At 43.9% G+C, this 143,123-nt stretch overlaps 5 protein-coding genes and 1 pseudogene across 7 annotated transcripts; 3 read left to right on the plus strand and 3 right to left on the minus strand.

Moving 5' to 3' along the window:
- The first annotated feature begins 2,107 nt into the window (after positions 1-2,107).
- Positions 2,108-9,954, plus strand: LOC123926544 (high mobility group protein B3-like). The gene is given in 3 exon segments (XM_045980511.1): positions 2,108-2,323; positions 9,099-9,704; positions 9,707-9,954. Coding segments are annotated over 3 exon segments (873 nt in total). The 3' UTR covers positions 9,758-9,954.
- A 786-nt stretch (positions 9,955-10,740) lies between these two features.
- On the minus strand, positions 10,741-20,183 carry CRIPT (CXXC repeat containing interactor of PDZ3 domain). The gene is made up of 5 exons (XM_045981649.1): positions 20,073-20,183; positions 15,870-15,935; positions 15,072-15,126; positions 11,223-11,326; positions 10,741-10,907 (listed from the first exon to the last, which is right to left on the minus strand). The coding sequence occupies exons 1-5, from the start codon at positions 20,086-20,088 to the stop codon at positions 10,843-10,845; spliced, it is 306 nt and encodes a 101-aa protein (XP_045837605.1). The 5' UTR covers positions 20,089-20,183; the 3' UTR covers positions 10,741-10,842.
- Positions 20,184-20,298: 115 nt separating this feature from the next.
- On the plus strand, positions 20,299-56,411 carry PIGF (phosphatidylinositol glycan anchor biosynthesis class F). Of its 2 annotated transcripts, none has more exons than XM_045980726.1 (6): positions 20,299-20,427; positions 22,231-22,479; positions 23,689-23,780; positions 25,472-25,588; positions 40,944-41,052; positions 56,101-56,411. In XM_045980726.1, the coding sequence occupies exons 2-6, from the start codon at positions 22,252-22,254 to the stop codon at positions 56,212-56,214; spliced, it is 660 nt and encodes a 219-aa protein (XP_045836682.1). In that variant the 5' UTR covers positions 20,299-20,427; positions 22,231-22,251; the 3' UTR covers positions 56,215-56,411. The 2 variants fall into 2 exon arrangements, with proteins under 2 accessions (XP_045836682.1, XP_045836683.1); XM_045980727.1 differs by having other exon boundaries at positions 20,339-20,427; positions 22,235-22,479.
- RHOQ (ras homolog family member Q) lies at positions 49,147-93,246 on the minus strand. 2 transcript variants are annotated; one of them, XM_045980729.1, is made up of 5 exons: positions 93,087-93,246; positions 92,458-92,516; positions 60,511-60,675; positions 60,091-60,186; positions 49,147-50,406 (listed from the first exon to the last, which is right to left on the minus strand). In XM_045980729.1, exons 1-5 carry the CDS (start codon positions 93,226-93,228, stop codon positions 50,371-50,373), a joined length of 498 nt encoding a protein of 165 aa, XP_045836685.1. In that variant the 5' UTR covers positions 93,229-93,246; the 3' UTR covers positions 49,147-50,370. The 2 variants fall into 2 exon arrangements, with proteins under 2 accessions (XP_045836685.1, XP_045836684.1); XM_045980728.1 differs by lacking the exon at positions 49,147-50,406 and adding an exon at positions 52,342-56,752.
- A 12,890-nt stretch (positions 93,247-106,136) lies between these two features.
- Positions 106,137-119,399, plus strand: ATP6V1E2 (ATPase H+ transporting V1 subunit E2). Its single transcript, XM_045981617.1, has 2 exons — positions 106,137-106,215; positions 118,510-119,399. Exon 2 carries the CDS (start codon positions 118,613-118,615, stop codon positions 119,291-119,293), a length of 681 nt encoding a protein of 226 aa, XP_045837573.1. The 5' UTR covers positions 106,137-106,215; positions 118,510-118,612; the 3' UTR covers positions 119,294-119,399.
- Positions 119,400-127,627: 8,228 nt separating this feature from the next.
- Positions 127,628-127,907, minus strand: LOC123927004 (annotated as a pseudogene).
- Positions 127,908-143,123: the final 15,216 nt, after the last annotated feature.

The raw sequence follows: 143,123 nt of genomic DNA on the forward strand, positions 1-143,123 counted from the left end.
TGGGCCCGAATGAAATCAGATACTGAGCAAAATGTGAACTGCGGTAGAATACTCAAAATAAGACCTCCAGCACCAGAGCAGTTTTTCTACAGGCTCTTCGCATCTCCTGAAGTGTGGCACCCAGAGCTTAGTGACTTTTAGACATGACACTAAAATATGAAGGAATCTTCTTTAAGGATGGCGTGAACGATGAGCTCCACAGTGGCACATGGAGGCCTTTTCGGCCAGTTAGACGTAGGTGTTGGGAGAGGAAGTGTAGGCTGGGAAGAAAGGGGCCGCAGCTGCACACCTCGAGGCACCCTTACTCACACACCCTGTCAAGAACTTTCCTGCTTCTGGAGCTGTTGGCAAGGCAGCTAGCTGCCTCTAACTCAGTGGTCCTTCTCCAAGCAGATCTGACATCCCTTCATTCACTCAAAAGCACTGACTTCCTACTCTCAACTGCATGCTGGGGAACAAGTAATCCTATTTGGGTCTTGGCGAACTTATCGAAGTCTCTTATTGAACAACAACAACAAAAGACCTGGCCTCTGGACTTCAAGATCTCATAGTTTAGTTGGGGGAAGGAGTTGCCCAGGGAAAGACAAGTGAAGGGGCGGTCTCTTGTTGAGGTGTCCGAGCAGGCTTCAGAGTAGGGTGGCAGGGTAGAACTTGGGAGGAGCCCCAGGGCTCTGGGGTGGAGGGCAAGATGGGACAGGTCGGGCTGAGCGGCTGGCTAGCCGCCACTTACTGGGGAGGAGGCCACGGGAGCCTCTGGTGTGGCTCAGACACAGCCCCAAGTTTCCAGGAGCAGTGATGGCTATACATTTCAAATGTGGTAATTAGGAACACACATTTTCCTCATTCAAAAAAGCTAACTCCTACATGACTAGGCAGGAAGATTCTATTTGCCTGTTTCTCAGCGTGTGCTGTTTTGAGTCAGGAGACCAGGGGAGGAACACGGGGGTGGAGGTTCCTTCACAGCGCAAAAGCAACAAAGGGCTCTCCCCCTCTCCCCTTGGAGAGAGAGTGGCAGCTGACTCTAAAGATCCTATATTTCAGGCAAAGAAGAGTCTGTTGGCAAACCATGTAGGAGGCCCCAGAGTGATCAAGCAGAGCTTTAGCAGCGATGTATTTTTATCGCTGACTGCTTAGCTACAGCTCGCTTGTTCCAAGTGGGCGGCCTCAGCTAACTATGCGTCAGAGCATGGAGTGAGCGCCTTAAAAATACAGGTTTTGTTGCAAATGATTCATACGGATACTGGGTTCACATTTACTTTATAAAAGGAGGATAGTGTGAGAAGGTAGGAGGCTCTTTGGCCCACTAACTCATGAGATAGGATTCTGTTTCTCCAGCTGTGAAGAATGAAAATTAATACCCTGTTTGAGGAACCTCAGCCACGTCATCTACAGGGTAACTCCTTGTTATGGTAACAAACGAAAGGCTGCATTTGGAGAAAGGGCCCGGTATTCCAGATCACACAGGAAATAATTATACAGTATTATTTTTGAGTGTGTGTAGCAAGAAAATATAATCCTTGGGTAAATAACCAGAACAAGTTAAAGACGTGTGTGTTGAACTGTAAACAATGATCTAAATCAAATTACTTAATTGTTTAGTTCATAAATGTACAATAATATGTGCTTTTGCTCATGCCAACAAGATAATCTTTAGAGACGTCTCAGTGACTTCTGGCCTGAGATTTAGTCCACAAAGTGATTATGGAATTAAGGGACGATAGAAATGGCCTGGGAAAGCATGGTCTGATTACTGTGTAGCCACTAATCTTCAACATCAACCCAAGGTTTTCAAAAAAAACGCCGATCATTTCTAGAGCTATCCAGAACAGGGGTCAGCAGACTTTCTCTTCAAGGGACAAACAGTAAATATTTGAGGCTGGCCACTCTGCCATTGTGCCCCAAAGCGACCACAGGTGATCTGTTCATGAACGATGGTGATTGTAGTCCAATAAAATTTCCTGTGCAAAAATAGGTGACCAGCCGGAGGGCCATGGTTTGCTGACCTTTCATCTTGAAGAATCGCAGAGATGTCGAAAAATCGTGAGTTTATTTGGGAAAGCTAGGAGTTCTGTGGAGCAGACCAATTCCTGGGGGTGTGTGGGGTGAGATGGGCAAACTGTGCCCTTTACCCATAAACACTGCATCCGGAGGCCTGGAGGAGGACTGTCTGGCACTATCAGAGAGGCCAGCTGACTCGCAGGCAGCAGCCTTGGTGCTGGATTCAGGAAGAGCTGCTAGTCCGAGGCACCAACTCCTTGCACGGATGGAGCAAGCACACTCGGCCAACCCCGCTGGCTTCACTTTCGCCTCCCTTGGCGGCTTTGTGAGGTAGCCAGGGGATTCGGGATCTGACCACATCTTCAAAAGGTAAGGTTAGACGCCAAAAAGTTCCAGCTTCCCTTCCAATTCGGACTCTTTAAAACAATTGTTTCATCTGGGCAGGTCAATTCTCCTGCCATATTCCTCCTTGCTGCTGAACCAACATCACCGAGAAAGCATTCTGTCCTCGGCCTGCCTCTGTCACAGCTGGTGGCTCGGGGATGTGCAACTTACACCCTGACTTGCAAGGTGGGGCTGGGTCCTAATTCTCTTTCATGCCTTTGAACGCAGACCAGAGAGACGATGCCCTTGGTGGCAGAGATGTAGCCAGAAAGGTTATATGGGGCTCAGGGCCTGGAAGGGCCCCAGGTGGGCCTTGTACAGGACAGAGAGAGGGTTTCAGCTTCTTTCCAAGTTCTGTGATCCATGAGGGCTGTCTGTTCGTCAGGAATCCTTCTATTCCAGTGAGGCCACTCTATCGATTTATAATGACCTCCCTTTCCTTGAGTTGTGTTCATTGGATCTTTTCTCAATAAATCACACAGTGCTCTAGGAGGCGCATTTCCTGCCACAACTAAAGTTGTACATAACACATTCGAGGTCTGCCACTCCTGATTGTTAGAGTCTGCGGGTTCGACTGTAATCTATTTAACTTTTATACGGCTGCTGGTAACAAACACAATCAAATTCTCCTTATCAAGGACTTTTCAGTCTGTCCTTTCCATTCCCATCTCTCCACTGTGGCCTCATACTTATCACTCCGATCTGGATTTCAGCCCTGGTCTCCTAGAAAGCGCCTTTGCCTCTACTCATTCCCTATTCTTGTCTGTCTGTTATCAGAGCTGTTAGATTAATTTTTATAAACCTACTTTCATCAATCATGTCTCAGATGAAAAGTCTAAAGTGCTTCCTACTGCCTTCTGGATATGGTCTGATCTCTTCAAACCAATATTTTAGGCTTCATAATCTGGTCCCACTTTATCTATTATACTAATATCTCTCGTGCCCTTCAACATGAACTTCAATTTCAGCCAGGTCAATCTTCCACCTCCTCCGCCAATCTCTCTCTTTCTTCCCACTTCTGTGACTTTGCTTATTTTCGTCCCCACCACTTCCCCTATTAATTAGAATATCTCCTCCCTGTATGAAAATCTAATGTTATCTCCTAAAAATAGAAATCTAATATTATCTGTACGAACGAGAAGGGGGGGGAAGGAAATGAGGCTGCATCTGCCCCCTTCCACCTGACAGCACATTCCAAAGTCATAGTTAATGTCTGGGGACCATTAGAAACATGACAAAACTATCAGAAGTATATGAAACTGTAGCTTCTAGATAAGGATGACAGAATGAAACACACATCTAATTTTCATAGTTTTCAACCTCTCCATGAAAAACTACATTAATAGTATTTTGGGGGGTGGCATAAATCCGAAGGATAAAGAGTGAAAGAGGATACCAAAGGAACTCAACTTTGGAGGGTAGAAAGCAGACAGATGGTAATGGACTTGGCAGACTTGAAAGACCAAACTGTCAACTGACATTAAGTAAAGATAAAAACAAATTCAATATGCACTCCAGAATCCTCCAAAGACTCAGGGATCACTGGCACCTGTGAAAGGGGCATGAACTGGGATGTTAAATTAAGGAAGACTGTTGAATGAAGGCTGAGGATCAGGAGGAGTCTCGGCTCTCCCCTCTCCCCACTCCACATCACTGGCTGATTGTTCCTCCCACATGCTGGCCAAAGTCTAGAGGTTTAGGCTCCAGAGATGGGAAAACAGATGGTTTCTAAATGAAGGAACACCAGCACAGCTGAGGGTGGGTGTGAAGTGTTTCAAACAGGAGAATAAGTGAATGCGTGTGTATCGAAGGCTCCCTGCTCTCTTCCTCCACTTTATCCTTCAGGCCAGAGAAACTGAAGGGCAATTCTGTGGAGAATATAACCATCTCAAAAGGAAATATCTAAAGATATTGACTTTAGATGACAAGCTAGATAAGTCATCTCACATTAGAGATTCTCAACTAGAGACGTAGGCAATGTCTGGAAATAGTTTTGATTGTCACAAACCTGGTGGCATGGGTGCTATTGGCATCTCGTGGGTAGAGACAGGGATGTTGCTAAGTATCCTGCAAGGCACAGAAAAGCCTCCCACGCCAGAGTATAACCCAGGGCACCATGTCAGTGGTGTCACTGCTGATAAATTCTGCCCTACATGAAATTTCTGGTCAACTTGCCCATCAACAAAAGCAATGTTTCCAAAATTCTCCTACTCAATTATGACAGCAGAAAACAAAAACAATGGCCAGACAACTGGGGAGGACTTCTAACAAGGAGGATGGGGATGTAAACAAACAGATAAAATCAACTGGAAAAAGGGGTTCCATGGGTGGCTTTGTTGGTTGTGTCTGACTCTTGATCTCAGCTCAGGTCTTGATGTCAGGGTTGTGAGTTCAAGCCCCTTGTTGGGCTCCATGCTGGGCGCAGAGCCTACTTAAAACAAAAAAAACAACTGGGAAAAGAGACTCTGTAGGAGGAAGAAAACCCTTAAAAAACTATATTTGACTTCCACTTATGAACATGATTAGTGGGGGCCAGATTTACCTTCCTGCTCTAAACAACTAGAGAACTGGACAAGATTTAGAAAACTGTTTTCCAATATTGGATAACATGGAACTCAGGACTTCCTTTCACATCTAAGTTCTGGATTTGACTTTTTTTAATTAAATTTTTTATTTTAAATCGAGTATAGTTAACAATGTTTTATTAGTTTCGGGTGTACACTATAGTGATTCAACAGTTCTATACATTACTCAGTGCTCATCATGGTAAGTGTACTCTTTCTGGATTTGACTTGTGTGTGTAGGGTCCAGTTTGAATTTACCGAACAATTTCCCCACTGATTTACAAATGCCACGTTTCCATACAGGGATTCATCTACTCCTGTGTCTCTGTTTCAGTCTTTGTGCTGCTACCATACTGTATTCTTCACATTGTTGTTGGAAACTCAAATCCATCTGTTTGATCTTGAAGTTGCTAAAACTACAAATCTATGAGCATGACGAAAAACCAAAAACCAAGAACACTATTGCCATCTGGCGGAGAGACCTACTATTACATCTGAACAAGACCTGCTGTGTCTCACCTCCTCACTCCCCCATTTAGTCAAAGAGTCCTGGAAAATCTTCCTTTATCGGTTCTCTCTCATCTGTCCCCTCACTTCTATTCTCCTGGTACTTACACCTTAGTCTACTTCCTACTTTGCTAGGACTGTTGCCTTTGAACCAGCCCCTCTCTTTAGTTACTATTCTTTCAGTATCTTCTTTGTTGCTATTGTCACACTTTACAATTTCACACTTTACAATTTGCTGGGTCACTTACAAAGTTCTTGCTCATGAGAAAACATTTTGGAGCTAGTAACAGCAGTCTGACTAGGGACAAACAGAGAGCACAAAGTAGAGTCTTGATAAATGTTAGCTGAATTGAAAAAAGTTATTTAGTACCATTTGTTCATTTGCCAAATTTATCTGGGAGGAGGCATAGGCACACGTTTCCAAACTTTTTTTTTTAATTCTGTAATACCAGACTGATGAAGAATTCACGTGTAATTCTGCTGTGGGCTTTCCTAAAAAATTATTTTTAATTGCAAAATACATGACCAATATAAATAAAAGTTCAGAGTTCTGCAAATGAGTGACTCTATGGATGATGTTGGGAGCCAGGGTTCTCCCTGAGGAAGAAGATACAGTATGGAATGGGAGAAGACAAGGAAGAACCCAGTGAGGCTGAATTGGAGGTGGAGGTATTAGTAAACTTGTGGTTTCTAGTATCTGTTTTTTAGCTCTTTCTTGAAAAGAACTAGATTCAATGGCAACCCAGCAGGGCCCAGACCTTAGCATCCAAACACCATTCACCACTAAGAGAAACTAGGGATTATTGGAGAAATGGCTGTCTCCAGGGCAGGGTAGGAAAAAATATAGGATAAATTTGAAACATCTTGTGCTAGAAAGTAAGGAATTCTTCAAGAAAGAATAAGAACATGTCTAGAAGACCCAGGAGCCACCTTGAAAGGTCTCCCACTGGCCAAATCTGGGACAACTTGACATCGGAACAAATGAGAGTTACAGACCTGAATAAAATAGCAATCCATTAATTCATGCTAAGTTGGAAAAAGAAAGGTTGTCCTTACAGGAGAATGCCAATTAATAAATGTAAAAGGAATGACAGAATTGGAAAGCCATTTGGCAACTCTCAGGGTAACAATTAATTCAGCCAAGAAACATTATTGGATGCTAAAATTAGTATGTGAAAGTTTGCTGAGAAACAGAATATTTACAGTCTCAAAGTATCTCCCTACAAAATGCTTAACTTAATGGAAAAAAATATTAACTTTAGAGTGAAGAAATCTAGCAGATACCACTTAAAACCAGTGATCCAAATTAACTCCTGGTAATGGAATAACCGACACCATAATGGTATCGTGGTTCTTAGGAAATACACACTTAAGCATTTGTGGTAAAAGGGCATCGTATCTGTAACTAACACTCCAATGGTCAGGGAGAAAGAGCATTTAATTATTTATTTTTAGCATGATTTTTTAAAAAGGTTTTTATTTGACACAGACAGAGACAGCCAGAGAGGGAACACAAGCAGGGGTGAGTGGCAGAGGGAGAAGCAGGCTTCCTGCTGAGCAAGGAGCCTGATGCAGGGCTCAATCCCAGGACCCTGGGATCAGGGCCTGAGCTGAAGGTAGACACTTAATGACTGAGCCACCCAGGCACCCCATTAAAAAAGAAAAAAAAAAGCATTTATTCTATACAGATATCTATACTGATAAAGGGAAATCTCCCCAGTGTCGGATGACAACTAGTTAATACAGAAAGAATGATGTAGTTAGAAAATCAGTTTTGTAAACATCATAGTGAAAAATGTTTTCAGATAAGAATCATCAAAGGGTGCTAAATCTATAAGGAGCAGGTTTATGAGGAATAGAATATCAAAATGGTCTCAAAAGTTTCTCTTCACAAATTATGTACTAATTGTGAAAGGAAAAACTATTAATGATACAGTGGAGAAATTGGATGACATCTTACCCAGTTGTTCAACATGGACATCAATATGGGACAAAGGGATATTGCTGAGTCTGGATGTGACGCTGGGAGGCCACATCACTCATACAGCATTTTAGCTCATACTGCATGACCCAAATCTAACCACAGGGAAACATCACAAAAATCCAAACTGAGGGAAAATCTCTATTTTAAACCGTCCTGTATTCTTCAATAGATCACTACTACGAAAGACAAAGGCTGGAGAACCATTCTAGAGGACAGAATCCTGAGAATCTAACATAGGATCCTGGAGTAGATTCTGTAGTGCAAAATAAAATTACCGAAGGAACAACTGAAATTGGAATAGGGGCTATCAGTGAAAGCGTTCTATCACTGTGAAATGCCTGAACTTGAGAACTGTATTAAGTGTGCTTGTTTTTATGAAGTCTGTAACACTACAGGCAAAAGGGTAGGTCGGCAATGTACCGATGGGTCCAGAAAAAATATATAAGGAGAGATAGAAGATGGTAAACCAAACATGAGAAACATAAAAAAAAGAAGTCTAAATGTAGAACAATGTCTGTTTCTTCTACTTAAAATTTTCAGAACATATACACATATGTGCATATAAATACATATATTTCTAGGACACTATAATTAGTAATCTCTTGCTCCCCCAGGTAAGGGACATAGGAGCGAAAATGTATTAGTTGGCACGAGGGCAAAACGGTTAAGACTTATCTCAACATGCAGTTCCACTCCACAGACAAAACAGATTTTAAAGTATGTGCACACACGCTTCTGCGCACGTGTAATTCCATCCTTTTGATGGCTGCGCAATCTATGAATGAATGTACTTAAAGGTGTTCCTTGGGTATTTGGTTCTAATATGTGTATTTTAAATACAATGAGATTTTAAAAATTATGTTATTTCATCATTTTTATATTTACTTTAATTCTGTTATCTTATGGTTCTGTTGTTGTTTTAGAGGTGGGGAGAGTCCTGGGGGGTGCAGAGGGAGAGAGAGAGCAGGATCCACTCCCAGCACAGAGCTGTCTCGGGGCTTGATTTCAGGACCCTGAGATCATGACCTGAGGTGAAACCAGGAGTTGGATGCTTAACTGACCGAGCTACCCAGCATACCTTATAGTTTGTTTTTAACGCCTTCCTTTTAAAAAATATTTTATGCTCATGTTTTGTTTGGGCATTTTCCTCCTCATCTAACAACTTACTCAATTTATGTATACTATGATTTCAATAATATGAAGATTTATAATACTTTGAGTCTATCTTGAATATAATACTAATAAAAATCTTCATGGAAGAATTTGAGTCTGGCCAGGAGATCATTTCTGGAAGTTATGCAAGGCATGAATATGAAATGTAAGTTGCGGAAGTCTAGATCCCAGCTGATATCTGAGAAATGTACTTTCCTAAAGCCGACCAACCCAACTTTTAACGGATCTGGGCCACTCCCTAAGTGTATCCTATTATGGTTTCCTTGTGATGATTTAAATGAAAAATCCCTAATTGATTCAAGTACGAGGAGATACTTCCTGCTCTCAAGAGCTATTTTTGTTATATTTTGGATCATCCTTATGATCTTTCTGGATAAGAATAACAATGTATCTTAGAGAAACACTATTTGAAAAACCTTATAGATAAAGTTAAAACTTTAAATACTTTCCATAATAACTTTAAAACAAATAGAAAAGTAGTTATCTAGGCGCTACCCAGACTAGCGAACAATACAGTTCTATATAGACTGCTAGAGGTGATCCTAAGAACCGAAGGGCAAGATGTCTGCTATACCTTCTTTGTGCAGGCATGCAGAGAACCCGAGACGAAAAACCCAGAGGTCCCTGTCAATTTTGCAGAATTTTCCAAGATGTGCTCTAAAAGGTCGAAGACAATGTCTGGGAAAGAGAAGTCTAAATTTGATGACATGGCAAAGGCAGATAAAGTGCATTATGATCAGGAAATGAAGGATTATGGACCAGCTAAGGGCAGCAAGGAGGAGGAACCTAATACTCCCAAAAGGCCACTATCTGGATTCTTCCTGTTCTGTTCAGAATTCCACCCCAAGATCAAATCTATAAACCCTGGTATCTCTAATGGAGATGTGGCAAAGAAGCTGGGTGAGATGTGGAATAACTTAAGGGACACTGAAAAGCAACCTTACAACAGTAAGGCAGCGAAGCTTAAGTACGAGAAGGATGTCGCTGACTGTAAGTCTAAAGGAAAGCTTGATGGTGCAAAGGATCCCAACACCCAACAAGTTGCCCGGAAGGAAGTGGAAGAGGAAGATGAAGAAGACAAGGAAGATCAAGAGGAGAAGATGGAGGAAGGGAGGAGAAGGAGGGAGATGAGGAGGAGGATGAATAAAAAAACTGTTGATCTGTTAAAAAAAGAAAAAAACAAAGAAATGTAGTATCTATACCATGTACATCATCATGTTATCTGTCCTACATATTTTATAGTGATATGTATTTATACATACTGCGCTTGGCACAGGAAATACGTTTTTGGTTTCCCATAGTAGGCTGCAAGTTTCAAAAGCAGAAGTCTTAAACCTCTAAAGGCAACAAAAGAAAAATAATCTTTGTTTGAACCTCAAAATTGTCTTTTAGCAGTCTTTGTCGTATATAAAAGAAGAGTCAAGATGTTGATTTTGTTCTATTTATTTTTGGTGGGTGGGTAGGGGAGGTAAAAAAAAAAGAAGTTTGGGTTTTGCTTCAAGGAGTTTCCTAAAGAGAAGTAACTCATTCATTACACATTCCCATGGATAAACACTGTTTTCTTGGCTTTAAACTTCCAGGACAGTTTGCATTCAAGGTAATGTGATAAAATGTGCTTCTGAAATTCAGTGTATTCATTTGGACACACATGGAGTGACCCCTTGTATTCTCATTCTCATACAAAAGGTATGGGCACTTTGGCCTCAAGAACAAATAAAAGTACCATAAACACAACTTGTGATTTGGGTCTGGGCTAATGACTAAGGAACTATACAGCTGTAATGGTCTCGGATATTTCAACGCCCTGTGAACCTACAATTAATAAAGAGACTGCTGATTCTAAAAACTATGCCACCAACAAGGGAATGAAAGGAGAGTTGTAAGCCTGACGCAAAGTTCAGAGCAAAATATCAATTATCTCCTCCTCACTTTTGTAATATCAATAAATAGAGAGTGAGGATGAGAATTATAAGGATAATGATAAATAAAAACCATCTAGAGAAATCGGAAAATATTCTTCATTAAACTTGCCACTTATTCTACTTCAACAAGTTGCCTGTGAGGAAAAGAACTAAGGCAGGAAACTAGTTACTTGTTTAGAACTTCTTAAGAGCAAAAAATGAATACCAATCAACTTCCTCAGTTTAATATTATCTTATAACGTGTGTATGCCTTGAAAGTTGAAAGCAAAAAATAAAATCATGTAGAAAGCCAAAAATGTCATAAATACATCTACACAGATGTTTGCTTGTAGTTTTTGGTATCCAAAACCTTTTTTCCACACATTGCGCAGATGCCTAAAACAAACAAACAAACAAAACATGTAAGCAATCAAATCTTAATACTAACTATTAAAACCAATCAAATACCAAGTATCAACAGTTTGCTTTATGTAAGTCATTCCCGAGGCTTAAAACATAAGTTAACAGCATGAGAAAAGAGAAAAAGAAAGCACAGACCTGTAACTACCAACAATTCCTAAGTTTTGTCTTGCCTTAGAAAAAAGAGCAGTTGACAGCATCAATGAAAGGCTACTCCTTTCCTGGGTTATCTAAGACAGTATCAAGAGGAGGCTCAATACGAATAGAAAAATGGTATTGAAAGAAACTCACCCTTTTTGTAGGCACAGCCCTGGCAATAATGAGAACCCGGTTGATGCACAGAACTTTTACAAATCCTGCAAGTGGAGAACTTATTCTTTCCATATGGATCGAATCTAGAGTTTGTTTTTTTTTAAAGAGAAAGAAAAAAAAATGTATAATAGAACAGGAACACTTAAATTAAATGACCTCCCTTAAGCAACAAATGGGATGGAACCATGCACTCTGTTCTCAGTCACACTCTCCAATTGCCAGACACGGCACGCTTGCAGCTGACCACTCTCCCCGCACCTGGACACCCCTGCCCCTTCCAGGGGACTTGTATGCTGGTGAAGAGTCAGTTCCTTAATTCCAAACCTGTTTCTATGAGTTGTATTTGCCAATCTATGTGTATGATATAGTTTCATATTATGGAAACTGATAAAATGTGGGTGCAAAAAGCATCACCAATTCTATTAAAAACTATGAGAATTCTTTAGGATGGCTGGGTCAGTGTGAATCACTGCTGCTGAATTATGGGCAAGATCGTAAGTCGAAGGACTCGGCACTCTGCAAGCCTGTCAGTTCTGGCTCCACTTTAAAGATACCAGAAATGTGCGTTCTGGTTATGATTTATGTGAGGAAAATGATGAACTCTTATCAGTAGACTCAGACTCAAAAAGCCTGTCCCAGTACCAAATGACTGATAAATGTATGTGCCGTTATGTGCTGTGACTTAAAACGTACCTGTACGTTTTAATAACTGCCTCCTTTAGCTGACATTCTCCATTAATTGATCCAATCCCTTTGTAGAAAAGAGTTTCTACTACATAAGAGTGCTACCTTATAGTGCCTGGAGTAGAAAATAATTCCTCCTAAAGTGGCCCTAACTTTCGTAACAATACTCATATACTGAATACCAACACTGTCCTGCTTCTTCTCTTGGGGTAGTAAAATACAACAGCTCATTTTCCCAGGTTAATTTCTCCAAACCCAACAGAATGTCACTTTACTCTGCACAAGAGAAGATAGACACTATTCTTCTTTTTAATAAGCTCAATAGGTGTGCATCCATATGGATGTTTTCTTTTGCTTCAAACCATATTTTATTCTAAGATGTACATTTTAGTATGTCTGAAATCTTACAGTTAGTTGACAGAGACTTTTCTGTCTTAAAGCAATGATATATCTTCTAAATGTTGGTATCTGGGACACCTGAGTGGCTCAGTCGGTTAACGTCTGCCTTTGGCTCAGGTAGTCGTGGGTCTGAGTCCCACACTGGGCTCTTAATCAGCGGGGAGCCTGCCCTCAGCCTGCTGCTACGCCTGCTTGTGCTCTCTGTCTCTCTCTCTCTGACAAATAAACAACATCTTTAAAATCACTCAATAAATGTTGGTATCTTAGACTCAATGTCATACAATAGTATGTTTCCAATGTGAGACATTGAGAGTATCCAAAGTAATAGCTACTTATTAATGATACTGGAGTGAGGTTGGGAGCATAAAGGAACTGGAAGTATCTAAAACTGTACAATCTGTAAAAACTACAACTTAGTTCATAATAACTGAATGGTCTTAGAAGATATCAGTAAGTCAGAGCAATACTTGAGTGTGATGCTCCATGAAGATTAAGTCTCGTGTGCTGTTTTATATCCACTATTTAATAAGTACCATTATGTACTTATGGTAGCCAGGTACTACAGGTAGTAAAAGCTTTATTATTATTATTATTTCTAACCCTTGGGGTACTGTCATGAAACAGGTATTTATTTATTCATTCAGCAAATACGTGCTGAGTGCCTGCTATGTCCCTGTCACTGTTTTACATTCCAAAGATGAACCTGACAGACAAAGCCTCTGCCCTCAAGTTAACATTCTAGTAAGACGATAGATAAAGCGCAGATAGTAAGTAAAGGAACAAACATGCTTTTCAGATAGTAATACATGTTGTAGAGAAAATTCAAACAGGACATTGTGGCAGACATAAGGGGAAGGAGGGAAGATATCAATTCAAACGCCAGTTAGGGACCCACTCTGAGGAGATGACATTTCAGCTGAGATCCTAGTAACAAAGATGCCAGCCAAGTAAGCTCCGTGGAAAGAGGAGGAGGAGGGAGCAGCAAGCGCAAACCTCTTCCAGTGGGAATGGGCTTGGTCTAGCTGGTGCAGGAGTTGGTGCAAGGAAGTCAGAGAGGGGGGATGGGCCAGACTACGGAAAACCTTGTAAGAAAGTGGAAGGGAGGGGTTTGACCATATTCTGCATAAAAAGAAAAGCAAGGCAGGGTTCTGAGGAAAGCATTTATGTAAACTTTAAAGGACCACTCTGGCTATTATGAGACTGAACCATAAAGAACTAGAGAGGAAGCAGAAAGATGGAAAGTTATTGTGGCATCTAAGTAAGAAGTACCAGTGGTTTGGAAGAGGGTTAATAGCAGTGAGATGGACAGAAGGAGGCAGATGCAGGTTATGTGCTGGTGGCAGTGCTAAAGAGCTTGCTGATAAAAGGGAAGTGAGGAAAGGGAGGGATCTGCAGAATTCTAGCTCTTGGGCTTGAAGGGCTGGACTGGAGTGGTGTGATGATTAGAAGACTGCAGGAACAGGTGCCTGTTAGACACCAAACTGGTAAGTCAAGTAGGCACTTGCATATATCTTTGGAGCTCAGAGAATAAATCAGGAAAGGAGATACAAATCTGATTTATAGTCATTAACATACAGTTTGAATTTAAAGCCTCTGGACTAAAGCCACTTGGGGAGAGAGTATACATTTATAAATAGAAAAAAAGAGAGAAAGGTCTAGGATTGAGTCCAAAGGCACTTGACTGAGAAGGAATGGTGAACTGGGAGGAAAAAAGAGTACGGTACCCAAGAGCTGAGAGAACAGAAAGTTGCAGAGGCATCAGGTTGGCTCAGCAGTGAAAAAAGCGACTCTACTCTCGATTTCCAGGGCTGTGAGCTCAGGCCCCACATTGAAGGTAGAGCTTATTTAAAAACAAGAGAGAACAGAAGGTTGCAAAAATCAGAGCTGTTAAAAGATTAAGAAAGAGAAGAATAGAGAAGTCCATCAGCTGTGAACTTGCTGAGAGCAGCTGCAGGGGTTTGGTGGAGCTGAAGGCCCGAGTGGAGTGGCTGAAATTGCAACTGGAACTTCAGACACTGAGAAAGCATCTGAGAGGAAGGCTTTTGAAAACTTTTGCTATGGAGGGAAGCAAGGAAATGGGTGCAGCAGCTGAAAGGATTCATGGAATTTTTAAGACTGGAAATAGTAAAGCATGGTGTCAAAAAGTGATTTTTATGGTGGGAGACACTTATCTCCATTCTTAGATGAAAAAGTAAAGTTCAGAAAAGTCAAGAAATTGGCTTAATTTCCTGAAGGTCCCAGAGCTGGGCAGGAACAGAGCCTAAATTCAAATTTAAGGCTGACTCCAGAGCTCTTGATCTGTCCACATCTATTACCTCCAATTTGTATTATAATTAAGAATCAGATAAAATAACCTAGAGTAAACCCAAACCAGGCAATATTGTTCCAAAAGTAGTCCTATAAACAATACCACACTGAAGCACCTCAATGAAACTGCAAAGTAGTTTTAGAGATAAGAAATAGTAGTTTTCAAAAGAAAAAGAATGAGATAAAGTAAAAATCATGTTTTCTGGTGAAATTATATATAAAAAAATAGCACTAATATCTTCATATATTCATACATTGAGGAGGAGCAAGGTGAAACCAGCAGGTTATAACAAACAGCTTGGCTTTGCATACCAGGACCTACTGAACTCTGTTATATCACGAGAGAATGACGCACACCAAATTCACTCCAGTATGTTTAATTAAGACTAAAGAGAATGGAAAGTTATATGCCTGCAGAATGGCTGCTCTTATACCTACCTTGCTTTTTTTGAAGTCAAAGCTTTATTTTCATTCAGCTTTCTTCCACCACTTTCTAAATCAAAATATACATGTAGTTTAGTGGGTTATTTCTGCACATTTCACTATAACATATACATTTAACATTTAACAATTAAGTTAAAAAGTTCATTCTTTGGCCTCCTACCAGTAGACTAGCCTGTATCAAAATTTTCAAAAATCCCTAGTTAATAGCCAGGTTTTTAAGACACTACTTGAATAGGAAACATTTATTATGAAGCAATAAAATTGTGGATAATCATCTTACTTCTCAGACTCAAAAGAGGATTTTAGGGATGGGTCTGAACTTAATTTATCTAGTGTAAAGTCTTAAAGCCACTACTTTGGTGCCATAGACCCTGCATACAAGTTTTTCTTTTCCTTCCCTTTGGAAACACCTCAACTGTATCTAATGACATGAAGGTGAAAATGTAAATGTGTAAATGATTTGTTCAAGAATACAAAAGTCAGGTGAAGAGAGGGGGAATTAAATACAGACTTTAATAAAGCAGAATCAAATCAGTTACTATGATCTATTCATTGGTGGAAAATCATTTAATGATTTTGCTCTTTTGCCTGACAGATGACGAACCCTTAACATGTAACCCAGAAAACTAAATAAAAGAAGACATTAAATTGTTGGGGGATCTGGGATTCTTTAGTGTTTAAGAGATTAAATACTTTGCACACACAAGATTTCTTTTTACAAATAATGTAAAGCAAAAACATTCATCATAGAAAGCACGGGATTCAACTTTTCTTTTCCAAATGGAAAAATACCTGTGGTATTCCTTGCACCATCTTTCCATGTGTCTGGAGTGATAACAGTACCAAGTTTCTTTTCACCTGTTGTAACAAGATAGTAGAAGTAAGGGGAATTCGGATTTACTATCTAATAAATACACTACAAGGTGCTTAAAATTCACAGGAGTATCAACCATTGTCTTACAGTAGGAGTTTTTTTCATGCCGGGGTAAGGGCTGTGAACTGAGACTGAAGATACTAACTGTGGGCAATGGGTAGCTGACTCTCGGTCACATCTGTAAGTATGATGAGTAATGACAGGCTTTTCCTGTACCATGTGTACTTTAAACAAATCTGATAAATCTAAACAAATCTGATACACCTACTTATTCCATAAATATTTACTAAACGCTTATGATATGTAAACTGTTATACAAAGTTCAGAGAGAAATAAAATGATAAATTAGATAAAGCTCTAGGTTTCAACGTATGCACAGCACACTATTTTCTCTAACAGTGGTCCTTAACCTGGGTTCCAGGGGTAGACCTCAGAAGACAAGGGAAAAAGTGAAGTTGTACACCACACTACTATATAGCCACTTTTTTTTTTTTTTGTAAGAGTCCATAGCTTTCATCGGATTTTTCAAAGGGGGTCAGAGATCTCTGAAAAAGAACCATTCAAACCAAAATATAAACTAGAAAATAAAAAGCATAGGAGCGGACAGCTGAAGTACTAGGAGAAATTCCCATGGAGAAAGAAATAACCTTAGCTGGAGAAATCCAGGAAAGCCTGTGAAGAAGGCAGGAAGAGGCTCTGGATCTGGCAGTGGGACTGTGAAGAAAGAAGAGGAGGGATGATGAAAGCAAACTAGAGAAAGGACATATCCTGAAGAAAGGCATGGAAAGCTCAGGGTACACATGGGCATGCAAAGAGTGGTTTGGCCAAAGAATGAGGGTAAGAGTAAGTGAAAATAAAGTTGGAAAGATAAGCCAGCCTCATTGCAGAGGGTCATCCTGAATGCCAGGCTCTAAATACAGAAACCCAAAATTAATCTCTGTGCACTGAGAATTTGTTAAAGGTTTTAAATATAGAAAGTGATAGAGTGCACTTATATTTAGGTTCAATGCAAATATCTGGTGATTACTCTAAACCATGTCCTTGCATAACGATGAAGGACAGTAAGACAAAGTCTTTACCCTTTGGTTCTACTGTCTAGCATTTGGTAGACATATAATACTTGCTGCATGAATGAAAAGAAAAGGTGACAAAATACGAGAATGAAAGGTGGAGTCAGGGTCTAACTGAGCCATTTTTATACGGAAGGGGAGCTGATTAAAGATTCCAAAGGATACAGAGACAAAGAGCTAGGGAGGGATGGCAACAGGAACACGAGTAGAATTTTCCTTAAAGAAAGGGAAAGAAATAAATCAGCATGGATGCAGATCTGTTTATGGGTATAGTAAAAGAAGTTGAGAATCTTCCCATTTAATTATCTTGCTTTTCTTATGCCTATAAGAAGGTCTTTGTCAAAAGAGCATGAGGTAGATGAAGCTGTTAAAGTTTAAGGGACTGGAGAGCTTGGAATAGTCATAGCAACAAAAGGCAAGGGGACTGACTAAAGATAAGTAAAAAAGATTGATGAGTAGTATTAAAGATCCTGGAGATTAGGAATTGTGAACTTTTAGTGGTACCAACTGGTTCATTTGTGCAGTTTTCCCCAGTGGCCTTCAAACACACATGCAGGACAGTTTAGAGAGAGAAGAGCCAAAGGCAGGGAGAACACAGTTTGAAGGGAAAGGGGCTGGTAAGGGATCACATTAGTCTAACTTGAGTGTTGGGGACCTCAGCTAGGGTACTTGAGGGGTAAATGAGAGGCTAGGGAAAATATGAGCTACTGAATGGAAGTAAAAACAGCAGGATATGCAAATGTTTGGATGCAGACTCACAAAGGGATGGGGAATGCATGAGAGATGATTCAGGCTTTGTGAATGGGTGACTGGGAGGACTGCCGTGCCATTAAATGATGGAAGAGAAGTACAGATTTGTGAAGTAGGGTGACAAATTCAGTCTTGGAAGTACTAAACTGCTACGTAACAACCAGATGGAGATTCCCAGTATTGTCTGAAGAAAATCCTTCTATTGGTCTTACTTTAGAGAGAAGTCGACTGGAGATGTGGATTAGACTGACATGGATATGCTACTTGAAGCCAGATATTTCCAAAACACATGTCAAAAGAAGGTCAGATACAGATCACTAGGAAACATCTATTTTAAGGGAGGAGAACAAGAAAACTCAGAGAGTATAATGGTAAAGAAGCACACGGAGAAGTAAATTCAAAGAGAATTGAGATCAAGTTTCAAAGTCACAGAGTAGAAAAGGACTGAAAGAAAGGTCTTTGAATTAAGACTCTATTTTTATTTGAAAAGTAAGAGTCTATAGAAGGTAGAAAGGTATTAGAACAAAGAAATAATACACAGACTTTCAGAAGTGCAGAAAAGTAAAAAGCAGGTGACCCTTTAGGACACATACCACGTCTAGATCCAACTATGTGTATTTATTTTAATACCACATTAGATCTTGGGTTCTCAGAATTTTTATGACCTTAGGAAATTAACTCTCACAATCCCAGTATCCTCAATTTCCTTGAGAAAAAGCATTTATGGTGTAAAGAACATCACACAAAACAAGTTAAACCAGGCAGAATACCAGTCCTCTAAAGGTAAAATATACAGAATTAACACAAATTGCATAGAAGGCTAAATTTACATGTTTAGGAACCAAACTACTTAAGAGAGAAGACATCAAGGAAGGTGCATAACCTAAATACATGTAAGTCATATTTACTCAAACAAGCAAAACAAAAAAACTTCTTAGGGACTGGATGGAGTAGAGTTAAAGGATGTCAATGTCAAAAAGCTTAATGTGCTTTTTGGAGTGATGAAAATACTCTAAAATTGTGGTGATGGTTGCACAACCCTATGAATATACTGAAAATAACAGAATGGTACATTTTAAATGGGTGACTTGTACCTATGTCAATTACAGTGCAATAATTTTTTTAAAGCTTAGTATGAGACGATATAAAGCACAGAAAAATAGAATTATTAGCTCCACTCTACCCCTCATAAAATGGAGCAGAGTTTAATTCCGAGTGCCATGCATTGGTGGTTATGATAGAAATAACCAGTTTCTGAGTATACGCTAAGGCACTTTTATCAGGCTTTACCTACATTAATTCTCACAAAACCCATAAATTATGTATTATTGATGAGAAAACTGGGGCCAAGAAATATTAGATAACTCACCCATGGTTATTCTTTTACCTAATGTAAAAACTGTGATTCAAATGCATGGGTGCCTGTGTTCAAAGGTTCATCTACTGTTGGGGGGTGTGTTATAACAAAATCCAGATAAGAGGACTTGAACCCTTGTCTCAGAAGAGCCAGAAATGTCCAGCCTGAGGAAAAAGAGACTTAGGGTATGACAGCCGTTTTAAAGCAAACAGTCTGTGACATCAAAAAGCCATATTTTCTGGAAAGCTCAAGAGTTTATATTAGAATTATTGATGGCAACTATAGGGAGGAAGGACTTTTCTAAAAGACAGTGACATCGATACAGACTACTGTGAAGGTGGTGCAACTTTCTGAGCCTTGCCTCAATACCACAGGTATTCATGCAAAGAGCATTTAAGCCATTGGACAGGCTGCTAACTTTGGGTTCCTAGTTAAAATATAGGATGCCCAGTTAAATTTAAATTTCAAACAATGGTGTTTTAGTACTGTCACGTCCTAAAAGTAAGTCCAAAGCACTTTCAGTAGTAAGGAGAAGCAAGCAAAGACAAGTCTCAAATATTGAATGGGACACACTTCTCCTAATAAAAGTATTCATATATTTAATGTCTGCTAAATCTGGAAGCTCTAGATGTTGTATATCTTTTAAGATCCATTCCAACCCTGAGGGTCTGTGAAGCGAAGGAGCCAGTCAAGAGCTGTGCGGGATGAGATCCCGGGTTGGGGGAGGCAAAGGAAATAGACAAATGGGTGCAAAACAGACCACTCTAAACGCAGAATAACTATACGGTCGTTGGCGAGAGAAGGAATGGTCAAAGGGGTAGCAGGACAAAGGCCGGAATCGGAGACCCGTAGCCGAAAGAAAAAAAGAAAACGCAAAGTACCCGAAGAACTCCAGTAAGCCTCGCCTAGCCTCCTTCTCCCAAAGATGTGGCCCCTTAACTTACATTTTTCGCACACCATCCTTCCCCGACGGCTCCCTCGGCCGCAGAAGCAGCAGCAGCTTGAAAATGTCAACACAATAGCCAGGGAAAGATTCCCCTTCCGGGTTACGACAACCCACTTCCGGCCCCTCCGCCCATCGCCCCGCCCATCCCACGCCTGAAAAGCGGCGGGAGGAATTAAACGCGAGCTGCAAGGCGGGGCTGCTCCTACTGCCCGCCCCAACGCTTCTGCAATTGGCTGTGCGATCTTGAGTCTCCGTCCCACAGGCCTGCGCCTGCGCGAGGGTTAGGGCGGCGAGTCGTACCTGATGGTTGGAGGTGGTAACCTCCGTTTCTCTTCCGCTGGCGGGAGAGTTAGGTAAGCCCAGCCGAACCTTCCCCGCCCGCGAGTCTCCCGGGGTGTGCGGACAGCCCCCACCAACTGCCCAGGTGGCCGACAGTATCTGTGCCCCCAGCCCGCCCGCGCCCACCGTCCGTCCGAGCGCTACCCTTCCGGCGTGACCCCAGGGGCTGCCCTGATGGACCCGGCCCTCTTGCAGATCCGTCTTTCTGTGTGTGGCCCTCCGTTTCTCCTGGTCTCCGCGCGGGTGCTCTTTGAGTATGCTTCTCAGCGCGTCCCCCATTGCTCACACTCGCCCTGGGTGAGGCTTGCGCAGAGTCCCGAGCGACCGAGTTTGGGGTGGGGCTGCAGAGACAGGCCCTGACGATTTCCGCGGAGGCTCCTGTGCGAGCCTCGGGACCTGCGAACCCGGGCTAGGTCAGACCCCGGAGGCCAGGGCCGTGGCAGCCGGAGGAGCGCCCGACGGGTGTCCTCGTGTGCTTGCCAGGGCCCACCCCAGGGCTGCTTTCGCAGGACCCACCCTCCTACCTTCGTTCTCGTTCATTCATTCAGTAAGCATCTGAGTTTGGGTACTGTGCACTGTATTAGATCCAGATCTACTCATGTCATTTGGGATTCTGAGAGGGGCCCAGAAAAATATCCGAAGAGGTATCTGTTGAGATGGTGTATTCCGGATCCTCTGCCCCGGCTCTCATTCGGCAGAGGATAGGACCTGCGAGAAACTTTTCCTTTTCCCCTTCTATTGTTCATTCTCTTCTCAACCCCTAGTGTGTATCTTTATATCAAAGAGGCGAGGCTTTGATGTGGCTTTAGTGCTTGGGAGCTTGGGACCTTGGGACCTTGGGACCTTGGGACCTTGGACCTGTCTCCTAATGTGTCTTAGGCTGTTTCCTTATCAGTAGAATATTTGCCTTGGAAAATTACAGAATTATATCAGAGCAGTTAGGATAAGGCCTGGACTTCCCCTGTTGTTTTTCTGGAATATTCACCACAGTGGATTATTGCTTTAAATTAATAAGGTTCTACTTAATATTAAGTGTTGTACCTAATATTAGTATTAACATTACTAAGTAAGTTAGTAACAATATGCTATTATTGTGTTAGGTGATTTATGAATAAACATATACATATAATGTGTGTTTTATAGAGACAACGAGAGAAAGTAGACTTTTTTCTCCTATTTATGATCTACTTTTGATTGGAACTTAGCACGTGTAACAGACATTGTCATTTTAGTATTTCTGGAGCATTGGGATCCCTGAGTTTAGCCTAATGTTCTTTGAACTTTCTTGATTACACTGGTCACCGTTTGAGTATTCAAGTGTGCACTTGGTGTCACTTGTCATCTGCCAGAAGATGTGAAATACTGTGATGTTAGACAAGGGTCCACAATGATTTAAAAAAATGCCAATAGTTTGGCTAAAGTGTATTCATGGGGTTCCTAGAATGCATAGATTATTCTTCCAGCAAGAGCAAATCATTAATCTGTGCATGTTGTTTTCATCTCTGTGATTCTGGCAAAAAAAGAGAAAGAAAAAAGAAAACGAATCCCTTAATTGGTCCTAGTACATGACCCTTTTACAGAAACCAGTTACAAATATTTAAGAAATTAGTAAATTTGTCCTTTTTAGGCTCTGAGACCTTTTTGAGCCATATCAGTCTACATGTACATTTATACATATGCATCTTACCATATTCTGAAACTAATACATTGTGCATAGAAAATTGACTTGTTCATGCTTACTTTTAGGCGTTGGAGCATTTAGACAATGGAAAAAATCATTATTGGATATGCTGTTTTCTTAATTTGTTTTTCATTAGATAGCCTCTCAAGAAAACACCATGAAAGATACTGATATCAAGAGACTACTATATACCCATCTTTTATGCATATTTTCAATTATCCTAAGCATCTTCATTCCATCATTCTTCTTGGAGAACTTCTCAATATTGGAAACACACTTGACATGGTTGTGCATCTGTTCTGTTTTTGTAACTGCCGTCAATCTAGTATTATATTTAGTAGTGAAACCAAATGCATCCTCTAAAAGAAGTTCATTATCATACAAGGTAAGGCTTATTTCTTGATAACTGATTTTTAGATAGGGGTAGTGTTTCTTTTAATGAAAGAATAAAGTATTAGTCAAGTACTTATGGGGTTATTTACAGTGAGTAAAGAGAACCTGATTTTTTTTTCTTTTTTTTTCTTTTTTTTTTTTTTTTTTCAAATCAGTAGCCTGTTATTGCTGGAAGGCTGTCCACGGTGTTTGATAGATCCTTTGGCATGCATCAGTTGTGGAATTAGGATGTCTTCAGTGGATATTATAGCATTGTCAACCTAGATAGTCATATTTTAAGTCACCGCTGAAGATAAATTCATGACATAGCAGTCATATCTTAAACTTTACAAGCATTTTATTTTCATTTATTTTTTCCATTTCTGAGAGAAAATGGATTTTTCAGAAATAACAAAATAAGTCTTGTGGTAGCTTTGTTTTGAACATGGCCTTCCTCAACTAAACAGTGTTAAAGTTTTCAGATATCAGAATCCATTTTCTGAAATGTTCACTATCTTATCACACTTGACTATTACTTTAAATTAATAAAGTCTTCCCTTAGCATTACCCAATACTATGTGTAGCTCTCTTAGATAATTTAAACACGTTTACTGCTCTACAATTTAAAAACTCACTGTGTGTGTTATAATTAGATCTTCTTGAGCTCCAAATCAAGTAGGTCCCACACTGATTTGTAGACATGCAGGTCTTTTTTCATATGCATCATATAATCACATGAATATGATTTGGGGAATTACTTAATATTATGCCTTTTTGGTACAGTTTTCCTAGGAATTTTGCTTTTAAATGAAAAAAAAAAAAAACTAGTCCTTATTTTCTGCAAAGATTTCATGTATCACATAATAAGGATTGTTTGGTTTTTTTCTATCATAGTGTTCTGTTGTTGGTAAACATTTTATAAATACTGATTCGTGGTGTAGCTCAGTGCATACCATAGGAACAGATATGCTTTTTGATTCTAGTGCTGATTGGGTGGGTGGAATATGGGTAGTGATTTGTGACTTGTAGGCTGTTTTGTGGGGCTGTCTGGAGGTCCGTGCACTGTGCACAGGAGATGGAATCTGACTTCAGGCTACCCAAAGTAAAGAACATTCAGCTGTTGCACACATGGGAATAAGTTGTATTTGGAGATAAAGTAGAAGCATTTGCTGTCCTCTAGGCATTGTCTTGAACCTTCAAATCATTCTCATTTCTTTTTTAGGTAGCAAGGTTTTTGAAATGCTGTATCTACTTTCTTATGTCATGTTTCTTCTTTCATGTAATTTTTGTTCTATATGGAGCACCACTCATAGAGTAAGTCTGAAATTTGTACCTTAAGGCAATTATATTTGAAACACTTGTTTACTGAACAAAGCACTAATTCTGTTGGTGAGGAATGAAAAACCATGGTGTGTTTAACTACCAGATCACAGAAGGATACTGACATCACTGCCCTTTCTTAGTAATGATACTCTTTTAACATTACTTCATAAAAAGAATAACTTAATTCATTAAATGCTCCTCTTACCTAGCCTTCTGTTACCCCATTGCATGTAGGGGCAGGGAGGTAGATGAGAAACTATTCCAATAAATGTGTGGACCTTAGAACCTCTAAGGGAGCTTACTATAATGATATGTATAAATTAGTTAAAATTAGCATATCAGTTGTTAGTAAATATGATTCTGAAGTGCTTGAAGGAAATTTTTCTTAAGAAAAACTTAAGAAATTTTCTTAAGAAAATTCCGGAGATTCCTGTATTTAATTATTTAATAACCTAATGTTGATAGGTTGGTGTTTTTTTTTTTTAAGATTTTATTTATTTATTTGACAGAGGGCAGGAGAGCATGGGGGGTGGGGGCTGAAGCAGGCCCCCTGCTGAGCAGGGAGCCAGATGTGGGGATGTGGTAGGGATATGGGACACCATCCTAGGACTCAGGGATCATGACCTGAGCCAAAGGCAGAGGCTTAACTGACTGAACCACCCAGGCAACCCTAATAGTTTAAGGGCAGAATTTAACTCAACACTGTTTCAAAGCTGACCAGTTTTTTAAAAAAACTAGATTCATGAGTATTTCTTATTTAATGTTCATCATAGATTGGGAAACCTTATTTAAAAGTGATTAGTGATCACTGTGAGGTAAGTTGTGACACACAGATACATCTATGTATGTAGTCATATATATTTACACACAGTTGTATATATACACACACTAAATTAACAGGTAGTTCTTTCCTAGAGAGGGGAGGACAAGACCTTTTAATGGGAAATGGTAGTTTCTATTTAATCCATTGTTGAGTAGAATGAATGTCTTGAGCAGTAGTACTAACACCAGCAGCATCAGCGTTTTATCAAAAGCAAGTTCTCAGATCTCAGAAACACTTCCCCAAGCTTTAGTTTATCTCACTTTCCAAGTGGCTCCAGTATAAGCTAGAGTTGAACCAGTGGTTACAGAGAAAGTTCCAGAAGAACTTCTTCAGGAAGGAAGTTAATTATCTAAAAATGGGGTTTCTTGCAGTGGAGAGTCTCATATAGATTAGAGGGCATTTAACACTTCTGAACTCTATCATTAAAGCCAGATATTTGGGACGCTTGGGTGGCTCAGTTGGTTGAGGGTCTGCCTTCGACTCAGGTCATGATTCCAGGGTCCTGGGATCAAGTCCTGCATCAGGCTTCTTGCTCAGCTGGGAGCCTGCTTCTCCCTCTGTGGGCCACTCCCCTTGGTTGTGTGCATGTTCTCTTGCTCTTGCTCTGTGGCAAATAAATAAATAAAATCTTAAAAAAAAAAAAAAAAACGAAGCCAGATATTTGCTAGATTGTTTTTCATAGCTTGTTTTTCAGTATTAAAATGTTTTTTAATTATCATTTTGGTAGGACTCGTGTTACCTTTCAAAGTAAAATATAAGAAAATGTTTTCATGTTGACTCTATTTAAGTAACCAAGATTATGTTGTGTCCATACACCTTTAATGCTTTTAAAATTAATAAAGCTTTTTTTTTTTTCTAGGTTGGTGTTGGAAACATTTTTATTTGCAGTTACTTTGTCAACCTTTACTACTGTACCTTGTTTGTGTTTGTTAGGGCCAAACATCAAAGCATGGCTAAGAGTTTTCAGTAGAAATGGGTAAGTTTTAATTTTATATTTTAGTGGTGTTTGAAATTTAAACAAGTTAATGTAGTATTTTTCCATTCCTGGATGCTTTCAGATTATTCTATGAGTGTTTTTCAGGGCTGTGGTTCTCAGGGATGCCTCAAGGGCCCACCACGGTTGGGAAGTGGGGATAGGGAGGGGGTTATATTCCATTTGAGGGGGACTCAAGCAGGTGGAACTAGAGGCTCCTCCCCACTTTAGCAAGATCAGCTCTGCTTTTCTTCTGTATGGGAGGATCCCACTTTGCCTTTTGTTTGAAAAAAGTTTCCGCTACCAAAAGAAGGCTTTGAGAACCACTCCTCAGGGATGATTTATCACTGTACTAAAATTGCTACAGATAAAATTGCTTCCATACCTCTTATAATGTAGAATTGGGGTCCAAAATCTAAAAATGCTTATTAGTATAACAACTGTAATTTCTTATTTAGCCTTTTTTGTGGTAAGACTTCTGAGTGCAAGTTTCATAGGATTTTATTTCCTTAGCAGCCATGTATAAGTATAAATTCAGCACGGCTAAGTTAAAATTTTAGCTTCTACAAAGGCATTGAAATGGTTCATATCACAAATGGTTAAATTGTAAGTAAGAAAGCTGAAAGCTTATTTGGTGCCCATGATTTTGTCCCATTTACCAACCAGTAGCAAAAATTTCTTGAGTTCTTACTCTGTTCTCCATGCTGTGCAGGCTTTGTGTGGATTCTGAAGTATTAGCCATGATTCTCTCTTTGAGAAGTTGTATGGTCAAGGGACAAGAATAAAACGAACAAACAATATGAGATTATAATTGTGTAAATCAGATAGTAAGTGCTATTAGAACTCAGAGGGGTAGGAAGGCTGGAAGGGAAAGTATCTGTAAAGGATTTGGATCCGGAGTGTGAGATTTGGTGAGATGAAAGGAAAAGGGAAAGACATCCGTGATAAGATAATGAAGGAAGCTATAGAAACTGAAGGGAAGTGATAGTTTTGTAATTTGGAAGGGAACAACCAGTATAATACAGAGGATGCACGCTGGCTATTAGCTAGGCTCCATAAATTACTGACATTTTCCTTTTGAAATGAATATTGTTTCCCTGCAGAATTGTCTTCTGGTATTGATAAGGTCTCTAGAAAACAAAAGTGCAGTCATTGAAAACTCTTTCCCATCCCACATTGTTACCATAGTATTCCTAATGGCATTCATTTCTTTTAGCATTTTAGTTTGAAACTGTTAAGCAGTGAAAACCAGTAGAAACATTATAGATTTGGATTGGTGATTTATCCAGCTTTGAACTGTGTTTCTGATTAATGGTTTATTTGGGGGAGACATTATCATCTGATTCTCATTGTGCAGTTAGTTCTGCCATAGTATGGCGTGCGCATTCCTAGAAATCCCTGCACCATGCAAAATTGGACACTAAAAAACACAGAACTTATGGGAAAGGCGGGATTGAGGCATAACACTCAAAAACTCTGACAATAACTCCTAAAAAGATAGGAACTTAATAAAAATGGTAGTATAGTTTTATACATGTTAAATAGTTAAGAAATAGATAAACATTATAATGAATATGGTCCTTTTCCTTGGGAAAAAAACAAACAAACTTGAAATTTGCTTTTTGGGAGTAGCGTGGGAAGAGTTGCCACTGTAAGTTATTATGAAGTCGTAAAGGAGGGTTGTTAGAACTCTGATGGGAAGTTAAGGACTGGATGTGGGAGGTGTGACTCATACACATGAGGGAAACTAAGGAAGCTGGGAGTTGGGGTTTTGTTTTTGTTTTTGTTGTTTTATGTTTCAATTTTTTATTTAAATTCCAGTTAGTTAACATACAGTATAATATTAGTTTCGGGAGTAAAATTTAGTAATTCATCACTTACATACAGCACCCAGTGCTCATCACAGGTGTTCTCCTTAATGCCCATCCCCCATTTATCCCCCCACCCTGCCCTGCCCACATCCCCTCCAGCAACCCAGGGAGATGGGTTTTTTAAAAGTAGTATTGAGATAAAATTCAAAGACCATACACTTTGCCTACTTAAAATGTACAATTCAGTGGTTTTAATATATTCACAAGAGTCATGCAGCCATCATCACAGTAAAGTTTAGAATATTTTCATCACCTCAAGAAAGAAACTTCAGGGCGCCTGGGTGGCTCAGTGGGTTTAGCCTCTGCCTTCAGCTCAGGTCATGATCTCAGGGTCCTGGGATCAAGCCCCACATCGGGCTCTCTGCTCAGCAGGGAGCCTGCTTCCTCTCTCTCTGCCTGCCTCTCTACCTACTTGTGGTCTCTGTCAAATAAATAAATAAAATCTTTAAAAAAAAAGAAAGAAAGAAAGAAAGAAACTTCATACCCTTTAGGTATCACTTCCTTATCCCCTCTCCCCTAGCCCTAAGCAACCACTAATCTCTTTACTGTTTCTATAGATTTGCCTGTTCTGGACATCCATAAAAATGTTATCATATAAAATGTGGTATTTTGTGATTAGCTTCTTTCACTTACCCATAATATTTTCAAGGTTCATCTATGCAGTAATTCATTCCCTTTTATGACCAGGTAAGATTCCATTGTGCGGCTGTATACCACATTGTGCTTATCCATTCATCAACTGGTGGACATCCACGTTGTTTCTACTTTTTGCTATTATGACGAAGCAGCTGTAAGCACTTGTATACAGGTTTTTGTATGGACATAATGTTTTGAGTTTTTTGAGTATGTGCTCAGGAGTAGAATTTTTAGGTCTTATGATAACTTGTTTGAGGAACTGCCAGTTTTCCAAGGTGGATGCACCATTTTACGTTCCACAGCAGGGTATGAAGGCTACAGTTCTCCTGCGTCCTTGCCAACAGTTGTTATTATCTGCCTTTATGACTATCGCCATCCTAATGGACATAAATTGTTATCTCCTTGTGTTTTTTATTTCCATTTCCCTACCAGCTAATGATGTCAAGCATCTTTTCATGTGCCTGTTAGCAATTACATGTCTTCCTTAGAGAAATATCTCTTCAGATCCTTTGGTTATTTTTGAATTGGGTTATTTGTCTTTTTTTACCATTAAGTTGTAAGAGTTCTTTATATATTCTAAATACAGATCCTTTAGCGTATACATGATTTGCACATTCTTTCTGTGGGTTATCTTTTCACTTTCTTCATTGGGTCCTTTGAAGCACAAATGATTTTAATTTTGATGAAATCTTATTTATCAGTTCTTGTCTTTTGTTGCTTGTGCATCTTGAAGGGTCCTATCTAAAAATCCATTGCCAGATCCAAGGTCATAAAGATTTACTCCCATGTTTTCTTCCAAGAGTTTTATAGTTTGAGGATTTACATTTGGGTCTTTGGTCCATTTTGTATTATTTCGTATACAGTGTGAGGTAAGGGTCTACTTTCATTCTTTTGCATGCAGCTCACCAGTTATCCCAGCACGTTTTGTTGAGAAGGCTGTTCTTCCCCTTTGAGGGATTTTGGCATCCTTGTCAAAAATCAGTTGGTCATAAACACATGATCTTTCATTGTTTTTCCATTGACCTATATGTTTATCCTTATGTCAGTACACCACTGTTTTGATTATGTGATCGGTGTTTGGGGGATGTGCACATTTTGTGTGTTCATACACTGCTAAGTGCCATTGGGTGCAGTTTTTATGTGTTCACTTTGTGTTTTTCAGGTGAAACTGCTCATATTGTTCCATAATAAATCAGTCAAACTGGAACAAATTTGCATGTTCAAAACAAGCATTATAGCGGAACTGGCTATATATATAAATGCCTAATATTTTAAAATAAAAAAAAATCAAACTTCAAAACTCAAGGGAAACAGAGAAACTACCCTTCTCTTAGTAACTTACCGCAAATTTAATATGTATATATTTTCTAATTCTGCTTTAATCCTATTTCTACATTTAGCCTGAAGTATACCTTGCAGCATGCCTGTTGTTTTCTGCTGGGTTAAAAAGAGGTTTTTAAAAAGTTTACTATAAAATTCAACTTTTGGATACTTTGAGATTTGTAGGGTTCATTTGTTGTCACTTTGTTTTCGTACCTGTTGGCACTTTATCCCTTCTCAGAAGGATCTATCGCAAAGTAACACTAAAAATTATAGGAAGGGGGATACCATTTTCCAGCTAGCAAGCAAACTGACAAAGATCTGTGAGTTTCATAATACATAATGTTAAAGGTTTGGGGAGGTAGTGCCAATGGGAATACAAATTCGTTCACGCTCTGTGAAGGGCAGTTTAGTAATATCTGTAAAAATAAAAAACACCCATCTTTGACCTAGCAGTTCCACTTCTAGAATCTTATGCACTAGGTATATTTTCATACCTACAAAATATTGAATGTGTAAGATTACTCATTGTAGCTTTGAAAACAGCTTAAATATCCTTTAATAAGGGGTGGATTATGTTAAATTTAGTGTAGCTAAAAAACAACAAAAACCCAACCATTTCTTTATTTACTGATATGCTGTTAAGTGGAAAAAAGCATGGTGAAAAAATGTATGTAGGATGCTACCATTTATGTAAAAAGTGGGCAGGAGAGAATAGATATACCTGTGTATCTTTGGAAGAATACATGAGAAACTGATAAAAATACTGGTTATCTCTGGGGAGGGGGTCTGAGAAGCTAGGGGACCAGCTCAGAAAACTTTGCACCAACTAACTACCGTTTGGTGTCTTTTGAAATTTAAACCATAGTAATACACTACCTAGTTGAAATGAAAATTATAATAGGTTAGGTTTTGCCAGTATTAAGCTTATTTGGGGGGAGGGGTGTTGAAAGTTAGGCCTGTATCAAGAAGTTTTTAGATTTCTTTTAAGCCACCTAAACTTAGGTAGACTGCAAAAATAGCCTTCGAAAATTTCTAACATGCAACAAGCTCAGTTGCTGGAGGTCTATAGCTAAAAACAATCAATTTGTAATATGAAACAGTTAACTTGCACAGGGAGGGGTATGAAATAGTAATATGCAAAAGTAACAACTTTTAAAGCACGTTCATGTGTCTTAACAGCATTTAAATTTCACAGCAGTCTGGTAAGATACTTTTGTTTTCACAGTTTTCTAGGTGAAGATACTAGAAAGCTGACAGGTTTAGTGATTTGCCCAAGCCCTGGAATAGCCAGTAAGCAGTAGAGCTGCGACTTGAATGCAGATCATCTGATAGGACAGAAGGTTTTAGGAGACCACACTGAGGGTTAGAAAATGAACTCCTATCTTCTCTTTGTAGTGGCCCAAGTGATCTTAGAGAAGCTATTCATTTAACTTCAGAGATCCTCATGTGTAATACTGTTAGCAGAATACTAATAAACACCTTGCAGGGTTGTACCAGAGCTGAGTGAGATAAATGAAATCAAATAGCAAATGCTTAAGAAATGTTTGTCAAATGGATTAATAAATATCAGGGAGCATTTTTATATTTCATTCTTCCAATCCTGGCTGCTGTTTGTCTTAGTACCTCTTCCTGGTTTAGGTAACAGACCAAGGAGTACAGGGCATGGACAACCATGGAAAAGGAGGACATTTTTTCAGTTGGTTTAATGTAAAATTAATTTGAGCTTTGTCATGAGAGAGCAACTTAAGTGTTCATGTCTCCACCATCCCGGGCGATACTTCAGTTTCTTCCCTAGCATTTTTATCACACTTTAAGAATTTTGCATAAAAAACATGTCAAATTTTGAGTGAGTTAAGGGAACAGTTAATTTGATAGGTTAACTTGTTTAATGTTAGAGTTGGCCTTCTTAAATGTCCACTGTTAAGCAAAAATATTTTTAAAATGCAAAGATCTGGTGGTTCTGAAGTGATAATATGAAATACTCACACAACTTGTATATTATTTCAGAATTGTCCCAGTACACAGTTAGCATTATTTGTATTGAGTCACAACTTTGGTTTCAGAGAATTGGAGGTTATACTAATATGAATAATACATTTTGTTTCTACTCAATAATTATTTACAACAGAAATTAAAGTTCTGATTGAAGTCCTTATGCTCTAGTTCTAATTCATTAAAAGTTCATAAAATACTTTTATTACAGATTTTAGGGCTTTAAACATTTTTATCCTTTATCCTGTGTCTTAGCCTTTAAAACACAGAAGAGTTTTTTTTGTTTTGTTTTGGTATTACTGAAATACAACTAAAATGTTCAGAATGAACAGGCCAGTTTTTAATTGGGCTTACATCTTGCTCGGTATGGAATCAGTATAAATGTTTTATACTTTTCTATGCAAAATAAGTACTATATCCAAATTGTTTATTTATTTATTTGCATGATTAATATTGAATAGATGATAACCCAGTGAAGACTGAGAAATATAAAAGCTTTGATCCTGAGAACTGTGTAGGAATTCTGTCCCAAGAGTACTGTTGTGTTGAGATTTAATACTTGGGGCGCCTGGATGGCTCAGTGGATTGGGCCGCTGCCTTCGGCTCAGGTCATGATCTCAGGGTCCTGGGATCGAGCCCCGCGTCGGGCTCTCTGCTCCGCAGGGAGCCTGCTTCCTCCTCTCTCTCTGCCTGCCTCTCTGCCTACTTGTGATCTCTCTCTCTCTCTCTGTCAAATAAATAAATAAAATAAAATAAAAAAAAAAGAGAGATTTAATACTTAACTAAATGACATAAAGGACACTATTTTAACAAGACTTCTCCTTAAAGTAAATAATGAAGTTATTCTAGATTAAAAAAATACAAAGGAATGCTATTTTAAAGAAACCCTGAAGGTAGAAAAATAATTTGGTCTCTTAACTTCTGCCAACTTCTATTTGGTATTTATTACTGAGCATACTTAATGTGTACTAGTATAATTCAGTTTGTTACCTTGCTGTTATAATTATTGTGGGTTTTTTTCCTTTTGTAGACTTTCTTACAAAAGAAGGTAGTATTCTGACTACCTTAAACCTGTATTTTTCATTGGAATTTGCTTTTTGATTTTTCAGTTCTTTTATGCTGTTTTTCGCATGTTTTAACTTAGGATCTGACCACTTTTGGTGAACTGAAACACTTGAATTTCTGAGTAGGTTCCTGAATTTGTGGTTATCTCGCCAAGGTCAAGATAGTAAGACCTGTTTGTTTAGATAAAGACAGCAGGCATTTTTGGTCATCTTTCATGGGAATCAATTTTATATTGAAAAAACTACCGAGGACATTTAAAAATAAAAAGGTAGTGAATGACCAAAAATTTATACATTATTAAAAAAGGATAATTTAGCCATGATAAGGGTATGAAAATTTAGTGGCAAAGAGGCACTGATTTTAATACTCATTCAGTAGGGGAGTCAGGTTCTGTAAAATATCTCTAGCCACCAAGAGGAGTTAGTTGTGTGGGGTCTCCTCTTTAGATGAAGAGCTGAACGGTTAAAAGATCAGCTCCATTTGAAGAAGCATTGTTTTGGTGACAGCCTATCTAAGCCACAGTGTTCACTGTTAGCTACCCCAGGCACCTGATACAACGTCTAGAACATAGCAAGCTTTCAGCATGGTCTATTTCAATTAATGTTTGATAAGATGAATTTCAGTGGAGGCAAATAATATAGACAGTTACTTGGAGCGCATTGTCATGAAGATTGATCTGTAATATTTTTTTAGTTTTCAAGTTTGTCCACAGGTGGTGAGCCATTTATTCTAGTCTCAGCCCTCTTGACTATGTATACATTCCTTAACTATGAAAAAATTAACCCCAAAACATAGAATTTAGATGACTTTGTCATGGAAACTTACAGAAGGGGAATAAACCAGTGTCAGCGCTGCTATAAATTAGTTAATACAAAAGAATTTATTTTTTATCTTGTTTATTACAAAAGAATATATAGTTTAAAAACGCAAATAATAGAAAAATATAGAAGGCTAAAGATCCTATAATCCTACCAGAGAAGCAGCCATTGCGACAGATTTTAGTCTAAGCTTGTCCACGTGTATCACATATTTGCAGTTTATACTATCACTGCTTTATAACTTCTTTTTTAACTTATTAAGAACATTGTTAGCTGTATGTGTGTATAATCTACCTCTTCTTGCATAATGTCCTTAGTATATCTTCATCCTTAAGTAAGAATACTGCCAGTTACATTGGTTTCAACAATCGGGAAACTGATTATCTGACAGATAGAGATTGTATGGTTCTAGACACAGACAGACAGTCAAAATGTAACAGTGCTTCTACAGAGAGACAGTCACAGTCTAACTGTGCTTCTTACTGAGTCTCCTGGTTCTTAGCCTCAGGCTGATAGTGAGATGATAGCAACTTCTCTGCCTTTGAGCCTCCCTAAGCTAATCCCTGGGAGAGAGAATGGAATCACCATGATTTAATTAGTCTGATCATCGGGGGTGAGATGAATGTTGGGCAAGCATTCCCTGTAACATGGTTTATTTAATTTCCTACCGAAGATTATTTTCAAGTTTTCAGGATTTTAAATAATGTTATTCTGACATCTCTGTACCATATAATTTTATATACTTGTACAATAGTTTCAGTAGACGAGATTCCTGGTGTGGAATTCCTAGATCAAAAGAAGTTGACAGAGACTGCCCAGCTAAAGTTTTCATTTGAAGAATTTGAACTTAACCTACCAATAGAGTGCTGTTTCCCTAATTCCCAGTCAGGGCTGTTTCCTTTTTATCAATTTATGAGGGCTGCTGCCTATGGGCTCTGCCAAGGGGCCAGACTGCTGCCACTGTAGCTTCGTCTGATTTCTAATGGGATGCATAAGCTCTGGTTAGAAATTTTTGGAAGTTTGATCTGTCGAGCAATTTATTAAATTTCAACAGAATATCACTGAGTAAATTGCACAGATAGCATTTCCCTTATGTTGCCTCCCCATTCTTTTCTTCTGCCTCAGGTTGCAGAAAACTGAGTAGCAAATAACATCCAGTCCTCAAGTGCTGCTTCAGGACAGGAAAAAATGGTGCTAGTTAAGGTGGGAAGACAGTTTTAAAGATAATTCACTCATTGTATCTGAGCAAATATGTAATGTGGGCAGTGTGCCCATGCAAAGTGTGAGCAAGATGAAAAGAAATGGCATGGCATCCCTAAAAACACATTGTAGAATAATAAGAAGAAAAAGGCAAGACAAAAGAATCCGGTCTGGAAGAAAATAGTACCCAGGGGAAAAAAATAAACTCTACATGGTTTATCATAGAATAGTGTCATTGAGAGCATAAATTCAATAAAAGCTCAAAGATAAGATGAAAAAAAATGAGGTGGAGAAGGAGATTGCAGAATTAATGAAATAAAATGAGAATCCAAACCACACCACCACAGGTCATAAATTAGAAACAGACAAATTAAGAAATCAAGTTCTAGCTTGGAAAAAAAGTTTGAGCCAATCAGAATGAAAGAGGTAGGGAAGAGTAAAGCAGTTAGAAAAGAAATGATAAATGCAGAGAACAAAGGAGATGAACTTAAGACTAGCTACTGTTCCTAAAATAACAAAATAGGAAGTAATTCAATATTTGATGGAAGACAGCTTCCCCAAATGAAGGAATCGTGCAGTTTGCACATTAAGGGGGCTCACTACATTAAAAAAAAGTAGTTGCAAACTAGGGTTACAGTGAAAAAAATAGGAGCACTATAAAAGTAATATAAGCAGTAGAAGTTAGACAGCGGAGGAAGGGAAGATGGAGTAAATACAGCTCTACCCCCACCTACTCTGGCTGGCCCCAGATCCTACAGCTGTTTGGTACAGTCTCTTCAGGGAATGGGGATTAAATGAGATTCTACGTATTGAATGATGAATCCTCACATGCCTAGTCCTTTTCACTCCTTTGGCCCAGAATACCGACAGCCAGGCTAGGCAGGGAATAGAAGTACTTTCAGGGAAAAAATGGCACAAAAGAAAAACCTACAGTTACTGACATTTGAGGGTTCTCTGAAAGGCAGGGTTCCTATTCACTCCCTGGCACAGTGAATCCCACCAGGAGACTCGTGCTGCTCATGCACAGTGAACATCTAGTCATCTGTTTAGTGTGCTTCTTTTTTGTTGTTTGTTTGTTTTTAAACATACCTTTATTGAGATACAACTTCATACCATAAAACCCACCATTTCAAGTATACAGTTCAGTGGTTTTTAAGTATAGACACAGCTTTGTAACCATCACCACAACCTAATTTTAGAACATCTTACCATGCCAAAATGAAACTCTGCCCATTAGCAGTCCCCCTCCTACCCACCCTGGCACAACCCCTCACCCCCTTCCCAGGCAACCACTAAAATACTTGCTGTCTCTCTAGATTTGCCTGTTCTGAACATTTCACATAAAATATTTTACTTTTAAGTAGAATGAAAAATGAACAATCACTAGGCGTTTCAGACACACCTCTAAAGTGAAATGCAGAAATGAAAACAAAAAAGAAACCCAGTAGAAACAAAGGTGATATAAAAACCAGAAGATAATTCTAAAAAATGTCTGTTGTTTTATATCCGTAAGACATGAACAGGAGACAGTCAAAAGGAATATTCAAGGAACAAGAAGCTCTTGGAAATTTAAAAAATATGAGAGGGCGCCTGGGTGGCTCAGTGGGTTAAGCTTCTGCCTTCAGCTCAGGTCATGATCTCAGGATCCTGGGATTGAGCCCAGCATCTGCTCCCTGCTCAGCAGGGAGCCCGCTTCTCCCCACCCCCATCTCTGCCTGCCTCTCCGCCTACTTGTGATCTCTGTCTGTCGAATAAATAAATAAATCTTTTTTAAAAAATATGAGAGAAAAAAATTCAACAGAAATAGAGACAAAAGTTAAAAAGTTCCTTTAGTCAAACAAAAAAAGGCAAAAATATGGAAAATGGATTAAAAGGTAAAAAAAAAAGGGGGGGGGGTTAATTCCAAATGGTAGTATTTCAGCAAAAGAGTAAGAAAAAGACAGTCTTAAGGGATCTGGGCATAAAAAGCAAGTCTTTAAAAAGAAAATGCCAAGAACCAAAAGACTTGACATTATTGATTAAGAAGGCCCATGGGTTTCCAGCGTCCTGGCTGAAAAGACACCCACTCCAAGACATAGGGTTGTGAAATTTTAGATAACCAAGAGTTAAGAGAAAATTCCAAAGGCTACCAGAGAGGACAGTGGAGGGAGGAACATCTTACCTAGAGAGGAGTGGGAGCCAGAATGTCTGAACTTTTCATGCGGGAAACAGAAAATAATGGACAAATCCCTTCAAAATTCTGAGGCAAAATGATTTCCAACAGTTACAGTCAAGTCCTTTTTAGACTTTAAACAATCTTTAAAATCTATTTACCCTTTCTCAGGATTCTACTGAAGGAGGTACTTTTTTTTTTTTTTAAGATTTTATTTATTTGACAGACAGGGATCACAAGGAGGCAGAGAGGCAGAGAGAGAGGAGGAAGCAGGTTTCCCGCTGAGCAGAGAGCCCGATGCGGGGCTCTATCCCAGGACCCTGGGATCATGACCTGAGCCGAAGGCAGAGGCTTTAACCCACTGAGCCACCCAGGCGCCCCTGAAGGAGGTACTTTAAAAAAAAGAAAGAAAAATGAGAGTATAAGGAAGTCTTGGGAGTTTAGGAAGCAGGACACTGAAAAGCATTGAGAGCGGCAAGGGGAATTCACAGGATGATGATATAGGGACCTTACAGGATAGCAGCTATGCTTCAGGCCTAGAGAGCGGCCAGTCCAGCTCGGAGCAGGTGAGGTGCCTCCAAAAAGAAAGACAGAAGGAAAACAGAGCACAAACAAGTATTTAGAGGTGATGTTTAGTTTCTTTGGAATATTTGAGGATGGTTTAGTGACAGGTACGTAAACAAATGGAGGATAAAACGAGGCAGTTCTTAACATCGAAAGAACATGAAAAAATTACTAGAAAAAAAGAAATGTGACTGGTTTACTATGTAGTTCAGCTGTCATGAACGTTTTCATGACCGCAATGATGTAGATACTTGCTGTTGATTCAGCCGAGAGGAAATGTTACCATGCAGAAGGGGATGGTGAGTCAGGGAGAAATGAGTATGTGTTGATGGCAGGCTTCTGGGGAAAGGGTACTAAGTCCTCTCCTTCCAGTGTAGAAAGCAGGGAGTAACTATGTCTTGAAAAGTCTATACCTAATGTATGGTCTTTACATTTTGAGGTACATAGAAGAAACAGTGAAGAGTTTACAGTGTCTGCCTTGGGAGCAGAAATCAGGAAGGAGTGGAGAGGGATGTAGAGAGGGATTGGTAGTAGGTGTCACCCTCAGATTGTGATCTGGGACCTTGAAGGTGTTGATATGTATTATGATTTTGATGAATATTAAATTTTAATTTTACAAAGATAGGCTACAGAGTTTTTCTATTTTTAAAACTAGGTCTTAGGTCCATTTATTTTTTAATATTATGTGTAAGATCATAAACCCCTTTGGATACATCAACAAAATAGAGGACAGCTTCTTATATGTTTGCACATTTTGTAACCGATGGTCTCAGTGTGCTATAAAAATGAAAAATGTGCAGGCATGGATCTTGCCCCTTAGCCCAAGGAACTTGGAGCTTAGATGTTAGATAAGCCATGTACCGGCCCCTTGTTAAAGCATAGCTCTGATCGTATCTGCCTTGATTTAAAACCTTCAGTGGCTTCTTTAGTGTGACTTTTCAGGTTTTTCCAAAATCCTAACCCTAAATCTACCCCAATAAGATACTGTTTCACACCCACTAAGGTGGCTGGGATCAGTAATAACAAGAATTAGCAAGGATGGGGCGAAATTGGAATTCTTACACATTGCGAGTGGCAATATAAGATGGCTCAGCTGCTTTGGAAAGCAGCCTGGCAGTTCCTTTAAAAGGTTAGACATAGTTGTCATACGAACCAGCAGTTCCTTTTCGTACTGTATCCCCAAGAAAAATGAGAACATATGTCCGCACAAAACTTGTATGTGACTATTTATAGTAGCATTATGCGTAGTGGCCAAAAAGTCAAAACAACTCTAATGTCCCAGGAAGTGATGCATGGGAAAAATAAATGTGATTATATCCATATAATAAATTATTATTTGGCAATAAAAAGGAAGTATGCTGCAAAGTGGATGGATCTTGAAAACATTATGCTAAGTGAAAGAAGCCAGTCACAAAAGACAATGTATGATTCCAAGTATATGAAGTGTTCAGAAGAGGCAAATCCATGGAGACAGATAGTAGATTAATGGTAGCCTGGGACTGGAGGGAAGGGAAAATGGGGAATGATTGCTAACGGGTAAAAGGGTGTCATTTGGGGATGATGGTTGCACAGCTGTAAATACACTGAAAAACATTGCGTTGTGCACTTTAAACGCGTGAACTCTATGGCTGGGGAAAGGTTATCTGGGGCAGATTTTCACTGTATTCAGCAAAGATGTTATTTTTAAAAATCCTAACTCTAGGGGCACCTGGGTGGCTCAGCAGGTTAAAGCCTCTGCCTCCAGCTCAGGTCATGATCCCAGCGTCCTGTGATCGAGCCCCGCGTCGGGCTCTCTGCTCAGCGGGGAGCCTGCTTCCCTTCCTCTCTCTCTCTCTGCTGCCTTTCTGCCTACTTGTGATCTCTGTCTGTCAAATAAATAAATAAAATCTTTTAAAAAAATAATAAATAAAAAGTAAAAAAAAGAATCCTAACTCTAACCTACTTTTCCAGCCTTATTTCGCCTTCTTCACTCAGCCTCAACCAATCTTATTTTCGTTCTTTCTACCTGCAGTGCGAGTCTTTCTCCAGTTCATCAAGCCCAAATGCCACTGGTTCTTCCAGTTCTGGCGGAACTTCCTCTTCCAAAAAATGGAAGAAGTAAACCCCTCCCAGCAGAAAGTAAACCTTGCTCTCAACCTCTCCCAGACTTTATGTCTCTAGACACATTATGTATTGCAACATACAGGAGTTGTGTGTTAAGTGAAAACTAGCCAACATTTGACAGCCACAGATTTCAAAAATAACCCTAGGAAATCCTTTAAATTGCCCGAAGAGTACAGTTACCTCTTTACATTAAACTCATCGGTTTTTTTTTTCCCCCTCCGAGATTGAAATGGCTCTCTGTCTTGTTGAATGCTGGCTAAAGAAATTGACTTGCATTTTTAGGTGTTATATAAAATAAAAAAGAACAATAACAATTGCCTAGAAAGTAATACGAATTTGGACCTATGGCGATTGGCTCCAATCTTCTTCCAGAAAATTGATTTCAAGAGCTGAAGTTATCTTTTGTAGGGTGGGGGAGGGGCAGTAATGAGAGAGACAGTTGATGGAGGGATTGGCTTATGAGCTGACGTGTCATTTGGGGTTACTTTAATTCAGCGTATATTTTATGTGTCTGGCCTGTTTCTTTCTTTTTTTTTTTTTTAAGATTTTATTTATTTATTTGACAGAGAGAGATCACAAGTAGGCAGAGAGGCAGGCAGAGAGAGAGAGAGAGAGAGAAAGAGAGGGAAGCAGGCTCCCTGCTGAGCAGAGAGCCCGATGCGGGACTCGATCCCAGGACCCTGAGATCATGACCTGAGCCGAAGGCAGCGGCTTAACCCACTGAGCCACCCAGGTGCCCGTCTGGCCTGTTTCTGATGAAAGAAATCCTTTAACAAAACAGATGTCTTCAGTAATTCTCACACTTGCTGGAAGAAACTGCTTTTCATAAACTTGATAAGTCAACCTTGAATTTTAAACAACTGAATATTTGGAACCTGATGTACTACATTGTGGTGGGGTTTTACTTTTCTGTAACCAGACTCATGCTCCACATGGCTGAGTGGTCACACTCTGAGGGGCAGAGAATGGCAGAATTGTGTCTTTTCACCTTTATATTCTAAGATACACACTTAAGATACACACAATAAGAATGGTAGGTGAAATTGCTGGACCTTTTGAAATCTTTTGTTCTTTCTCTACCCTTCCCCCACCAAATAGAGTTGATCTGTTTAAATGAAATGTGCCATAGGAAGGACTAGTTGAATAAGTGATGGTCGCTCCATGTAGTGGAGTACTAGTATAGCTGTTAACTAGGAAAAACAAAATAGCAAAACTGGGTTTATAACATGATGCATTTGAGTTTTGATAAAGGATGTATACATCTATATATATATCATTCCAAACATATTTGTGCATGCATAAATTATGTCTGGAAGGATATGTACTCTGTTGGTAATCACAGCTGCCACTGGGGAGAAGAACCAGAGTTGATAAGAGTGGGAGGAAGACTTAGCATTGCAAATGCTCCTTCCTATTGTTTGACTCTCACCATGTGTACCTACTATCTTTCCAACTGAAAAATATTTATATCATCTTCCTAATTGGTTGTTAATAGTTCAGGGTTAAGTAGATGTCAACTCGAGCTGGTTGTTAAGTGAACAGAACCTGTATGTGTAGTGTTATTGGCACTAGTTTTTGATGCTCTAGCAGCTCAGAGAGATACCACCAGTGATTTACATATTTGTGTTTTACAGAGTTACATCCATTTGGGAGAACAGTCTTCAGATCACTACAATTTCTAGCTTTATAGGAACATGGCTTGGAGCCTTTCCTATTCCACTCGATTGGGAGAGACCATGGCAGGTTGGTTTCAGCTGCTTAAAGCAACAAAATAAACGGACAGCGATGGTAAAACTGATGAAGCTAACCAGTATGTCTCTATAAATTGTGTTGTTCAGTTAAGTAGGGATCCAGTTCCCTCTGTCACCATAATGTAGGCGATCTTGTACTGGCCCCAGGGCCCGTAGACATCCGGATCAGCCCCGTTCTGTCTTCCAGGCACTGTTTTCTACATGCGTAGGTGAATAAATAAGCTTAGCTTGTGATATTTATAGGAGTCTTGAAAAAACAGAATAGAAGTTATAGGAATTTCCTGTTTTCAACTTTGATGCTCATTGCCTTTGTGGTCTTAGATGCATATCTTCTTAATTTGATTTATGGCCAAGTTGAATGTTGATTTTGAAGTATTTTTAAAAAGCATAGAGCATGGGGCGCCTGGGTGGCTCAGTGGTTTAAGCCTCTGCCTTCAGCTCAGGTCATGATCTCAGGGTCCTGGGATCGAGCCCCGTATCGGGCTCTCTGCTCAGTGGGGAGCCTGTTTCTCCCTCTCTGCCTACTTGTGACCTCTCTCTCTCTGTCAAATAAATAAATAAATAAAAACAGAGAGCAAAGTCAGTTTTGAAATAGGGGTACATGATGTTGAAGGAAGCTCATGAACATCAGGTTTTTTATTTCTGATCACAGTAGGATATAGCTAATAAGCTAGATAAAACACTATGAGGTAAGTGTTCTTTTTATTCCCATTTTACAGATGAGGAAACTGATTCCTAGAGGATATGTATTATTTCCAAGATCACTGAACTAGTAATGAATATCTCTTTGTCTTCATTTTTAGTGGCGTTTATAGTATGCCATTACACAGTTACTCCTAAATTTATTTAACAGATTCACTACTGATCATTTAGGTTATTGCCAGTATTTCACTATTCTAGATTGTGCTGGGATAGATACCTTTGAATCTATATTTTCATGTATTTTTCAATTACTTTCTCAAGATAATCTGTCCCAAGTGGAACTATAGTATTAAAAACTAAATATACGAGTGAAATAAGTCAAGCAGAGAGTCAGTTTTCATATGGTTTCACTTATTTGTGTAGTATAACATGGAGGACATGAGTTGCGGGAAATTGAGGGGGTGATGAACCATGAGAGACTATGGACTCTGAAAAACAATCTGAGGGTTTTGAAGGGGCAGGGGGTGGGAAGGTGGGTGAGCCTGGTGGTGGGTATTATGAGGGCAAATATTGCATGGAGCACTGGATGTGGTGCATAAATAATGAATTCTGGTACACTGAAAAGAAATTTAAAAAACTAAAAAATTTTTTTTAAATTAAAAAAAAACTAAATATACTTTTTTTTTTCAACACAAAGAGCATGGTTTTCCTATAACAAAGATAGTATGTATTTATTTGGAAAATTTAAGCAACATCAATAATTATAAAGAAGAAAGTAAAAATTATCAAGTATCTAACCACCCAGAGTCAACCCTCATTTCATTTGCATTTTGGTGATAATTCGTGCAGTTCTTTCTCCGTATGTATAACTATAATATATATATATCATTTTAAACCACCCTGTCCATAGTCACTTCATTGCTAAATCAAAGAAAGACTTTTAAGACTTTACTGTTGGGACTTCTCTGAGCACTAACTCGCTGGAAACATTTTCCCTGCTTGAAATTCTTTTCTTGACTTTCTGCAACAGTTCTGTCCTTCTCCTTGTCTGGTTTCTCCTCAGTCTCCCTGTGAGCTTCTTTTGGACCATCTCTTCCTAACACAGCAGTATTCCCTTGATTTTCGACATCTTTGTTCTCACTCTCCCTGCACGACCTCCTCCGATGGCCATGATTGCAATTAAAATATGGCTATCAAAGCCCAAAGTTTTATTTCCTTCCCCCACCCCAGACTTAAAAATGCAGCAGGGTGTTCCTCTTGAGGCTCCATAATCACCTTGAATTTAACATGCTAATAAAATTCGGCTTTTTCTCTCTTCACCTGTAATGTAAGGAGCACTCTCATTCACACATTTGCTTGGGTCAGAAATCTACGAGTCATCCTTAATACTGCCTTCTCCTTAACAGCTCAGGTCGAACTGGTCACTGGTCCTTTTGATTTTAGTTTAGTGTTTTTTTTTGTTTTGTTTTGTTTTTTTCACATCTTTTGGATCTGTCTTCTCTCCATTTACATTTAATTATCTAACATGTACAAGTGTCTCTCATCTCGTTTATGTCTTCCCTGCAAACCACTCTTTACAGAATACACACCTGATCCTGTCATTTCTCCCGCTCAACAGCTTCCAGTGACTTCCTCACTGCTTGCCTTGAATAAAGGCGGGAGTCCTTTGGGTAATTCATAAGGTGTGATCTTTCTTCTACTAAGATGTGTCGTACGTGTTATTCAGCTCCCAGGTCTTCCATATACTATGTGATTTGAACAAGTTAACTGTAAAATGGAGGTAATAGCAGTTGTGAGGATTAAATGAGATCATTTGTAAGAAATGTTAGCTATTTTAAATTACAGTTGCCATTCTTATTTATAAGTCTTTGGAAAGTAGTCCTGTCATTTCCTTAAGATAAAGTCTTAAAGTAGAATTGCTGGATATGCATTTTGGTGTACTCTTTAATCCCCATCCCCATTTCCCCTATCCGCCCGACTCCTCCCCTGTGTAACCATCAGTTCACTATAATTAAGAGTCTGTTGCTTGGTTTGTCTTTTCTCTTTTTTTTCTCCTTTGTTTTGTTTCTTAAATTCCACATATGAGTGAAATCATATGGTATTTTTCTTTCTCTGACTTACTTCACTTACCATTCTGCTCTCTAGCTCTATCCATGTTGTTGCAGATGGCAAGCTTTCATTCTTTTTCTGATGGCTGAGTAATGTTCCATTGTATATACCACATCTTCTTTATCTGTTCGTCTGTTGATGGACACTTGAACTGCTTCCATAATTTGGCTATTGTAAATAATGCTGCTATAAATGCAGGGGTGCGTGTATCCCTTTGAATTAGGGCTTTTGTATTTTGGGGTAAATACCCAGTAGTGTGAGTCCCAGATCATAGGGTAATGCTATTTTTAATTTTGGGGCAAAGCTCCATACTGTTTGCCATTGGCTGCGCCAGTTTGCATTCCCACTCACACTGCATAAGGGTTCCTTTTTCACCACATCCTGACCTACCCCTGTTATTTCCTGTGTTGTTGATTTTAGCCATTGTCACAGGTGTGAAGTAATACCTCTTCGTAATTTTGGTTTGCATTTCCCTGATGATGATTGATGTATATATGTCATTTTTAATCTTTTCTTTTTTTCCGTCAGCAGTATGTTATGGAGTTCACTCCTTGTCAGTGAAAATTTACATATAAGTAATGTTCCATTATTTGAGTAGAATCATATATCAGTTTATTAATGAATATTTAGATTATTTATAGTTTCACATTTATTGATTTACTATTAATTATGGTGATTATCATATTTAAGCATAATCTTTGCATATTTGTCCAGTTTTCTCAAGTATAATTCCTAGATGATAGCTGGGTTAAATCTTTTTTTTTGGGGGGGGGTTAAATCTTTGATATGTATCTCACTTTCCAAAGGCTTTTAAGGCATTTGGATTATATGTCTTGCACTAAATGCCTACTTTTAAGTCCATTCTTTGTTCTGTTAGATGTCATGTCTCCTAGACAGACAGGTTGTTCTTTTACATTTGATAAGTCTGGTGCCGTTCCCTGTAATAGTCCTTTATTGTATATTATCGAAATCCCTGGAGGTTTGGGGTATCGCTAAAACCCTTCACAAGGTTTTCGTGCTGATAAAGGCATCTTTTATACTGGGAGATGCAGATCTGTTTGTACTCAAGTTACCGTCTTATGAAACTTAATTTCATTCAGTAGTGTCAGTGATTTCTAAATCGGAGCAGGATAATCAGAATCATTAGATAGTACATATAGAAAATTGTGTTTTAACCTGCATTAGATTCATTACTTACAGATATATGCAATTACGTCTAAATACAAAATATTGGTACATAAAGCACGATGGGCTGCAGCTTTAGTGAGTTGGTAAGGTAATGAATGATTAACGTGTCAGTTTGCATACAGATGGAATATTTTAGATTGTAAATGTTTGATATTTTACAATATATACAATACAATGGCGAAATCATAAGTTTATAAGACTGTGTAGAAGTAGAAACTGAATTATGGGGAGTAGATGTGCCCAAATCTGGGTTTGGGTTTGCATAGAAAATACATGTGTTAATGATTTACAATCCATTTATCTGTTGGATTGTTGAGGCTTTTAGCTACAGACTCAGACTTCTCTACTCCCGTGCTTGTTCACAAAAAGAGGTAAGCTGGATCCAAATTGATGGGTTCACTTTCTAAAATTAATGTGAAGTTCCCATTTGAATTACTTTTTTTTAAAAAAAGACTTTTTCTAGCTAGCTTATTTATGTAACAAGTGTTGGTCTTCCTTAAGAATGTTTGATTCGACTGGACTATTACTTGTTGTTTGTCGTTACCGTCAGGTTGTTTTCGGAGTGTTCTTAGTTAATGACCTATGTATTCGCTATAATCTTTTAAAAATTATGATACATGCTGTTGGTGGCATGATAGAACTAATGTAATCATCTTTTTTTTAAATTTTATTTATTTATTTGACAGAGAGAGAGAGAGAGATCACAAGTAGGCAGAGAGGCAGGCAGAGAGAGAGGGGAAGCAGACTCCCTGCTGAGCAGAGATCCCAATGTGGGGCTCGATCCCAGGATCCTGGGATCATGACCTGAGCTGAAGGCAGAGGCTTTAAACCACTGAGCCACGCAGGCGCCCCTGTAATCATCTTTATTCATATAATAATCACCTGCCCCTCTCTCTCTCAGCAGTTACTTGCTGATAAACTAGGGAAATGATGAGGCTTCTTTGTTTTCCTTCACTTTTTAATTTCAACAAGCAAGGTGTTTTGTTTTGCTCTGTTCTTCCTAAGTAACTACCTACAGTCAGTACTCAGTGTGGCTCATGATACTGACAGACTCTGCAGAGTAACAATAAACCTGAGAAAGGAATATGGTGTTACTTCAAAATGGAGATTTTTCTTTTTCTTTTTTTTTTTTTTTGGAGATTTTTCTAGAGCAAAATTTCATGAGAAAAGACTACTCTATGTACTTAGTATTATCTAAAATATAACATGTTTAAAGAAGAGTTCTCTGTTCCTTGTAGCCCAGTACAGATACGGTATGTTTGTGATAAAGCAAGCTCCTCTGGATTGTGATATGGTTTTATTTATATTCTTGTCGGAGAAACAGAAGTATCCAGTTAAGGATTTCTTCTTTAAAAACACACACACAAACAACCCCGCAAAAACTTCTACATGTATTAGTTCAGTTCCCTCTACTTTGAACTCAAATCTGACTCTGTATAACGTTCCAGAGGCCAAACATAAAATGATGTGAGTTCAGTATCTAGCAGTTTCAAGCTTAGGTATTTTTTTATATCATTTCATCACCAAATGATTGGAAGGCCCATTGAAAATAGGTAATCCCAGAGAGAAAAAAGTTTTTTCATTTACTAAAGGAGTTGTAAATAATTTTAATGACAAGTGACAAAAGATAGTAGGCATCTCTATAGTTAGAGGAAGCCATCCGTTTGTAGGAGGCAGCAGGAGGATTTGATTAAAGAGAATATGGTAGGGTGGCTACCAGTAACCTTATTGGTAATTTTTGTTTTGTCTTTTAAAAAAATATTTTCAAGGCATACTCTCTTCCGTGCCATAATTATTTGCCTTAAATATCAGCGAGAAAATAAACATTAAAAATGCCCATAACCCAGATAGCTTTCTTCACTCCCAGAAAATGCTGGGTTTTTTTAGTTACTGACAAAATAAACATTTGACTGTGGAAAACCTGCATACCTTATAATTATTTGCTGTAATTAATAGCTAATTAGTAAGTATTTAAGTTCTTACTGTGTACAAAGCATGTATTCAATGTAAGTATAACAGGTATTTTGAATTTATTTATTGGAATTTAATTATTTGATAATTTAGATTCGGATTTAATATGCTCTAAATTTTATAGAATGGTTATATGCTTTTCATCTGGAAAAATGTCTTATTCCCTTTATCAGAAATAGGCCAGTATTTGGTGCGCCGGATGGCTCAGTGGGTTAAGCCTCTGCCTTTGGCTCAGGTCATGGTTTCAAGGTCCTGGGATCAACCCCCCCATGGGGCTCTCTGCTCAGCGGGGAGCCTGCTTCCCTCTCTCTCTCTGCCTGCCTCTTTGCCTACTTGTGATCTCTCTCTCTGTCAAATAAATAAATCTTAAAAAAGAAAAAAAGACCAGTATTTTATGTTGATAAAAAAATTAATGGAAGTTTAAGAAATGTTTTTGATTATTCTGAGCAAAGGAAATTTGCCATGAAGTTTTTAAACCCACTTGTTTTATTACTTGGTAGACAGATAACATGATGATTAAGAGCTCTGGCATCAGATTACTAGGTTCAAATCCTGGCTCTGCCGCTTACTAGTGAGGATTAAATAATATAATCCTTCTAAAGCACTTAGTTCAGAACTTGACACACAGTTACCGCTTAATCCATGTTCTAGGCATTTGTGACCTGTAAAAGGAGTCATTTAATGACTTTTTAGCATTCCAAAAAAAAATGCAAATTCCATTATTTGGGTTCTCAAAGTGTTAAGAGAGTGCATTGATTGCCTCCTTGTGTTATTTATTCATTCTGCCCAAGTCCTTCAGTTGGTAGAGTGGATTGCTTAATATATCTTTTTGTTCTTTGGTATGTAGGGTATTTGGATTTGACATAATTTTCGATTCTGTCCAACATCTATCTCAGATGGCAATAAAAAGAAAATATAAAATGTGTAGATCGTTCACTAGGTTTGGGGCCTGGCACTGTCCACAGGTAACTTAATCCAAACAAGTGTAGTGCAAGGTGGGTTGTTGTTGGTTTTTTTTTTTCTTTTAGCTTTATTTTTTTTTCAGTGTACCAAGATTCATTGTTCATTCACTTTTTGACACATAAGAATGTCTTAAGTGTGGGGAGAGGATCCTCGTACACATCTTGCTCAGCATTACTGGGCTGATAAAAGGAAGCCTTAGCATCCAAACCTGATTCTTTTCCTTGCTGGGAACTCGGAAACATAACTGTTCTTCCTGTCCCTTTTCCTTTTCTTCCTTCCTTCCTTCTTTCCTTCTTTCCCTCTCTCCTTTCTTCCTTTCCTTTTCTTTCCTCCTTACTTTCCCCTTTCCTTTTCTCTTTCGTTTGTTCTCTCTCTCATAGTTTAGATCTCTTTGGAAAAGCTTGAGTAGTTACTGTATTGCATTTCTTCCCACACATAAGAATTTGATATAAATGCCATGACCACTGTGGTGTATGTATTTTAGATCATAAAATTTAATACATTTGTAGGAGAGAATTTGAAGTTACTATGCAAAAGCTTTTGTGCCTAGAAAACCCACAATTGCCTTTAAACTCTGGGCTTGAGTGCTGCTGTCTCTAAAATGTTATTGAACTAGATAATCACATCTCTTTTGAGTATACTTGTTTTCTATAAAGTTAAAAAGCAAAATTGATTTTAAGACTTTTTTAAAGCAATTTAAAATTGTTTAAAAATATTTGCACTTATTCCCATAACAGATAATTAAGGCATCGTTATATGTTAAAATCTTTGTTTTCTCTAGTTTTATCAGGTTACAAATTCACTATTTTATCAGGTCACAAATTTCACTATTTGTGAAAAATGTATATTTATTTTCCAAAGTCACAGATGCTATAGATAATTCTTCCATAAATTGAAGCTAGAGAGCATAAGGATTACCAGAAATATTGCTAGAACGAGGTATAAAACTAAGATCATGGATTTAATTGTTGAAGAGTGGCATGTCTTTAGGTTAATTGGTGTTTCTTTTGTCAATATATGTATTTTATCAATATACCGCTGTATATAGACAGACCAAAATAAGTATTAATTTATATGAATTTTATATGAATATGATTTATGTTTCAAGCATGGGGGGAAAAACCCTGTAATACTTGACAGAAAATGGTTTTATATTTAAAAGGGGTTCATTGTATGGTAACCATGCTGATAATGCTCTGCCAACCACGAAAGAATGGTGCTAGCCAGACTATCGTATTTGTACGATCTTGACCATGTATCGTCACTTTTCACAAAAACTTCCAGATTGGAGACCACACACCTCTCTGCAAATAGCTCTTCCTAAATCTGTGCTCTTGGTCATGGGAGAGTGTAGAGTGCACTTACCACCAGAGAAATGTGTCCAGATGAGTAAATTCATCTATAATGTACTCCCACACTAAACAATAGCATTTGCTTTAAGAAAATCTAGCAAAACACCTCACTTAACAACCAAATACAGAGTAAAATATAAATTATCATTTAAAGCCAGTATAAGTGTCAGCAGGCTTTGAAAGATGAATTTGATCTGTCCTGCAACACACATTTGTGATAAGCACAATAAACATTAAAAAGTAGCTTGTGAGAAGTTTAGAACTAGCTCCCTTTTATCTGAAAGAGCCAGTAATCCTAATGACTGTGAGTTGTTCTCACAACTCACAGTTTCCAGGTTTTCTGGTCTGCAACCAGATCAGTTTCCCTATGGTATCTGTGACATCGTATACCTTTACAAAAATTATAGCACTTATTTTTTAAGAATTTGTCATTTTAATATCCAAAATCAAATAATCTTAGTTTCAATTTCACTGCTTGGTTTACAGTAGGGGCTCAATAGTTTTGAATTAAAAATGACACAAATGTCTACCAAGTGGTTGGCTTAACCAAGTGGTTTGTTTTGTACTTACACTTCTTTAAATTTATGAAAAATGACAGCAAGGAGCAGGAATTGCCCTTCTATTCCTGAGGTGAGGCTACATATGATTAACATAATGCAGTGTGTTGTGTGGCTTTTGAGAGTTTTCTCATTAGCTTTATGCTCCCCAGACATTCCATGGGAAGGATGGCATGTATTAAAGAGGATTACCAGGACAAAGGAATAGTTCCTACAGAATGTATTCCTACAACATAACATTGCTCATGAATTATTTTATTTGTTCTAAACCGCCACTTCTAATTATCACCTATTAGTGGTCAGTTACATAAGAAATAGATCGGTAATCACGTAAGTTTAGTTTTTTCAAGGTAAAACATATACAGAATAATAACTGATGCATGGTACTTTACAGCTTTAATAACAAATAGCCCCACATTTTAAGTACAAGAGGGAGTATTATCCCTGTTTTGCAATTGGGAAACAGGCTCAGATGGGTCAGTGATCTGGTCGAGGCCACACAGCCAAGTAAGTGGCTGACCTGGTTCCTCAGCTCAGCTCCTTCTCAGTCCACTGATCGTGCTCCTGCCCAGAAAAGCAAAGCAAAGCTTTTAAGTGAAATAGGAGGTATTTTTAAAAGGAGCCCAATGTTTTTATACATTTGTTTTAAAACTTTCATCGAATATCTGAAAGTAGCATCAGAAGAAATCGTCGTCTAATTTGAAATACCTGATCATTTAAGAATCCTGCAATAGCTCGTAAATTGCCGTACTCAGTGACATACTAACCAGCTGTTCCATGGTCATGTCAGGAACCTTGTGGGTATCATTTCAGTGACAGTACAAAATTAAAGACCTACCTGCATTTAATACATATTAAAGGAACCAAATACTGTGCAGACTATAAAACAGATTTAAGACTTTTACTCTCAAATCATGTAACAAATAAATTACTGAATACATTACTGAAATTGATCCTTAAAATTCTGAACCAAAATGTAGAGGGTCATTGTATTACTTTGATTAACCAGAACAGTTAATAAAAATACTTCTTAGGGTTGAATGATGAAGAATACAGGGATTCTTAACCAGGAGTCTATAGATGGGGTCTTTGAGCCCGTAAATGGTATCATATATACATACAAAATCTATGGATCGTGTTTGACAAGAAGGAAACATGAGTTCTGTCAGATGTAGTTTTTATTTTTAGTTTTGGGGAGGGGTGGGGCAGAGGGAGAGGGAGACAAGAGATTCTTTAGCAGGCGGGCTCAATCTCATGACACTGAGATCATGACCTTAGCCAAAATCAAGAATTGGACGCTTAAATGACTGAGGCACCCATGCACCCCTAGATGTAGCTTTTTTTTTTAACTTTTTTTTTTAATTTTTTTTAAATTTATTTGACAGACAGAGATCACAAGCAGGCAGAGAGAGAGGAGGAAGCAGGCTCCCCGCTGAGCAGAGAGCCCGATGCAGGGCGATGCAGGGCTCGATCCCAGGACCCTGAGATCATGACCTGAGCCGAAGGCAGAGGCTTTAACCCACTGAGCCACCCAGGTGCCCCTAGATGTAGCTTTTTTAACTACAATTTAAAATTTGGGGAGGAATTTTTTAATAGCAGATTTAGAGATGGTGTATTTGGGGGATGATGGTATTCTAGTTATAAGACAACTTATTTGTATCTATTAGGAATATGGACTAAAAGATTATTGTTAATAGCTCAGTACTATGTACTATTAATAGCTCATGTACTATGTGCCAGATACTGTTACAGGTATGGTTCTAAGAGCTGCGTAATAATAGCGTATTATCTCATTTAATCATTACAGCAATCCTGTGAGGTGGGTTTTATGATGATCCTCATTTCACAGATGAGAAACCAAGGTACAGGGAAATTAGGTGACTTGTGCAGGGTCACGTATTTAATAAATGGCAGAGCCGAGACTCAAATCTAGTCTAATACAAAAATTAGTATTCTTCAATCATTATTCTGTACTACTTAGAACATGTTTTGAGAAGTCCCAACAGTATATAGATATATCAGTAGTGCCTGATCAGAAGAGAGCAGTGTCGTCTTCAGGTAGAAATAAGCTTATATAATTTTGAAATGTCTTTAAACCAGCCATAACATGGATTTGTTTAACAGAGAAAACATACAAAGTTAAATCTATATATTATTAAGAAATTGATTTTTGGCTTATTACAGTGAAATTGTTTTTCTTGTGAGGGAAACACAACTTATTACTGGTACCAGGTTCCCAGACCCTATCATATTAGGCCTTTCTTAATGCTGAGTATTTGAAGAGAACACTGATCTTTTTTGGTTTAAGTGATGAAAAAACAATGTTAAGGAGTCATTTGGTTTAGAGAAAGGATAATAGTAGTAAGTAGCAAGACACTTTGTTCATGTGATGTAGCTATTCATTTTTTTAAATAGGTTTTTTAACAGTAATTGTAATAATTTTACCCACTTGTGTGATAAATTATCTTTTGTCATACAACAGGATATTTTTTTAGTCCATTTAGTCGTTAAAATTTTTTAATTTATAAAAAACTGGATAAAAAGAAGAGTCATTTTGGTAGCAAACACTTGTGAATGACTTCCTTTACATGAACGTCTTTTGAGTTTTCTATTTTCCTTAAACAAAAGAAGATAATTATATATAGCCATCTCAGATGAGCATAATTTGGAGAAATGACTGTAGCATTGCAGTTGGATTGTCTGTTCAGTAGATGATACCACAGTTGTTTTGGTTTTAAGCCTATTTGTGGCATGAAGAATGTTAAACAGAAACATCTCTATGTGTAAGACAAGTACCTAGTTTTAAATGGAAAACCCCAACATCTCAGTATGAAAATGCAAGATGAAGCTAGGGATGGTTTGCTAAGTCAATGTGAGGTCTCTTGCCCTTGTATAGTTTCAAATTTTTTTGAAGCAGTTGTAAGAAAGTTAGTAGGAAATTCAATCATGAGAATCTTAAAGGAAAGGTGATTCAGTGGGCAGCCTCCCCCAACTCCCTTCAGCTGCTCCTTTTGCCATTCCCTATCCTGGGAATAAAAAATGAGACAGGTTGCTCTTACATGAAGAAATACTCCTTTAAAAAAGTGTGTCACAGTTAAGGGCTCCTTATTTCCAGGGAAGTCAAGCAGGAAAGCCTGACTCATCACTAGCAAGTAGCCTTTAAAGCCAGTCCAACATGTTAACTTGTCGATGGCATGGATTTCTTAAGAATTGAATAAATAGCAAGTGTTCTAAGCCTTAACCCCTTATTAGACACAACTTTTAAACTAATATCTCATCTTGGCATTCCACTGGAGGCGCAATATGGCAGCTATTTGGAGAGAGAGAGAGAGAGAGAGAGAGAGTGTGTGTGTGTGTGTGTGTGTGTGTGTGGAAATGAAGAGCCATACTGAAATTACAAAGCAATTCAAGTAGAATTTAGTGACTCAAATTGGAATTTGGCTTAGGATTCATGATGGATTATTATTGTCTCTACACTTTGACACTTTTTAACAAAGTGCAGGTGCTCACCCTTGGCTGGTGATTAGACTTACAGCATGAGAAAGAGAGGAATGAGTGGTATCCCAAACATTTACATAGGGTGTTAAATAAAAACTACTAAGATAAGAAGTTCAGTGCTTTACATAGATAGTAAACTATGCATATTATTTTATTTATAACCCCATGTGTTAAGATGGGACACTGTTAAAGTAACAATCACTTAAAAAACAACAACCAACAAACCAGTATTTAATTTGGTACTTAAGAGTAATAACTAAAAATCAAATGGAAGCAACACCTAATGTAACTAATTCACAATAAAACCATTAATTCAGGCTCTACTTATTGGAAATAAGATCATTCAACATGGCCTAACCTAAAATGTATCTGTAGAGACAGAACAAGGGTACAAAGTAGCAAAGTATTAGAAATGAGATTTCAGGGATCCCCTAAAATTACTTTTTAAGAACTTCAGAACTGATTATATGCAGAAAATATAACTACATTTCTTTTAAGTTCATTCATACATGACCTTATTTGAAGCAATGTATTTGCATTGACTAGCAAAACTCATGTCAGTAAGATATTTTTGAAGTATTTTATTTCCCAGCTACTTGACTACTTTGAACGAGTTGTTCCAGTGATTAGTCTCAATTTCTACTGAAACTGAAATCTTTAATGAAGACGTGCTTCTGAAAATAAGGCAATATTTCTACAATCTGCTCATGAATAGAAAACAAATCTTTGGTTTTTAGTTAGGGTGGCAGGAAGGACTGAGTGCAAAAAGAAATACTAAGGAATCAAAGCAATGAAGAGGCTCTTAATAAGCAATGGGAAACTCCAAACCCCATCAAGGTCAATAGAGTACCTAAGGCACCTCAGGTTCAGATGATACAATCATCTTTGCTTAGAGTTCTAATAGTCTATATACAGGGTTTTTACCATCTTAAGAATGTGCAGCTGAAAAGGTAATATCCAACAATGAATATTGTGAATAAGAAAGAAGAGAATCATAAGAGTTGATAAATGGGAGAGATGTTGGAGGTCCTCTTGTTCTACCTCCCATGTTTATTATAGATGAAACTGAGGCCCAGGCAGGAAACAGAGTGACACCAGAGTTTGTTCCCAGATTCCTAGTCCATTTCTCATAGGGCAGATCAAGTTCTAGACTTTAACTTTAATTGGCTAGTAAACCAAGTATGAAAAGTTTCAGAAGAAGAAAAAAAATCCCCATCAAATCCCCAAAGGCAAGGTGGAAATGTATAATACTTTACTGTCTTAATTCCTTTATACCATGTGTTGGACAACACAGTTAATATACTGATTTATGCAATTCCTTTCAGTTGTATCTAAAAATAGTTAATAATTAATCGACCCAAATTAAATGAGAAAGTTACATAAAGATTCTGTTTGAGCACACATAAGGCCATGGTACTTAATATGAACTATCACTTTGGGAGAAGGAAGACGTCCACTGGATGTCAGAGAGAAAGATCCTGACTAGTTACCCAGGAGACTCTTCACTCTTCAATGGGGAAGATGATGCTTATATTTTTTAAAATCTCTACAAAGCTCACATACAAGACAGTACATCCTAGATTTGTGACTGATATGAGCATTTAAGGCTGTCATTTTCAAGTATAAAAGTTTAGTGTTCCATTACCCAATCTGTGCAATAGACACAGCTATTAGCTCAAGTCATGGAAATTAACAGAAGCTCACCAAAGACATAAATCATAGCTTAGTCAACAGCAAGTTTAAATGGAGGAAAGGCTGGAGAAAAATGTATGGGTTAGATTATGCTCTGAACTGCATTAATTTTTTCACACTGAAATTTTGTCTAACACTATTGTCTGTTGCATGGCATTTGGAACAAGGCAGACCCATAGCAGACCAAACGAGGAGGCATAATTGGGTTATAGAACTAGTAATTAAGATGGTTCTCCTCTAACACAATTCTGTAGCCTGATTCCCCAGAGAAAGATTAGAAAAGGCTCCAGTATACCAAACAAGCCTCATAGATGAACATAATTTTTTTTTTTTTTTTAAAGCAGGGCCTTTCACCTAGGGACTAGCATGCACTGCTTGTGGATGAAAGAAATCAACATTATTTATTTCTGGCTTGCTGGATCTAATATTGCAAAACGTAGTATGGCCGAGAAAATGGGTATTTAAAAGCCAGTATTGCATTAACTGACACTTTTAGGTGTGTACGTTAAGTTGTAGTCCTAGAACCTCTGCTATGGTTCCAATACCTGTGTCTGAAAGGTAACATCAGTATTGTTACGGAAGCAGTTGCTTTGTTATAAATTTCACATAACATGCTCAAATTCTAGGTCTCTTTTCTTTAGCACTATTTAAAGTCTCTTGTGGTTTGGTCAGCATACACACATCTCATGTCATCTGATTACTAAGCCAAGGTGGAAATTGAAAGACAAAATTGCCAACTACTTCAGACAGCTATATCAAGTCCAGGATTATGACAAAGTCTGACCCAGAATTTTAATTTGTAATTTTAGGATGTATCTCATGCAGTTTGGGGAGCATCAAACTAAGTCTACAGTCGCCAGAAGCCTTGTTACAGTCAAATGTACGTTAACTAGAATGTGTACATTTTTAGTGTTCATGATAAATGCAGTTATGACCTTATTACACTTTTGGCATTCTTTAAGAAAGCACATTAAGCTTTAATATAGAAATATTTAGGTTACACTTAACTTGTGCTCAAGTTATAATAAAACAGTTATTCTTTTTTGATCTCATACATTCTCTCCTCAGGTATGGCCCATCTCCTGTACGCTTGGAGCGACCTTTGGCTACGTGGCTGGCCTTGTGATTTCACCACTCTGGATATACTGGAATAGAAAGCAACTTACATACAAGAACAATTAATTGGAGCAAAGGGAGAAGATATTTCTTTGTGCAGATTCCATAAAGACTGTGCAGAAATGTTTATGGTCTAAGCCAGGCAGTTCCATTTACAGCACTGTTTTTTTATGTAGTTACAACATGGTGTGATTGTAGCTTTTTAAACTATGAAACCCCTGAGAGATTGTACCTTCTAGTTGAAATAAAGTATTTATAATAGATTGTGGCTTCAGATGCTGTTTGCTGCTTCTTGGACCTTTAAGAAACATTCTTAAGGTTGTTTTTTTTTTTTTTTCTTTCAAGTTTTAAACTGCTTCATTATTTATAAGAGGTCTGGGTATAGTTGTAGCATTTCATATGCTTTTTAAGAGAAATGGACAGTTTCCTTGGCCACTGAAGATGGTTCTCACGTAATCAAACAACAGTTTATACATCTTGATCCTATTCTTTTTTTTACTGTGTGTTTCTTTGGAGTTAAAATGGCTATGATAGCCTCATCAAAAACAGTCTTCAATCCCTTCTGGGTTAAAGCCGAACATTCCACATAGCAGCATGCTCCTATCTGGGAGAAAAAGAAATCACAAACATATAAAATCTTTTTTACACAGTTGGTATGACACAACACACCATTATAAGGAAAATGAGAAAATAAAAGGTCTGCAGAAGGAATGAAATTGTCATCCATATTCATACAGACCCAGAGACAGCCGACTAAAAGGTAAGTGTATATTCCACACTTACTCTATGAAAATTGATGTCATTCATCACGTATTTACTGGTTACCTACCATATGCCAAGCACTGTTTTAGGTGCTGGAGATAATGTCAGAGAACTGAACAAAAGACCAAAGTGCTTGCTGTGTGATGTTTACACATGCTTAAATTCTCCTGGGGGAGGGGCCCACCAAGGGAACCGAGGGCAGATGGTACGGTGTACTTGAGAGCACCATCGCGGGGGAGATGGGGCGTGCACAGGACACAGGTGGGAAGCTTCCCAACAAAGTGGTGTGAGCAGTGAGGGCCACGTCCAGGTGGACGGAGCCACCACTGGGAAGATGGTGATGCGGGAGCATGAGTGGAGCGTTCAGAGGATGGTAAGGAAGCCAGAAGGGCAGGAGAGAGGGAGCAGCAGAGATTGGTAAGTGGTGAGGCCGGCCGATGAGGCAGCCCTGAGGCTGGAATAAGGACTTTGGCTTCTCCTCTAGGAGAGGCTCCATTTGTTCATTCACTGGAAATTCACTGCGCATTCTTATTTGCCAAATGAAAGCAGACAGCAAGGAACAAAATAAGTCTCCCAGACTCACGAAGCTTATGTTTTAGAGGGAGAAGACCACCAGGAGCTACTAGAGTTAGAATGTCAGAAGGGAATATGTGGTCTGGAGACAACTGGGGAAAGAAGGTAGATAGGGAGTGGGGACAAGACCAGGCAAGGCCTCACTGAGAAGGTGACACCTGAGCAGAGACCTGGAAGGAGTGAGAAAATAATGTTCCATAGGGAAGAACACTCCAGGCAGAGGGAAGGGCAAAGACCCCAGGTCCGAGATCTGGGGATGCAGCAAGAAGGCCACGTCAGTGGGCTCTGACTGACTGACTACAGTCAGTGAGGGGGGACACAGCCGGGGTCTGTAGGCCTCTGTGACTAGCTGGGGATCCACTGGAAGATTGTGAGCAGAGCAGTGACCTGATCGACCTTGTAGTTTTGACTCACTCAGGCTGCTCTGTTGAGAACAGGTGGACATGGGGTCACAGACAGAAGCAGAAAGGTGAGTCAGAGCTGTTCTGCTAATCCGGGCTGACCAGACTGTTAAACTGACACGAAGGGGCCTGACCAGATTGTTCGAGGAGCAGATGGTGAGGGGCCTGTGGACGCTAAATGGATTCTGAAGGCAGGACAAGAGCTTTGGCTGCCTGGTTGCCCACACAGGAGAGAGCGGGAGCGAAGTCGAGTGTGACTTCAAGGTTTTTTGAGCTGAGTAACTGGGAGGACGGGCACAGAGGATAAAATTAGGAATTCTGTTTTGGACATGTTAATTTTTAGATGCTTAGCCACCCAGATGGATTTGTTGGGTGAACAGCTGGATAACCGAGTCTGGAGTTTAGGGAAACGGTCAGGCTGGAGATGGGAACTTGGGAATCTTCAGGGGCAGACTTCAAACCACAAGACTGACAGCAGCTCACCTGGGCCTAGGGAGGGCGGGTGCAGAAGAAGAGATGTTCCAGAAGCCGCGTGCTGACCCCTGGGCATCCAGCATGCAGAGACGGGGACTTGAGACATGGAGGAAAGGCCACTGCCGGGGGCAAACCCCAGGAGAGGGCAAGCAAGGGGGCCAGGTAAAAGTATTTGAAGAAGAAACCCACTGCCCCAAATGCTGCCAATAGGCCTTCAGGTGGGATCCTAGTGTTTTGCAACTATTCTTCCCCCTTAAACTACGTAATATAAACATCACAATAGCTATTAGTATAAATTTTTAATAGATGCATGGGCTTTTTTTTTTTTTTTTGCTGTTATAAACAATGCAGCAACTTTGTAACCATCTCTTTAAGCACATCTGTAATAGTTTTTTTTTTTTTTTTTAAGATAAATTCCTACACATGGAATTGCCTGATCAAAAGTGTGCACGACTTTAGGCTTCTGCGTAATGGCTATCAATGACCAATGATACAAGAGAGTGTCCTGCACCCTGGAACAGTTGCTATTATAATTAATTTCTCTCTCTCTTTTTTTTTTTTTTTGCCAATTTTATAGGCAGAAATTGAACTTACATTTGACTACTAAGGACTATGAACAGATTTCCTATATTCAATGGCAATCTATATTTTTTGATAAATTTTCCACTGATGGTATAGCCCATTTTTCTACTGGGGTATAGATGTCTTCTTCTGATTTATTTATATGTAAGGAACTGCTGTATACTAAGTATATTAACCCATTTTTCAGCCATATGTGTCATATTTGTTTTATGACTTTAAATTTTATCTCTGGCATTTGATGTATCAAATTTTTAAGTAGTTGAATCACCAATATTTTCATTTACCAGTTTTACTCTATGACATTTTAGAAATTCCTTCTCTCCAAGGGATTATGAAATTAAATACACGGCATTTCTAAAGCAACGTGTCAGCGAAGCTATTTGTCTTTTGTTTTAGGAAAAACTGTCCTCCAAAAAGTTTTCTCGCTTTCTTCTGCCTCCTGATAGTACATTTTAAAAGACCTTATTAGATTCTGTTTCCACAAAAGTCCTATTAAAGTCATATAGAAAAAAATTGAATCCAATAATGTTGGGGCCAAAGAGAAAAGTAAGCTTAGCTTCAGGGTGAAGGAGAACAGAAGTTACAAGTTTTAGGCACATTACAGCGGTATATTTTCTAGAATGCTAATATTTTCTATCTTTCATAAAAGGACTGGAAGAAAATTCAACACATTTCCTTTCAAGCCTAGACATCATTTTTGGTTTTTAACTACAGATTTAACTCATCCTATATGCCATTCCACCACCTACTCCATGGGTCTTCACCGAAGACAGAGTCTGCTCTGGTACAGTATAAACGTTTCAAAGATTTAAATGGGCTTTCTCTGATCCCTCTTTCTACAGGTAACTTACGAGGAAAATATTGTTGGCTGTGTCGTGCAGGTGTGAGCGCCTGGACTCTGTGGTCAGGCCTTCCCTGCAACCTAGCTCTACCATTTATTACGTACGGGACCTGACAAATTATCTGACGTCGCCACCCCCCCCATTTGTCACAGACCCACCCGAGCAGGTGCAAGGATTAAATGAGATAATGCATGTAACAGCACTTAGTGCGGTGCCCGGTATACCGTAAATGCACAATAAATGTTAGTTTCAATTATCACCCAAGCTGCTTTTACACTTATTTTAACACTCTGTAAAGGTTCTGTTACCTCTTTTGCTAGTTTCTGTCCTTGTTCCACACAAATGGGTTTTTCTTTCATGTCATTCAGTCTTGCTAAAGTTTTGGGGTCATCTCGGAGATCAATCTAATCAAGAAAGGTCAATAATGTCCCATAATGTTACAAGTCTTTAAAGATAAATCAAAGCGTGTAGTCCCATTTAATCCCACATACCCAAAAAAGATCAAACAGATGAACTTCACTTTGAAAGCCAACTGGTATGATTGCTTTCCTTGGGCACTGCTTTTCCAAATTCTTATTTTTCTATAATAAGTAGAATTTATTATAACTTGCAACCGAGATTAAACATGCATATCGTTTGCTACACCTTAGGACTATTTGTCTCAAAGCAACACCACAAGAGAGGCCAAAGAGACTATTCTTAAATGGGTAAAATCAAAGCAGACATACCTGAGTTCCTATTAATAAGAAGGGTACATTTGGTGCATATTCCTTAAGTTCCGGCACCCACTCCTCTTTCACATTTTGAAACGAGGCTGGATTTACCACAGAGAAGCATATAAGGAAGACATCAGTCATTGGGTAAGATAAAGGCCTCAGACGATCATAGTCTTCCTAAGGAAGAGAGAAAAACCTCATTATTCCCATCTCTTTAGTTGACTAATAATAGGTATATAAGGTTACGTGGTCGGAGAAGCAAAGTCAGGAGAATTCCTCAAGCAGAACGTGTGGCACTCTACACGAAACAAGGTAATTCCATTTGTGTTTGTTATTCTTCCTTTTGAGATTACCAGTGGGCTAAGAATATGACAACACCATTAACAACCACAAGGGAACTTGGAGAAAATACACCATGATTACTAACGCTATCGCTAAAAACATTTTAAACTGAGATGTTGGCACCAAGAATTGATTAAAGCTGGAAGTCGTCTGACTCTTCTAATTTATAATGACTAACAGATGCTGAATGTTTACTGTGTGCCGGGTCGTGATCCAGAACGCTCTCCCCTGCATTCCTTAGTTCATCCTCCTGACAGCTACATGATGTAAGTACTGTTATTCCTGTTTTCCGCTGCAGGAAAAGGAGGCACAGAAGTTAAATAACCTGTGTAAGGGTGTACAGCCAGTGGAGAGCAGACAGGATTCAAACCCTGACGGTCTTAATCCAGAACCTACACCTTAACCACTACACACTTCACAGAGACCTCAAATTGCTGTTTTCCCTGTTGATACGGTTTTCTTAATTACACGTGCGTGCAAGTTTAAAGACAGAAATATAAAAAGTAAATGCACAAAAATCCCCCTTTCCTCTTCAATTTCCATTCCCTTCCCCAAATGCAGATCTTTCCAGGCATACCTTTCCAGTTCTTTTTCTATGCCTGTATAAACCTCCGACTGTGCGTATTCAGACATCTGTACATAGAAGAGATCAAGTGATCTGTGCTGTTCTGCACCCCTCAGTACTTTCCAAAGCTCCCCTCAGAGCTTTCCAAACGAGAATACGTTAGACTATCTAATTTTAAAAAAGATTTATTTAGTCATGGGGGGAGGGGCAAAAGGAGAGGGTGAGAGAGAAGCAGACTCCCCACTGAGTGCAGAGCCCGACTGGGGGCTCGATCTCACGACCCTGAGATGATGACCTCAGCTGAAACCAAGAGTCGGACGCTTCATCGACTGAGCCACCCAGGTGCCCCTGCATTTACTACATGATTTTAAACTGCTGCTTTGAATTCCAGTCCTATCAATGGCTGTTTCAGGATCTCACCATCACAAAAGGCAGAAGATTCTATTTTGCTTAGGCTACTTTCTGTGACCCCAAGTATTCCGCTTATTTCCATTCTGGCAAGTGAGTAGTCAGGACTCCATTTTTGTCGTGGTTAGAGTCTCCTCTGGTTTCAGGGAAGCTTTATTCTTCGCCACGGCCTCCACGCCTTCATGGCTAAAACGGCAAGAACTCGGAGCTGAAGGAGTATTCAAAACACCTTCCGCTCCCCGTTCAGCTGCAGCATTTCCCTCGTGGGACAACTTTCCTTTCATGTCATCTTCCAACATTTTTCTTTTCTTTTTTAAAGACTTTATTTATTTAAGAGAGAGAGAGAGAGAGCATGAGTGGACTGAGAAGCAGAGGGAGAGGGAGAAGCAGACTCCCCAAAGAACAGGGAGCCCAACGTGGGGCTTGATCCGGAGACCCTGAGATCATGACCTGAGCCAAAGGCAGATGCTTACCCAAGCCATCCAGGTACCAACGCCCCTCCCCACCCCGACATTTTTTTAAATAGAATGTTCAACACGAGTGTATTCAAGTCTCAAACTTGACTTGGGAGTTAACCCTTCTGTTTCCTGGGATGCTTTCAAAAAGCATACCGCCAGTCTGGAGCCGGGTACAGTGGAAGGTTTCTCAGGTGCTGGCTAATACAGGACAAGAGGGGAAATGCCATCCCCAAACTTCTTTACCCTTTATTTTTGAAACGGGGGCCCTCTAACTGGGTTTGAAGAAAGCAGTGCTCTGGCATTAATAAATGGCGTTAATTGAAGAAATCAGGTAGCGTGGGGGTAGAACAGCTTGTACTCCAGCCAGTTACTTTAAGATACTCTGAAAAAACGGAACGTGTTTTTACAATTTAGTGTGAGTGTTACCCGGTAGGATGGGTCCACCGACTGAACAGTGGCCATGAGGGGAAGCAGGGACAGCACCGATGTTAGCATTCCACCTGGCAGCTCCTGAGCAAACTTGTGCTCAGCATGGTCAGGCAGTGGGTGGGTGGATGCTGTTGTGAAAAATCTCTCTGCATCCGTACTTAGCCGATTTTCACAGAATGCGAAATGAGGATACTATCTCATAGGATTCTGAGGGATAAAAATCATGCAACAAAAGCATTCGGCCTCTGCCAGGCACATGTGGGAGCTCTGTCGGTGCTTTAACATTAATCCTTCATCCCACAGGAAACCGATTCTCCTTTCCTCTGCTAATCCACGCAGGGTCCCCTCTGTCTCACATCGGGGCTGGCTTCACAGCGCTCTCCCACCGCAGAGAAGAAACTCTTGTGAGAAATAACATTTTCTCCGCTGGCATCAAAATACACCAATCAAACTGAGGTCTCTTGAGGACAGTATAATTTTCAGATCAATGAAAGAGAATGCTATATTATCATTGTACGAATTAGTCATTTTGGAACTCAAGAGCCTGAGGACTATTTAAAATGTAAGAAAAGAAAAGAGAAAGAAGGAAAGAAAGAAAGGGAGAGAGAGGAAGGAAGGAAGGAAACCAGATTTTTTAATGAAAATTTTACTTTTCAAGCAAACTTACCTCATCAGGGAAACAGAATGTGTACCCGTTCTCTAGAAGGGGATTACGAGAAATAAAGAATAAGTGAGGGGCACCTGGGTGGCTCAGTGGGTTAAGCCGCTGCCTTCAGCTCAGGTCATGATCTCAGGGTCTTGGGATCGAGCCCCGCATCGGGCTCTCTGGTCAGCAGGGAGCCTGCTTCCTCCTCTCTCTCCCTCTGCCTGCCTCTCTGCCTACTTGTGATCTCTGTCTGTCAAATAAATTTTAAAAATCTTAAAAAAAATAATAAGTGAATGCAAAGTCCTCTAGAAATGCTTAGTAACATTAACACAAATATCCCATAAAACATAGGTCTGTTGTATGGATCCCTTTCATAACCATAATATAGACTCTCCTCAGTGAGAGACACGCTGGCACATAGGAAGGAAATCAGACTAATCATTTCCACACACTTGTTAAATTGCAAATTTTGTTGGAACAATTAAACTGTGATGGACTACGGTTATAAAAACAAAACAAAACAACAAAGACAAGTATGTTTAGAACTCCTTGAGGCAGGGTTACTTCTTACGTCTGAACTATCGACAGTGAACGTCTGCCTCTAATCTGCGGCTTAAATAATTGGCAGTTATTGTAAGGAGACCTTTCTCCTCCTATTCAGCCCGAGTAATTAGAAGTCCAATAATAGACAGCAAATTAAAAAAAAATAAATTGTCCCCTGAGCAGGCGGTACCCTGCATCACTGTACGACACTGCTTACGCCCACCGTGCAGGATGTCGGGTGAACTTCATGTGCACCGAGGACCCGGATTTGGGGGATAAATGGGCTGAGGCATACAGCACCCTTCATCTCCAGCTTTACTTTTGAAATTTGGCGACACAAAGCAAGTTGAATGTGGAGCAACAGCCGTTCTTTGTAAATAGCCACTTAACCAAGTAAGAACACCTCAAAGCCGGTTCTCTAGTGTCCTCCAAATTACACAATCAGTTATATTTTAGTTCTAAGGTTTTAAAAAGGTAGATATTTAAATATTTCCACACAGTCAGTGGAACATTCTCAGGAGTAGAGAAAAGCATACTAAAGACAACTATCATGGGGCACCTGGGTAGCTCAGTGGGTTAAGCAACCCCCTTCGGCTCAGGTCATGATCCCAGGGTTCTGGGATCGAGCCCCGCATCCAGCTCCCTGCTCCACGGGGAGCCTGCTTCTCCCTCTCCCTCTGCAGGTGCCCCCTGCTTTTGTTTGCTCTCTCTCTGTCCAATAAGTAAATTCTTTAAAAAAAAAAAAAAAAAGACAACGACCTTAATAAGAGAAACTATGGTAAGTTCGGCCAACAGGATTGCTGGATGGCTTAGTAAAATCTTTAACTTCTTATCCAACTGGTGAAGTACCAGAGCTATCAATTTTTCAAAACTGTGTTCTGGGAGCTTCATGATTAGGCTCTCCATTCCTGTCAAGAGTCTTTGTGATGCTGACAGCCCGAACCCCTGAAAACTATCACGCTCTTACAACCTGACCACAGTCGGGCCACAAGAAGGGCCTGAAGAAACGGGCCTTGACAGGAAACAGGAAACTGCAGCAAATGCCCATCCGCCATGAGACCCCTCTTCACAGATAGCTCGGCCACCAGGGCCCGAGAGCGCCCCTACTTCTGCACCACCTCTGTCCCCTTTCTCTGGACCTTGGTGCTCCCTCCTCCTTTTGTGAATTCTGTGTAAAATAGATGTTTTTAGGATGTGTTGGCCTATTTAAAAACACATATCCAAAACTTAGAGCTGAAGCAAAACCCCCCAGAGTGGACAGGGTAGGCCTGATCATGCTTTGTTAGCTGACATGCTAAACACACACTTGATCTTTCAACTCAACCAGCAAAGATTCACGGAGCCCCCACCTCATGGGAGATGTTCCAAGGAGACACACACACAAAGAAAGGAAATAACGGTCCCCTCTGCCTTGTGGCTTGTAGTTCTGTTGGCTGTTCGGGATGTACACATAGACGATAGTTATAGGGTGCCTGGCTGTCTCAGTCAGTGGAGCACATGACTCTTGATCTTGGGGTTGTGAGTTCAAGTCCCACGCTGGATGCAGAGATCACTTAAAAATAAAATCTTTAAAAAAAAAAAAAAAAGACCTATACGATGAAAGAAAGAAAAGCATAAACTAGAGTAGGTATAAATGCTTCATCCAAGAAGCATTGATTAATAAGTATCTACTGTGTGCCCACAATGACTGCTGAGTGCAATCACCAGGGCATGAAGGACAAGACTCAGATCATACTGAGTATGTATTTTATATACATATCTGTATGTTAAAAAAAAAAAAAAAGGCAACCAGCTCACACGGGCAGTGATGTGCACAATGTGTCTGTGGGCCTCACTGGTGCTTTGTGGACCTCAAGGCCCCAGCCTAGAAGAAGGCATCGGGGCACTGGTGCGGCCACACGCAGAAGTCTAGCACCGAAGAGGAAGAATCCGAACATTTCTAACGGTCTCTGCTCAGGGTGGGTTCATGGTAAGGGAGACAAAAGTGTGCAGACACTTCCTCACAAGTCAGAGCAGGGTAAACACGAAGAGTGACAGTAGTGAGGCGAAGCTAAGACTCAGAAGACGCGTATTTAGTCGTGCCTTACTGAACGGAAGGGACTAGCGCAGATGCCAACTGCCAGCCGCGTGGCTTTGGTCAACTCACTTCTTTCTTAGAGGCCTAGTGTCTCTGCCCACAAACTGGGAGAACGTCAGGGACAAATGCCTTGAAGGCTATAGAGTGCTCTAAGAAAGTTTTACACCGCCGAAGAATCCAGGATGTTAGCTCGATTTGAGGAAATGGTCATTTATCAAAACCTACAAGAGTCTTCCTCTGTAACAACCTATGATGAGAAAAAGCGGGACCAAGGCAGATTAATTCTTTAACAGGCAGGCCCCAGATGTCCGAAGTCTAGAACAGCTTCTGACTCCTTGAGGAGATAAAATGTAAGGCGAGAATGGCCCTTACGACTGGTGGCTTGTGGAACTAAAAGGGGCGACTCTGTCGCTTTCGAAGTGCACAGCGGCCATCTCTAGCCGAACATCTGTTTCTAGTAAGAAGCCCAAAAATAGGTATCAGGCGCGGCTCTGGGAACACTCCACCCCGCAAAGCACGCTCTCCCGAAGCCAGGAGGCCACGTGCACCGCAGCTAGCTTCTGAAGATGAAGAGTGTTTTGTCAGGAGGCCAACTTATAACCACTTCTGCGGTCATTCTCCGTAATAGTAGTCTGTGAAGCCCCGTCTCCTTTGTGTAGTTTCTGGGTCACCTTTTGAGTTCATTTTGCATTTAACTCTGTGAAATGAAAACATCACTTTTCAGACCCCCACCCCCACCCCCTTAAAAATAACCGTTTTTCAAGGAAACTGGGTTAGGTCCCTTTGAGGAGCATTTTGTTAAGTCGGTTCAACAAGCGCCGGCGATGGGTTTATTGAATTGACCCATGGGGGAGGGAAAGAATTCTGTTAAAGGGCTAGAAATTCCGAAGAGGTCAATGTTTTCAAAAGGTCTCCAAATATTTGGCTTTATTAGTAGTATTTTTTGAACTTTAGTTCGGTTGTAAAGCGGTATTTCTAAGACCACCGGCCCGAGTAGTGTTAAGTAAAAAAATTCTTGAAACTGAAGATTTAGCCTCTAATTTTTGGCGACTGTCATCTTCATATATTTTGATGCACAGTAAGTCAGTCTTCCAATTAACGTAACGATTATTTGAGAGCTAGTGAACTGGATCTTTGGCTTCTGTTCCACCACAGTCTTCCTCCTGACCACCTGCCTGATTCCAAGTCCTGTTCAGATGGGCTGGACTCCCCCACGGGCTGCGTGGGGGAGCAGACGGCGTGCTCTCCGACCGAGTCCTTGCAAACCAGCACTTCCTCATCTCAAGAAGGAGAGCCCTGCCCTGGACGGCCACATCACACGCTTAAAACTGCTCAACCCCCCGCTTTTCACCCTTGGGAGCAGCCCTAGTAACAGATTTCATGTGGGAGGAGGCTGGCTAAAAACCAAGCGTTAGGATTCTCTTTTCTCTGCGCTGACCCCACAAGGCAGAGGATCAAGACTTAGCTAAATATGGCCCTTCGGCGAGCTTCATTTCCCCATCTGTGAAGGGAGAATAAATATAGCATACACATGTTAAGATAAATGAGCGAGCTGGTCAAGTGTTTTGAGCTCTTCAACACACAAGCCTGACTTTCCAAAAAAAGACAAACCACAACTTCAGAGCTGGCGCGATTTCTTTTGTGCGCAGCGAGACAACTTCCCTTGTTGTAAAGGACCAAGAGCTCAAAGTCTGTATCGTCTGCAGCTATAATTACGCATCGCTTTCCCTGAAACGGAGGTCAGTGGGCCTAAGGCATGCACAAAGAAAGAAAATGTCAGACCACACTCCCATGCAGGATACTCCTTTTCGGGTTTTCTCAGCACATTTCATGGCGGTGGAATATTCATTCATTTATCCCACCGAGTATCCAGCACTAGGCGCTGGGCACTGTGTAGGCTACGGTGAAAAACACAGCCGGCCCCGGAGGCTCACAGGGTAGCAGAGGGAAGGCAAGTGCATCTCAGCTCAGGCAGGACTGCTCCGCGTTGGAGGCTTTTGGAGATAGATGTGGGGGTTGTTTCTATGGTCAGCACCAACGGGGACCTCTACGGGCAATGAGGGATGGAAGCCAGCGTCCTATGTAACTTGTGTAACAAATAACGGTCCCAGGTCCCGCAGTACTGGTGAGCATATGCGAGGCGTTGATGAACAGGACAGACACTTTTATAAAGACCCGAACTAGGACCTAACTCCGTTGTACATAAAAGCGCAAAGTACTTGTTGTGCGGTTTTCATGAATTTTCTAGGACGGTAACTTCAGTGCTTTATTTGGCTCAAAACATCATAGGAGTTGCGCGTTATTGTAGAAAACGGCACACCACTGGCAATATCGCTCTTCATGTGGAACCGCCAGTAAGACACAATTATATTCGTCAACCTCGATAACTGGGCCTTTGTGGTCATTCCACCTGCAAGTGTAGGCATCTGACTACTTCACTGTGATTTGTGGAGCGCTCAGACCTGGGAACTTAGGAATTTAATACTGAAGTAAATATTTTTATTGTGACTTTCCTTTTATTCTCCTTCCTGTCATAAGATGTTACGTTGATTTAAAATGATGTGTATCGAGTATGCCTCCTGCAGATTTCATTTGAGGAAGAGGAAAGGAAACAGGTTTGTTAGGAGAAGGGGAGACGGGTCTGACACAGCTGAGGCATGGAGGGAGGCATTTAATAAAATGAGACCTAAGTGACAAGAAATGCAAATCGGGATAGTTGCTCTGAGGCACAAGAGCGGGGGAATCAGAGGGAGAATAACCCAGGAGGCCAGGTTCAGTCTAGGGGTGAGGAAAGACCTGTTGGGTGGAGAGACTCTAACCTGAGATCGGGCGGGGCGGGGGGCAGTTTAAGGAGGCAGATACTGGACAGTATGCGCAAAAGCCCTGAGGCAGAACCACCCAGACAGACAGCTGAGGTCCTGGGGAAAGGCCAGAGTGACAGACAAGGCAGGGCTGGAGAGGAAGCCATCCTGGGCTATCAGAGCCATTGCAGTGGAAAGTTATGGAAAGGTTCGGGGCAGGGAGGAAGTGGTATAACTTATTTTTTTAAAAAGGCAACTCAGGCTGCTTTGTGGAGAATGAATTAGAGGTAGACTGGAGAGCTGGAGAAAGGCGGTGACGGTAATTCAGCCTAGAGAAGATAATAGCATGGACCCAGTGGGAGTGGCCGACAGCTGGAAAAATGGAGGATTCTAGATCGACCCTGGAAGTGGACTCAGACTTGGGAGACAAGCTGGTCGTGGGGCTGAAGGTCAGGGAGGGCTCTGGAAGAATCCAGGGTTCAGCTTGTGCCGCTGAATGGATAGATAATGTCTTGGACAGGGATGACAAAGCCTGTGGGTAGAGAAACACTAGGGAGAAAACTCAGTAGGCCAGTTGCTGGACGTATTAGGCTTCAGATGTCAAGTATCTGGTCAGGAAAGTGTATGTGGAGGAGCTCTCTGCCTTCTGAGTGTCTAGATGCTTCCTGGTGGCTGAATTCGAAGCATCCCAAATTCGGCATTTCTGCATTACAATAATTTCTTCTCTCTCAAACGTGCAACTCCTCCTGTGTTCACCCTCTCAGTGAAAGATACCACCACTCAATCAGGTGTGAGCCAGACCCGGAGACATCCCAGATACTCAGCAAGAGAGCCCCTTGCCCAGGCACACCACTGTCCTTCCCCTCCCAGACCTCTTTACCTGGGTGGTTCCTATTCAGCTTCCATGCTTTGGTCTAAAAATCTCTGCATCCAACAAACCTTCTCTGAACCCGCAGTTCCGACTAACACCCACTGTTCTGTGCTTCCTCGGCACCCTGGGCCCCTCCTGCCATCTCACGTCTTACATTCTACTAGAACCGGACTGGCTCTCTTCTTGTCTGTATCCTCCACAGACTCCCTGAGGGCAGGGGACAGTTCAAAGCTTGGCTCATAGTAGCGGCTTATTAAATTATTGTTGCGTGAACGAGGGTGGTGTGTTCGAAGGTGAAGCCCAAAAGGTTCACGGCTGCCAGATCGTGGCTGGCTTGCAGGGGGCTAGCTACAAAGCTAGAGAAGGCGGAGCAAGTGACTTCTCCAGCAACAGGCTAGTTTCTCCCACTGCTGTCACCGCCGTCAGCCAAGAATCAAACCGCCTCCTGCGATCAAGGCGATTTTCCTGGATGCACTGAGGGGTCCAACCCTCTGGCCTGAGCCACGAGAGCCCGGAAGTAATGGTGCCTCAGTCCGAGATCCTTCCAACGTTTTTAGTTCCTGCTACGGCTCTTTGCCGCTGTCTTTTCTTCAGTGCCTTGACCTTTACTGTACCTGGGTAAGGAGGATATTGTTGACTGTTTACCCAGCACCCTTCTCCTACTTCCACCCTTCCGAAACCAGTTTAGTTCAGCCCCATCTCTCCTTCACCCCAAGGCATGCCTCCAGGGCCTCGGAGTCCAAACTCAGCTAAGAAGATCCCTGGTTAGACTAAGCCATCTTGGAGCCCCACTGGCCACTGTCGGCTCAAACCCATTGGTTCCTGGGTGGGTACCTGACCTAGGTTGTCCAATCAGAATGAAGTAGCCCCTGGATTTTTCCACGGGGTTCATTACCCACCCCCAGGGTCATGGTCACTGGTGTTTGGGCAGGTACATGATCTGAGAAGTCCCTAGACTATCCGAGGTAGCGACCCCCACCTCCATCTTCTCCTGCTGCTCCTCTTCGTCTCTTTCCCTCCTCCCATCCACCCCCATCAATATATAAGGATTTGTCCCTCACTGGCCCCATCTCTGCAGTTCACGGAGACGTTCTGGGGACTCAGGGCTAGCCACACACAGGGAGGCATATGTGAGTCCCAGGACTGACCCTGCCAGGGGCCCATCCACATCTGGGCCACAGGTCACCTGGGCCTCCCACAGCGGGGACTGGGGGGACCACACATGGAGCACAGACAGCCAACACAGAACTGGGAGTCAGGGATGAGCCAGATCCAGGAGAAACACCATCTTCCTCAGCTGCGGACTAACAACACCCGCTATTCGTTCTCTTTGAGGCCAGGGAAAATGCTCGCGAAGCCTGAAGACACTCACTGACGTGTAAACTTACTCCTGGGCTTTTAATATACTAGGAAGACAAGCAGCCAAACGGCAAGAAAAGACCCCAGGAACGACACTCCAGTTAAGCCTGAAATGCTGGTTTCTCTCCATGCCCAGAATGAGGCAGCCAAACTGCACGGAGGAGCTAAACCATGACTAACAGGCCCATTTGGAATCCGAGTACTTGAACCACACTCCTTGGCCAAACATACAGTGCAACCTGCCATCTGAGACGAGAAGACTTTGGGGCGGGCAGTTAAAATAAGGGCAACCTGGGGCGCCTGGGTGGCTCAGTAGGTTAAAGCCTCTGCCTTCGGCTCGGGTCATGGTCCCAGGGTCCTGGGATCGAGCCCCACATCGAGCTCTCTGCTCAGCAGGGAGCCTGCTTCCTCCTCTCTCTCTGCCTGCCTCTCTGCCTAGTTGTGATTTCTGTCTGTCAAATAAATAAATTTTTTTGAAAAATCAGGGCAACCTAATGTAGTTCACACATACACTTTCACGGAACAGACCCTTGAAAAAACACAACGTAGGTTAGGGTGATGAACACTTTTGCAACTAGATCGAGGTGCTGGGTGTGCGACACTGTGAATGTACTAAATGCCACTGGATGATACACTTTAAATGATTAACTTTACGTTGCGTCAGTTTCACCTTAATTTCAGAAAAATGCACACTGGTCCACAAGTATGCAAAGCGGGGTCCTCGTGCCTACCCACACGCGCGCACACATACACACAGACACATTCTCACAGAGATCTCTTTGAAATACAGGGCAGAAACACCCAACGCATCAATTCCTGGGGACCTGAGTTAGATCACCACTACGCTGCTCCCAGTGTTGAGCACGGCTTACCCCTCCTGGGGAGTGCTCTGTACCCCTGACTCTACCTGCCTTTCATCACTTCCTTCATCTGCCCCCCTCCAGCTCTGGACTACAGAAGATTCCCGACAGAGCTCTCCCAGGACTGTAGCAAGTAACCACACCATCTTACTCCAGCCTTATTTCACTTCCCAGCCCTGGGAAGGGCAGATTGCTCCCGTGTTCATGCCAGCTCCAGCTTTCCCACTCACCCTGCACCATTAGCCTATGACGTAGGGCAGCTCCCACTTCCCAGAAGCAGCAGCCAAGGCTCGGAGAAGCTCCTCCCGCATCCAGAGGCCCAAGAGAGTGGGGCAGAAGCGAGGCAGGAACGCCGTCCTATCAACTACTTTAAGGCCCTCCTGGCCCCTTTGTTTTTGGGTTTTTTTTAAGATTTTATTTATTTATTTGACAGACAGAGATCACAAGTAGGCAGAGAGGCAGGTAGAGAGAGGAGGAAGCAGGCGCCCCACTGAGCAGAGAGCCGGATGAGGGACTTGATCCTAGGACCCTGGGATCACGACCTGAGCCCAAGGCAGAGGCTTTAACCCACTGAGCCACCCAGGCGCCCCCGGCCCCTTTGTTTTGACCAGGCTATAGATCATGGGCTCTGGACACAGACTTTTTGAATCTTTGAATCACACTCTTACTAGCTGTGTGGCCCTGGGCAAGTTACTTCTCACCTCTTTCCTATATCTAGAAAATGGAGTAAGTATTGGAAAGACGGAATGAGAAGGAGCTCCATACAGTAGGAAAGGCTCTCGGGCGGATGTGGTGGTGCTAGCTTATGACAGTGAGCGCCGTGGCTCCTTGTCCACTCGGTTTCAGCCACTTTGGGGCAGAGAAATCAGCAGGTGGCAAAGGAGGGCTAACAGTGAATCCACTTTGTGGAAAGCACAGAGAACTGTTGCTGGTTTCCTAAGTGCACAGCTGGTGGCAGGCCAGGCCAGAAGGCAGCATTTTATTGGAACTGTATTGCACGTGGACTGTGGCACGGCCGCCGTAGCCTCGCAGGCTGGCGCTGCTCACAGCTGCAGGCAGTTTTCAGTGGCTATGGAATGGTAACCAAACGCACGTTTGCACCAGCAATCCCATGTGTTCCGAGAGGCTCAGCCAATCCACACGCCGGCGCTCCCACTGTAGAGAACCTGGCCGGGGAGCTGGGGCGTGTGCGGAAGCAAACCGAGAGATGGGGAACGGAAATCAGAGAGACAGAGCGCTCCAGGCCGACCAGGAAGCTGGCGACAACGAAACCTGGTGAGTAAAGCACCAGATACATGGTCATTTCCATGGTTTCAGGTGTCCATTCTCTTTCGTGTGTCCTCATGGAACCCCGGAGGCAGCAAGGGGACAGGTGTTATGCCCCCGCCCTCCTGGGCACCGAGGCCGGCAGCTGTGCCCAGGGCACCAGGTGAAGAGGTGGGGAGACTCACTCGAGCAGCTGGACGGGGCAGGGGGGGAGCGTGGTTTTCGGTCTCAGAGGTGTGGGCCATACGGTCTGGCCAGATTGCATGGGGACCTGCACAGTGCCCGCTCCGCGCCCACCAGCTGCTCCCCCCTAAGGTGAGTCCCGTCGGAGCCCGCCATCCGGCACGTCGGCTCCCTCAGTGCACATGTCCTGTGCTGCCTGGAAGTCAGACAGGACACATGGCCCTTCAGGGAGGCATCACCTGACTTAGGTGATCTAGTAAGACACTGGCAGGGGGGCGGGGGGCACTGAATTACAGACGGGGGCCACAGGGCTTGGTCTGAGTCCGGTGCTCCCGCTCATGGGCCATGGGGCAACCTGCACGACTTATTTCAGTGTCTCTGGGTCTGTCTTTTTATCCATTAAAAAAAAAAGGAGGCAGGACAGGAAGGTCGTTGTTATGGCTGAATGAAATCAACACATCCAAGGAAGGAGTCAAATGTAGGCACAAAATTAATGACAGGGAACGCATGTGCTAAGTGGCACAGAAGTTCAGAGGGGAGACAGTCCGTCCACCCTTGAGGACTAGAAAAGGCTGTGTGGAAAAATCCGCATGACCTAATGTTTCTGTATTAGTCTCCCACTGTGGCACAGACCTTCAGAAGACTTCCCTGGCCCCCACCATGGCACCCCTTAGAAAGTCCAAGCCCTTTAGTCCGGTGGTGGAGGCTAGCCACCACTGACATCCAATCCCCTCCCTAACTTAGGACTACCAGCTTCCCTGGTGACCACCCAATGGAGGTGCTCTGCCTCTCTCCTCTGTGTCTCCCTCTGTGTTTTCTCTTGGCCTGGGATACCTTGTCCTGCCTGTGTCCCCTCCTCATCCCAAACCTATACACAGGGGCCATCTCCTGACCTAGGAAAACTGGCCATCCCCAGAGCTGGAAGTGCTCCTGCCCGCCTCCCGCTGTCATTAATACCTGTAGGTACAGTGACTAAATCAAGGGAACTATGGTAGGACACCCTAATACTTGGACACTAGGCTACATTTTGCAAATTAGATTAATGAGAATCAAACTGCAGCTGTTATTAGTCATCTGCAATGTGGGTCACACTGGAGAACACCCAAATCTAATCAAGGGGACTAACATGTATCTAAGCAACTCTATAACCTAATACAGCATGTTTTGGCCTGGCTGAAAAATAGGTTAACTGAAGAGTCGTGATCTATACAGACTCTGCACAGTCCAGTAAAGAAGAAATTGCATGATTAGAGTATCAGTATCCACCTGGCTCTGCCGACAGTTAAGACATTGTCTGTGGTGGACACAGACATCACAGTCACTAGAGAGCCACACTCTTGCGTGGAAGGAAAAGCTCATCAGAGGGTTCCAGGACCTAGATAAAATATACATTTCCTCTAAGATTTCTAATTCTGTGTGCTCCAAAGCCTCCATCCCAAGCAAGCCAAAATTCATTTCCCCAAGTCCCCTGATGCTGCACTGGATAGCAGGCACTGGAAAGCATATCCGTCACTCTAACTTTGTTCCCCATATTTATGTTTCTAGCTAAGAAAAAAAAATGGGATGACTTTAGTTAAATCCCAGCCAACTGAACACATGCGTTTATCTCTGAGTGCTCCAAAATCCTCTAACATTATGGTAATTAAAAAAAAAAAAAAAAAGGCATAAAGCCACAGGGACAAAGCAAATAGGAAAGGAGACAAGAGCAAAACAATTCTAGAAGCTGGGAGGAGGAAGAATGAGTGGGACTTGACTTAGCAGACTCAGGAGGACAGCAGTGAGGGGAAGGTAGGAGGTACCTAAAGACAGAGCCCCCTGAAGGTGTAGGAAGGGCAGCTGCCTGTTCTTCTGCAGGTGGACTGAAGCTGGAGCCGTGAACAAAGCTAAATTCCAGACGCCATTCTCTATCACGGTGAGTGCTTTCCCCAACCCTGACAACAGGCGGGGGTAGGTAGTATCCACAGAGGGTCCCCTGGATGGGAAGATGCAAGGTCCAGTTGAACATCCTGAACGTCGGGACACATGCTAAAAATTAAGACCACTACTCTGCTTCCACCACTGGCTTCCCAGAATGGTGGCAGCCATGCCTGAACCCCTCAGACAGGAGAGTGGAAGATTCTTTTCTAAGGAATATGAGTAGCCCAAGGGGAGAGACCAAAATCTGATGTTAAAGAGTCCCCAGTGAAAAGGCCCCAACAGATCACCTCTAGCAATGGTTCTCAACTGGGGGTGCCAGGGGTAGTGAGGGGTCATGTTGCCCCAAGGGAACATCTGGGAGACATTTTTGCTTGTCATGACTGGGGTGGGATGCTACAGGCACCTACCTAGTGGGAAGAGGCCAGGGATGGTGCTGAATGTCCTGCAATACACAGGACAGCCACCATAACCGAGAATTTTCTGGCCCAAAATAAAATCAAGAGTGCTGAGGTAGGGAAATCCTGACCTTCAGTAAGGACCAGAGTCAGCCAACTTCACTCATACACACAGAGCTTCCCACATGCCCCAGTGGCACTCTCATAAAAGTGAGTGGACCTCTGAGGAACGACCATTAAAGACAAATCCAAATGTGATACTATGCAAAGAGACATAAAGCTTCGAATACTCTCATTAACATCCTTAGAGAAATTAGAAAAGACACTCAATCAAAAAAGCAAAACAAACTAGACTTAGAAGATGCCAAAGGCAAAAAAAAAAGGAGCATCTAAAGACAGGAAAAGGCTCTTAAAAATAGAACCACATTGGGACACCTGGGTGGCTCAGTGGATTAAGCCTCTGCCTTTGGCTCAGGTCATGATCTCAGGGTCCTGGGATCGAGCCCCACATCAGGTTCTTTGCTCAGTGGGGAGCCTGCTTTCCCCTCTCTCTCTCTGCCTGCCTCTCTGCCTACCTGTGATCTCTCTGTCAAATAAATAAATAAAATTTTTTAAAAAATAGAACCACATTTAAAGAAACAACAGGATGGATGATAAAGTTGAGGAACATTCCCTAAAACACAGCAAAAACACAGAGGAAACAAATATTTTAAAAATTAGAGGACCAGTCCAAGAACTCCAACATTTAAATCCTGGGAGTTGTAGTGTAACAGAAAAGATCAACTGGAAATGAAGAGATCAAAGAAACAACCCAAGAAAATTTCCCAGAATTGAAGGACTTGGGTTTCCAGATTCATGGCTATCCCATGACAGCCAGCTAGAACTTACCCCAAAACCATGATTGTGAAATTTCAGGAGGGTAAAATGGCGGGTCCTAAAAGTTTCCAGAGAGTAGAACCAAGTTCTTTTTTTTTTTTAGAACCAAGTTCTTGATAGTACATCAAGGATCAGATTGACACCAGACTTTTTAACAGCATGTATCGAAGCAAGACGACAATGGAACCATGCCTTCAAAATGCTAAGAAGGAAAAGACAGGTTTCCAATCAATTTTCAAAGTGTCCATCAGATCTGCAGGACGTAAAAACATTTTTAGAAATACCAGCTGTCCAAAGTTTTGCCTACAATGCACCTTTTCTCAGGAAACTAATAAAAATATGCCCACGCACAATGAAGGAATAAGCCAAGAAGACATGAAAAAGAGAAAAAGGGATCTAATACAAGAGACAAAGCCCAAGGCCATCTCATGACGGTGAGGGGAAATCCCAAGCTGTGCAGCAGGCTGGAGGCAACCAGCCCAGACGGGGGCACATCAGAGGACTGGTGAGAGATGCCTTCAAGAAGAAACTGGTAGAATATGTAACATGTCCGAATGCATGGAATGGCAAGATTGGGGCGAAACTGAAACATGTAGTGAAAAAAGCAAGGGAAGAGGCACTATAATTACTCATTCCAGGGAACAAAATTTGGTACAAAAGGGAAGCGTAATTATAGCACACTGCAAGGCTCGACTGTGCCGACACAGTGACAAGAATGTAAACATTGATTAGTGATCAAACATTGATTAGTGATCAAACAGAAATCACCATCTCGCTACTGCGCAAGGGGGGATGGGAAGTGGAAGGCATATACACAAGCACTAAAGTCCTCATTCTTGGTGTGAAGTCAAAAGAGGGTATTTTTTACCAAATTCAACAGCTACGAGTTTAATTCGGGAGTAGGAAATGACTTTTCTGTAGGGGAAGTGGAGAGGGATCTGTTGCTTTTGGAAAAGGTTCTCATAGAACTGCTGACCCTTTAAACTATGTGCACATACAACTTCAATAAAAATGAAATGACTTTGGGGTGCCTGGGTGGCTCAGTGGGTAAAGCCTCTCCCTTTGGCTCAGGTCATGACCTCAGGGTCCTGGGATGGAGCTCCACGTTGGACTCTCTGCTCAGCAGGGAGCCTGCTTCTCTCTCTCTGCCTACCTCTCTGCCTGCTTATGATATGTCTGTCAAATAAATCTTTAAAAAAAATGAAATGACTTCTTAAAAATTAGAGGAAAATAGAATAAAAAAGTAAATTTCTACATATATTCAATATCACCACCTAAAGTCAGACAATAACATTTTGACAGTTTTGTTCCAATTTTTTCCTTCATATATGACATATATGGCTATTTTTCAAAGTCGTCATCATGAGATATATATATATATATATATATATATATATATACAGTTTTGATCCCTGCTCTTTTACACATAATACATCATTAGCCTTTTCACTATCTTTAAATATTTGTTGAAAGCAGGTTTTTTTGGAAAAGATTTTATTTATTTGAGAGAGAAAGAGAAAGTAAGGAGAGAAAGGGAGAGAGAGAGAATCTGAAGCAGATCCCCCCTCCCTGAGCACGGAGCCTGATGCGGGGCTTGATCCCACGATCACAAAATCATGACCCAAACAGAAACTGAGAGTCAAACACTTAACCAACTGAGCCACCCAGGCACCCCTTGAAAACAGATTTTAATGGTTGTGATTATCCTAATACACATCATGCTATCATTTAACAAATCGCTTTTTTTTTTAAAGATTTTATTCATTTATTTGACAGACAGAGATCACAAGTAGGCAGAGAATGAGGCAGAGAGAGAGAGGAGGAAGCAGGCTCCCTGCTAAGCAGAGAGCCCGATGCAGGGCTCGATCCCAGGACCCTGGGATCACGACCTGAGCCGAAGGCAGAGGCTTAACCCACTGAGCCACCCAGGTGCCCTAACAAATCGCTTTTTAATGTGCATTGATGTGTTCACAATTTATCACTATTTAAAAAAATCGTGAAAAAAAATAGTTCTTTGAAAATCTGTGTTCTCTGAATGTTTCCTTGGTGTAAATTTGTAGAAATGGATCCCTGAAGTGATCTTTGCCAAACTAATCCCTCAACAGTTTGGGTCCACTTTTACTTCCAACAGTGGTGCACAGAGCATCAGCTTCCCTAACTCCTGGGTGTCAATTTTTCTCATCTTGCCCAACTTGATATGTAAAATGAAAAGTTTTTGTTTGCATTATCTCTGCATATTGTAAGTTCACTGGCTAGAATAGTCCCTACTTATCCACAGGGATACAGTCCAAGATCCCCAGTGAATGCCTGAAAAGAAAAGAAAACAATACACTATAATGAAAGTTATGTGAAGTGGTCTCTCCCCCTCTCTCAAAATATCTTACTTTAGATATGGACTTGCCCTCCCTGTGATGCTGTGAGATGCTAAAATGCCCATGTGCTGAGATGCAGCAAGGTGATGACGTAAGTCGGCACCGTGACGTAGCACTAGGTAGGACACTCCTGCCCTTCCGATGGCATGTCAGAAGAAGGACGCTTCCGGACTGCAGCTGACCACGGGTAACTGAAGCTTCAGGAAGCAAAACCGGGGAGGTGTGGGGGATTACTGTATGCTTTTCCTCTTTTGGGAGCTTTTGGTTTACGTCTTGTGTCTATTTTCCCACCGAGACCACATGGTAAATTACTCCTTTGGCAACCTCATTTACATCTGGATCTCTTACGAGTTAACACAAATCAGACCCATGGACCCAATGATCCGTGAGTGCCTGGGCTGTGTTTCTGAATCTCAATGGCCCCACTATCTGTGAGGCTCTGGGCAAGTGGCCAAGCAGTGCGACGCCTTTATGTCACCCCTCATGTTCCTTTTCACGGCACATCACATTGTTTTCTTTCTCTCTTTCTCTCTCTCTCCCTCTCTTCCTCCCTCTCTCTCCCTCCCTGAACATCATATTTCTACTTGCATTTTGGTCATCTGTATACATCTGCTCTTCCTACTGGACTCTAAATTCCTACTGATGGGTCTTTATTCCTCACCTCACCTGTGTTTAACAGATACTCTTAGATCTGCTGAATAAAGATATAAAGGTGTGGGTGGGGGTTGGGAGACTATGAACAGAGGTACAGATTGAACCAGACCCTGGAAGGAGAGATGGGAGACCAGCTCCACCCCTCCCTGAGGCAGGGGTGAAGACAGAACGAGGGTATGCACAACAAAGCTCTACTTTCTGCCTCAGCACCCCAAAAACGGGTTCCCAGGACCTGGGACAGAGTGTCCGTGTAATAATGGCTCATAAAAAGGAATAAAAAGGAAAGACGTGGATTATTCAGCCATAAAAAGGAAATGAATTACTGAACATCCTATATTATATATAATAATATATATATGCACACGTGTGTGTATATATATATAAATTCTATGAATTTTGAAAACATTACACCAAGTGAAGAAGCCTGACAGAAAAGCCTGCACATTACATGATTCCACTTCTATGAAGCTTCTGAAATAAGCAAGTCCATAGAGACAGAAAGTAGTTCAGTGGTTGCCAGAGGCTAGGGGACAGGAAAATGGACAGTAACTGCTAATGGGTATAGGGTTTCTTTGGGGGATGATAAGAATGTTCTGGAATTAAACAGTGGCGATGGTTGCACAGCTTTGTCCATATATAAAATCCACTGAATGTGAATTATATCTCAATTTTATGAGAGGGAAAGAAGTAAAACTCATACACCCAGTGGTTTGGTCCATGAGGAATTTCTGAGGAATCAGTTTCTTTTCTAACATCAGCTCACCCAGACAGTGATGCTTCCACGCTGCTCTGTGAGATGGGACAGCAGGGAGTCCCAGCTCCGCACAGGGAGCACTGGTGTCTCCCCTCCTTCCAGGCCGAGCTGAACAGGTCAGCCCACGGGCTCTCCCCTCCTCTTGCTGTTAGCAGAGTGCCACAGGACAGGCTGGAGGGACACCTGCCCTGCGACACACTGCAGGGCTCCTGTAGAGCCAGACTTGCTGGAGAACAGTTCACATCCTAGTCCATATTTTATCCAAGCAGACCTGGCAGGCTTTCTGCTAATGGGCTCCATGAGTTAAGAAATGAGTTCTGTTACACTTCAATGGGCGATGCTTTAGAACGACTACCTATAATCCGATTTTAAAGACCTTCCGTAATGTCCAGACAGATCAGAATCCCCTTTAAATTGAGCTGTTCTCATCAGAGAGGTTCTTTCCATAATAATCTTTCTGACAGATGCCCCTAAATCCCACACTCACCTAGCTCCTGCTGGGATCCCCCAACTTTTTGCCAAGTGCTGGGCACCACGGACAGTCCCCCTCTGGGGGCTTAGAATCTGGGTGCCGAGGAAAGCGTTCTATATGAATGAGACCAGAGGCTAGGCTATGGCCTATAGACAATTTCTCCGTTGAAATTCAAAGAAGGGGTTCAACTGCAAGATGGCCGGAGTCACAGAGGAGGGAGGAGGTCACAGGACACCTCAGCCTCAGGAGGGCCTTCTCACTTCCCACAGGCTGGACAAAGACCTAGATGAAGGCTTCAGCCTTTACACACACCCCTGGTCTGAAGGAAGCAGGGAACCTGCCTCCTCTCTCCTCTTGGCCCTCACATCCAGCCCTTTCCCCATCCCTCCAGGGCCAGAGCTCACTAGAAACAGCCCAAGGTAATAAATGTGAGCCCTGAGCCATTTCACTGGGGAGGACAGCCCTTTGGAAAGTAAGCTGGGGAAAATGGAATTTTAATTGAACTGGACATTCAGGAGTAAATGTTCTCTCTCCCTGGCAGCTCTTAGAGGGGGCGTACTTTGAGCCAACACATTTATAATCCCAACCATTATGCCATGTGAAAGAGGATGGTTTTTCTATACTGAAACAAGCTGGGGAAAAAAGAAGGGGGGCGGCAGAGACAGAGAGAGAGAGGGAGGGAGAGAGGGGGGAGGAAGGAAGGAAGGAAGGAAGGTAGGTCGGTCGGTCGGGCAGCCGGCCGGGAGAATGGAAGAGGACACTTACACAGAAAGCTTTGGTCAGCGAGAGTAGTTACTACCACCGAGATGCATGTCTGAGTAACAGCCCTTCCTCCAACTGCTCCTGGTGACCTGCCTGGGGACTTTTAATACAAAAGGACGTCATAGCCCATCTGTTGCTTTGGAACCAATTTAGCACAAACCAAACTGGCATAGTCCTCGGGGGCAGGTCTGTCGGCACCTGGAGTGCTAACTCAGCTACAGTGAACAGAGCAGGGCCCAGGCCCCAATCTGTCTAGCCGCTTAAGGCACAGGAGAAAAAAGACCCTGGCACTTAGACGTCATCAAGGAATACCAGTGGAGCCTACTATGTGCACAGCCCTGGGCCAGACAGCACATCAATGGAGCCAAGGGCAGCTTAGGAAGTTCTGTTTCAAGTTCCTTCTGATAGTGCCCTTGGCCACATCTGCACCAAACCAGCTTAGGGAGCTTCGATTCATTCCAACAAGTACCGAGAGTCCCAGCCATGTGTACAGAACTAGAAATGGGATGCGTGGCGCTGCATTTGGTAGCACAGGGGTTAAAAAGTAAATAAATTATGTTCCCTGCACTCCAGGGACAGTGTATGGGGGGACAGTGCATGTGTGTGATGTCTGTGTGTGATGTGTGTCCAGCATATGCGTGTGTGCCCATGTATATGCACAGAGTAGGTGTGTAAATCCATGGGGGATGTGTATAGCATGTATGTGTATGGTGTGTATACGATGTGTGCTGGGTGTGTGTGCATGGAGTATGTGTGTATATAGGGGGGTGTGAGGTTTGTCTATGTGCATAGTGTATATGTGTGTATGTGAGGGGGTGTATATGGTGAGGGGTGTGTGTGTGGTGTGCATGTGTGTGGTGTATATGTAGTGTGTGTGTGTGTGTGACGGGGTATGTGTCTACGTGTATAGTGTGTGAGGCATGTGTGTAGTGTGTGTGTGTGTGGTGTGTATATGATACGTGTGTATGTGTGTGTATGATGCATGTGTGGTGTGTGTACGGGTTATGTCTCTGTGATGTCCGTATTGATATGCGGTGTGTGTGGTGTGTGTATGTGCATGGGGTATATGTGTGTGTGGAGGGGGTGTATGTGGTGAGGGGGGTGTGCATGGTGTGCATGTGTGTGGTGTATATGTGTGTGTGTGACAGGGTATGTGTCTACGTGTACAGTGTGTGAGGCATGTGTGTAGTGTGTGTGTGTGGTATGTACGTGTGTGATGGATATGTGCTGTAGGAGGGTTATGTCTCTGATGTATGTATATGATATGCAGTGTGTGTGGTGTGTATGTGCATGGTGTATATGTGTGTGTGTGGAGGGGATGTATGCGGTGTAAGGGGTGTGTGCGTAGTGTGCGTGTTGTGTGGCGTATATGCGTGTCTGTGTGTGTGAGAGGGGGTATGTGTCTATGTGTACAGTGTGTGGGGCGTGTGTGTGGTGTGTATGTGTTTGTGTGGTGTGTATGTACATAGGTGGTGTGGGAGGAGTGGGGAAAGTACGGGGGGGGGGGCAGGGGAGGGGCTGAGGGGAGGCGGCTTGCTATGAGGAGATAGTGAGTACACAAATATTCAGTGACTTGGACTTTTCAGCCCGCATCAGAATCCCCCGGAGGGTCTCTCCTAACAGAGCTGTCGGGGAGTTTCTGATTCAGGAGGTCTGGGGTGGCCCCTAAGAAACTGGATTTCTAACAAGTTCTCAGGATACAGTCTCGGTTCGAGGAGCACATCTGAGAAGAGGGCAGTAACTCAAACTTTGCTGAGCATCTCGTACAGGGCAGAATCCGACCTGCGCACTTCCTACGCCTGCAAATCAACCTGGCAAACCCCTACTGAGCTGAGCTCTCAGGTGCAGCCGGTCTCCTACCAGAGCCGGGCCCCTCTGCCCCCCACCCCGTAAACAGGTATCGGGCTCCCCTCCGCATCACTCGGTGAGGGCCCTATCCTTTTGCTGAACTGGGAGCTCGGCACCCAGATGCGGTCCTCCCCGAAGGTTTGCTGACAGACTGCATGAAGGTTTTCATCTCGTCCTGAAACCACGGGGGCTACCGCAGGGGCCGGAAGAAAGGGGTTCCTGCAGAGCTCGTGTCCATGCGGACAGCTCAGGAAGGAAAACAAAACGAGCAGGGGTGGGAGAGGCAGTCTCGGGTTGTAAACAGGGAATATTCAGTTGTAAGTGGGACAGACTGGAAATGTTTCATTTGGAAACAGTTTTCACCTAAAAAGGAGCTCTTAGGGGGAGGAAGGCCTAGGGCAGCCGCTATGGGGACAGAAAAGGCACCGTGGCAGGCCAAAGCTGGCCAGCCTGACGGTCCCCAGTTACCAAGCTCATGTCCGGTCAAGGCTAGGAGGCCGCAAACAGGGGGCAAACAAGGGCGAAGACGCAAAGGGCTGGGCTGGAGGAGAGTCAGCTGAAGTTAACGTAGAACTTTCCCGGTCCCCCCTTCCCTGCACGAAAAGGGCACTGAGCGGCTTCTGCACCCGCACCTGCCACTCAGCCGCCTGCACCACCAGGGGAGGCCTCCTTTCAAGCAGGAGTGTAGGTTAATGAACACACTGACCAAACACCCTTCACTTCTGGGGGGCGGCGTTGGGGGGGCCGTGTGAGCAGCAGCCCCGACCCCTCCACCACCGGACACCATTCCACCAGCTCTTCTATCTGGAAAAGCGATGCTCTCTGGGCGTACTTGTTGCATGAAAAATTCAACGACGGAATAGGGGCGATGTAAAAGAGACATTTAACACCATGGAGCTGATTAGCATGAGGAATTTAACGTAAAGAACCCAGGGCTTGGAGAGGGACAGCTTGCTTGCTGTTTGTTGCCTTTCACCAGCTTCATGGCCTGGAAGGCATCCTTAACCTCCCCGACCCGCAAACAGAGGCAAACACCACTTGCTTCCTTTCCTCACAGAGCAGGCGAGAAGCATCTGGGAGGTACCAAATGCGACATGCTTTGCAGTCTGTAAAATACCAGTCGGTGGGGAGTGGTCGTTAGTAAACCCCAGATTCTACCCTGAGTCTAGGCAGGGCTGGCAAGTCTGGGGAGTGGGAGAGAGGCGGCTGGCTCCCTGCTCCCACCAGCCACTTGAAAAGAAGACAGTAACAACAATAAAGTCCCTCCCCCGGGCTTTCTGTTCTCTTAAAATCAACAAACAACAGAGCACCAGATTAATATCCCTCTAATTACTAAGTTGTCAGTTACTGGGTGAAACACTCCCTCATTTAATGATCAGCCCGGCTCCACAAGTCGACACTGATACCAGGGATCTGGGGGCCATACGGACACATTTGGGACATCCCATTGTGCCTGTGCTCCCCATACTCTTCCTCCCCACCCAGAATACAAACTCCCCGTGACCTTCTGTCTGCGTGACCTCATTCAATCCAACGCTCCCCTCTGTCTCCCTTCACGGGACAGAGAAGAGATCATGAGTTCCCTATGTGGTGGCAGAGGGGAGGGGGTGGGATGGCTCCCGCTGGAAGGGACCACCCAAGCCTGGGTTTGCCCCAGGCCCTACCCCTCGGCCTTGAGAGCCTGAGCACGAGGTGGTTCATCTACCATCCCCATTTCACAACTGAGAAAAAGGAATTTCCAAACCCTGGCAGTGCAGTGTGGGGGCTCACAGCTGCGGCCAGTACCCTCTACTCTCTCCCACCTCTCCCCGCAAGCCCGCGCTTTCCACAAGGCTCAGCTCTGCCCCCTCTTTGGGGGAGGGACCATGCAGCAGTTGGCTTCACAGGATGAGATTTCCCAGCAATGTGGGCCATCTGACCCCTCCCGTCCCCTCCCATGAACACAGAGCCGATGCTGCATCAACACCACGGGAGCTGAGCTGGTGTGGGTCCCCAGCGCCGGCCCGGACCGTCACCCTCAGCCACCACGCAGGGTGACTATGGCAACCCTGGGAGGCAGACATCATCGCCCCCGTGCACCAGGGCTGGGGAGCCAACTGGCCCCCTGGCCTTACAGCATCAGAGAAAAGGAGCCGGGATTCGGAGCTGGTCTAGAGAATCCCAAACGCACACGGCTGCAACCTAGATGTGAGAGGCCTCAGGAAAGTTACAAAGGCCTGAGCCCGCGAGAGTCCTGGGGGACGGGCCCACTGGTGACCACTAAGCCTCCAGGCTCTCGGTGTGGGTGTAATGGCTGCCTGGGCATCCCTCCGAGCCTGGGATTCCTTTGACCCTTGGAGACTGTATTAAAACTATTTCCCAAGCAACGGGTTGTGCCTGAAGCTATCATCTAAAGCCTCTCACCTTAGTCTTGGGTTAACCTTTTCGCAGAACCGAGCTGACAGCCAAAGAAAAATCAACTCAATCTGAGAAGTGTTTGTCATATGCCTTCCATGCCCTGGGCACCTTACTAAGGGCTGGAATCGGTGAGGAGAGAAAGACAGTCCTCACAGAGCTCAGAGGGAGCAAGGAGCGGCCCCAGAGGGCCCGGCAGGCAGTGGATCTGGGAGAACTCTCCTCTGAGAGTCCTGGGAGAGCTCCCATGAACCCGCCATGGCCCCAGGCCACCAGCCGGCCCAGCCTCTCCGCCAGCCTCCCCTCGCTTCCTAGCTTCCTTGCACCAAGCAGCTGCCTGCCAGAAACTGAAAGAGGAACAGCAAACTGCTGAGGGCAAGGAACTGCTCCTTGATCCAGGCTTGCCAAATTAGGGCAAAACCAAGCCTGTCGGAGGGAAAAGGAAATCCAGCTGAGACTCACCAATTTCAGTTTTTATTTTATTTTTTAAGATTTTATTTATTTATTTGACGGAGAGAGAGAGAGATCACAAGTGGGGAGAGAGGCAGGCAGAGAGAGAGAGGAGGAAACAGGCTCCCTGCTGACCAGAGAGCCCGATGCGGGGCTCGATCCCAAGACCCTGAGATCACGACCTGAGCTGAAGGCAGCGGCTTAACCTACTGAGCCACCCAGGCGCCCCACAATTTCAGTTTTTATTTTTATTTTTTTTAAAGATTTTATTTATTTATTTGACAGAGAGAAATCACAAGAGAGGCAGGCAGAGAGAGAGAGGGAAGCAGGCTCTCCACTGAGCAGAGAGCCCGATGTGGGACTCGATCCCAGGACCCTGAGATCACGACCTGAGCTGAAGGCAGCAGCCCAACCCACTGAGCCACCCAGGCACCCAATTTCAGTTTTTAAAGACATTGTGGTCTTGGGTTTTATTTCTTTGTAACTTCTTCCCTTCCCTCCTCCTTGCAGTTTGCTACTCTGTCTTGGGGATTTTGGTAGTGCCCACTGCTGCCAAGCCATGTGTCCTCGCTGGAAACTGACACCCCCACGGAAAGCTGCTTTGTTCTGTCTTGTTCCAATACCACTAGGTCTCATCTCCTGAAACCCCAAATTCCACAACAAAACCGCAAACACCCAGTTCCCCATAAGGCCTCTGACCCACGAGCTGTAAAATAATGCCTCCCACCTTTTTCATCACCGGGCACACACAGAAATGACAACATTTGCTCAGGCTCCTTGAGGCTGCACAAGGCCCCCAGCCCTCCCGGGGCGGACAGGATGTGATCTGAGCACACCTGTAACACCCACTTCCGATACACCTGCTGGGAAGCCCTGGTTCCCAGAGTACAAACATCCGTAAACCTCAAGACCACCACGACCGATGTGGAAGAGGCAGCCTAATGGGTCAGAGGACAGGGACAGGGCCCAAGTGCACAGGAACGGAAACCAGTGAGAGAGGACGCAGACCGCCCCCACCCCGGGGCCCCTGCCTGCGCGACCACGGTCTGAGCTGACACATCCCAAACCCACAGCAGAGTGACAACAAGGGGAGCGCTGAGCACTGGGTCACTGCAGAGACTTTGGAGCCAACAAAGGCCGTCCACTCTCCCAATGCAGAGGAGGAAACCAGCGTTATGTGTGATGTGGTGCAGGCTGGAGATATAAATAGCTTCTAAAAAGGTGAGGGAAAACGCACAGCCGACAAATCTAGTAGGTTACTAAGGGAAACCGGGATGCTTAGTACCCACCGCTCACCTGTTGAAGCTGCGCTGGGGACCAGGGTCTGCTCTCTGGGCACTTCCGGGACAGAATGTCGGGCTGAGGGCCCCTGGAGCCCATAGAGTGCGAGTGTGTGCTTCCCACGCCCTACCGATGCGCCCTGCAGGCCCCCTCCAAAGGAAGGAAAACCTTCCTAATGGCCTCCCTGTCTAGTTCCCATAAGCCTACTCACTCTCAATTTCCCCATCTGGCAAAAGTCTACCTCGGCAGGTAACAAGAGGATGCCTGCCTGAAAGCAGGAGAAGCCCAATGAGTGGCAAATTGCGGCCCTCCCCCTGGTCCCTTCCTGTTCTATGAGGCCTTTAGGGGCCTGCCACCCCAGGAAACACAGAAGATGGGGCATTCCAAGGCTGCCTCCCCTGGAGATTCCCTTCTGGAGGGGAAGTACTTCCCTGTTTCCCCAGAGGGCTTGGAGGGCAGCCACAGCTGCTGGGCTCTGTCAAGTAAGAAACAGATCTCACTTGTCACTGAAGAGCCAACCCCAGGGACACCTAAGTTAAAGCTATTTATAGCTCTCATGTATGCATCCTTGAACCTGTGTGTGTTTCAGTCAACAGACATAGCAACACCACACCCAAAAGCATACACATGGACTGCCACACACCGAGGCAGCAGCTAAATCTGAAACTTTAGGGAACGCAAACCCACCCCCAACACATACCCTCCTGTGTGTGGGTATTCTGGGACCTGGGATAAACCGGGCACCAGTCCTTCCTGCTTGAGAGTATCAAGTTCTGCCTTCCTGCCAAGGATGAAGAGATCAGCCTGGAACCCGCAGCCCAAGAGCAACTTGCCAGGTAGCTCCGCACCCCTCAGAGAGCAAGAGCTCTTCCCACTTCCCCGAGCCCCAAACAGCACCGAGGCAGGAGGGAGAACACTGCCGGTCCCGTCCCTCCCTGAGTGGACAATGGGTCCACTGCTGCAGGGCCTCCACTACAGTCCTGAGAGACCGGCAAGAAAGGAGAAGCTCCATAGAGGCCCAGGCCGGAAGCCAGACCCCTCCACAGGGCCCCAGCGACGAGGAAGCCACCATGGCCCTCAACTTCCACTCCAAAATGCTGGGCGGTCAAAATGTCAGGGCTGCTCCTGGGCCACCGAGGGGCTTTGCCAAGAGAGGGGGCTTCCCTTTGGCCAAGGGTGTTGGGGATGTTGAGGGATGTGCCCAGGCAGAGCACGTGATGCGGACTAAAGCTGCCCAGCATGCACGCATGTTCATCATCCCTCTCCCTCCCTCTCCCCCTGCCAACAGCCACACAGACCAAGGGGGAAGCGACCTCCTCTGGAAGGCCAAAGGTCATACACAACAGTCATCTTCTATGTTCCCTAATGTGAAAACTGGGCTAATGTTACCTTTGAACTTGACTGGGGTCAAAAAGACCAAGAGCAAGCACACAGACTAGGAGTTCCCACTCAAGGGAGGCACTGATTCTGTTAGTCAAATACAGTGAGTGAACATTCCGAGCCAAGATTATGGAGAGAAAGTGACGTTTTCTAGGACTGGCACTTCCTCCTCAACCCTTCTTACCTCCCTACTGAATAGATTGAAACCTACAGTGGAATAGACTGAAATCTACAGACCGCACTTGTTTCTCAAAGCGTACACAGAACGCCTAGTTTTCCAAAGTCTCTCTCCCGTCACTGGGCACGCAGGCTCTGACGGAGAAAGGACACCATCTGATACCACAGAGCATGTGGAGCAGGGAGCACTGGACTGCATCCATGGGTCCAGGGGCAGGGACTGTGGGAATCCTGAAGTAGGAGCTGGCTCCATACCTCGGGGTGAGAAGGTTCCAGCATCTGGCATCTAGTGGCATTTCTATCAACTCCAGACATAATACACTATTCTCTTCCGCCTGTGACGCCCCTCCCCCAACAAAGCTGCCCAGAGTACAGTACAATAATTTCTTGTAATATTTATACCCATCCACTATGAGTGAAGAACAGTGTCAGCTGCTTTTATGTACATGAAACAGTTTAAGCCAGTCCACAACACTGCAGCATAGTTTCGAATTATCCACGTTCTTACTAGATCACAAAGAAGGTTAAGTACAGCCAGAATCACATGACTAGTACAGCAAGGTGGAGATCTGAGCCCAGGCCTCTTTGGTTCCAAAGCCCGTGGGCCTTTCTCTGCCGTCTGTGAGGCTTAAAAACGTCTCTCTATATGTACACGTGTGTGTATGCATGTCTATGTGTGTATTGATCATTACTGTTATCGTAAGATTAATCTGATACTGATTCATACAGGCATGAGAACTTAACGACCAAGAACAACACAGGAATCTCTTACTTAACACACATGAACAGATATCGGGTTCAGACACTTCTGTCTATGCTATCATCAGCCATGGCAGACGCCTATCTTAAATTTATTCTTTTGTAACCCAGGTGCTTAGCACAGTGCTAGGTATACAGCGGGCACTCCTCATTTCATCCTGTTGATGATTACGTTGCTAAGATTGCTTATTAGTAATAAACTCTTAAACACTGAAAGATGATTTATCACTAACTTTGATCCAAAAGGAAAAGTTCCAGGCACTCCTGGGTGGCTCAGTCCGTTAAGCATCTGCCTTCGGCTCAGGTCATGATCCCAGGGTCTTGGGATCAAGTCCTCCATCAGGCTTCCTGCTCAGTGGGGAGCCTGCTTCTCCCTCTGCCTGTTGCTGCCCCTGCTTGTGTGTGTGTGCTCTCTCTCTGACATAATAAATTTAAAAATCTTTAAAAATAAATAAATAAATAAATAAAAGGAAAAGTTCCAGACATTGGGAAAAAACACTAAGGGGCCCTAAAACACATCTTGGCCAACAGAGTAGGTGTCCCACCATTGGGTCAAAACAGTAATATCTGAACCTTACTCATAGTTTGATGCCATTTGGTATGTGCCTTACAATCTCTGCTCTACACAGCAATCATGAGGACGTAAGGGAAGCCCTGGTTTTGTGAGTGGACCCAACTTCGGGTGATGACTAGAATCTGGGTTCTCGCCTCTGTAGCAGTAGCACACGACCCCCACTCAGAGAATGGCTGTCCGGGTTCTAGGTACTGCGTCTACAGACCCACAAGGACTCTAATCATCCCAGGTGGCATCTCAGCCCACCTCAAACGGGAGCAAATTCAGACTCAGGTCATAACCCCAGCAATACCTGTCAGTAGCTGTGTGACCTGAGGTCAGCTACCTAGCTTCTCTGAGCCCCAGTTTCCCCATCTACAGAGAGAGACTATCACTTAGCTCATGGGAAAAAAGAATATTTCACGTGGCTTCCCCATGCCTGATATGCAGAAGAAACTCAGTAAATATTAGTTGGGTTTGAACGTGCACAGAACAGCTCTGACATACACACATCCTTTTGAATAGGGCTCGTGGTCAAATGAATGGTCATGGTGACGAGTTAAAGAAGGAAAGGGAAGAGGTGGTAGTGAGAGAAGTTAAAATTAGAGATGATATTTAAAAACCAGTCTCCTTTTCAACCAACGATTTCAACCTGTTATTTATCAACCCGTCCGGCTCAAAAGTTGGGTTTTACTTCATGGGCTGTGTTCTGTCTCTTGCCCTCCATACGTTCTGATAGAGTAAGTAACAGCTACAAGGCAGGCACCCAAATGGGGCTCTGGCAAGCTAAGGGCTGGTTGTACTGACCTGGGAGGGTTTGATGAATCGGGACGGCCTCTGGCACTTTGCACTCCCCAGTTTCTCTACCCTCAGATGCTTTTCTAACTTAACAGCTTAGAAACCAGAAACCACATCAAGACACCCTCTGCAAGGCATTTTTTGGAATCCAACCTGGTACCACAATTCTGAAATCCAAATCTAGAAAAGCTACAAAGAAAATATCCCCTTTATTGAGCACCTACCCAAGAGTGCCAACTCAGTGCTGAGCATCTGGCACAGTATATGAACAGGGTGTGTTTTGAAACCCATCGTAAGATAAGGAAACTGCACTATCTGACACTTGCCAGAACACTCTCTAAGCCCCTTAGCTGTTCACATGTCCTCAAGGACTCATGTCTGCACGACACGTGGAAACTTCTGCCCAAGGCTGCATGTCTAATCACAGGGCTGGATTCGGCAAAACTTCGTTACAGGCAATCATCCCACCTCCACAGCAAAAGTGGGTCTAGGAAGAGGGACAGGGACAGAGAGGAGAGCCACCTCTGCTTTGCTAATGGTCAAAGGCTGCCAGAAGGACTGTGAATTTTCTTTCTGCACAATAATCTCTCCCAAAGAAAACCCAGACAGAGTCACCTGGCCTTCCTAGGGAAGGGGAGGGGGAGGGGGAAAAAAAAAAGCTCTTCCTCCAAGATTCATACTGAACTCCTAACCCTTTCTCCTCCTCCCTCCCCCGGGGGAGTGGCTGGATGGCTGTTGTTTCTTTTCTTTTTTTTCCCTGTGGTCCTCTGGTAACACCACAAATTACGTTTGCAGGGACTCGAGTCCCAGAGTGCAATGATGTTGTAATAAACAGAACCAGGACCAAATGCCTTCCCATCATATTAGATGATGCCATTTCGCACCAATCAGGCTCCTCCGGCAGGCAGACCACTCACCAATGAGGGACCAGACAGAGGCTGCGAGGGGGAGACCTGGTCATCTGCAACTAAAAATAAGGGCGCTTCTTGATTGGCCGCTGCCACTTTGCAACAGGAGTTGGGACCCACACACCAGGCACCGTACAGAAAGCACACACAGGCAAAAACTTTCATAGCCCAGGGGTTCGCATGGGGTGGGCAGGGATGGGTTTGTTGTTAGGGTGGTTTTCTGTTTTTGTTTTTTCCTTTTCCTAATTTGCTGACTTGAAAAAAGAAATAAAGATATGATCCAGAGGGGCCCCTCGAAGACACACCCTCCATCCTAGACATCTCAGTTTCCAAAGGCCACGTTCAGCCACCCTGAATTGAGGAAAAGCAAGGGGGTGTCGGCCAGGGGCCAAGACACTCACCTGTCCGGCCGTGTCATAGAGTCCCAGGAGGTACTGCTTGCCCCCTACGGTGACGCTGACTGCAAGGGCAGAAGTGGGGGCGGGGAGAGAAGCTCCATTATCCGGGGTCTGGGGCAATCTCGCTCCCCATCAGGACCTGCTTTTGCCAACCCAACCGGAGGCATGCGGGCGCTCCCCGGGAGATGTCACCCCTTTTCCCTTGTGCGGGGCTCACTGTTTAAGCGGCAGCGAGGACGGGGTGTGATGTGGCCCCACCTGCCCACTCCCTTCTCCCAAGTCCCCTAGCCACGTCTCGACAAGTGCCCCAAGTTTTTTCCCCCGGGACTTTGGGGCAATAGGGAGGAGTCCATGGGAAGGTCAAGAAGGTCGGCCCAGGCAGTCTGAGGGCTGGGAAGTGCGGGGAGCCGGGACTGGCCGGGGGTGGGGCGGGGTAGGAAGAGGGGTCTCCCCGGCCCACTACAGTGAGGGCCAGAGGGGAGGCGTGGGGGTGGGGCCGGGAGCCCCGCGTAAGGCCGGGCGGGGGGAGGGTGCGGAGCGCGCTCGGGGGAGGCGGTGGGGGGCTCCGCCAAAGTTGCTCCAAAGTTCCCGGCCCGGGGAGCGGCCCCTTAGTCAGCAGTTCCGAGGCTTACCTGCGTAGTGGTCGAAGACGGTGGGCACGTACTCCTCCGGGAAGGCGTCGTTGGCATAGCTCATGAGTAGGCACGTCTTGCCCACCGCCCCGTCGCCGACCACCACGCACTTGAGCATCAGCGCGCCGGGCCCGTGAGCCATGCTGCGGCCGGCCGGCCTCCGGGCATGGTCCCCCCGGAGCCCCCGCCCCGGTCCCGGGCTCAGCCCCAGCCCGCCTGGGGGGTCCGCCGCCGCCGCTCCGCGCAGCAGGGCCGCCCCCCCGGCCCCATGCAGCGGCTCCCCCCGCCCAAGGGGAGGGGGCGGCGGGCCCGGGGCGCTGCCGCCGCCTCGGTCGCTGCCCGGATCCCCGCCCGGGCCCCGGTCCCCTCGCCCGCCCGCTGCCCCCACCGCTCGGCGCCCGCACCCTCTCCCCGGCCCGGCCTCCCCAGGAGGATCCGCTGGATCATAAGACTGGCCGGCCCCGGGGGAGACAGCAACTTTGGGGAGGGCAGCTGAGGGGAGGGGCCAGGCGGCTCTCCCCGCCCCGCGCCGGCCCGGGCCCCCTCCCGGCTGGGCAGCGGAGGAGGGCGGGCCCAAGCGCCTCCCCGAGAGCCGGCCGCCCGCCCAGCGCCCCCGCCCGCCGGCTGCGCGCCCCGCGCCCCGCGCCCCGCCCGCGGCCGCCGCTCGGCCTGCCGGCTCACCCTAGCTTGACTCCCCGCGAGCGCTGAGGAGGGGGCGAGGGGGAGGAGCCGCGGAGTAGCGAGCCGGGGCCCGGGCCGGGGCCGGGGGCGGGGGGACTGGTGGGGGGAGGGGAAGGTGAGGCTGGGGGAGGGGGCCGCGAGGGAAGCGCTCGGGAGGAGCTGAGGGCTCCTCGCGCAAGTGGCCGCAGCGCCCGGAAGCGTCCAAAGGCCCCGGTGCTGAAAGAAGCCGAGGAGGCCTCTTGGGGGAACCACGACGACTTCAACGGTGACGCAATAGTCATGCAAAATTATACATAGATATCTAAACTCCACCCGGAAGGCAGGATCTGTCCTATCGGCCTCTAAGGGCACAACAGAACTAGAAATCCGGGAAGGAAGAAAGGCCAAGAGGGTTTAAAAAAAAAATTTTTTTTAAGGTGTTTTGGGGGGGATGGGGGGGATGGGGGGTGACCCTGCAGCTGGAAAGTAAGAACTCCGGCTTATTGCTTGGTTCCCCATCCCACCACCACCCCCCCACCACCCCCAGGCTCTTCACAGCACGGAGCTTGAATCATTTACTTTGAAACTGGTGACTAAGGGAGTTACAGCATCTTGAATCTCTGAAGCAAACCCAGGCCAGCCAGCAAAGGGAGACCCAGCCGGCTCTGGACGCGGCAAATGGACCCGTGAGCTTCCTCTGGAGGCAGCATTGGAGGTCCTTCGAAGGTGTGAGGATGTCATCTCTGAGGAGTGATACTCTTGTTCTAAGACTTGGCCACGGATCCTGGGGGGCAACCCCTGATCCCTGCCTGGGAAATGCTCGGGAACACCATGCGGCCACGTCCTGTTCACTGGCCTCTCCTGCTACCCTGACCATGAGGCAGTGGGCCGAGGGCAGGGGAGAGTGGGTACACTCCACCCTGACACCACAACCCCCCACCCCCTGCTCACATGGAGAAATCGCTTTCTTTCATTGATTCACAAGATTGGAAAATGCTGCTTTGAGAGGCTGTGCAGAGGTCAACTGGACCATCTGCCTTAGTGCTCCCTGGGGTTATAGGTAAGCAAACAGACTTAGAGTGGCAAAGTGGTTATCCCAGAGGCTTCCAGCTAAGTCTGGCGGTCAAAGACGAGCACACTTTGGGGAATGGCCCCATGCCTCACTTCTTGGGCCTCAACTCCCAAACCCCTGATCTGATTTCTACTGTCCCAGAAAGACTTGCTAGATTATTGGAAGGTCCTTGTGCAGTCACACTGAACGTCTCCCGAGACCCCTCCATTTGGGTCTAAGTGTGGGTATAGCCATTGCCTCACTGCTTTAGGTTATGTGGGGAATCTGGAAGATAGTTTGTGTGTGCTGAGTGAAGGCAGTATAGTGCCTTGAAGTCAGATCTTGGTTAAAGACCAGTCTCTGGCACTTGCTGTGAGAGGGTAAGAAAGGAGGACTTGCCCCCTTTGCATACAAGATCTTTGCTTTAGGCAGCTTGTGTTCTAAAAGGAACGTCTATCAGAAGAGGTTAAGGAGCTCCCAGAGTACCGCCTTCAGGGAAAGTCCATTGGGTCCCAGCTCTGACACTAGTTAACAGTGTTAACCTGAGCATGTCACTTCTCTTCTCCTGGCCTCAGCTTTCCCATCTATAAATGTGAGCTCATCCGTAAGGGTGGAATCAGGTCTCGCCCCTGAGAACCCTGGAGCCCTTTAGAATGTGTCCCGCCAGATCCTGGTAAAAGCTTTGGGACAAGGAAAGAAGCAGTTGCTGGAGACATGGGGAAGGCTTCTGTGAGTGATGATGAGGACTGTCCTGGGACTGGAGGAAGATGGCTTCTCAGAGGCTTCCCCTATCCAGGACTTCCTCCTCTCAGTTCTTCCAGTACTTCTTAAGGGAGCAGATACTAGGGAGCCAGGGAGCTGGAGTATTAGCTCCAGAACCTTGAAAAATGGCAGGGAACCCAGGTTCTTTATGCTCTGGGAGAAGTTCTGGGAGTGTCAGAGCACCCCAAGTGGGGAATTGATGTCGGATGAATCATGGAGTAGTGACTTCACTGGCGATGGTGACCTCATTCCTTTGACCCATCAAGAAACCAAAATGGACTGCCAGGAATACTCGGAGCTCTGGGCGGATCCCACCAGTGTTCATGTGCAGTGCAGTGGGGGTGGGCGGGAGGGACTTATCCTGGATGCTCCAGGTCAGCCCACAGACGGGTTAGCTGGAAGGACCAACCAGATCTCAACAGAAAACTTACTTTCCTATGAGCCAAGAGGATAATTTCTCAAGTGGTTAAAACAAAAACAAACCAACCAACCAAAAAGCACAAACAAAACAAAACAAGACAAAAAGAAAAAAAAAATGAAACAGCAGTTGTCCAATTTCTGGATTGGAAGGACAGGAAGCAACTTTGTTTCTAAGCATCCCATAGACTCTGTGCTTGATTTTCTGCCTTTGTGATGGCAAGTGTCAAAACACACACAGGTTTGTGTGAGGACAGTGAAATCTTTCCTTTGTCTTCTCCTCTTCTCCCCCCTACTTCCTCGTCTTCATTGATTCACCCAGGGTTTCACTTCCCAGTGTTTACTGAGGTCCACTAGATGCCAGGCTTTATTCCTGGACGTGGGATGAGGAGCTGAAAAGCCACAGTCACTGGAGGGGGAGACAGAAACAAGCTGATGAGCGAACTGGTAATTATTGTATAACGTGGTGAGTGCTATACTGGAGGCTAAGGAACAGCCTTTTGGAACTGCAGAGAAGGCTGTTAGGACCTAACTGTAGGTGTGCTGAGGAAGGATTTCCAGGAGGGAATCACTGGCCTGGGGTTTAAGAGGCTAAGAGGAGTAAGATAAGAATGGCTAGGAAAGATAGCCCTGCCCAGGTTAAGAAGACACAGCACACAATTTTGGGGGATTGGTGAACCCTCTAGAGTGAACAGATTATAGGACTAGTGATGCAGGGAAACTGGTTTGTAGTAAACTGGGAACTAATTAATTTAATTAGTTAATTAATTAAATTTGCAGAGCTGTGTCCAGGTTTTGTGTGGGTACTTGGTACTTATCTATGTGGGTTGTCTTCTTTGGCCCTCAAAACAACCATATGAGATAAAATTTGTAGAGAACATCTGTAGGGTTGTCTGTTCATCCAGAAGGGACCATTTGCTTCTGCTAAATGTTCTCTCTCATGTATTCCCTGTGATCATGCGGCTTAAATAGAAGCTGCTATCTTCTTACACCTGCCCCTGACCCCTGTTGATCAGGCCTGGGTGGGTGCCTGATCCAAGACGGGACAGTCAGAGCCCTTCCTGAAAGGTCTGACTGAATTTGGGATTCAAAACAGGAGTCTCCCCTGTTCCGCTAACTAAACTAGATGATGTGAGAGTGGAAGCTGTTGGTCATTCATGTTTCATGTTTCAGCCCTTCACGAAATAGCCAGTCCAAGAAAATAAAGCCAAAATGCAGAAAGAAGCAAAAACGGAACTACAGATCCTCCCTTGCCCCCACCCCTGAAAAAGGGCAGAGATGATACAGGCTATTTGTGAGTTCTGCTTCTCCTTATCGCTGAGACCCTGTTGTACTACTGTTCTTCAGTTGGTCCCTTGACTTCATGAGTTTTTCCTCCCCTTTTGCATAATGAGTGTGGGGTCGTTTTCTATCACAGGTAAGCAAAGGAATCCTGCCTATAGTCGAGATCAGTGATGCGCAGAGAAATGAAGAAATTGGCCCAAAGTCACACAGCTGGTAAGTGGCAGAGATAGATTTCAAAATGATCTATCTTCAAAGCTCAGCTATTTCCCACATTCCACAGGAGGGAGGGATCAAAAGTTTTTCAATAGGAAAACGACAAGTTTAGAGCTCTCTTTTGAGAAGATCGCTCTGGTGGTGGTATAGAAGATAAATTTGGAGGGCATGAGAGTGAAGGCAGAGAGCATGAGAAGGAGCGAGGTCATGAAAGTCTGAACCCAGCATCGCTGTGAAAGTAAAGAGGAGGCCCTGGGGATCAGGGCTCTGTAGGTGACAGAATCCACTGGGCTTCGTAACAGTACGCGGAAGAGGAGGCTAATTCTGACGCTTCTGTGTTATGTTGGCATTGACCTTCTCCCTCTCCTTTGCTTTTCAATCTCCTGTTTTTATTTTCTCTACTCCTTCATTGGGCTTCCTGCCCATTTTTCAAATCTTGTCCATCTCCTATTCCTAACCATGCAACCAACTGCTTAAACCAAGCTGAGAGTAGAACTCCAGAAGGACAGTAAGGTTCTACAATATATTCATTTTTTTAGTCATTTTGTTTGTGTCCCCTCACATCTGCCCCAGAAATGGAAAAATGGATTCCAATAGATCATTTGGTGTCTAGGCTAGGATGCTTTGGGTTGCAATAAATAGAAAAGTCAACCCAGTTGGCTTCACCAGCAAAGGAAGCATATGGACTTCTTTAGTTGAAACATCTAGAAGTCACTTGAGCTTCAGACATGACTTGCTCAAAACTCTGACTCTATTTTTTAAGCTAAAGTGTTAGTAATGGCTTAAATGTTATAGCATTTATTAAAGGTCAGTGGTCCTTAATGATCAGAACAATAAATAAACCCAATAAGATTGGCTCACTTGGTTTTCATTTCTCATTATACTTCTAGAATACAGCTAGATCTCTTTTTTCCATTTCATTACATACCAGAAACTCAAAAGTATGCCCCAGCCTCTGAGAATTTTGGCTCAAGAACCATTAATAATATTTTGCCATCTTAATTCCTGTCTTCTTCTGCAACCTGAGGTCAGAAGGCCAGTCATTATAACCGATGGGGTTGCTACCAATTGCTGAACTGTAGAAAAGGATGCTTCCCTAGAAGGTGTTGGTATGGACTACTCGTATGATCTGGGAGTGACCCTCTCTCATAAGCTGCAAAGGAGACCGGATCACAGATCCCTCTTCCATAAATGAAATCGGTGATTTTATTCCATGCTTCAGCACTAAGAGTACAGAAAGCCATCCAAGACTCATAACTATAGTTCCTCCGTAGTGATGTTTTAGCTACTCAGCATCACAAAGACATTTTGAATTGGGGGAATCTTCCCCTTCATGAGTCTTGGTGGGAAGAAAAGATCATCCCTTATGGAGGCAGAAAATTACAGGCTTTGCTCTCCTCATCAGACTCTAGAGCTCACCCAGCTAGAGTTAACTCCAGGGCGCACTCTGTGTGGGGACTGCAGCTTTAGCAGTGGGTACACAATCTAGTTCCTGACAGGAAGTGGCACCTAAGGGTAGGCGGTGGTGGTGGTTCCTGTGGTATATTTAAGTTCCCGGTGCGGAAGTGACAGCTGTACACATGGATTGTCCAGAATTTGTTGGCAGCCATGGTACCAGAAGCGGTCTTTCTCATCAGAACAGTGTCTGAAGCGTGTGTCGGGCATGGTTCCTGTAAAGAGAGTCGAGCAGCTTCTCTGGCCCTTCCGCAGTCCTGTGAGCTACCATGATCCTTTGGGGTTCCTTGTCTGTTCAGTCAGCCATAGACGGCTTCTGTTCTGTGCGACCCAGCCTCTTGAGAAGGGCCTGGAAGAGCACATCACTGTATTGACTGCACCTAATTCAGAGGAAGTGGAGATTCCCATTTCTACCATACCCGAGTAACAGGTACCAAACTACTTTTAGTCTTAGTCCATTCAGGCTGCTATTCCAAAATACCACAGACTGAGTAGGTTATAAGCAACAGCAACTTAAATCTCACAGTTCTAGGTAAGGGCTGGGCGTTCGGGATCAGTTTATCAGCACAGTTGGGTGAGGACCCTCTTCTGGGTTGCAGACTTCTTGTTGTGTCCTCACATGGAGGAAGGGGCAAGGGAGGTCTGCTGGGCCTCTTTTATAAGGGCACTAATCCCACTCATGAGGGCTCTGCTTCTTAAAGGCCCCACCTCTTAACACCATCACATTAGGCGTTAGTGAGGACACATTCTGCCTATATGCCTTCTGAATGTAAGCAACTCAAAAATTGCACAAAATAATACGATATCACTATTTTCAGATACTAAACAGCACATAGCACAGGACTGTGATTCCTGAAAGAAAGAAACAAATGGAAGAAGCCCTGCTGCCCCCCTAAATTTCTGGTGGAAGTGCCTTTTGAATTGCAGCCAATGAGGGGGAACTTAAAGACCATGGCCGTCTTACTGAATTGAGGAGATGACTGAGAAGACTTTTCAAGGCAGAGTATCAGAGAAGAGGGACTATGACAGCAGCAAAGACTCCAGAACTACCCTCCTGAGAGTGCTGCTAATACTAAGTTGCTCGTACATACAGTGAAACCCCTCAATGCTAGCTAAAGGGCCACAAGAGAGCGTGGACTGGGACATAGTTGATTTTCAGCCAGCCAGTGTGGAGAGACCTTGTTGAATGTCCAGAAAATTCAGAGAAACTCCAAAAAGTTATACATGAGTAGAAGGGCTAAATTAGACCTAGAACCTAGTACCTCCAGATGTCCCCTTAACAAACTTTATAAACAAGCCTCGTAAGAACTAAGCCCACCCACTACAACCATGACTGCCGGCCAAAACAAATTTCATGATTCTTTAAAGGCCAGCAACAAAATACGGACATTCAACAACACAAAATTCAGAATGTTAAGACTTACCAGATGTGCAAAAAGAGTAAGGAAATATAATTGGGAAAAGAATCAGGGGAAACGAACCAGAAATGACGGAGATAGTGAAATTAGCAGATGAAGACTTAAAAAGGCTTGATAATTACATACAAGGACTTAAAGGAAAATGTGAAAATGTGAAAGGAAAATGTGAACATGCCGAGGAAGGGAGAGCGAGCAAGAGAACCAAATTGAACTTCTAGAGTTGAAGACTATAATATCTGAAATGAAAATTTCACTGGCTGGGCTTAACAGCAGGTGGGACATTGTAGAGGAAAGTACCTGTAACACTAAAGACATCGCACTAGAAATAATGCCGACAGAAGCACGGAGACAAAAGACCAAGGAAATAAAACAGAACATGCAACACAGGAGCTGTGTCCTAAACTGTGGACTCCCGAGCCCTTCAGTAAAGGTCGGAATTTCCAGTAGATTCCACAGGGGCAGGGCTCACCTGCCACCCCTTTGGCCCAACAGGTTATAAAGTCCTGTGATAATGCTTGTTGGTTGGTAAATGCTCCCCGGTCTTGATGTCCCCACCTTGCCCCCTTCACTCCAGGCCTTTTCCTAGCTCCTTCTGACCTCCAGAGTCAACACCTAAAGAATTAATGCTTGGCAGAGCAGAGGTCTTTCAAGACCCTGTTCCAACTGAGCAGGATCACTCTGGTTGGTTAGTCTAATTATACTGAGGGTCATCCCTGATTGGGGGATGGGTTAGAGGGTGGGAGCCGGCTGGGGGTTGGGTTAGATGGTGGGAGCCTGCCTGGGCCTTCCAGTCACCCATCTGAGTAGGAGAAACTTGACCAGAGGATCCTGGGAAAACTCATTTAAACAACTCATATTTTAAAAGTTCTTATTGAACTTTGTGTTCCAGGAATGTGGACAGGACCCAAGGTGGTGTCCCTCTGGGGCAGCCCACTGCAGACCCTCTTCCCAACTTCAGATGCCTCTCTCTTTTGTTTGAAAGAGGGTTGCAAACCTAGTGATTGTGGCAATCTCTAGAGGAGACAGTGTCCTCACCTATCATTCGTCTGTGTGCAACAGATAATTATCGTCACTCTACTGGTGGGCACTGGCCTCTGTGGGAAGGGTCAAGATGAGTATGGGAGGAGGGTTCAGAAATAGTACTTTCTCCAGCAGGGTCGTAGGGAAGTCTCCGTGCGTGGTGAGGGGCAGAGTTGGACCGATACGTTCATTCTCTTCCTTGCGAGCCCTGGGGCAGGGGTTAAGTTGTGTCTCCTCGCAGAGCCCAAGCTAGTCGAGGACCCTGTGAGACTTAAATCCAAATTGAAGCAGCACTTGTCTGAATGTGTCCCCTGAGCTGAGGACTGGTAACCAACATTGTTCCTGTGTGTTTCTGAGCAAGTGCGGTACCTGTACCCTCTTGAGACGGCTGTGGCCATAGCTCCCAGGCTGGAGGCTTGGCTGGCCAGCTCCTCCAAGGGCATGTGTCCCCCAGGGCTTCTTGCTGACCTTATTCTCACCCTCAGCCCCTCGGGAGGCTTTCTGGGGCTAGGACCGCTGTCCAGTCCCTGCAGGAGAGTGGTTCTAGGAAGGAAAGATGACAGGGGCCCTCTAGTCAGGGATGGAAGGGAAGAGCTTCTCTTTTGGGGGGAAGCCATCACTGAAAACCTTTTAACTCGGCAACTTTGAAGCAGATTGCTCTCGGGGAGAAGCTGGCCGCTTTGAAGGAACCTTCCTGCAGATGTATGAAAATGAGAAATGATGCTGTGAATTCGTAATGTAAAGTGTTTGAGGAGGAACGTTTCTTGCCCTGCCTGGTTCTCTCATTCATCTTACCTGCCTGACTCCTACTGGCATCGCTTTCTCTGGCCCCAGCAGAAGCCCGCTTTGCCCCTGGGATGGAGTTCCTGGGTGAAACTGTATGTGGCCCGTCACTCCTCAGCCACTGAAGCAGAGATGAAGCTTTATGGCCACTTCTGATTCTCTCTCTGGGTGTCTCCTTTTTATTTTCTGATGAAATGAACCCTCTGGCTCTTGCTTTCTTCCCTGCCCGTCCCCAGCTTGCTTCAGAGGGAGCGGCACGCAGAATGGCTACTATCCCGAATCTTTTCCCTGAGCTGAGCGATAGGATTGGGTGTTGGGGGGAAGACCCCGGGAGGGGACCCCCACCCACTCCAAGCGCCTGCAGGCCCAGCCCTGCGCCGTCAAAGCGGCAGACTCTTCTGCTGCATCTGCTCCCATCCCAAACCCCCTTCCCGCCTTCTCGTCTAGGGGCTCGTCTGTTGCTGTCTCTACCCAGCGTTTGGCTCACAGCCAGACTCTTCGGCCTCTGCCACCACCAGGCTAACCTTCCTAAATCCAGGTTTGGCCAAAGTTCCAACCCTGCTCGGAAACCTTTGCTGAGTCTCCTTTACCCAGTGCTCCAGCTCTCAGTCATGGATGCCTCAAGCCTTTCCCAGCTGAACTCCAACCTTCCTTCTGGACATTGCTTACCCCCACTCGCCCCTGTGGGCCTGTCTGCTGTTGCCCAAACTGGTCCTCTCGCACATGCCTACCATTGTGCCTTTGCCCACAGCATTCCCGTCTCTGGCCCGTCTCACTCTTTCTGCCCCCCTGAAATGGTCCACGCTTCATGCCCGTCTTGACCCCTCCCTCCTGGATGAGCCCTTGCTCTCCCGGGGGCTCCTTCAGCTGCAGCCTGCAGCCTGTGTCCTTTCCTGGCTGCCATCCCAACCCATTTTGCGTGCCAGGCAACCTCTCTACATTTCTGAGCCAAGGTCCTCTCTGGAAACTCGAAGGCGTTGCTTAGAATTGGATGTCCAGGCAGACTTGAGGGATTCCTGTCTATCTGGATAAATTCTCCTTCATGAATACTACCAACTCGCTACTTTTTCCGGGGTAGGTGTCTGTGAGGTGCCTCCAGAGTGAGGTGTCTGTGCTCATGGATGGTATGTCTGGAACCACCCGCTACCCAGTTTACCTGTCCGAAGGGTGATACGTCATAGAAGAGTGCATGATGAGCTTGGAAGGGGGCTTGGGGATTACGTCTCTTCATTCATCTAATTTTCTGGCAACTGCTGGTTCCTAACACAGCAGGTGAGGAGGACCTGCTCATCTCTTCCTCTTCCCCAAAACATCATGGGCTTGGGAGGCAGGGCTGGCGTCTGCCTTGTTCTCTCTAGTGTCTGGTCCATAATAGGTATTCAAGCCCTATTTGTCAAAAGGAAAAAAAAGGGGGACGCCCCCTTGCCACATATTTAGTATTTGAAATTCCCCCAAAGGAGTCATCATTCTAAATTTCCTCATCCGCTTCCTGGGTTCTGCAAGTTACTCTGTGCTCCAAGGTCTGGAAAGCCCCTTTCCTCCCTCCCTCTGTCATCTCCACGGGTCTGGAGGCCCATGTCTGGTGCTTCCTCTCTTTTGGCTAGGGTAGGGAGCCCACACCCAGACATGGCTGCCCTCAGACTTGCTTACAAACCCCAGCTGGGATGCAGAACAGTTGCTCCAGAGTGTGGGCACAGCTCCAGACTGACGAACACATTTTGCCCACCAGACACTCCTGCGTCCCCATCCTCTCTATAATGGTCCTGGGGATGCTGCACTTGGCAGAGTATACACAGGCCACAGAGGTGAGGGCCAGAGAAGAGAGATTTCCCAGCGCACACCTCCTTTAAGGACCCCCGCCTATACTCCATGCATGCCAAGTCAGCAGTTTCGAAAATATCCCCTTCCCCAAGGTCATAAGGAGGGAATTCCAGGGTATTAGCAAGGTTCTATTGGCATGTCCTGGGTGATGGTTACAGGATATTTGCCTCATAGTAATTCCTTAAGCCATACATTTATGTTTGATATGTTTTTTTGAATGTGTGTTATATTACACAATAAAAAAGACCAAAAAAAAGAAAAGAAAAGAAAAGAAGGAAGTCCCCTCCCCCTCCAGCCCCGTGCTCTACTCTCACGCCCTTAATCCAATGGACCCTTGTTTAACCAGTTCCTATTTCCACTCAGCCCCAGCTGGGAAAGGAGCACCCTGTCCTCAAGGAATTTCCTCGAGGAAGCCAGGTAATTGGAGCAACAAAAGACACGGCCTCCGGCTCTGCCTTATATCTGGAAAATAGGCCATTCTGTCATTATTCTGAGGAGCCCAGAGGTCAAGGAAGTGGTGGGGCTCAAACTGGGCCTTGAAGATACTGGTGGGATTCAGGTAAGCCGAGAGAAGCAGAAGAGGGCTTTTTAGCCTGGAGAATGGCATGATCTAAAAAAGCTGTTAGGTGGGACTGAGCCTGGTGCCCTGGGGTGGGGAGGGGGGCTGACAATGCAGGGACCCTGGTGCTGAATAGTCCTCGAGAATGGGAGTGGCATGGAGAGCCCTGGATGCTGTCCCCAGCCCCAAGCGAGGACAGGGCGGGCGCTATTCCAGCGTCAGCCTGCCTCACGGGCATGGAGGGGCCTGTGTCCTCAGCAAGAGCGGACATGGGCTTTTCACATTTCTTGGTTTGTTTTCTTCAAGCTGCAGGCTCAGGTGGGCTCATAATCCCCATCCCAGACAGACTGGAAGTTCTATCTGCCAGACACATTACACGGCACCCGCATTCCTGCTGCGTAACTGGCTTGGTCCCTGCCTTTCAGCCCTGCCCCACCCTACAGCCGCGTGGTCAGGTCCCGCCTTGACAAACTGTTTTGAAGTCGGAGTGCAGGAGGCGGTGGGAACTAGGACAGCGGGATCCTGGAACAGCCCTGCGTACCAGCCTGTGAGCTGACTTCATCCCCGCCCTGCCCAAGCGTCCTGGGATTCAGGATGTTTCCCACCGTCGCCAAAGAGGTGGCTGGTCACCTGAGACCATGGGGAAGGGGGCCACAGAGGGCTGGGAGGTTCCCAAACTCCACGTGGGGCTACGAAGTTTCATACATTGGGAAGCGAGACTCGGGGGTGTTTCCAGTCCCTTTGGAAATCCGGTCAGTTGCAAGTACTCTACACACACAGAGTGAGTGTGACGGGGCTGAAGCCTGAAGCGGAGAAGAGCTGGTAATAGGAGCAGTGGGAATGAGAACCAGCACGGACAGGTGCAGAGAGGAACGCTGCAGCTGGCGGGAGGCTGAACACGGGCTCCTTCCATCTGATCTCATGAAGATCCCCCCATGTGGATGCCATTGGCATTTCCACGAGACGAGAGCGTGGACGCTTTGAGGTGTGAGCTGCTTTCCCAAAGTCATGGAAGTGGTCAAGGCAGAACTAGGATCCGAATTCCAGAAATCTCACTCCGGCACCCATGCTGTGCAAGCTGGTGATGCCCGTGGAAGCCCTGCCTGGTCTTGGGAAGGAGGTTCTTCCTCACCCACCGACCGACCTGAGGGGAGCCCAGGGCCCCCTGTGGTGGGTGCAGCACTCTTAAACAGCATCTGGCAAATTTTGTTTGCTCTGGTTTCTTCTGAAACAGCCTTTGAATTTGGCTTGCCGTGCGACCCACATACAGGGAAAGAAGGTCATGTTCTGCCAACATGACAGTTGTATTTTTCATTAGTCAATGAACAAGTTGGCTGCCCGGGTTCACACACAGATCTGTTTCTGAGAGCTTGGCGAAAGCAAGCCCACCCCAGAGCTGAAGCCCACCTTGTGCCAACTTCATTGAGATTCTGAGGATGCAAGGGTGGCCCCCAACCTGGCCCGTGTGCCAAGGAAATCCCTCTAGGCCTCCTCTTGGCAGGCTTGGCCAGCCTTCCCCAGTGACAGCCTGGCTCTTAGGACTTGAGTTGCTGCCTGGTCAGATGGTAAGGGTCGTCGGCAGAGAGAAGGAAACAACAGTGCCAGGCTCCGGTGTGCGTTCCAAGTTCTACATTCCGTGCAGACTCCCGGCGTCAGAGCGAAAGCTGACCCTTGGCAGGACACTGGGTAAGTCGGGTACGTTTTTCCCTCTACAACATCACCTGAGGCTTCTCGAATCTCCCACTCTCTACGCTTTCGTTCACAGTGGCTCCCAAAGCTGGTGACCAAGCAGGGTTACCCAGGAAGACTTTAAAAAAAAAAAAACCCAGGGTTAAAGCCTCTGCCTTCAGCTCATGTCATGATCCCAGGAAGGTCTGGGATCGAGCCCCGCATCGGGCTCTCTGCTCCTTGGGGAGCCTGCTTCCTCCTCTCTGCCTGCCTCTCTGCCTACTTGTGATCTCTGTCTGTCAAATAAATAAATAAAATCTTAAAAAAAAAAAAACCCAAAACATTCAATTATCTTATTTAGGAGCAGAGAATATTGTGCAGTGTTTTTAAAAATTACATCCTGAAACAAGGGGACGGTTTGCAAGATTTCAAACCCCAGATCTTGGTCCTTATCACCAATGGTGGTTGGTTTTACCACCAAACTTGGTGAGTGAGTAATTCAGCTTTCTGGGCATTCTTTTCTTTTTTTTTTTTTTTTTAATTGTGGTTTAAAAAAAACATATAACAGGAAATCTACCCACTTAACAAATTTTTAAGTATACGGTACAGTATTGTTAACTGTATCTGCATTGTACCACGACAGATCTGCATGACTGAAACGCTGTACCCATTAAACAGTGATTGCCCATTTCCCCCATTCCTAGTTCCAGCCAACCACTATTCTGCTGTCTGCGTCTGACTTTGACTCCTTTTGATACCTCCTGCACATAGAATATGCAGCATTTGTCCTTCTCTGATTGACTTATTTCACTTAGCATAATATCCTCAAGATTCATCCATGTTGCCACATATCGTAGGATTTTTTTTTTTTTTAAGGTTGAATAATACTCCATTCTGTGTATGTACCACATATTCTGTATCCATTCATTGCTGATGGAAGCACATTTAGGTTGTTTTCATATCTTGGCTGGTGTGAATAGTTTTAAGTAAACATGAAATTGCTAATGTCTCTTCAAGATCCTGATTTTTTTAAAAAGATTTTATTTATTTATTTCACAGACAGAGATCACAAGTAGGCAGAGAGGCAGGCAGAGAGGAGAAAGCAGGCTCCCCGCGGAGCAGAAAGCCCCATGCGGGGCTCGATCCCAGGACCCTGGGATCATGACGCGAACCGAAGGCAGAGGCTTTAACCCACTGAGCCACCCAGGTACCCCCGGTTATACTGAACATCTTGATACTAAGTCTTCTAATCTATGAACATGAGATGTCTTTATATTTATTTGTATCTTATTTAGCTTCCTACATCAGTGTTTTATAGTTTTTAGTGTACAAGCATTTAGCATCCTTATTTAAGTTTATTCCTAGTATTTTGTTCTTTTTGATAATACTGTAAATGGGATTGTTTTCTTTCTTTTTTTAGTAATGCAAATAATAACAGCACTTACTATGTGGCCAAGGCATTGTTCTAAGCACTTTACATACATTAATCAATTCACTTAATTTTTTTCAAGTGTAATGAACACTGTTATATTAATTTCAGGTGTACAATATAATGATTCAACAATTCTATACATTTTCTCAGTGCTCATTACTCTTTTTTTTAAAGATTTTATTTATTTATTTGACAGACACAGATCACAGGTAGGCAGAGAAGCAGGCAGAGAGAGAGGGGAAAGCAGGCTTCCTGCTGAGCAGAGAGCCCGATGTGGGGCTCTCGATCCCAAGACCCTGAGATCATGACCTGAGCCAAAGGCAGAGGCTTAACCCACTGAGCCACCCAGGTGCATCAGTGCTCATTACTCTTTTTTTTTTTTTTTAAATATTTCACTTATTTATTTTTTTCAGCGTAACAGTATTCATTGTTTTTGCACAACACCCAATGCTCCATGCAATACGTGCCCTCCCTATTACTCACCACCTGGTTCCCCCAACCTCCCACCCCTGCCCCTTCAAAACCCTCAAGTTGTTTTTCAGAGTCCATAGTCTCTTATGGTTCACCTCCCCTTCCAATTTCCCTCAACTTCCTTCTCCTCTCCATCTCCCAATGTCCTCCATGTCATTTGTTATGCTCCACAAATAAGTGAAACCATATGATACTTGACTCTCTCTGCTTGACTTATTTCACTCAGCAGAATCACTTCCAGTCCCGTCCATGTTGCTACAAAAGTTGGGTATTCATCCTTTCTTTCTTTCTTTCTTTTTTTTTTTTATAAACATATAATGTATTTTTATCCCCAGGGGTACAGGTCTGTGAATAACTAGGTTTACACACTTCACAGCACTCACCATAGCACATACCTTCCCCAATGTCCATAACCACCTCCCCCTCTCCCAACCCCACCTCCCTCCAGCAGTTTGTTTTGTGAGATTAAGAGTCATTTATGGTTTGTCCGCCCAACAATCCCTTCTTGTTTCATTTATTCTTCTCCTATCCCCATAACCCCCCATGTTGCATCTCCACGTCCTCATATCAGGGAGGTCATATGATAGTTGTCTTTCTCCGATTGACTTATTTCACTAAGCTTGATACCCTCTAGTTCCATCCACGTCGTCGCAAATGGTAAGATTTCATTTCTTTTGATGGCTGCATAGTATTCCATTGTGTATATATACCACCTCTTCTTTATCCATTCATCTGTTGATGGACATCTAGGTTCTTTCCATAGTTTGGCTATTGTAGACATTGCTGCTATAAACTTTCAGGTACACATGACCCTTCGGATCACTATGTTTGTGTCTTTACGGTAAATACCCAGTAGTGCAATTGCTGGGTCATAGGGTAGTTCTATTTTCAACATTTTGAGGAACCTGCATGCTGTTGTCCAGAGTGGTTGCACCAGCTTGCATTCCCACCAAGAGTGTAGGAGTGTTCCCCTTTCTCCGCATCCTCGCCAGCATCTGTCATTTCCTGACTTGTTAATTTTAGCCATTCTGACTGGTGTGAGGTGATATCTCATTGTGGTTTTGATTTGTACTTCCCTGATGCCAAGTGATGTGGAGCACTTTTTCATGTGTCTGTTGGCCATCTGGATGTCTTCTTTGCAGAAATGTCTGTTCATGTCCTCTGCCCATTTCTTGACTGGATTGTTTGTTCTTTGGGTGTGAGTTTGCTAAGTTCCTTATAGATTTTGGACACTAGCCCTTTATCTGATATGTTGTTTGCAAATATCTTCTCCCATTCTGTCAGTTGTCTTTTGGTTTTGTTAACTGTTTCCTTTGCTGTGCAGAAGTTTTGATCTTGATGAAATCCCAATAGTTCATTTTTGCCCTTGCTTCCCTTGCCTTTGCCGATGTTCCTAGGAAGATGTTGCTGCGGCTGAGGTCGAAGAGGTTTCTGCCTGCGTTCTCCTCAAGGATTTTGATGGATTCCTTTCTCACATTGAGGTCCTTCATCCATTTTGAGTCTATTTTTGTGTGTGGTGTAAGGAAGTGGTCCAATTTCATTATTCTGCATGTGGCTGTCCAATTTTCCCAGCACCATTTATTGAAGAGGCTGTCTTTTTTTCATTGGACATTCTTTCCTGCTTTGTCAAAGATTAGTTGACCATAGAGTTGAGGGTCTATTTCTGGGCTCTCTATTCTTTCCATTGATCTATGTGTCTGTTGTTGTGCCAGTACCATGCTGTCTTGATGATGACAGCTTTGTAATAGAGCTTGAAGTCCGGAATTGTGATGCCACCAACTTTGGCTTTCTTTTTCAATATTCCTTTGGCTATTCGAGGTCTTTTCTGGTTCCATATAAATTTTAGGATTATTTGTTCCATTTCTTTGAAAAAAATGGACGGTATTTTGATAGGGATTGCATTAAATGTGTAGATTGCTTTAGGTAGCATGGACATTTTCGCAATATTTATTCTTCCAATCCAGGAGCATGGGATATTTTTCCATTTCTTTGTGTCCTCCTCAATTTCTTTCATGAGTACTTTATAATTTTCTGCATATAGATTCTTAGCCTCTTTGTTTAGGTTTATTCCTAGGTATCTTATAGTTTGGGATGCAATTGTAAATGGGATTGACTCCTTCATTTCTCTTTCTTCTGTCTTGTTATTGGTGTACAGAAATGCAACTGATTTCTGTGCATTGATTTTATATCCTGACACTTTACTGAATTCCTGTACAAGTTCTAGCAGTTTTGGAGTGGAGTCTTTTGGGTTTTCCACATATAGTATCATATTATCGGCGAAGAGTGATAGCTTGACTTCTTCTTTGCTGATTTGGATGCCTTTAATTTCTTTTTGTTGTCTGATTGCTGAGGCTAGGACTTCTAGTACTATGTTGAATAGCAGTGGTGATAATGGACATCCCTGCCGTGTTCCTGACCTTAACAGAAAAGCTTTCAGTTTTTCTCCATTGAGAATGATATTTGTGGTGGGTTTTTCATAGATGGCTTTGATAATATTGAGGTATGTGCCCTCTATCCCTACACTTTGAAGAGTTTTGATCAGGAAGGGATGCTGTACTTTGCCAAATGCTTTTTCAGCATCTCTTGAGAGTATCATATGGTTCTTGTTCTTTCTTTTATTAATGTGTTCTATCACATTGATTGATTTGCGGGTGTTGAACCAACCCTGCAGCCCTGGAATAAATCCCACTTGATCGTGGTGAATAATCCTTTTAATGTACTGTTGAATCCTATTGGCTAGTATTTTGGTGAGAATTTTTGCATCTGTGTTCATCAAGGATATTGGTCTGTAGTTCTCTTTTTTGGTGGGATCCTTGTCAGGTTTTGGGATCAAGGTGATGCTGGCCTCATAAAATGAGTTTGGAAGTTTTCCTTTCATTTCTATTTTTTGGAACAGTTTCAGGAGAATAGGAATGAGTTCTTCTTTAAATGTTTGGTAGAATTCCCCTGGGAAGCCGTCTGGCCCTGGGCTTTTGTTTGTTTGGAGATTTTTGATGACTGTTTCAATCTCCTTACTGGTTATGGGCCTGTTCAGGTTTTCTATTTCTTCCTGGTTCAGTTGTGGTAGTTTATATGTCTCTGGGAATGCATCCATTTCTTCCAGATTGTCAAATTTGTTGGCGTAGAGTTGCTCATAGTATGTTCTTATAATTGTCTGTATTTCTTTGGTGTTAGTTGTGATCTCTCCTCTTTCATTCATGATTTTATTGATTTGGGTCCTTTCTCTTTTCTTTTTGATGAGTCTGGCCAGGGGTTTATCAATCTTATTGATTCTTTCAAAGAACCAGCTCTAGTTTCATTGATTTTTTCTATTGGTTTTTTTTTTTTTTTTGGTTTCTATTTCATTGATTTCTGCTCTGATCTTTATGATTTCTCTTCTCTTGCTGGGTTTAGGGATTCTTCCTTGTTCTTTCTCCAGCTCCTTTAGGTTTAGGGTTAGGTTGTGTACTTGAGACCTTTCTTGTTTCTTGAGAAAGGCTTGTACCACTATATATTTTCCTCTCAGGACTGCCTTTGCTGTGTCCCACAGATTTTGAACCGTTGTGTTTTCATTATCATTTGTTTCCATGATTTTTTTCAATTCTTCTTTAATTTCCTGGTTGACCCATTCATTCTTTAGAAGGATGCTGTTTAGTCTCCATGGATTTGGATTCTTTACAGCTTTCCTCTTGTGATTGAGTTCTAGCTTCAGAGCATTGTGGTCTGAAAATATGCAGGGAATGATCCCAATCTTTTGATACCAGTTGAGACCTGATTTGTGACCCAGGATGTGATCTATTCTGGAGAATGTTCCATGTGCACTAGAGAAGAATGTGTGTTATGTTGCTTTGGGATGAAATGTTCTGAATATATCTGTGATGTCTATCTCGTCCAGTGTGTCATTTAAGGCCTTTATTTCCTTGTTGATCTTTTGCTTGGATGATCTGTCCATTTCAGTGAGGGGAGTGTTAAAGTCCCCTACTATTATTGTATTATTGTTGATGAATTTCTTTGATTTTGTTATTAATTGGTTTATGTAGTTGGCTGCTCCCATGTTAGGGGCATAGATATTTAAAATTGTTGGATCTTCTTGTTGGACAGACCCTTCGAGTACTATAAAGTGTCCTTCCTCATCTCTTATTATAGTCTTTGGCTTAAAATCTAATTGATCTGATATAAGGATTGCCACCCCAGCTTTCTTCTGATGCCCATTAGCATGGTAAATTGTTTTCCACCCCCTCACTTTAAATCTGGAGGTGTCTTCACGTCTAAAATGAGTTTCTTGTAGGCAACATATTGATGGGTTTTTTTTTTTTTAATCCATTCTGATACCCTGTGTCTTTTGATTGGGGCATTTAGCCCATTGACATTCAGGGTAACTATTGAGAGATATGAATTTAGTGCCATTATTAGCCTGTAAGGTGACTGTTACTGTATATTGTCTCTGTACCTTTCTGATCTACTACTTTTAGGCTCTCTCTTTGCTTAGAGGACCCCTTTCAATATTTCCTGTAGAGCTGGTTTGATGTTTGCAAATTCTTTCAGTTTTGTTTATCCTGGAAGCTTTTTATCTCTCCTTCTATTTTCAATGATAGCCTAGCTGGATAGAGTATTTTTGGCTGCATATTTTTCTCGTTTAGTGCTCTGAATATATCATGCCAGCTCTTTCTGGCCTGCCAGGTCTCTGTGGATAAGTCTGGTGCCAATCTAATATTTTTACATTGTATATTACAGACTTCTTTTTCCGGGCTGCTTTCAGGATTTTCTCTTTGTCGCTAAGACTTGTAAATTTTAATATTAGGTGACGGGGTGTGGACCTATTCTTGTTGACTTTGAGGGGGGTTCTCTGCACCTCCTGGATTTTGATGCTTATTCCCTTTGCCATATTAGGAAAATTCTCTCCAATAATTCTCTCCAATAGACCTTCTGCTCCCCTCTCTGTTTCTTCTTCTTCTGGAATCCCAATTATTCTAATGTAGTTTCGTCTTATGGTGTCACTTATCTCTCGAATTCTCCCCTCGTGGTCCAGTAGCTGTTTGTTCCTCTTTTGCTCAGCTTCTTTATTCTCTGTCATTTGGTCTTCTATATCACTAATTCTTTCTTCTGCCTCATTTATCCTAGCAGTGAGAGCCTCCATTTTTGATTGCACCTCATTAATAGCTTTTTTGATTTCAACTTGGTTAGATTAGTTCTTTAATTTCTCCAGAAAGGGCTTTAATATCTCCAGAGAGGGTTTCTCTAATATCTTCCATGCCTTTTTTGAGCCCGGCTAGAATGTTCAGAATCGTCATTCTGAACTCTTGATCTGACATATTACCAATGTCTGTGTTGATTAGGTCCCTAGCCTTCGGTACTGTCTCTTGTTCTTTTGTTTGTGGTGATTTTTTCTGCCTTGTCATTTTGTCCAGATAAGAGGATATGAAGGATCAAATAAAATACTAAAAGGGTGGCAAAGACCCCAGAAAAATGCGCTGTAACCAAATCAGAAGAGACCCCAAATTGTTGGTGGGGGGAGAAAGGGGATAAAAAGAGGTTCAGAAAAAAAAAAGAAAAAATTTTAAAAAATAAAACAAATAAAGAAAAAATATAAAAAAGAAAGAAAAAATATATATTTTAGATAAACTAGTCAAGAAACGTTAAGAAAAGGGTAAAAATTTTAAAAAATTTAACAGAAGAAGAAAAAAGAAAGAAAAAAAATTGAAAAAAAAAATTGAATTAACCGCAAGACTAAAGAATCATGGGGAGAAAGCCATGAGTTCCGTGCTTTGTTTTCTCCTCCTCTGGAATTCCACTGCTGTCTTAGGTATTGAACCTGCTTTCCTTGATAGATGAACTTCGTCCTGGCTGGATATTTTGTTGATCTTCTGGGGGAGGGGCCTGTTGTAGTGACTCTCAAGTGTCTTTGCCCGAGGTGGAATTGCACCGCCCTTACCGGGGGCTGGACTAAGTAATCCGCTCGGGTTCGCTTTTGGGAGCTTCTGTTCCCTGAACGCTTTCTGTAGAGTTCCGGAGGACAGGAATGAAAATGGCGGCCTCCTAGTCTCTGGCCCGGAGGAGCCGAGACCCCGGGGCCCCACTCCTCAGTGAGCCCCCAGAGGACAGCACCCAATCACTCCCGTATCCCCAGCCTCCAGCCGCGCTCCGAGCTCACCCAGCCTGTGACCAGTTCAAGGTAACCCCGAGCTGAGAGTTCAGTCCTCAGCTCTGTCTCTGTAGCCGGCTTCTCCGTTCTAATGCCTGCGAGCTCTGCGACACTCCGACACCCCCGATCCTTCTGTGACCCTGCGGGACCTGGGGCCACGCTGACCCCGCGTGGGCTTCACCCCGGTTTAGCCTCTGGAGCAATGTCCCTCAGTGGAACAGACTTTTAAAAGTCCTGATTTTGTGCTCTGTTGCTCTGCCGCTTGATGGGAGCCGTCCCCTCCCCCGCGGTCTATCTTCCCGTCATTTTAGATTCACTTCTCCGCCAGTCCTACCTTTCAGAAAGTGGTTGATTTTCTGTTTCTAGAATTGCTGTTCTTCTTCTCTTCGATCTCCCGTTGGATTTGTAGGTGTTTGCAATGTTTAGATAAGCTATCAAGCTGATCTCCTGCTACCTGATGTAGTCTCAGCCTGCTACTTCTCCGCCATCTTGCCTCCTCTCAGTGCTCATTACTCTTAATCCACTTTATCTATTTCACTCATACCCCCACCAGCTTCTTCTCTAGCAACAACCACTTTGTTCTCTGTATTTAAGAGTCTGGGGTTTTTTGTCTCTTTTTTCTTTGTTTACTCACTTGTCTTGTTTCTTAACTTCCACATATGAGTGAAATCATATGTTATTTGTCTTTCTCCAACTGACTTATTTTACTTAGCATTATATTGAATAGGATCGTTTTCTTAATTTTCTTTTTGCATTACTCATTGTTAGGCAGAAACACAACTGATTTTTGTGTGTTGATTTCATATCCTTGATGAATTTTTTTATTAGTTCCAACTGGGCTTTTTAATTTTTTTTTTAAGAATCATTAAGGTTTTCTAGATACAAGGTGTAAGGTATGAGATAATTTTACCTCTTTTTTCTGATTTAGAAAACTTTTCTTTCTTTCTTGTCTAAATGCTATAGCTAAGACTTCCAGGAAATATGTTGAATAAAAGTGGCAAGAGTAGGCATCATTATTTTGTTCCTGATCTTAGAGGAAAGACTTAGGTGTTTCAGTTTTTCACTGTTGAGTATGTTAGCTGTGGGCTTTTCATATATGGCCTGTCTTATATTGATGTAATTTCTTTCTATTCCTATTTTTTTTAGTGTTTTTTTTTTTATCATAAAAAGATGTTGAATTTTGTCAATTGCATCTGTTGAAATCATCACGTGATTTGATCCCTCATTCTGTTACTGTAGTGTATCACACTGATAGATTTTTGTGTGTTGAATCGTCTTTGTGTCACTGGGATTAACATCACTTGGCTAAGGTGTATGATTCTATGTGCTGTTGAATTGGGTTTGTTAGTATTTGTTGAGGATTTTGCACCTGTGTTCATTAGGAATATTGGCCTGTGGTCTTTTCTTGCAGTGTCTTTGGCTTTGGTATCAGGGTAATGCCAGCCTCATGAAATAACTTCCAAAGTGTTTCCCATTCTTCAGTTTTTTGGAAGAGTTTGAGAAAGATTAGCATTAATATTTTAATTTTTGGTAGAATTCTCCAATGAGCCATCTGGTCCTGGGCTTTTATTTATTGGGAAGATTTGATTACTTATTCAATCTCCTTACTCGTTATAGGTATGTTCAGATTTTCAGTTTCTAGTATGTTGTATGTTTCTAGGAATTTAGTTCTTCTGGGTTTTCTAATTTGTCAGTATGTAACTGTTTATTGTAGTCTTTTATAATCCTTTTTACTTTTGTGGCTGCAGTAGTACTCATTTTTCATTTCTGATTTTATATGAGTCTTTTTTTTTTAGTCTAGCTGAAGGTTTGCCAATTTTATCTTTTCAAAAACCAACTTTTAGTTTTAATGATTCTTTTCCCTTTTTGTTTCATGTATTTCTGCTTTAATCTTTATTTTTAAAAATATTTGTTTGTTTATCAGTTTGTTTATTTATTCATTCATTCAGAGCGAGTGGAGAGGGGTAGAAGGAGAGTAAGAGAGAATCCCAAGCAGGTTCCATGCCCAGTGTCGAGTCTGACTTGGAGCTCAATCCCACAACCCTGAGATCATGAACCAAGCTGAAATCAAGAGTCAGAGACTCATAAGACTGAGCCACCCAAGTGCCGAACTAATCTTTATTATTTCCTTTATTTTTATGATTCTGGGCTGAGTTTGTTCTTCTTTTTCTAGATCCTTGAGGTGTTGAGATAGATTGTTTGAGATTTTTCTTCTTTTTTTAATATAGGCATTGGCTGCTATAAACTTCCCTCTTAGTACTGCTTTACCTGCATACCATAAGTTCCGATTATGTTGTGTTTTCATTTTTGTTTGGCTCAAGATATTTTCTAATTTCTCTTTTTGTTTCTTCTTTGACCCTTTGGTTATACAAGAGCGTGTTGTTCAATTTCCACATATTTGTGAATTTTCCCGTTTTTCCGTCTGCTGTTGATTTCCAGTTTCATTCCATTGTGGTCAGAAGAGATACTTGGTATGATTTCAATCTTCTTAAATTTGTTAAGAACTTGTTTTATGACCTTACATGACCTGTGCTGGAAAATGCTCCCCATGTGCTTGAGAAGAAGTATATTCCATTTGGTTTATATTTTTGTTCAAGCAGTTCTGTTGCCTTGTTGATCTTCTGTCTGGATATTCTGTCCATTATTGAAATAGGATATTAAAGTCTCCTAATATTACTGCATTGATGTCTATTACTCCCTTCAGTTCTGACATTTGCTTCATATATTTGGGGGCTCTGATACTGGTGCATATATATATTTATAATTATTATATCTTCCTGGTGAATTGACCCTCCATCATTATATGTCTTTTTTTTTCCCTTATGACAGTTTTTGTCTTAAAGTCTGTTTTGTATGACATAAGTATGGACACTCCTGCCCTCTTTCGATTACCATTTCCACAGAGTATCTTTTTCCATTTTTTCACTTTCATCCTATGTGCATCATCTAAAGTGAGTATCTTGTAGACAGCATATATTTGCATCTTTTAAAAATGTGTATCTATTCAGCCACTCTAGGGAGTTTAATCAATTTACTTTTAAAGTAATTATTTATAGGGAAGAACATGCTATTGCCATTTTGGTAATTGTTTTATGTATGTCCTGTAGCTTTTTTGCCCCTCTTCCTTTCTTGCTGCCTTACTTTATATTTTGCTGACTGGTTTTAGCAACAAGACTTGATTTCTTTCATATTTTCATTTGTGAACCTGGATGTCCATTTCCTTCCTCAGACTTGGGGGAGTGTTTGGCCATTATTTCTTCAAATATACTTTCTGTCACTGGAAATCTCATACTGCATATATTGATTCACTTAATGATTTCCCACATATCCCTTAGGCTTTCTTAACTTTCTTCTTTTTCTTCTTCTTTTTTTTTTAATGTGTATCTCTTCAGATGAGCTGTCTTTGAATTTGCTGGTTCATTCTTCTCTAAATTAAGTTTGTCATTGAACTCCTGCAGTGAATTTCTCAATTCGGTTACATTCTTTAGCTCCAAAATTTGTTTGGTTCTTTTAAAATATTTTCTCTCTGCTGCTGCTGTTAGTCTTATTTTATTCATGTATCATTTTCCTGAGCTCATTAAGCATCTCAGGAAGGCTTTTTTTTTTTTTTTTTTTCCAGGAAAGCTTTTTAAGATCTGGATTCTCAGACCCTACTGGCAGAGATTCTAATTCAGTAGTCTAGTGGAGCCTAGAAATCTGTCTTTCTGAAAGTTTACCTAGGTGATTCAGATGTACATCTAGAGTTGGAAAACACTTGAAATGAAAAGACTACCTTCAACCCCTCCCACTTCCCACTTCTCTCCAAGGTGCCACCATCTGTTTGCCAGTGTTCTGCCTCTGCATGATCTAAGGGATCTTGAAACCCTTCTGCCTCCAGGCAGCTTTCCTGGATTGAATCCTGTCTGACCATGAATTTCTTAGCATTCTCCCTAGCCCTTGCCAGCCCAAAATGGGCCTATATTTCCCATTTAGGTATTAATTTGGCATTTCATCCCTTCAGTTTGCTATATGGGTCTTAAGCCATCATTGTCTAAAAAAAACTTCTGGACTAAGTCTACCCTAATTTTTTTTATTATTTAATGATGAAAAAGTGGTGAGTATTGTAGAGATAGAACTCTGCGAACCCAGGGTCACGTCTCTGTTCTTAGAGGGTATGACCTGGGATAGGTTGCTTTTCCCTTCTCGGCCTCAGTTTCCTCGTCTGTGAAATGAGCAGTGACTAGATGTTCTCCATGATCCTTCCTTTTAGACTCTGACTCTCTTCTTCCTTCTCTCCTGCACTCCATAGCCAAGGAAGTGGAATTCTGAAGTTATTCCTGAAACTCTGCCCTAAATCAAAGGAGCCAGAGGGCCTGCAAGTCCCCCCTCTACTTCCCTTTCCAGGAGCAAGCATGGCCTTGAGTGATGTCGATGTGCAGAAGCAGATTAAGCACATGATGGCTTTCATTGAGCAGGAAGCCAATGAGAAGGCAGAAGAAATAGATGCCAAGTCTGAAGAAGAGTTCAACATCGAGAAGGGACGCCTTGTGCAAACCCAGCGACTGAAGATTATGGAGTATTACGAGAAGAAGGAGAAGCAGATAGAACAGCAGAAGAAGATCCAGATGTCCACCATGAGGAATCAGGCAAGGCTGAAAGTCCTGAGAGCCCGAGATGACCTCATCTCAGAGTTGCTGAATGATGCAAAGCTGAGACTCAGCAGGATTGTGGCAGACCCAGAAATCTACCAGGGGCTGCTGGATAAGCTAGTGCTTCAGGGTCTGCTCCGGCTGCTTGAGCCTGTGGTAATTGTCCGCTGCAGGCCACAGGACATCCTCCTGGTGGAGGCTGCGGTGCAAAAAGCCATCCCTGAGTACATGATAGTCTCCCAAAAATGTGTGGAAGTCCAAATTGATCAAGAGGTACACCTGGCTATTAATGCAGCTGGAGGTGTGGAGATCTACAGTGGCAATCAGAGAATAAAGGTTTCCAATACCCTAGAAAGTCGACTGGATCTCTTAGCCCAACAAAAGATGCCTGAAATACGAGAGGCCTTGTTTGGAGCCAATGCCAACAGAAAGTTTTTCATATAAGACTCTGCCAAGTGAAACTCAGGTTGGATTGCTAAGCCTCTGAAAGCATATGTTACTAGAGCAAAGGAAACTAGTCACGTTTCCTATTCTTTGTTGCTTTGATAGGATTCTGTCTTCTTTCATGAAATACCCTTGGAATAGCTAAAGGCATATTTTGGAATAAAACCTGAAAATGCTTAGAAATCTAATTCTGGTTTATCCATACATACTGAATCTTCTGGTCAGTTCAATAGTCTCAGTTGAAGGGAGTAAAGACATTTGCTCTTTAGCATGTCCTTTGGTTGAGATGTGAATGATGTTAATGGTTTGTGGGTCTGAGTGCTCTAAAATTCTTTAATATTATCTGAAGTGTGTTTTATTTCTTTTGCTTCTGCTTTCTGTACTTATTTAGTGAAGTTTAGCGATCTTTTTTTGGTCAAGGCCAACTTCATGGGCGTGACTGGAATAGTCACATAGGGTTCTTTTTTTTTTTTTAAATATTTTATTTATTTATTTGACAGAGAGAGATCATAAGTAGGCAGAGAGGCAGACAGAGAGAGTCACATAGGGTTCTATGCGCAAAAAAGCCCAGTCCTTGAGGTCTAATGCTCTGTAGCCAGTGACTTGAAATTCTTAGTTTTATCTTTGAAACTGTGTTTTGTAAGTGACTTTGGAGTATGGGCTGGGGGCTCGGAGCCTTGGCTCATGAGTGGTACCAACTACCAAAACCTCTCCTTCTCCCTGGGATGGGTTCCTGGCCACTCACTTCCCAGCTTGCTGGTGCCTGAGACCCACTTTCCGCCCTCACCTGGTCCACATTGCTGCTTCTGCCTTTGGTGAGGGCTGGGTGTGCCTGCAGGGAGGCTCAGGGATGTGTGCAGACTCTGCTGAGTCACAGTGCGGAACAAAATGGTGGCCATCTCTGCCCCAGGATGGCAGCTCTGCGGCACATTCAGCAAGTGACCTGGTGAGGTTGGGTCTCTTGCCCATCCCATACTGAGCACATCTTGGTGTGGAGGTTTACCTGGGGCTTACCTGTCTGTTATGGGTGGGGTCTACTGGAATGGGAGCGGTTTGGCTTGACCCTTAACCCCAGTGGGGGCATAGCACATAGATCTGGGGGCTGGTGGGAAGGAGGACCCAGCAGTTGTCAAGCTTGCTGGGCCTGAGACTCAGATTGGGAACTTTAGGACCTTATGAGAGTCTGTACTTGCCCTAAGTATCCCAGTCCATCAGACAGCTCAGTGCTTAGGGGGACTTGGGCTCATTTATTTGGCCAGTTTGAAACATCTTCCAGGAGAAGCCAAGAAATACAGATTGTATAATTTTGGTGATTCTCCATATAGGTATTGCACTATATAAAGAAAAATGATAAAATTCATGTTAATGGTTGAAAATTTTAATTTTTATTTACTTAGCCATTAAAGAGCAGATAAATACCATAAGTCAAAAGAGAGACCGCAGAAGAAAGGAAAAAACTTTATCTTTTAGGACTCCTTTTTGAACAAAGGATTCTCACATTTTCGTTTTGCATTGGGCCCTGTAAATTAGGTTGCTAGTTCTGTATGTTTATGCTGATTTACAGTCTAATCTATGCCCAAGTGTGATTTATGTATTAAAATAAAGGATTTTTTGAAGAAAAGAAACCCCAAGCCACTCTGTCAAGGACAAAGTGACTTACATGGTCAGGAACAGAATGCTGTGAAGTCCAAACATGAAATAGGGGGCAGGTTATTAGAAATCAAGGTGTCTCACAAAGCCTGGGAATAGGAAACTCCTACGTCTCAGGACAGGGCTAGACCTGGGAATCAGAAAGCCATCCGAAATCCTCTATCAGACTGTTTCATCTTTCCTGTAAGAGTGGCTTTCTCTACTGCACAGTTTCAACAGTAGGATATACATGCCTCAGAAAGTTTACATTCTAAAGTTTACATGGTATAGTTCCAGAAACAAACTTCTCTTATGATTCTACTTTCCTGAGAAGGAATCCATGTAGCCCAGCTCGGATTAGATGTCCCCGCCTTTGGTCCAGCTAACATCTTGGGGGCACTTCTCAGAAAAAAGGGGGTCTTTGTCAGCTAGACTGTCTCTGCAGAGGGTGGGTAGGTCTTTTCGAGGGTGGGTAGCTGAAGGAGAAAAGAGACAAAAATACTGTGCCTTTAATACATAGTTAAGTGGATATTTACCCGTCAGAAGCAAACTGTGACTAAAACAAATTATGGAACTGTTGACTCCTGACCCGAAAAAATCAAATTATGAGTGAAGTCCTAATCCTTACAATTGTAATCCTTACAATTGATTTCCATAAGATATTTTGGTCACCTAAGTATAGATATTCCCTGGAGTCTGTTAGGGCCCCTCAACTCTGTTTAATAATGATTCATTGGGAATCAATCATGAGAGACCATGATTCAGTGATTTAAATGGATAGTTTATGTGGGATTCTTCTATAAAACTCCTCTGAGCTTAATTTGGTGAAGAATAAATTTTATGCAGCCAGGATTTTTATGGCGATCAACTGAGTAAATGAGTCAAACAGTTTCAAGTTGAGTGACTTTTACTTTGAACCATTATTATTACATGGTGGGTAGGAAGAATAAAAATACATGTCCTAGGCTACTGCTGTCCCACAAACTTTTTATAAGGGTGACAGTATTCCATATCTATTATTCAACAAGGCAGCCACTAGTCACCTGTGGCTGTTAAAACTTGAAATGTGTGAATTTCAAGTGTGAATGAAGAACTGAATTTTTAATCTTCTAGCTCCCTGTGGTTATTGGCTACTATATTGGATAACACAACTAGGTCTAGATTAATTATAGGAATGAAGAATATCATATTCTTCATTTACTGAACATTTTCTGAATGCCAGCAATGAGCTAGACCCTTTGCTAGCTGCTGGGCTGCAAAGGGTACAATGGGGTCCTGTCCTTCAGTTATTGACACATCAACAGATAAGGGTCATGGTAATGATACAAGGTCTCACTGCTCACCTAGAGCTATGTAAGAGGTAATATGAGAATACAGTGTAGGGAGAGAAGGTCACAGAAGGCTTCTGGGGTGCTGGCAGTTGAGCCAAAGAAAGCACTTCAAGCCAAGGAAGGGGGTGAGGCATATGCAAAGGTTCTGAGGTTGAAAAAGCAAGTGGTGTTAGAGGAACTGCAGATAGTTCAGGGTGATAGAGTATGAGGGATGCAGGGGGATGGGACAACGGATGAGGTTGGAAAGATGGACAGAACCTGACTATGAGATGCAGTGGGCCTTGCTCCTGAATTAGGCTAAGTGTGCTGGGTGGGTGATGATGGTTCATTGAAGGACTTTAAACAGGAGCGGAACCATGAGAGCTGGACTTTGACAAGACTATGCTAGTGTCGCTGTGTGTGGAAAACACATTGGAGGGGTGGAGAGGCTGGAGGCAGGAGCCCTGTTGGGAATCCCGGTGAGAGATGATAAATAATCGATGCAGCCCTTTTGTGAAATAGGTCAAATTCCTTGATGCACAGGCTGGAAGAGACGAGAAGGAGTGACTTCTCTCTTACCTCCCTCCCCCATCCTGTCCCCCAGGAAATCCTTTCCCTCATCCAGGCGTGAGGCTTTCTGTCAGTTTTGCTTCATCTTACAGTTTTTCCTTGTAAGAGTGCTTCCCCTCAGAGCCTTCCCCCTCTTCTTCCCCCTCTCTCTCATTCCAGGCCCAGCAAACTATTCCCTTCGCAGCTGCCTGAGCCCTCAGCTGCCTCCCTTCCTGGGAACCCAGACCCCACTTTCTGCTGTAATCCAGGAGTATCAGAACCCCCTTGGCTTGCCCCAGTTCTGGCCTTCTGAGCTGCCTTCAAGTCAGGCCCCTGACATTAATTCACCTCCAAAACAACTGACAGGGAGATTTCATGACAGTTTGATGGAAAGGTGAGGGAGAGCTCTACAGAGTGCCTGTGGGGCCCAATTACCCTCGGCCCCATTTATTTTATTTATTTTTTTGAGATCTTATTTATTTATTTGACAGAGGGAGCAGAAAATTGGAGGGAGAGGAGAAGGAGTGGGAGAAGCAGGCCTCCCCCCCAGCAGGAAGCCAGACAATGGGAGGCTCTGATGCCAGGGTCCTAGGATCATGACCGGAGCCAAAGGTAGATACTTGGCCCACCGAGCCACCCAGGCGCCCCTCCCTAAGTTCCATTTAAACATCTCTGTTTCTCCAAACTTTTCTCTCACCCAGGGCTGCTGGATACTTCTCTTTCTCCTCAGACTTCTACCCCTTAGCCTCTCAACGCCTGGGCTCCAGTCTCCTCCATCATAATGTCCCCTCAGCAAAACAAAAGCTGGTGCCTAAGGAAGCCTGCTCTCCCACAGTGTCTGGCTGCAAGGCCTCTACAGACTGTGACCGCTTCTCATGCCCCACCTTTATTTGATGTCAGCTGCTTTTTCTACTCGGCCTGTTTTTAGACAAAGCTCCTTGTGGCCAGGGACAATGTTTCGATTCTTCCTTCTTGCATTTCCTGCTGCCCTGTTATTTTAGTGCTGACCTTGGGCGTGACCACCTCGTATGTTCTGAGCAGACATCTACCGTCGCGATGGTCTTTCCCGGCCTGCCTCTGGTTTCTAGATGGAGGCCTCCAGAGTCTCTCTTCTCTTTGACCCATAGATGCCATAGCAAGAGCCAAGTATGTGAGATGGGGGCCAAGGGAAGGGCGCCAGAACTGTAATCCGGGGATAGTGTTGACAAGAAAATCCAGCAAGGTGGGAGGAGCCTGAGGTCAAGCAGGACTGTGCCCCCTGCCTCACTAGGAATCTCTGGGTTTACTGTTTCACTTCTCTCCATGGGAAATGAATGGAAAGGGCTTTGCTTTGAACCTGGGTGCAAATGTGGGGGTGTGGAGGGGCTGGGTCCTCCTTAGTGGCCTCAGCCATGGGAGATGCAAACCTTATCCTTCAGCACCAGCCCTGACCTGTGGGGCAGGCTGCATGTCACCTTCCTGACAGCTGCACTCCTGCAAGGGTCTTTGCTTTAGCAACGCTTGCACGGGGCACTTCCGGTCAGTTGACTGGTACAAACGGGGGGGCTTGGCTGGCTTGGTCAGCGGAGCCTGCGACTCTCAAATCTCGGGGTTGTGAGTTCGAGCCCTACTTTGAATACTGAGATTATTTTTAAAATGAAATAAAATCTTAAAAAAAAACAAAACCCCAACCCCCAAACCAAAAGTACACACATTTTTTATTAGCGTTAACTGTCCTACCCTCACGTAGGCGTGTACCTCCTGTAAGCTCCTTGGGCCCCTGAGAGCCAAAAGGAGCAAACTGTTACAACCGCAGGCAGGCGCAACCCTTCCCTACCACTCTCCTCCTTAACACTTCCTCCTGAGGTGCAAGGGAAGCTGTTTGCAGCCACGCAGTGCTATGGGGCGAGGCTGCTTCTGCACAATCACTCCTTCTCCGCTGGGGGAGGGCTGGGGGAATCTGAATGCCCACCAGAGCCAGGCCGTGCCCCTCACTGAAGCCTCTGCCCCATGAACCCAGGAATCCTGTTGCCAGGGGTCACTTGGTGAAGGGAGAGCCTGCATTTAATTCCGATCCTGAGTTGCCTGAAGAGGCAGAAATGGAGGGCATGTCTGAACATTTGCTGGAACCTCAGAGGAGGCAGGGAAAGTAGACCAGCAGATTACAAAATGTTGCAGGGCTTCCTCTTGGTTTCTAGGGTCCCAGGACCCCGGAAGTGGGTCAGCAGATCTATTCTGGGCCAACCACAACTCCCCACACCTCTGGGGAGCAAGTGCAGCCCTTTGCTGAGCTCCCCTGGGAAATGCTCAAGATTTTGCCCCCTTCCTCTGTACTCCTCTGTGTCCTTCCCTGTACCCTCCCCGTCCATTACCTCATCTCTGAAATCATGCCTGTTACTGATAGCACTGGGAAAGGATTGAGTCCCACCTCCTGCCCCGACCTCCCTAAACTCGATTCCGAAGCATGATAGACCCTCGATGTCAGAGCAACCCCACATGCTCCTGGACAATCCCACAGCTCACCCGCTGACCTTTTCTGCAGGACAGCATCCTTTTCCCTGGGCGGCGGGCTACTTACTGCACTTCTCCCTACAGACACAGCAAGAGGGATCCCAGCTCCCAGAGACTGTCCTGACAGACCCTTGGCCCAGCTCACCACACCCTCCCACGTAGCCTGGAATGATGGAACTGAGCCCATTCTTCTGTCGCTGGGAGATAAGCCCATAGAGGGTGATGGTCGACTCATGGACCCATGTGCTGGTGCTTACAGAAGGTTTAGAACGGGAAGGGATCAAGAAAGCCAGATAAACATTTGCATCTGAAGCTCAGGGAGGCAAGGAGCAGGCCAGGGTCTTAATCAGCTAATAAGACCCCTGGGACTGCAAAGAAAACACCTGAAAAGATAGGGTGGTTGTTATTCATTTTATGAAAAACTTGCTGTATAGATGCTCCAGAAATTTGACTTCCTCTAGGACAAACATGTTGGCAAATGAAGGGCCAGAATTGCATTTTTGGAGAATGCCTCCTTTCTCCTCCCTGGGGTGTTCTGACCCTAGGGCTCAGCCATAGTGAAGGCCCACAGAGAAGAGGTACCAGTGGGTGACTGCACAAAGCATGGAACTTGAGGGGGCCCAGGGAAAGAATGGGGGTCTGAGGGTTATGCTGGGGATCAGAGTGGGGGTCGGGGGAAGGTGGGTCCATCGCAAAGCACCTAGCCCAGAACTGGCACAGAGCAGTTGTTAATGAACTTGTATGGAAGCAAGGAGAGGGGGAGAGAGGAGAGGAAAAAGTAGAAGAAAGATGCACTGGCACCCAACTGGAAAAGGGGGAACCACAGGGAATATTCGAAGATTCTCATCTTTCCTCATTCAGAATTTGAGTCTTGAGTTTTCTTTCAGTCAAATTCAAATAAGCAGACCTCTTATTCATTCATTCATTCATTCATTCATTCATTCCACAGATATTTACTGGATGGTTACCAAATGTCAGGCGCTCTGCCCGGCACTGTAGCCCTTACAGCTACTGCCCCAGCTTTCACAAAGGAGCGTTCTAGAACATTCTAATGTGGTTGGTAGAGCCGCAAGTGGGAGGGGTCAGGATTTGGGAAGGGACACCAAATGAGCAGACAACTGGTGATTTCCAGGTGATCTAAGTGCCATAAAGAAGTCAAGAGTTTTGGACAATGAAGCCTTCTGTGACCTCTGCTCAGGTAGGGCCCTGGGCACCTAAAGCATGAGAAGGAGCCACCCCTGCTTACATCAGAGAGGAAGGGTGAGCAGAAGGAAAGGAAATGCTGTGCAGAGGGAGCCACAAATATAAGGCACCAGGCAGAAAAAGCTCTCCTGCTTTGAGGGGTAGAGAGGAGGCCAGTGGGACTTTACTAAGTGAGTGAAGGAGAGAGAGAAGGGTCAATGTCAGATCATACATACATACAGATCACCCATACATACGTGGGTGGTATTTGAGGAATTTGGATTTATTCTAAGTAAAATGAGAGGTCATTCAGGGCTTGCCACACAAAAGGCACAGGACCACATTTTTTTTTTTTAAACAAGTTTATTTAAACATCAAGAGTCTTGACTTGAAACTATCTAGGATTTATTTCTTTTAGAATAATTTGTCCCGAGGAGCCTGGGTGGCTCAGTGGGTTAAAGCCTCTGCCTTCTGCTCGGGTCATGATCCCAGGGTTCTGGGATAGAGCCCTGCATCGCATCGGGCTCTCTGCTCAGCAGGGAGCCTGCTTCCCCCATCTCTCTGCCTGCCTCTCTGCCTACTTGTGATCTCTGTCAAATAAATAAAAAAAACCTTTAAAAAGAATAATTATTATTTGTCCCTACTTAAAGACAGGTTGCCCCACAGCTAACAGAGACATGCAAAAAATCATTTAAAAATTATAATTTATAAAATTATAAAATTGTCCTTGGTTGTACAATGATAAATGAAAAACATTAAATTCTCCAGTTGAAGAAAGTATGTAAGAATTTCCACGTTGTTCTTTCTTTTTCCAATAATGAAAACAAACTAACTTACCGGGCTATAAAGGTAAGAGCTGAGGGAGCATGCCACTAATGGAAAAGGGGGCTATTTTCATAGAATCAGTATTTTTCCTCATTTCATCTCCATTTGCTGTCGATCAAAACATACCACTGGCCATTTAGTTAAAAAAACAACACCACCACAATATGCTTGTGTCCATACACACTTGATGTACAGTAAGGGAATGGGGAGGGGGGATGGAAGGCTAGAGAAAGCTGTACTAGAGGAGTCAGGATGTGATGGACCCAAATCGCAGCTTTTCACTGTGAACATCTTCTTGGCCTGGAGACTCAGAGTTGTGGAGTAAAGCAGCAGGTTCCCTTTTTAGCCGCTAAACACCTCCCGTCTGTTGCTGGGACACAGCCAATGTATCCTCAGCCTCCGTATCCAATCCAACCCTGCAGGCTTGTCTGTTTCATTAATTGGCCGCCCGTCAATTCAGAATCTGATCGGCCTCATTGACAAACCCTGTAGTTCACCATAGGCTTTCATTGTTTACTAAGTGCTCTATGCCTCAGTCTTACAGTGTGCCGCGGAACCTTCTTGCTGGCCACCTTCCAGCTAACGTGGTTCTCAGTCTTAACGCCTTCCTGGGGCCTTTCCTAGGCCATGGGGTGCGTGGAGTCTCCTCTGCTGCTGCTTCACAAAAGGGGTACTGGGTTTGCAGTGAAAGAGCCCACAGGCAACACCAGGAGCGGCAGAAGTGGGACACGATCTCATTTTACTGTGTAAAATGTATCTGCTTTTCCATTAGGTCCCCAGGACAGCATTTGCCCCTCCCCTTCTTTGTTCCAAAGGAACTGTGCAGACCCCACAGGAATAGGGAAGCAAGTACCCGGTCATCAGTCAGCTCAGACAGCTGGGCAGGTCTCTTTCTAGGCAAGAGTTTTTTTTTTTTTTTTTTTCCTGAAAAGCCCCTGTAGCATTCTGGGCCAATGACATCCACTTTCCTTACAGAAAGTACCATTAAGGTCATCTTTGTCTTCAGTAGCCAGAACTTAAATGTACTATTGGCACAAGTAGGCCTACCCAAACTCCTGCCTCCCCTTCTTCTTATCAGGGATGCTCTCCTGCCATGGGACCATGACCCCTGGGCTTAGCCCCACTTCTTAGCACTTCGTGCTGTTACCATACTCACCCAATCTTCCGATTGTCTCTTTGCTCTTTACGGCATGCCCTTCTTTCTAGACCACTCAAACCCTCCCTGCCTTCCTGACTCCTCCCGCCTTCTGGAAACCTTGCCCACTGGGCTCTGGAATCCGCGGACTTGAACACACCCTTGGACTCCTAACCCTTTGGTTTGTTTCATGTATTTGGAGACAGGGTTTGTTTTCCTGGAAAGGGAATTGGGTCTCAGTTTGGGGTCTTAATAATAGTGGTTTCTGTTCTCTCTGCAGCACTGTGTAGTCCTTCCATAAGGGAGTCTGTGTTCTTTATAGGCCAGAGCCATGGGGTAGGAGTTTGAAAGCCTGGGTTCTGTTACCAGGGTTGCCATTCATTGGCTAGGTTATTAGCAAAGTAACTCACCTTTTCTATGCCTTAATTTTCCAATCAGTAAAGTGGGAGAGAAAATGCCTATTTTCATAGGGGTGTTTTGGCAATGCATTGAAATAAAACAGAAAGGCAAAAGAGATGCCCACGTGTCCATGCTAATTCTGATGACTGACCCTTAATTCAGTGAAAAAATTTTTATTATACAAGAAATAGGAAAACATCATAGTGCTTAAAAATTTTTATAAATTACATATAATTTTACCATCCTGATATAGTTATCTTCTTTTTTTCCATATTTTCACAGTGATATTCAAATAAACTTTGCATGATATGCCTACCATTTTACTCCTCATATGGAACTGCTTCGTCTTTATAATCTTCATTTTCAATGCCTATAAATCATTGTGCCTAATATGTTTTATAATTTATTTTAACCATTCAGACAGTAATTGACATTTGAGTTATTCTCAAGTTTTTATTATGATAAACTGTGCTGCAGTTAGTACATGGCTTTTTAGTGGAATCAATCTGTATAAAGCATTTCATTTACTTGTTACATTAATACACACACATTGTTGAAAAATTTAAAGACCCGAGTAGTATAAAGCAAATTTAAATCACAGGTAATTGTTCCACTGAGAGATGCCATTGTGAAACTGTAGAGTCTGTCCTTCCATTATTTTTCTGTGCATATATTGTGGTGGGGGGTATGCATACACATTACTGGTCTATTGGTACATACACAGGGCTGTGTCCTGATTCCTTTCCACTGCGGCGGGTAGTTAAGAGCATGGGAGTTAAAAGGCTGGAGGCTGGAGGCTGGGTTCAGAGTCCCTGAGTTTAAATCCTGTTTCTGCTGCTTACTCAGTTAAGCCCTTTGGATAAACTGGATGCCTCAGTTTTCAACCTTAGGCAAGTTCCTCCTCCAGGCCACAGCTTTTAGAAGAAGGATAAAAATAGAATTTGTCTCCTATGGGTGTAAGAATCAACCTATATAAACTTTTTGGCAAAACACCTGGTACGTAGTAAGTACTCAACAAATATTCCCTATGGTTATTTTTTCCCCATGCATTTCCCATGCCATGACAAAATCTTGAAAATCACCCTTTTAAACACCTGATTATTGTTCTTTTATACCCTAATCTATTCAAATTCATCATATATATTGTTTAGTTTCTGTAAAAAGGTGGTGGTTTTTGCGCACCTAAACCTTTGCCTAGTTTGGATTATTTCCATAGGCAAGCATCCTAGAAATGGAATGAATGGGTTAAGAGTATGACAATTTTTAAACGACTCTTTAATAGCTATACCAAATTGCTTTGGTAGAAAAAATTTTAAAGAACGGGGCTTAAGCATGGTTTTCAATCTCGGATTCTTTTTTCCGACTCTTTCCTTCCTTTCTTCCCCAGCCCTTAAATCCTAGCATTTGAAGCCATACCCTTCAGGGTCTTAGACTTTTGACACGGTCCCTTGGTGTGAAAGGGGCCGGCGTGCTCCAGAGGGAGGAGGGAGAGAGAACTGGTTTGAAAGTCACACTCTGGGACTGTCTTAGTGAGTGTACCAAAGTGACAGATGCGGTGGCGGTCACGTGACCTGAGCATGCTCTCATAGCTCCCAGCTCCCGGTTCCCCGCCCCCGCCCGGAGCGACCAGCGGTGGCAGGAGGCGGAGGGCGTCGTCATCGCCCCTACGTGGCGGGTTACGTAAAGGAGCCCTGGGAATTTGGGAATGCTCCTTGGTTCCGTGGGCGCCGAGAATGGGGACGCTAGGAAGCCCAAACTTCATCGCAGGTTTAGCTAGCATTGCGGAATGCTGTAGGGTGCCGGGTTCTGGCTGCAGGCCGGGCTCGGCGCCTCTGGCTTACTTACCATCCCCATCTTACTGGAGACCCAATTGAGAGAACTGACGGTGCGTGCTGGGAGTGAGGACAGACCTGTAGGAAACCGCGGGGGCGCGGAGGGAGGCGGGGTGCGGGGAGCGGGTTGTGTGTGTGCATGCGCGTAAAGGCTGCCCAGCCAGAGTCTGCCTGAGGGCCCGGGTGGCGCGGGTCCCTGGGGCTGGGGAGGAACCCAGCCGCGGAGGCAGCAGGGGCAAAACGGTGCTCACTGGGACCGACTGGGTATCTGGAGTGGAGAGTATTGATTGGATGAAGGGAGATCTCCTTGGCCCATTTCCCACCAACCCAGGGCCGGGAGAGCCGCGCAACGTGGAGAATGCCCTCAAGTCTCCCAAGATGTAGGAACATATTCAAAGTTTGGTTGGTTTCGCATTTATTCTAGGTAGGTTCCTTGAACGCAAGAGCCAGACTTGGGGGCCCTTATGTGTGTGTGTGTGGGGGGGGGATGTCTAAAATTTTTTTTGCAAACTCCTAAAAGAATGGTGGAAATCTAGGTACCCCTCTTGCACATTTGTAGGAGCAAACATTCCATTTTTTTTTTTCATAGCGTAGTGACATAGGGTGTGTTCTCTAGTGTGTGTAAATATTGACATTGAAAAATAAAACTGTTTCAGAACTCTGAAAAATATTTGCAAATGAAGTACTATAGCAATTGATACCAACGGCCATCTTTTTTTTTTTTTTTAAACGTGAAGTTTGTAACAGTAGGAACAATGTCATCTTTCTTTTTTCCCCTCCAGTTTATATTTTCATTCTACTTTTCCTGCAGAAATTTATCCTCATCTATTTTTATGACTGACTTTTATATATCACCTTATCATACTTCCCTCCAAAAGCTACGTATATAAAATGAATTACTTTTAAAAAATTTCCTGTGACCACAGATTCTGTTAGAGAATATTTTGTCGGGATTTATACTGTGACAACTAGTATACACATAATCAAAATAAATGCTATTAGGAATTTTAATAGATACTAAGGAAGCAAAAAAATAAAGCTTAATTGGAAATACATTTCTTAATGAGATGAAGATATTTTCCTGCCCGAGTTAGTTCCTGTATCAATGGATGAACGCTACTGCTAGATGAGGTCAGGCCAGCATTAATTTGTTCGTGTGTGTGTGTGTGTGCGTTTTAATAGATGCAAGAGCTGAGCTCAGAAGACTTTTCACATAAGTACAAAGGAATATAAGGAGTTTGTCAGTCGATTTTATAAATTCCTTTTGAGTTACGTGCTTAGGATCCTATGGGTGGGTCATTAAAAATCTGTCTGCTGACAACAGAAGAGACCTTTCGCTTGAATGAAAGCAGAGAATTGGAAGCTCGTGAATTTGCCCAGTCAGTAGTCATTCCTTTCCGATACACTGATACAAGGATTTAGATCCTAGTTTCGTTGCACCATACATTTTTCCCCCTCAAGTCAATGCACCATGGCAAGATTTGGGATGGGTGAGGGGTGTGCCTTTCCCTTGAAAGGTGGTAGATTGTGAAATGGGAAGTAGGAGGGGAGCCAGCAGCATCCCTGGACGGTGACCTCAGACCTCCATGAGCTCAGGCAGGACACTTACAGGGGAGAGCCCAGGTAGAAGTTGAGGGCTCATCCTATGAGGCTCTTAAAATGACCCGCATCCAAATCATGCCCTGTGATGATCCTCGAGTATCCCCAAGATCTCCTGCACCCTGGTTTGTACAGGCCACGGCTGAATGGATGATGGGCCAAAGAAGGGAAACAATGGGGCAAGGGAGAACCGAGAGGTTCTGAAAGTCTTTTTGCAGGAAGGGGCAGGGCTCTGGTGGAGGGTCCTCCCTGAGGGGTGGCAGCCTGTCTGCATGGTCTTTCTGTGGAGGGGTAGCAGCCCAGTGATCCGAACCCATGCACATTGGCTGTGGTCCATCGCCAGGTCCAGGCTCTTCTCTCAGAGCTTGCCTTCTCCTTTTGGGTCAGCCTACTTTGAGCTCTTGAAAGAACTTCCTTCTCATTCTTCTGTGCAGGGCCTCTGCAGGCCAGTGGCGGGTTGTGGGGGGGGGTGGGGTGGGTTCCCCACAGACCAGTCAGAATGGAGAGGAACGCCATGGGGCCAACCAGGGCCGGAGAAAGCTAGAGCCGCTGACAGAGTGTGGCTACTTGGCTGGCTTGTCTCTCCTTCCCGTCCCAGAGTGTGCTTGTTTGTGGGGCTTTGGCTGGCCTCTGTGGCACCTGTATATCAGTAGAGGAAGGCCCCCTCTGGACAGATATGGTACCATGAGCCCATGAGGTGGGGGACACACGAGATACCTTTGTACTAAGGAAAAGATTCCCCTTCCTCTGGATTGACACACCCCAGTGCCTGGGGGCGTGGCTTGGCCACGGGAAGGTGGGCTGTGTTTCAGCTCCCACTTGCTCCTCAGCTGGGCACTTGGGCACGCATACCTGCATGACCACGTGGGGCGCACCCTTGCCTTTGAACACAGTTTCCTCTCCCTGGAGCCTTGTCCTTCGAGCTAGATTAGCCAAATCCTACCCATCCTCTGTCTCTGTGGCCTGGTTCAGATGCCACCTTCTCCAAGAACCAGACTCCTCCGGCCCACCATCATCTCTCCCACCTCTCTCATCTCTCTGGCTTCCTGTCATGCCTTCAGTGTGTAGACGTTAATCACACTGGATATGATGGGACCGGGTTACCACTAGAGCAGTGGTTCTCAACTGGGGGCAATTTTGACCCCCAGCGGACATTTGGCCATATCTGGAGACATTTATTATTGTCACAACTAAAACAAGGAGCCTGTTACTGGCTTCTAGTGGGTACAGGTCAGTGATGCTGTTAAATATCCTACATCGCCCAGGACAACCCCAGCTCATCTGGCTCAAAATGTCCACAGTGCCAAGAGCAACTCTGTACGAGATGCCCCAACCCCTCGTGGTGCTAGAGCAGGGCTGTTTTCCCTCAAGAAGTGGAGAGATGACTCCCTTTCCTGCTGAGGTTGTGCACGTGAGAACGCTGCCTCTCATCATGTCTCCCCCCACTAGTTTAGGTCCATCTCCTCATCTTTCTCCACAGACAGGCTGGGAGCAGATGCCATGATACTTCCTCCATTAATGCTTGCCAGTCCCAGGTTCCAACTCATTTAATCCTCTTTTCTTTCGCCAAATGGGAAAGCCCTGGTGTGACTCAGAACACTTGGCTCCAAGTGACAGATACCCAATTCAAATCGACGTTAACAGCGATTGAAAAGCTTTAGGGATGTCTCTTATTTCCGGGAGATCCTGGGGCTGGAATCATGGCAACAAGGATTCACTCTTCTTTCCATCTCCTTCCCACCTGTCTCTCCCTGTCAGTGTCTTATCTCTTCTTGGCTCTGCTTTTCTCTTTGTGGGCTTTTCTCTCAAGCAGCCCTTCCCCTAACGGAACAAGATGGCCACCAGCCACGGTGGATATACAGTCCACTTGCTCAGAGCTTATCTTCCAGGAGCTCTAGCAGAAGTCCCAGGTTTGAGACTCATTGGTCAGGCTTGGGTCAGGTGTCCACACAGAAACTAATCATTCAGACCAGGAGACGGAACGCTCTGAGCGGCTGGTCTGGGTCTTGGGCCCACCCTTGATTGGAAATCAGCCCCTTTGAACTTCATGGACCAAGATAAGGGAACACAGAGCTCTCCCAAAAGAAAATCAAGGGGAAATAAATGCTGAACACACACAGTGCGTATCACCGGAACCAGCCTATGACCTGGCCTGTCTGGGGTCTGCCCCACTAGGTTACGGTACATGTGCAGATTATGTCTGAACCCTACTGGTGGACATGCCGAGGCTGAAGTGGAGATCCCTCCTCCGTGTGATAAATTCATGCCTTAGGAGAGTCTAGAAATTAGTATCCAGAATGTTAGCGTTCCTAATGAGGGTTTGTAACGGAACATAAGCACATCCTTATCCAAGAAATGTTCTGCTGATGGTAGGGTTATAGGCTTTAGGGCAGGACAGTGGACAACATATTTTCAATTCAAGAGGCCTTTTGGAAGCCCAGAAGCAGAGTATGTAGGTACCCATCCAGCTTCCCCATGTTTGGGATCTAAACGTCCTCGAGGTAATTTCCTAGTAATTTATCTGTGCCAGGGGTGAGCAGAATCAGGTGGGGGAGGTATCAGAGGGGAGCTGTAGAGGTGCCTGAGTAGAGAGGAGAGAGCTGGTTGTAGGCCGCAGCCCAATGTAGCTCTTCTCAGAGCTACTTTTTCTCCCCCTCACTTTTCCTCCCTTTTCCTGATTCCTCGGTTGCCATGACAATTAATGATGCTCCCTCCCCTTCTTCCCCTCTCCTGCTAGCTCTGGTCCCCAGGCCCAACCTCTCTATCTGACCAACCTCCCGGAGCTGTTGCCTGCCTCCCTCCACCTCACCCAGCCTGGGCACCCAGCCTCGCCACCCAGCCTCACCCTCCACCCCTAACCCACTCTCCTGCCTCATTTCCCTGCTTCCAGGCCCCTGCATTACCCCTGCTTTAATCCTGATCCAGGCTTGAGCCACATTCCCGTCTTCCTTCAAGAAGTTGTATGGAAATTAGATTTTTGCCACTCTAACTGGATTTGAAATGCATTAAGAGATCTGTCTCTTGAAACACCTCAAGGCAAGACAGTTGTGGAGGGCAGAAGGATCCCTCACCGCGGCTTCCGTGCTTAAACAGTACTGGAGTGAATCCCATTCTATTTTGGTACTAGGAGAGCTTTCTGATTAAAGAAATCCCCTAGCTGGTCTCTGAGTGAAACGGACTCTATCATAAAGGAAATCACATCTCAAGTTTAGAGACTGTGAGCCAGCGGGTCCACAGTATGGCTAAAACAATTTAAAAACTTAAAATGAAAGAAAGGAAGAAAGAAAGAAACTCCATTCACTATCAGCAAGTATTACATAAAAAGCCTGAATTTCCTGGCTGTCCTTGAATGGACACGGGGTCAGCATCCTGACTTGGTGAAAATGGGTGGGAGGGAGGAGAGTAGAGGCTGCTTCCTTCCCATTGGCCCATCATTTCCCATTAGCCACACCTGGGCAGCATCCCTGTTTTACCTGCTTCACATGGGCCCTCCCGATATCCCAGTTTTTGACTCCGGCCCTAGCTGATCTGTTTGGAGCATCAGGATTGTCCCACAGTGTGTTGTCGTACCCGTTTTCGCGTCCGAGAGACCACCAAGGAGCCAACACCGTTGCAATCACATGAGGGTTTATTTGACAAGCTTAAGCTTGGGCCCAAGTATACCCGACGCAGCGGAGTAGGGACTTGGATCCTGAACCAGATTACACAGTCAGAGTTTTTAAAGGCAGAGTAGGGGTGGATTCGGTGGTGGGTGAGGACAAAGGGGGTTATGGATGATGTAAGTCTCTAAGGAATTTTGGAAGCAAGTTTTCTAGGACCTTGAGGGGCTAACTATTGTCTGGGGAAAAGGTTATTCTTTACCAGTAGTAAAACCTTCTTATGAGACCCTTTAGATGTATATCAGTGGGCCATATGCTTGGGAATGATTGTCGACATTGTCTTGGTGGTTTAGAGATAAAGTTTCCTAAAGGAATTGTTAAAGTAGACTTACAGGATCCTGGTTGGACCTGTTGGAGTAGGGGGTCGATCAGGCTAGGATTGTCCTTAGCAAAACCTCAAGGTGAGGGCAGTTGAGTCCCCAGGGGAGAGCCAGTCTGTCTGTTTCAAAGGCTTGTCAGTAGGTAAGGAATTTTAGTGATTTTCTTCTGCCTCTGTTTCCCACATCAGTGTGGTTCGCTTAGGGGAGTTATCTGAAAGCAGGTGAGCTTTCTTTGCTTTGCCGCACTTCCAGAGTCTTCCAGTCAAAGTTCATCATTTTTTAGGAACCCACGCAGTCACGTTCTGAAGTGGGCTGGGTGGGAGAGTGGGGACGGTGACTTGGGTTTGTGAGGATACAGAAATCACCAAAAGTGAACATCAGTGAGAGTGAACTGTTAGGTTTCTCTCTGGGTCTGACCACCTCCCTCTGCTTTCGTACACCTGCCATTGTATCCTGGTCTGCACAGAGCCCAGCATGGCTGGTTGTAGAGAGGAGACCCCCCAGGCCACCTGCAGACTCCCTCACCTGACTTGAGGGACCCAGTAGATGTTGGGTCGGGTCCACAGGAAGTTCTCGAGGGCTTTGAGCATGCATCTCCCTCTCACCTCTCAGGAAAATGGTGGGATGCATGGACCAGGTGGGCTAGTGAGAGAGGACTTACATCCCTGTCCCCCCTCAGAGACATTTTCCTCCACAGCCTTTGGTGGGAGGAAATGAGAGACTGGGTAGAATTCAGAGGTAGCCTTTTAAGCCCATACCTTTGAGGCTGCTACCCCTCCGTAGACACAGTTGAAGAGACCCAGCGGGTCCACACCTTACCGTTTGAAATACAATCACAGCACTCTTCATGTGTGTTACCAGGCGGCTCTGAATCTTCACCCACAAACCCAAGCCCATGAGACATAGATTTGGGTTTTTCTTATAAATCAACTTTTGGCTCCTTCTCCTTGCCACACGTGGTCTCTGCCACCTTCAGGCTGAGTTCGCTCAGGCAACTCCTGAACCTCTCTGAGTGGGTTTTCCCAGATGCAAAGTGGAGATAGTCACAGGACTCCCTGGGGAGGGGCTAAAATGTGATGACACAAAGCACCCTGGACAGGGCAGAATCCCCAGGGGGTACTGAGTGAGTCTGCGCCCCTCTCCTGGAAGCCTTTGAAGAATGCTTTGGCTCAAGGAGCCTCTCTCAGGTTGCCCACTGCATCCTTTCCTTTATCGGCTGGTTTGTTTATTTGTTAAGCACTGGTACGTCTCCAGCAGCCACACTAACAGCCAGCGCCCGCATCTTGGGCCGGTACCGTGGAGAGAAGAGCGGCTTCATGTTTGGGAGGTCCCGCTGGCCCTTCCTGGGCTGGAGAACAGCTTCTGAAACACCCCCTCCCAGCAAGCCATCCCCCCCGGCCCCGCCCCCTGGCAAATCCAAAGTTGCCTTGCTCAGCCCTTTCTGGAGGGCTTCCTGGTGGCCGTCTTCCAAGACCGGCTCTCTGCCCCAGGACCCTACAAAGGCTCCTTTGATGAGAAGTTTGAGGGAAAATGATTGTCATTTGATACAAGAGAGGCTCAGAGGGGTAAAAAGTGTAACTTTATTCTCTTACTTTGGGATTTTTCTAGCCCAGAGAAAAATGATCAGCTGAATGGGGCTGGGGGTGGAGGCTGGAGGGGGTAAGCCCTAGAGTCAGAGTTGGAAAGCCTGAGGTTTCTCTTATCCCTGTGATTGGCAGCTGCAAGCCTGGAGCAGGGCCTGAGGGCCTGGAGCTGCCCGCTGCTCAGACTCCGCTCCTAGAGCTGGCAGGTGGGCACGGGCACCCTTGGCCGGGAGAAGACCTGTCCTCCCCACAGATCACCAGACGCAGGCTCCTCCACACCTCGGTCTGCTCCAGGGGTCCCCACGCCTTTTCAAAGGGCACAGAGCCCACTGCCCTCTCTCTGGCTGCTGGGGTAGCTGGGGACATGTTCTTTCTCAGGCTGGGATTGAGAGGCAGGCATCACAAAACCCCATGCCCCAAGGGTCTCCTCCATCTCCCTCTAGTCCCGGCTGGGGCACCGGCTGTGCTCCGGGGGACCCAAGGCCATCATGGGGGTGGAGGGCACGTTTGGTTTCAGCTCTGCTGTCACAGCCTTGAAAGTCTTAATAGGTTTTGAACACAGGACCTGGCTTTGTCCTTTTGCCCTGGGCTCCACAAATTGGGAGCCTGTCCCCTCCACTTCCCGTGGCTCTTCAGGTTAGGTGGGTTTACTAGGGCCTCTCACTTGAATGGCTCTGCATTTTCTTACCTGTCACTACAGCCCTGTGAGGGGGCTCACCCCACCGACTTGGCTGAGGAGAAGGCTTCTGTCGTCCTGTGACCACAGACCCCTTGAGGCCACCCCTTTGTTCTCCTTGAGGAACAAAAACGCTCCCTGCTGCCAGGATCCGTAACGCCTCCTGCTACAGTGTGGGAAGTGCACAGGCCTCCTGCTACAGTGTGGGAAGTGCACAGGTCCAAAGCGGATCCTGCTTTTTGCTCTGAAGAGCTCCCAAACCCTTTGAGGGTGCTTAATAAATACTGCCTAGTGAACCTCAGCTGCAGCTCCTTTGGCTAATTAAATCCAAATAAGTCACAGACTTTAAATTATGCAACAAGGCTTGGCCAAAACAGCTTAAAATGCGGGAGCCCTAGCTTTTCTGCTGTGCCCTATGGAAAAATCCCATCTTTTAATCATGCTTAACCTTCCTGAAGGAACAGTGGCAACCTTTAAATAATGAATGAATGCATATTAGCAAGATTCTCTCAAGCTACACACACAGGAGCTAGATCAAAAAAGGGACAGAGGCAGAGACAGCCCTGGGGGCATTCTGGAAGTTTCTGGTAAATCCCTGCGTGCCAGGAGAAATCAGAGCATGGGCTCCTGAAGGCACAGAGGGAGGAGGGGCAGCTGAGCCACCTGGGCTGTGCCAGATGTTGGGGGAGGCTCCTAGAACCTTCCAGGGGCTCCAGACTCAGTTGTCCTCTCTCTCTCCTTCCCATCTGGCCTCCACACCTCCCGCTGGAAGGTCCTCCAGGCCAAAAGCAGTAACTTCACCACAGACGATAGGTTGAATTGAAACCCATCCCCCAGAGTAGTGCTTCTCATAAGAGTCATTGGGAATATTGTCACATGTGGCTGTAACAGTGGGTGGGGGCTGATAGGGCCCCGGGATGCGCCAGGCAATGCTGAAGGGGCTGGATCACTAGTAGCAAGGATTTAGGTTTTGTAATGCATGCAGCTGCCCTGTGCAATCAGCTCAGGGACTTTTGAAGCTACTGAACCACAGATCAGATCAATTAAATTAGAATTTCTGAAGTCAGTCCCTAGGCTTTTGTCCCTTTTTTCCCCCCCACCGAGTCAGAGTTTAGATAATTTACAGGTCATCCAAATGAAGCCTGGAAACCTTCACCAGCTCGCTGGCAGCCACCTGCTAAAGTGGGATTAGAAACCAACAAGGCTGGGAAGTGACCTTTGGAACCAAGCCTGTCCCCTCTTCCCACCTCAGATCCCAGCAGTCTCTAGGACTTTAGTAGTATCCTCAGGCTTGGGGTAACAACCTGCGCGATTCCATCTGGGGACCAAGAAAGAAAGATCCTTCCCTCTTTTCCTCCCAAAGCCTGCCTGAAACTTTACTGCTAGTGTTGCTTGTTGGGCCTAAAAATCTGAATGGATCTGTGTAACGGGTTACACCCTCAATCTTTAGCAGCTTGGTGCGTGGGCTGACCAGAGAGATGGGGATGGGGGGGGGGGGGCACTGGGCTCCCTTCTGTGGACTCTGGGACTCAGGATGGGGAGGGACTCTAGGAGCAAACTTGCCCCTTGCAGCTTTGCTGAGGGCACTGGGCACAGAGGGGCGTACCCTGCTAGTCCCCAGGTCCCAGGCTGGGCTGCTGTCCAGATGTGTAAGATCCTGGGGCCTCAGGCAGAGGTCAGGATGAAGGCAGAGCAGTTCCAGCCACGCGTCCAGAGAAAACCATGGCCTTCCTGCTGTAAATGAAGCCTAAGGGCAGTAGTGCTATAGTGGGCCAGGCCTGGATTGGCTACATCCGTGCCCCACCCCGTGTCTTACCCCCACCAAGAATGGCGCAGGGCTGGGGGAATGCAAGCTAAGTCTAAGTCTACCCATGGTAGACATAGTTATTTGCTTGTTCAATATCCCTACCTCCTTCTCCCCACACTGTCAGAATCCTAATTTTGTTCAAGGCTGCAACAGCGCCAAGGTGAAAAATTTACCACCTCAGATGCCCTGCAGCTAGGAGCAGGACCCCCCCGACCCCCCGCCGACCCAATCTGACCAATGAGATGTTTCTAGAACGCTTTTATTTTGTTTTTTTTTTAAGTTTTTTTGTTTGTTTGTTTTGTTTTAGATTTATTTATTTGACAGATCACAAGTAGGCAGAGAGGCAGGCAGAGAGAGAGGGGGGGAAGCAGGCTCCCTGCCGAGCAGAGAGCCCGATGCGGGGCTCGATCCCAGGACCCTGGGATCACGAGCTGAGCCGAAAGCAGAGGCTTTAACCCACTGAGCCACCCAGGCGCCCCTAGAAAGCTTTCAAAAGCAGCCCCTTCTTTTCCCTCTCTTTTCTGACCTGGAGTTGTGGATTTGATACTTGGAGCTACAGCAGCCATTTTAAGACCATGAGGCTGAAGGCCGTGTGTGAGGAGAATAAAAGCTGAGTGCTAAGAAGGTAGAGCAAAAAAGCAGCCTGGGTCTTCTCTGATTTCCTAGAGCTGTTTCACCAGTCATGGACTGCCTTAATTGAGTCTTCTTAGTATGTGAGAAGCATAAGCCTCTATCTGGTTAAGCCGCTGAGGTTGGGTTTCTTTTATCACTGAATGCAATCCTCACACTCAGGACCTTAGAATGCTCCCAGATTGAAAATGGAAAGAGGAGGTCAAGGCAAGAACAAGGTTACCATAAAGGAGGTATTTTTTCCCTTCTTTGGGGGGGAGTTATTCCCTCTGTGATCTTCAGGGATTCCATTTCCCAAGGGATTAATTTCATATTCCTCAGACCAACATTCAGGACTATAAAATTTGTTCCCATATCGATTTTCCAGGCACATTACCCTTTACACCATTTACTGGAGCAGGGACGATCCTTCTCCTTTTCCTCCATCCTCTGTACACACTCCCACCCTGATCTTAAGTTTGTGTGAGTTTCCTCTCCTTCTTTCCACTTGTCCCAGGTTTACCTGCTCTTGTGGGTTGCTCTTTTGAAAAGTCTTCCTCTCACCCTGGGCTCCAGGGACCTCTCCTCCTTTGATTTCCTTCATCACTGAGGTCTGTATGCTGACAGTGTCTTTACATTTTCATGTATGTTAACCTCATCCTGCCAGCAAGGCTGCGAAATTCTTCAAGGCAGGGTCTTGGGAGCATGGTTGTATAGCAAGGTCGTGTGTTTGGGAGTCAGACTTAAGATCCACGATGGTCTTGGGTAAGTCATTTAACCTCTCTGAGCTTTGGTGACTTCATCTGTGACCTGGAGATCATATGCATGTCTTCCTCCTAGGATTTTGGCGAAGGTTGTCTCCATAAATATTTAGCAAAGTACCTGGCACGTTGAAGGTGCTCAAGAAGTTAGATGTTGACTTGTTATCTGCTTGGTAATCCTCGGCTGTGCCTTCTTCCTATCCTGTGCTATTCTCCCCACCGTGGTCTCTCCCGCTTCTGATTTTCTGCTCTGAATTTGAACCAGGAGAATTCTGCCGGGTTGGGGAGTGACCATGAACTGTCCTCATTTTCCCAGAGGGCATACATTAGACTACTGGTGTCAGTCTTTGGTCACAGCAGGAGAACTAGGAGGGAGATTTCATGCCCATTGTTAAGGATGTGATGCTGCTTAATTAAGTTCAGGGGAGTTAAGCCTTTCTTTGAAGATTTATAAGGAAAATGCACAGATCTTAGTCCAGTTCAACAGGGCGATGAACTAAATGGTTCGTCGTCCTGGTATTTTTTACAAACTCCCAGATCCATCTGCTATAACAAGTCAAATCCCGGGGCCTTAATCTTTTCGATATCCTGATTTCCTCCTCCTTTTACCTCAATCCCACCCCAGGATCCTGGGTCAAATACAATGACTATGAGAAATGACCCATAACAAACACTATCATTCAAAGTTTCATGAGAAATGACAGCTTTGTTGCTTTCAGGTAAATATCAGTCACGTGCAGCTATAAATGGGGGTGGACGTGTTGAACTGGGTGGAAAATGAGAAGTCACCGTGACTTCCACGGCATGCTAGTGTGTGCTGACCCTGAAGCTCAGGCCGATCTTCATGTGTTTTCACAGTCTCCCTCGAAGAGCCCAAGGAGACAGAAGCTTACTCTTTCATCCCTCTTAAGGCCCACCTCTGTGCCCCAGAAAAGGAGGGGTCATTACAGACTTGCCTGATTATTCTACTGCCTCCACCCTCACTCTGTTTGCTGCCTTATCCCCAGGGCATCCAATGCAAGCTGCAGGGTCCAGTCCTCCTTCCTGGGCGGGCGGGGTCAGAGCTGCTCAGGACCTGCTAGCAGGGGTGTGTGTGTGAGAGGAAGGGTCGGGACATCGGGGATGGAGGAGTTGAACTCCTCGTTACATACGTATCAGACACTTCATTTTGTGCCTGCTCTGAACCCTCTGGTGTTCAAAGTCTGTTCCTTTTCTTTGCTGCTGCCTGTTTCTTTGGGGCTGGGGGGTTATGTCCATCTCTGCTCTGGACAACTGTTTATTTGCTGTGCGTCTGTGGGTGTGTGTTTATGGGTGTGCACGTATGTGCATGCATTTGGGATTTGAGGGTTGGACTGTGTGGCCCGTTTTTGCTTTTTTTTTTTTTTTTCCCTTCCTACTTTCCATTAATGCAGCCCTGCCATCTTGCTCTGGTCCCAGTCAGGCGTTTGAGCCCTCCTTCCCCGAC

Source organism: Meles meles, chromosome 16 (genome assembly GCF_922984935.1).
Source record: "Meles meles chromosome 16, mMelMel3.1 paternal haplotype, whole genome shotgun sequence".
Classification (NCBI taxonomy): domain Eukaryota; kingdom Metazoa; phylum Chordata; class Mammalia; order Carnivora; family Mustelidae; genus Meles; species Meles meles.

Coding starts and splice junctions, on each gene's coding strand:
- CRIPT (XM_045981649.1), bottom strand. Junction 15,127..15,869: donor TGGTGCAAGGAATACCACAG/GTATTTTTCCAT, acceptor ATTTTGATTTAG/AAAGTGGTGGAAGAAAGCTG. Junction 11,327..15,071: donor TTGACTTCAAAAAAAGCAAG/GTAGGTATAAGA, acceptor AACAAACTCTAG/ATTCGATCCATATGGAAAGA.
- PIGF (XM_045980726.1), top strand. CDS start 22,252: ATGAAAGATACTGATATCAAGAGACTACTATATACCCATCTTTTATGC. Junction 22,480..23,688: donor GAAGTTCATTATCATACAAG/GTAAGGCTTATT, acceptor TTTCTTTTTTAG/GTAGCAAGGTTTTTGAAATG. Junction 23,781..25,471: donor TATGGAGCACCACTCATAGA/GTAAGTCTGAAA, acceptor TTTTTTTTCTAG/GTTGGTGTTGGAAACATTTT.
- RHOQ (XM_045980728.1), bottom strand. CDS start 93,228: ATGGCTCACGGGCCCGGCGCGCTGATGCTCAAGTGCGTGGTGGTCGGC. Junction 92,517..93,086: donor CGTCTTCGACCACTACGCAG/GTAAGCCTCGGA, acceptor CTGCCCTTGCAG/TCAGCGTCACCGTAGGGGGC. Junction 60,676..92,457: donor TCTATGACACGGCCGGACAG/GTGAGTGTCTTG, acceptor TCTCTTCCTTAG/GAAGACTATGATCGTCTGAG.
- ATP6V1E2 (XM_045981617.1), top strand. CDS start 118,613: ATGGCCTTGAGTGATGTCGATGTGCAGAAGCAGATTAAGCACATGATG.